Here is a 124,719-nt window from a genome sequence, read left to right on the forward strand (position 1 = left end):
GTCACGATTGTATTTCCTCCGATCTCACGAGAAATTTGTGTGTCGTAGAATACAACATAGGAAGATGAATGACATAAACAACAAACTTTCTCTCGCCCCTCATGAGAATTTCCACCATTAATCGCTTTCTCCACTGCATTGCAAAAGATTCTAATCTTTGCTGGCGTCTAGATTGTTGTTTCTAGATGTGGAAACGAAACGGAGTGTAATAGTGCTTGTTGCAGAAAGTCTACATTCCAGGAAGAAAATGGATATCGAGCTTGTTCTTCATTTTAAACACAATCCGGCATTCTTATCTTTTCAGAATTTGACGAGCAAGTTGTCAACTCTGCAATCTCTACTGGACAAGTAACAAAATTGCAATATTTCATAGTTCGCACTAATCTCATTCTGATGAACAGAAGTAAACAAGAATCAACCTTTTATTCCAATGTCCAATCAATCGATGGGGAAAACAGATGGAACTCATGCAATTTTTGCACAAAAAATAAAGGAGAGAGAAGCGAAAAAAAAGAATGAAAAGAAAAACCGAACAAATATCTGATCTACTGGATTCTCACACATTTGATACAAACTTACAATTTCCCTGTATACAAGAAATCCCTGAATAAAATTTGGAGTTCACCTAGAGCACCTTTAACTTACTAAGGAGCTCCAAAAGAGAGGTAGCTTTGCGCTTGGCCCTATCTGTACCAGTCTTTGTGAGCTCAGTCAATGGTATAAGAGCACCAAGCCTCCCTATGCAAGCAAGGTTTTCATTGTCTTTCTTGCAAAGTGCGAGGAGCACAGCTGCTGCATTCTCTTTGTTGCGTGGTTGGCCGGCCCTTAACAGGTCTATCAGAAGGGGTATGGTGTTAGCTTTAGTTATAGCCACCCTACAATCTTGATGGCTCACAAGAACAGACAATATGGTCAATGCTTCATCTACCATAACATTGCTTGACGAATCCTGGAGCATCTGGACTAAAGGAGACAAAATTCCTGCCCGTACAGCTCGAACCTTGTTTGCTTGATAAATGCACAAGTTAAAGAGCGCTGTTGCAGCATCCTTTCTCCCCCTGGAGCTGCCACTGTGAAGCAATTCAACCAAAGCATCCATTGCTCCGGGCGTGCTACCAATGGTTATCTTGTTCTCATCAATGAGAGATAAGCTGAAAATGGCTGCTGCAGCATTTTCTCTCGCTTCCATGCTACCCATTCTAAGCACTTGGATGACCGGAAGAATAGCCCCAGCTAATACTATGAGTTCCTTGTTATGATCATAAATAGAGAGGTTGAGTAAAGCTGTCACAGCATGTTCTTGAGTTTTTGAGTCTTTTACTGACAAGAGATTCACGAGAGCTGGAATAGCTCCTGCCTCTGCTAGTAGAATACGGTTGTCTGTGCTCCTTTTCGCCAAGGATCTTATCTCAGCAGCAGCAGATTTCCTCTCATCCAAGGACCTGCTGGAGAGATTACGAATGAGTGCATCAATAGCAGCTCTATCTCCACTAACCTCATGAAAAGAACCATCGCTCTTTCTTATCCATCCGCCCAAAGGTCTGCATGGCTGCTCAATCTTGTTATCCTCACACCACTGCATGATTAAGCTTCTTAGCACGTAGTTAGGTGTTAGCGTAAGGTTCTGGAGCTTCTGTTGAGTTTTTGGACATGTTCGATTGCCACAATCTATCCATCTTTGAATGAATGCACGCTCATAAGTCTGCATTTTTCATGGGAAGCTAGTGAGTATGTGAAAGATCTTTAGATTTCAGTTGAATTTGTTACTTTAAAAATTGAAGCGTTTTCAAGAATCATACCTGCCCTGTGGATACAATGACAGGATCCCTCATCAGTTCCAGAGATATTGGACAGCGGAAATCCTCAGGAATCACCAGAGACTCAGGCTTTTTATCTTCCTCGGTAGTCTTTTCCACAGCGTCGCTAGTTTTTGTATCATCGCCAGCAGATTTCAAAGAGGTGGTGATTTTAGCTTTCTCAAGTCTTTCAATTAGATCGGATGTTATTTTCTCAGCATCCAACACAGATTTTCCATTTATTTCTGTGACCAGTACGACAATTTCTTGGAAATCAGAGTGATCATCTCTAGTACCTTTATGCGATGGCTCAGACTTACTAGGTGATTGCTGTCTGACATCTGTGTCAAGGTGATACAATACTTCATGAATTTCAGAAAATATTCTGACATCAGGAGTCCCCTTTTTCTCCATTCCTCTTCTCAGCTGTGCACGCACAAGGTCAACCTGAAAAGAAGTAATGTTAGCGAGGTACTCCAGAAGCTTTCATACAACATAAGGGCCATGTTGTTTGCTCATACTTGTTCTTGGACTTCATCTGAAATTTCAAAATATTCATAAGGCAGCTCCTCAAGAACCTTTTCCAATAGCCATGTCATGTACTGGAATTGTACAGCAAAACTTTTGCTCGCCATATCCTAGAGAATTTAACATAGAGAATGATTAGATAGGAAAGAAAGCATGTGCCCGAGGATTTGGCCGTTGATGATGAGAATATTTTCAAAGTGCAATAAGGCTGGATGCCATTGCAAATGATGTGATGAGCCAATATCGACTACCAAATAAAAAGGAGGACCTTAAAAAAGTTAAGGACACCGTATAGCTTAGAAAAAAACATGCTGATACCTATGAAGCTGCAACTATCAAAAGAGAAAGTAAAAACCATTCTGAGTTGCAGGATATCATGATACAGTCATTGATAAAAACTAAAAGAATCTGAAAGACCACATTTTGTTTCAAATAAGTCCCTAGCGCACGTAGTTGCTTGCTGACTCATATTATTAGCAAGTAGAGGAAAATGTTTTGCCAAGATAATATCTAGACACAAGCCACTTTCAAATCACAACAAATGGACTGAAAAGTGACCAAAGAATACAAATATGAATTGGGGATAGTAGATGCAACAAAAGACTGCAAAAACAGAATAAAACAATTAGGCATCAACATGCAGCATACAACCATCATCCCTCATCAAAGAACAGTATGTGACGTAATGGCCTGGATAAGAGTCTCTGGTGGGCCTCCCACGATAACAGGACTATAAGAAGGCACTTTTTACAAGGAGATATTATTATGAACATAGACGAGATTATTATGAATTCTTTATGTGTTAAATGAAACAGAATATCAACAAAAGATATGAAACTTAAGAAGCTCCGTTTCTCCTGAGACACTACCTATGTTAGTATTAAGTCCGGGAATTCTCAGGCAGAGGAATGCGGATACAATGAAAACGTCATGGCAAATGACTTATGAAATTAGAAATATCTGAATGATTCTGAGCATTTCTGGAGTTTTAGGTACTGCACTAATTTTATCAAGGATAGAACAATGGAAATGTATTGAAGATCCAAAGATGAGCAGATAAGCATCAGAGGAATCATATCAAATTCTCAAATCATTGCATTTGATAGCTCTCTTAACTGAATAGCAAATTATATATTAAAAGAGAGCAGCCACTCGCTCATGATACGCTCAACACATATTAAAAGGTTGATCTCAGTCTTAGAATCTTTAGGTGACATCAAAAGTCGGCCAAAACAACTCAGCTTGATGAACCACAAGGAACCAAATTCTTGACACGAACAGCCAAAATGAACTACAGCAGATAGAATGCAAGCTCAACATCAAGAACCAAAACCCCCCAACAAGATGACGTCAACCGCCCTTATTACTTGGGTTTTGCAGTTGTAAAACCTAAAATAGAGAACGCCAACAAAATGCCCGTCATAATGTCCCAGAAAAAGCTCAATATAGTTTAAGCCAGAATGCAACTCACGATCGAAGAACCAGGTGACTCACAGTAACAGCATTGTCCGAACCCGGCGGCGGCGCAGATCGAGCAATCAGGAGCAACCTCTTCGCCGCCTCGAGCGCCACGAGCAGCTCCTCGAGTCGCCCCATCGGGTCCACCGCCCCCGAAGACGACGACGCCGCCTTATCCGCGGCGTCCACCGCCGTCGCGTCTCCAGCCCTAGCGGCTACGAAGTCCTTGACCTCGTCGAGGAGGTGTGAGAGGAGGGAGACCTTGCGGGCCAGCCTGAGGCAGTCTCCCCTGAGCTCGCCGGCGCCGGCGAAGTCCCCTCCCATGGCGGCGATCTCTCGCACCACACCGGAGAGGTTTTCCACCACCGCCCTCATGTCGGACTCCATTGGGATCGGGTTGGAGTCACGGGAGGAAGAGAAGTAAAGGGAAACTCCAATGTCAACGTCATGAAGATAAAATAGTACAGAGAGAGAACAAAGAGAGAGAGAGAGAGATTCGCGGGCAAGACAGGGAGGAAGGAAATAAAGAAAGAGAACAGAAGAGTACAGTTGGAAAGATTGCGAACAAGGCTCCACGACGACGAAGAGAGAGAGAGAGAGAGATCTCCAATGGGATAAAGACAAGGTAACGACGCCCAAAGGGTAACAAGGTGTGGGCCGGTGGATTTCCGGATTAAATACTGACCGTAGCACAGGAAGAACATATCTCTACCAAATAAGAGAATGCCACGCGTCCTTACAAAGATGATGTATTCTAGCACCACTTATTAGCTTTTTGCCATAATTTTGCAATCCAACCCCTAGGAAATGTAGGAATTCAGGTTTGGTGTTAGGGCTCCTGAGAGATGACGGCGTAATGTGTGGGATATATTTGTTTATTATTTGTTAGTAGATGGAAGAAGGAATCAGTGGGAGAGGATGACAGTTGGGAACAGCCTAAGTTTCCACTGTGAAGGAGGGATGTTTTGTTAGTGAGAATGTGGGATGCTTCAACTCTTCTGGCCTTACTAGACTCTTCTTTCGTAGTACAGAAAGTTTCTTCCAGATTTCCTGAATATATTTTCTTTAGATTCCAACTTTAATTAAATTAGATCACATGAATCGCCTCCTAGAACTTAGTCTTCTAATTATTATAAGTTAGACTCCTATGAGAACCCGATACAACAAGGCTAAATTATATACATATAAATATTTCACGATAAAAACTTATTAAATATTAGTTTCATAAAAAATCTACGTAAAAACTCGAGCATATGAGACTCAACCACGGTACTAGCTTACCTTCCAAGTTGAGTATCATTTGTTGTGCGAATATTAACCATGCTGGTTGTGGCTTCAAGTTTGATATAGTTTGGATTGTATCGTAAGTAGAGTTTAAGAATAAAGCTTAAAAGGACGAGCGTTGAAGAGAGCTATCAATATCCTTAGGCTTTAAGATTTGCTGGAAGTTACTAGTCAGATTGGAAGGCGTTCTTGATTCTGTTTGAAAATTAGTATAATTGACTCAGTTTAGCTCAATTTAATCTTCGCACGTTCGGAAAAATAATGCAATTCTCCAATATTATTCCCATTTTCCTACTCGGCTATTGACTTATCTAGAACTATAACTATATATAAAAGATTCCTCGATTAATATTGAGGTTGACCATCTGAATCATCTTCTACTATAAATTATAGAAATAAATCAACTATAGAATTCGTTCTTAACTTAAAGGATTAGATGAAAGATTGAACCTGTCTGGCCCAAATCAATCTTTAGATCTTGATATGGCCCAACCCATTAACATCCGATACTATAATTATTCTCTCTTTTATAAAAAGCTATAAAATTTAAGCGAGCATAATCAAAACCTACCCATGTAGGTCATCCTTGCATTGCATTGATATGTATCTAACTATGTATGCAAACTAAATCTCAGGAACTGCTACTGTCATACATCACCAAATATGCTCTCAGTATTGATATCAATAAGTACACAGATGACACACGCATGCATGGGTATAAGTATTATTTTACATTCGATAGCTCTGTTCGACAGTAACATTTACCAGCGTATCTGACTTTCTCTTTAATGCTTTGAAAATTATAAGAATAGCAAAATTAATAGCGAGCCAACCTTATTTAAGTTAAGCACCAACCAACCGGCTTGAGGAGCGACAAGTGATTTAAATATTCAAAGGATCCAATTAGTCTAATGGCAGAATCAAATGGTAACCCCAGTAGCAGTCAACGACGTATTTAAGAAACGTCGTGTTCGTAATTGTGTTTTATTAAATCTCTAGAGTAGAGGATTTGACCGTGGGCTTCTCTTAATCAATACAAAAATATATATATTTATTTATTTATTGTCGATGAGCAACTAATATAGCAGATAGAAGATCTCAATCTAATAATTTAATAAGAACTATTAATTGTTTCTCCTAATTTAACTGTTGAGATTAAATAACGCTAAGTAAAATTAATTGGAAGTGAAATACATGTCTAAATTGTAAGATTAAATTAGTCATATTTCCTATTATTAAGAGAACGATAATAAGGATAAGAAATAAAAAAAAAAAATACTTAAAGAATCGGTTAATAATCACATACTTAAAATACTTTGTATACCCTTTAATTTATCAACAGATAAAAATTATTTTTTTAATAAGTCAGTATGGAATATATATTGCTCTTGTTTGAAACTCATCTAAGTATATCTATTTATTTAAATATGTAAGTTATAATTAGTAACAAAAAAAATTAATTTCACATGTAGATCCCTTAGTTATATTTTTTTAATACTTTGGTCATCTTAGCTATATAATAATACTCTTTACTGTTTTGTTAAATAATCATCTTACATAAAGAACAAGTTGGAAGGTCATGTTAATTGGTCCTAATATTAAATAATATCTTTATGTATCATAACCATCCGCCATCCTAATTTGGTGAGAATGTACAGGTGGTGCCATTAATATAGAGGGGATAGCATCCACCCAGTGGGTTATAAGCAGGTGCAGAGAATTTAATCCAATAGCTATCACACTAATACGCACGGCATGGAGGTTAAGATTTTGTGAGTAATAATAATAATAATAATAATAATAATAATTTTTTATTTTATAAAAACAAAAAAAGAAGAAGAGAAGATAAGCTAGCTAGGAAAATATTAAAGATAAAAAGTTAGATGTTGAAGTAGACATTATACGTTAATCTCGATCTACAATTTGAACCTTTCACACACGACCTAAATATGCTCATTGATTGCAACCTTTTTTTAACTCCATTTCCTAAGTTTTAGCAACAATTAATTCATGAGTAAATGTCATATGATGAAATCTCTCAAACAATTCCTTTGGTTTCATATATATATATATATATATATATATATATATATATATATATATATATATATATATATATTGGTATTTTAGTAGATGAGACATACTATTTTTTATATAGAAGGTCAAGAGTTCGTCTCTCCTTAGTAATATAACAAAGTCTTGAGCTTGAAATTAGTTTTCCTCTCTAACAAGATAATAATCAATCAAACAATTATAAAGTAATACTACCGACGATTAGACCTCAAAATTAAATTCGATTCGAGTAGCATGAATCACTAAGGAATTTTATTTTTTTAATAAAAGAATGATATAATTAGCAAATCCTGATGAATACATCATTAATGTCTGCGTCAATTATTGCGTATTGTTTCTTACCTAATCATGTGTGTTTGAGTGCAGTAATTAGGATTAGACAAGTAATTACCTGTGGTCCGGGCTCAACTAGACGTCTATATAATATGGTGGAGTATTGTAAAATTAGTAGCCTGGGGCATGCCAAGGACCCAACTGCTATCACAGCCCACCATCCAAAAGGATTAATGTCGAGTGCTACGTCAATCTCGATGCACAGTAGAGTTACTTACCGAAATATTCGTACTATGTCACTAGACTTAAAAGAATGGGTCTATTTAGATTAGTAGGACGGGATCTCAACGAATCTGGCAACCATTTAAGGTTCCAGTTGTATATCTCCTTTGTCCTAACTTGCAAACCAACATTGTAAGACATTAAGCAGTTGCAAATCTTCTTTATATAATTTAATTTATTAGAATATTAGATATTAATGCATCAGTAAGTAAATTAGAACATAGTAGCAATTAGAAATGGAGGATGGAGCTCAAGCACTTTGCATTGCATGACTCTGGACCATGTCCACCACCCCCCACTTTGCATGACTCTTGAACAACTATTTGAACTACCCGTCGGCCGCCATTTATTGCGATCATTTAAACTCCAGCTTTGCATTCCCTCCTCTTTTAAGTACAATGGCTCTATAAAGCCTCGTCGCCTTCCTCCTCTCCTTCCTTACCCCTCCTCCCTTTTCCCACTCCTGTCTAACTAACTAACTGACAGATAAAGATGGAGCTCAAGCACTTGAAGAAGGGCTGCCAGTACCTAACAAACAACTTCTTCACCTTCCTCATCGCCTCCGTCGTCGCGGCGGCCGTTTTCGAGCTCTCTCATCATCACAGACCCGAGGAATGGCGGTACCTTCTCGACGTCGATGCGGTGTATGTGCTGTGCGGGGTGTTTTCGGTTACTATGGTCGCCACCGTCTACTGCATGTGGCGGCCGCGGCCGGTGTATCTAGTCGACTACGCCTGCTTCCGGCCGCCGCAGAACTGTCGGGTGCCGTTCTCGACCTTCTTGGAGCACGCTCGCCTCATGCCCTTCTTCGACGAGAAGAGCGTGAGGTTCCAGGTGAACATCTTGCAGCGGTCCGGCCTCGGGGAGGAGACTTGTCTACCCCCGGCCAACCATTTCATCCCTCCCCAGCCGTCGATGAACGCAGCCCGCGAAGAGGCCGAGCTCGTGATCTTCTCGGCCGTAGATGAGCTGCTTCAGAAGACGGGGTTGAAGACGAATGAGATAGACTTGCTGATAGTCAACTGTAGCTTATTTAGTCCGACCCCGTCGCTATCGGCGATGGTGGTGAATAAGTACAAACTGAGGGGGGATGTTAAAACGTATAACTTATCCGGGATGGGATGCAGCGCCGGGCTCATCTCGGTCGACCTCGCCCACGACCTCCTCCAGGCGCATCGGAACTCTCGCGCGCTCGTCGTCTCCACCGAGATCATCACCCCCAACTACTACGCCGGGAACGAGCGCGCTATGCTCCTCCCAAACTGCCTCTTCCGGATGGGCGCCGCCGCCGTGCTCCTCTCCAACCGCCGCGCCGATGGCCGCGCCGCCAAGTACCGCCTCGCCCACGTGGTGCGGACCCACAAGGGGGCGGACGACAAGGCCTACAAGTGCGTGTACCAGGAGGAGGACGAGGCCGGGAACACCGGGATCCGGCTCTCCAAGGACCTCATGGCCATCGCCGGCGACGCGCTCAAGTCTAACATCACCACCATCGGGCCCCTCGTGCTCCCGGCCTCGGAGCAGATCCTGTTCCTCTTCTCCCTCATCGCACGCAAGGTTTTCGACGTGAAGTCTAAGCCATACATACCCGACTTCAAAATGGCATTCGAGCACTTCTGCATCCACGCCGGCGGGAGAGCCGTGATCGACGAGCTGCAGAAGAGCCTGCAGCTGTCGGACGAGCACGTGGAGGCGTCACGGATGACGCTGCACCGGTTCGGCAATACGTCGAGCAGCTCGCTGTGGTACGAGCTCAACTACATCGAGTCCAAGGGGAGGATGAGCAAAGGGGACCGGGTTTGGATGATTGGGTTCGGCAGTGGGTTTAAATGCAACAGTGTGGTCTGGAAGTCTTTAAAGACGGTGAAAACCCCAGTGAATGGGCCATGGACCAATTGTATCAACAGGTACCCAGTCCATATTAACGATATCATCAAAGTGTAATAGGACTGGCCGTACACCAATACGCTATATCCTATTGGTGTAGTCTTAGTTGTATTCTATTGTATTGTATCGTGATGGCATATTTTGTGTTCCGAAGTTATTGGATGGGAAAAATAGCAGCAGTTAGCAAGTTTGGTAAATGTACTTGTTGTACGCTCACAGTCACTCGGTTAAGAAAGAAATGAAGCATTGCTATTTGAACATTTATACCTACTGTGACTTTTGGACATCTAGTTAATTATGTGCAATGTTAGGTTGCTTTTTTGCACATGCAAAACACTGGGAGGCATCGATCGGACAAAGAAAGAGATAGTTCACACTATTTGTCCTCCGAGTCAACTCTGCCGGTGAATTTTGTTACCTTAAAAGAAAATTTTGGTTTTACATTTAAAGTAAGTACAAGTACAATTAACCGGAGTTGCTCATGGATCACCGGACTGGGCCAGGCCGAGGCTCGCCTGAGCCGGACTAGGAGGGCCCTCGGTTTTAATGTTATAGGCGAGCGACCGAGTTGCTTTTGGCCCATAGACAAATACCAGTCGCTGGTATAAGGATTTTTTAGGATTTAATCTCCAAAATACTGAAATCCCTCTCTAAAATGAAAGGTAATATTTTAGATTTTGTTAGTGTTTTAAGAATTAAATTCATAATGAAGGATTGATTAATAAATATTAATAAAATACAGAATGTTTTTGATTACCATTGACTGATATCATAAAGGTGAAGAGTAGAATAATAAATCCTTCCATCAGCAGTATCCCTCAACTTCGAATATCGTACCCAGATAACATCTCTTTATAATTCAAAATGCGTGTAAAGATCTCATCCATCATAGTGTATAAAATTAACATCACCTCTCTTTGTCAGCATCGCAGTTGGAGAACACGTCGATTTTTCAAAAAAAAAAAAAAAAAAAAAGAAATGGAAAAGAAAACTAAGACTGCGTGTAGTCGAGAAAGTTCCGAACTTAATTAATACCAAGCTCAAAAATAGGAGTTTTAGTTGGCTAATGAAACCAATCCCAATGAGCATTAGTTAAGAAATGGATCGATTAGGGACCATGCTAAACTCTTCTTTCGTCTTCTTCCACTTCTTCTTCTTCTTCTTCTTCTTATTATTATATAATAATAAGAATAGATAAAAGAGAAGAAGGGCAATAATGAGTACGTAGTTAGTATTTATTAGTGTCGTGTGTTGCCATAAAGAGTAGCATTAGCATACCATATTATCATAGCATGTGCATGACCATTAGACTCCAGTTCTCGGGCTTATGGTTGGCCCGGCCCACAGGAATAATTGGGAAAAAGTTTTATGCCATCTTTCCGTAATCTGTGAGCTTAGGAGTTGGATTACGAATCTTTTAATCTCGATTATGATGATATTCTCTAACACTTTCTAACATACTATGGGCAGTGTAGGAGGTATCGAGGAGATCTTTTGTTTTGTTTTGTTTCGTTGAGATATTATGTTGATTTATCTCTCTCTATATATATATATTTTAAGGAATAGCTCGTTCGTAGATAACTTCACTAATTCTAATCATAATTTACAAATTTGATACATTTAGAAAAAAATGAGATATTTTGAAGAGGCCTCTACTAATACTATTAAAAAAATAAGCATCAAAATCCAAGGGCATATGAGATTTGAATAAGAGAGACTTGTGTTGATAGATAATAGGTTAGCTAGCTTTAACTTCCTCTCAATTTTGGGTAGATCTTGAAATAGTGTAGCTACAATTAGCAAATTTTTTTAAAAATAATAACCTAATAAACTACGTGACTTGACGACTATTAGAATTCCATAGTCGTCACTCTTGCCGGAGCGGTACGAGAAAGGTGAGCAAAGATGGAGAAGAAGGGAGACAAGCCGGATGACGCGCAGCAGGTGGAAACAGTGGACAACAACAAACTGAGTGAGGGAGAAGAAGCGATAAAGGAGAAGAGGGCGGTGTGATCCTATGTCGGAGGAGAAATAGATGCTAAAGTTGATAGCAAAGAGGAGGTAGCCTCGAAGATGAGTGATGGAGAGAAATGGAAAGCTACCTTTGAGAGCCTGCTACTAGAGAGAGGTGAAGTCGTCCGAAGGGTACTTATGGCCCCGAGTCGGTGATGATGGGGTGATGGGCACAAATAGAGAGGTAGGGGGAAGAAAGAAAGAGAGGAAATGAAAGGAGAGAAGACTAGAGGAAGGAACAGGATTGGAAAGTGGAGATCGATGAAAAGAAAAGGAGGAAGCAATGAGAATTAGCGTATAGGGAGATTCGACGAAAGCAAGGAAAAACGACGAGGGGGATGGTAAGGAGAACAGCAAAGAGAAAAATATAGACAAAGAGGAGGAGAAGGAAAATTTTGATAAGAGAAGAAAGTCTCTCTTCTCCCCTAGTTGGGGGAAAGCGTTGGCAAAGTAACCGATTGGGGCAAACCCTTAGATGAAGAGAAGATATCAAACACTGACAGAGAGCTGCTAGGGTCGGCGAAAAATAAAAATCAAGGGACCGCCTTATTTCTTTTCCGATTTTCTCTAGATAGTTTGAGTCTTTTTAATAGAGAAAGTTCATAGGATAATAACTTTTAAATCGCAATACGATTATTTTATTCTTCAACTATTCAGAAAATAAAAATGAGAAGAGTATGAAGGGCAAAATAAATACCGTTAAACTAGAGACACCGTTAATTTTGTGAATCCAACTCAATTAATTAATTCTTTTTACCGATACATAGAGCCAAGGAAATTAAGTTAATTTAGAATTTAATCTACAACCTACAACCTCGACAAGCACCTACTAAGAGATTAGTAGATTGGAATCCTATTCCTTGTTAGATAATTAATTAGCAGAAATAAACTTCTCCACCTATATTGATCACATACAATGGTTCCAAAAGATGGCTACAGTAATAAACTTTTCTACAATGATGCATTGTGTCTAACATTCTACATACTGTTGCTATAAGCAAGTTTAAGGGACAATTAGGTACATGATTTGGACCCATGAGGTGAATTGGTTCTCAAGTTGACTGAGCATTAGAATGAAAAGAAGCCAAGCAATACAAAACGGCTGGAATTTATTCGTCCCATCCCATGTATCATCTTATCACAACCTTTGTTGCTTGTCTCTCTCATGATTCCAAACTCTCAATGCCAAATCCTATCTCTAATGGTTGACAAAAGTATCTTTGACAAGACTGAAAGCTAGTTGAAGGCAAAGGTCAAGTAATTTATATACACAGCCAGAGAGAGAGAGAGATAGAGATGGATATACCGTACCTAGCTAAGGTACAAGTTGGGTAACCCTAAGGCCTTACTTCTTATTCTCTTCTCATCTCTTCTCTTCTCTTCTCTAGTGGGAGGATCAACGTGCTCCATGACTACTTTCCACTTGTATTACTCGACAAACTAGTCTATTCAAACCGTTTGCTGTCATTTTTGTACGGCTTTGATTATCTGTTTGAAAAATATTTAGATCATCTAAGAATTATTTTACTTTTATCCTTCAAAAAAAAATAATAAAATTAAAGATAGAATTTGTAAAGTCTAATCCTTTTGTTAGTTGAATGAGAAAAATTAAGTTCCACCATGTACTCATTTCTTGTACATAATTTGTGAGTAGTAGATTCCTTAGAACTCGAGATGACATTTAGCAAATGTAAGATAAGGAACAAGCAAGCCTATGATTTTGTACTCGCTTCTTAGTGGCATCTTTTAACCCCAGTCAAAGAGTGGCACTACAAACGGGCCAAATTGGAGACCTGTATATCATGAGTACTTTTGGCTGCCACTACTATCATGAAAGAGAATATATATATAGAAGAAAAAAAATTATAGATAAGAATTAACTCATATTAGTTTCAACATTTTAATCGAGCAAACTTGAGCCACTCGAGAAATTATAAAGTTTGCACATAGTTAATTTGTTCTAGTCTCACAACTTTTTAGCTAGATTCCAATTTTAAAAAAGAAAGAAAGAAAAGCCCTTTGCGCCTAACAAAAGTATTTGTAACTGCCTATGAAGAGAGTCTAAAGTCTACTCAAAACAAAATTGCGAGGGACCACATAAATGATGTTCCAATGACAAAACCATTGATTGCTAGGAAGTCTTAGCCCTAAGTTCTAATCTTATATCTAGGGAAAGTTATTATAGTTTAGTGTGTGCCGAAAGCTTAGGGACTAGTTTATACTTGCACTCAAATATGAACAATGTATTAATTGCGTGCATTCGATGGTTTCAATTGTGTTTGTTGTAATTCTTTAACCATTTTGTATCTTCTTTCTAGTACGATTAAGACTATAAAGTGCAAATGATTGACGCATTAATGTGCATTCAATCGTGCACCTAGACTGATATAAATAAGTCTAACACCTGCTGAATCCTAGCACGATATACTAAGTTGATCAATTGTGTTCATTATAATTTTACGACCCCTTGTATTTACTTTCAGGAATGATCAAAATCATGGAATACACACGATTGATGCACTGTCGCACATCCTATCGTGCTCCTAAATTAATAAAAATAGGTCACGGGATATGAAATTCCAACATGATAGACCAACCCTCGTATTGTCCAGCCTACATGACAATATATCAATCGTATACATTAAATGACTCCGATCATGTCCGCTCTTAATTATATGACGTTTTGTGTTTACCTTTAGATATAATAGAGATCATTGAATACATAGCAATGATGCACTAACACTCGTCCAGCCGCTCACCGGGTTGACCCAAACGGGTCGATGTGCACTGAATCCTTGCTAATTCTCGATCGACCGTCTCTATATTATCCAACCTACTTAGTCTGTAGGATGAGAGAGAGAGAGAGAGAGAGAGAGAGAGAGAGAGAGCTGACTACAACCCTAATGTTAATCCCCAGCCACCTAGAAGCTAGAACAAGATGGTCAGTCAATTGGGAGGTGAGTAGAAACATCATTCATGCCTCTCCTAGTGGCGAGTGGAGGAGTCATACAAAAATGCAATGCTCCCCACTTTCCAAGACGGCCCACAAAAGAGTGGGCTAAGGCTCTCAGTGTTGGGCCCTCTTTGGGTGCGCGAGGCATCTCGATCGATTTGTTATTCCCACTCGTGCACCCCAAATTCCATTTAAATAAACCCCTCCTACCCACCATATAGCCTCCTTTTAATTTGTCCTTTTATTATAGGAGAATAAAGAAGCCCATGGCTGATGGCCCCCATCACCACATACCATTGCCTTTAAAACTTCTATCCATTCAATTATCCATGGAGCCACTTACATCTCTTGGATTGCTAAAACCATCCCATAAAATTAACTAATAGAATCATCACCACCCCCCACTTTGACCAATGCATGATCCTCACGTATAGTTACCCCTTTTGTTTAAAAGAAAATAAAAAATAAAAAGAAATTTATAAATAAATAAATATATATATATATATATATATATATATATATATATATATATATATATATATATATGAAGAATTTATTCCAAAGCCAAAGCTTAAGACACACTTCCCCCTAGGAGGAGTAGTGACCATGTAAAGAAAGCATAAGTCAACTCGGTCGATTTAGTCAAAACTAATCATCCAATGGCTAGTATGAGTTGGTGGACATGGTATCACTTAGTAGATGTAATTATGTATTCGCCATAAAACAAGGAATCGAAAGGGACGATCTAAGAGCATCATATTCACGTCTATTTTCTAACTGTTTAAGCTTTTAAGATTGATGAAAGAAAAAAAGAAGAAGAAGAAGAAGAAGAAGAAGAAGAAGAAGAAGGAAGTAGAGCACTTAGGGTAGAACTTAGGTATCATTTTACAGCGCATTAAGGATGCATATCTTGCTTAGTTGTTTATTTAACACCTGTGGGCTTATCCACTCTTCTTTTATCTTTGACTACACTACTTTCTGCGGTACCATACGAATGATATAATTATAAATATCCTTGATCACTTAGCACTTCCACAGTCCACCAATTGCTCAAAAGGTTAATTTAAGTGCTTAGTAGCTATAGGACAGTGCTGAAAGACACGTGCTACATCGAAAAGCAAATTAGAGTGGGGTTGAGGAATTGATCCATCTATCCTAATCACTTAGTAATTAGTTACATGAACAAAGGATCGATCGAGATAGGGATAGGGATAGGGCTTCTTTTCGATGCCTCTAATGGCATGATATGCTATAAAATTAGACACTAATCTGGTATCAAGTTCTTACTGTAACCTTCTTTTCTTATTTATTTATTTGCTTGGAATAATATAAAATTCCATCATGGGGTGCTTAACTTTACGTATTGAGACGCAACCAAGGTCCTCAAAAGCTTGTCTTCTTTTTGTTGATTAGTAGATGGAAAACTACCATCTTTTTTCCTTCATTGTGTGCTTTACAACTGTAAGTGGCTCATCGTCTAAACGTTAAAGTATACTCTACTTTGTTGTGTTATGAGAAAGAAAGTTTGTACTTAAAAAACAAACTAGAAATATGATTACCAACCAAGGCTTGAGGAATCCATGCCTTTTTTTTTTCTTCTTCTTCTTTTCACTGTAAGGGAGCATATGATATGTTTAATCTCTATATTGTTCTATGTAACTCTCCTCGACCTTCACAAGATTATATGCTCATCAAAAACCGGAACCTAAGAACAAAAAAGGTCCCTGGAACTACGGCTTGAGGGGTTTCAAGTAGACTTGAACTCCATGCTTGGGCTTCAAGGTGAGGACATTGACCGGCGCATGCCGGTAGTTGTCGGAGATAGTGAAGCTGAAGCTGGAGAGCAGCATGGCCAAGATGATCTTTGCTTCCATCATGGCGTAAGCCTGGCCGACGCAGTTGCGCGGCCCGGACGCGAAGGGCAGGAAGTTGCGAGTTAGGGCGAACGACCGGGCGGCGAACCTCTCCGGGTTGAACTCATGCACATCCTTCCCCCAGATTTCCTCGTCGTGGTGGATCGCGAGCACCGGGATCCAGATAGACAGCCCCTTTGGTACGTGGAGGTCGCCTAGCTTCATCTCCTCAAATGCCATTCTTGGTAGAAGCGTCGCCGGAGGATACAGCCTGAGCGACTCGTTAATTATCATGTGCAGCTGCAAACCAAAAGAAGAAGAAGAAGAAGCAAGCTAAGCTAGTAACTTTAACATATTAACATAAATATCAAAGCGACTTTTTTTTTTTTCCTTTTCTTTTCTTTCTATTATAAAATATAAGTATTAGTGTACTCACCACGGTGAGCTTAGAAAGATGGTCGGCCGACGGAGGCTCATCCCCGCAGACTTGAGCCACCTCGGCCCGAGCCTTGTCTTGCCACGTCGGATTCGTGGCAAGCAGCATCACGGTCCAAGTGAGCAGCAAAGCTGAGGTCTCGTGTCCAGCAAAGAAGAATGTCTTGCACTCATCCATGACCAAATTAAGGCTATAACTACACCCGTCCTTCTTCTTTTGTGCCTCGGCCAGCAGCAACCCAAGCAGCCCTTTCCCGTACGATGACGTCCTCCCTATCTCGGCGCAGTCTTTCCTGCTCTGGATTATGTTCATCAGCAACCTCTCCACCTCTGTCTTCAGGGATTTGATCTCCCTCCGGAACTTGCTGGGAAAGAACCTAAACAGCAGAGATTAAATTTTTTTTTACACTAGTTAGGGAACCCAAAAATGGACACGTAATTAAGCCAGTTGCAGGAATCAAAACACGCAATTGGAGTTGAAGTTAGTGCCACTGTCGAAAACTAACCGACATTGATGGGCACGCCAGGGATGGGGGAGAATATTAAGTAGAAACATCACGTGAATTTGGATCAAATCCAAGCAATTTTTTAAAACAAAAATAAAAGAAAGAATATATAATATATATATATATATATATATTATTATTATTTAAACTAAGCCTGGACTCGGATTCGGACTCACCGACTACCGGGGATCCACAAGTAGCGGCTGGATTGGGCCGTGAGGCTCTGCAAGCTCTCGAGGAGGTGGAAGATTTGCTTCCCAGTCTCGTAGCTGCCATCGAACTCGGTGCGGGATATGATATCACCGGTTAATCGAGTCAAGTAGGCACCGATTTCCACCTCGTTATTATTAATATTATTATCCCCTGAGGCGATTACGTCACGGAGTGCCTTTATCGTTTGCTTAGTGCAGTCCACCATGTACCCAACATGACCCTGCTCGATCAATTCATGATCACCAAAATCGATCTCCATTAGAAAATTTTCTTCGGTGCAATGATCAATTTGACATGCATATGGGAATATATACCTTGAGCTTGTCAGCCATGAATGCTGGGGCCACAACATGACGCTGGTGGAACCAGTTGGTCCCATTTGCCATCAACAGCCCTTGTCCTATGAAGTGCTTTGATCCTTGTTGCTGTAGCCAGGACTTACCTGAGACTTGCACATACTTGGAGGACAGCAGCTCTTTGATCATCTCAGTCTCGGTCAAGCACAGCCTCGGCTCGCTCCCATACCAGTATATGAATCTCTTCCCTGTTGATCATCAACTAAGGTGGCGGGTCACTATGCATGCAACTATTAGTTACTATTACTATTACTATTACTACTTTGATCGACTAGTGTTGCTTGCCGCGGCTTAAACATACCATAGATTTTGGACCAGAGGACGTAATGGGGCATGAGGCGGCCCACGATGTCGTGGCTGATCGAGTCCATGTCGGCGGCAGTGGCCTTGGAGACGAGCGCGGCGATGTCCTTCAGATTACCGACTAGAAACCGGGGCTCGGGGCCATGGACCCCTTGCTTGGCCATGAATCTCTTGATGCCTCTGGGTTTCAGGTAGTAGCATGAGATGGTGATCCATGCGGCTCTCAGCAAGAAGTAGGAGGGGAGGAGGAAGGCTAAGATTAGAAGGAATACTAGCTTGAGATCCATGGTAAGGGGACTAAGCTAGCCACTAGTGAACAAAGGGAAGGGGAGAGGAGAGACTTAAGGGACTAAGGGTAATGGGAAACAACCCACTGATTCCTCTATATATATAATCCCCTAGGAGGAGGATATAAGGAAATGACCGATATGTAATTAATGGGTGGGGTGGAGTGGGAGGAATAAAACAAAGTATGAGAGAGAGTATGAGAGAGAGAGAGCGGTTTTGGTTTTGGGAGGAGCGTAGAGCAGCGATGCATGCTCAAAAGGCTTCCATTTTGACGTCATTTCAACCGCAAAATTTAGTCAAGGCTCTTTTTAATTTTTATGGCAGACTTACCAGTGAAGCTTTACAAGATTTGGATGCAGTGATCCCTTCACCTACTATATTGCCACCAAATTGCAGGAGAATTAGATGGTCAAACTTAGAAAGGTTTCTCGAAATCAAACTAAAATTCTCGGAATTTCCAAAAGATGACCACGTCCGACTTAACTTTTAGCATCCTAGCTCTTTTGATTTTCTTTACCATGGCTTTATTCTGTTCTTCCCTTTCTCTTGGATAGAATAGAACAATTTTGAAGAAAAAAAATAACACAATTTGCACGCAAACAGGAGGAACACGAGACATTAGACACTCGCCTGCCTCACGCGAAAAATCATAAAAAATAAATAATAATTTTCGAAAAAAATAAACTTTTGGGTAAGTTTAGACCCACGGATTCGAATTCAACTACAACCAGAACAAAAATCTAAGCTTTCGATCCAACTAGATCTTCACAAGAGGCATCTAATGATTGACTATATCTGCAGCAATTGTTTACTAATTTTGGGTGCACGCAATTAGTGAGTGGACCAGCTACGATGCGCTGGAGGGGGGGTTCCTCCACCAGCACATATATGGAAAGTCCAGATGCATGAAGGTGAAGCCCCATCTCACCAGAAAAGGAAACAAAAAGAAAAGGAAATGAAACGTTTCAGTTTCTGCTTTCCGTTTTCCGTTTCTTCTGCTGCCTATGTTATGTTTTAATGCAGTGGATGTACTTGGAGCTACAGGATACGCTTCTTATCAAACTATCCGTTACTTCTTTGCGTTGGTAAAAATTTAATTGCATCCTTATCTTTCACAGAGATGCTCTTGGGAGGATACAAAGAACACAAAATTGCATTCATGCTGCTGCTATACCTGAACACCATAACACTTCTCACTCTTTTACTGACACACTGAGGAATTCGGTAACCTCCTTGATGAGATTGAGCTTAAACTGAGCGAATTCAAAAGAGATCTATGTTTGCAAATATTTTTACAAATAAATGTTGAGTAAATTTATTATTATTTTTTTTTTAAGAAAAGAAGAAGACTTCATAAAAGTAGCATGGGTCGGGATAGGAAAATTAGTTGAATCGCATGCTACCCGAGAAGTTATCGGGTCGGATTTCGGATCCCGTCTGGATATAACCCGCATCCATCGCGTGCTTCAGAGCAAGTTAGTATCGAAAGCGAGGATTTTACGAGGAAGAGCAAGCAAGCACTAGGGTTTAGCTACGCCTCCATCCTCTGTTTCCCAGTGTCGAAGAACTCCCCGTAAGTCTCTCCTCCGTCTCTATTCCTCGTTTAGATCTTTAACTTTTGTTATTTTTCTTGCAAAATTGCTATTCTTTTGCATGCCTTTCGAATTTGTTCTTTGTTTTCGTTTATATGCATTATTAGTGTCATCAAATAATCGTCTGTGTGCATTGTTGTGTCTTTGTGCCTAATTAAGAGCGTATTGAAGCGTAATTGAGTATAAGGAGAATTTCGTATTAGTTACTGCTGATATAGTTATGGATGGGCTTGTGTGCATCGGCAGGCTATGTAAAGCCATTGAGGTTTACTACATTGTTGATTGCTGATAAAATAAATTTCAACTTGAATTAAGCATTCGAGCGAATGGAAATGCTCGAAGTCATCAAGCTGTATGTTTCTAAAAGGAAAATTGATAGAGTAACTAATATATTGTAGATCATAAGAATGTCAGGTTAGAATAGTCTACTACTGACTCACGAGTCATGACATTTTATTCTGATAAGCATGTCTTTTTATCATGGTTTTCGTGGTAAAGGTTTGCTTCGTTTTTCACATCCAGCTGTATTCATCTAATCAGAGAAATATAATAGATTGGAGGACTAAATATACATTTATTACTGCATATTTATCGGACTGTGCATCTGTATGACCCCAATGGTTAGCTTCTGGATGACTGAATGCTTTTGCATTCTCGAGATATTAGAAAAGAAATCAGAAGGATAAGTTAGATGAAAGCTTTTCCTTTTCTGCCACTCATAAACGGCGAAAGAGGAAAACCTTTCAATGTTGTTTAATACTTCCTAAGTTCTTATGAATCGGTACTGGCCATTTCACCTGAAGTCTTTACCCTAAAGTAGTGTCAGTAGATACATTGCTTGTAGCAGCATGATGAACAAATTTTACAAGAAGGCTCAATCAGTTCGCTAGTAGTATCAAGTCCTAAACATATGGAGTAGGAGTATGCGGAGCCTAACATAGTGCATGTCATTTTTATTTTATATAGAATGATGTCTACTTACTCTTATTATAGCTTCAGGATTTATCCATGTTGTCCTTTCCAATGATATACATGCAAAAAAACATGAATGGTATCATACATAATGCAGAAATGCTTTCTCTTATAAAACTGAAAAGGCTTGAACCATCCTTATACATGAACTTTGAAAATAAATTCTTGTGGGATGTAACTTCTGCTCATAGTACTGAAGGACGTCTGTAAGTGCTATTATCTATTTGTATAACTTGAGTAAGTCACTTGACAATAAGTCTTTTACCCATAAATCTCTAGTATTTTCTACTACATGTTTATGTTCATTAGAGAAGGTAATTGGACCGCAGACAGCGAAGCACTAACACTGGCAATTTCTGGATAGGTACGAAATTGCATGCTTGCTTCAAAGAATGATATAGCATAGTTCTTTTATTGATGTGTATGTGTAAGGACTAGAGAGTAGTTTGGGTGGGTGCCCATGTTCAATGAGGCACTGATGAATAACATATATGGATGAATAATATAGTAAAAGCTCAAATTACCTAAAATCTTTATCTGCAGCTGAATCACAGAAGAGGAAAATAAGCAAAATAAATCCTTAAGGAACTGCAGACTTTTGCACCTTTCTGTGACACTTGAGTTATCTGATAGTTCTCTCCCCTCGGATGGATCATGGTACGGAAACAAAGAAAGAAAATTATAATGCGATAATTAATGAATCCTAAGCTACTTAGCCTGCATTACATCAAAACGAACTATAATGGTGCTGGCTGCTATTATCTGTTTGTGCCACCTTTTCTGTCAATTATTTGGAAATCATCCTTGGGATGCTTGTGGAGGAGCTAGTGAGATGTATGAAGTGTATTTATTCATCTGGTATCTCATGATGGTGTTAGACTGCTTTTAGTGTGTTCTCATCTAGTTGGTCATCAAATTGGCATTTTGTCAATCAGATCATTGATGGCAGCAAGGTATCGTATGCCTCGTCAAACTGCGAGTGATGAGCTTCATGGTTTCCATCAGGGTCCCCCACCTCCACTACATCGAGCACGTGGATCCATGCCTCCTCACGATATCGAAGAGGAACTTGCCATCCGTCGTGATGAAATGAGGAGAATTGTTGCTGACAACCGATTTTTGATGGAGGAAATTGTGGAACTTAGGAGTGAGATTCCTCTTGTTAAAGAAGAGCTCCATGTCTTAAGTCAGGCCATACCGAAACTGCGTGCTGACAAGGAAGTTGAGACCCGGGAATTGATCCAAAGAGGCTTGACACTACAGGCAGAACTGCGCGCCCTTGAGCCTCTCAGGGCAGAAGTGCTGCAGTTACGAGCTGAAGCACAAAAATTGGAAGCTTTACGGGAAGAGATGTCTTCAAAGGTTCAAAGTTTAACACAAGAACTGAAGCATGTACAGTCTGAGAACCAGCAAATACCATCTACGAGAGCTGAACTGGCCGGTTTACGTCAGGAGTTAGCGAGAGGGAGGTTTGTAGCTCTCTTATTCTAATTTTCCTAGTCGCCTTCGAGAAGCAGAATAGAGAATCTTGTATAATTAAACCAAAAACTTATTAATTGATCAATTTGCTCAGACCAGGCTTTTGCTTTTGATATTTGCAAAAGTTGTAATAGTTGTATTTTGGATCATTCTGTTAGGACGATGATCGAGTACGAGAAGAAAGCAAGTTCTGACCAAATGGAACAGAGGCAGGTGATGGAGAAGAATCTTGGTTCTATGGCTCGGGAACTTGAGAAGCTGAGGGCTGAGCTGGAGAATCGAGCACGACGACCTGGTAAATGTTTTTTTCTTGTTCTCTTATTCTATTTAAAGATTAAGCTACCCTCATATGGCTTCCTCCAAACTTTATGTTTGTAGCTCCTGGATCTTATGGAATGCTCAAGCCCAACCCTGAGATGGGTCTTCCAAATGCTCCTTCTGATGGTTATGGTGCTGAGAAAGGCCTCTACGGTCGCAGTCCTTGGCCACCATATTAATCTAGGGGTCCTTTTCTCCCCTTATACTCACTTCTCTCTTCTTTCCAGTTCTTGAAAGATTAATGACTTGTAGCTTCAACTCCATGATTGGCTCTTATGGGGGTAACTGATCAAAAGTTGCAGCAGAAACTACTTTGGTTGGCTGATACGTGAGGATGCGGTGGCTTGGACCGTGGTGATTATTTTGTATATGTCAAGGGTGTTGGAAAAATTCGTTGGTGCTCTTTGTATTAGCTACTTCGATTACTCTTGCTAAATCTTTATTACAGAAAGATTTCTTTCACTAATGCATTCGAGTTTCCCAGAAACCTGCCCACAAAGCAAAGCTGACATCCCGATTACTCTCACTTCTCTGACATTTTTTTTAATGTCTAATTGTCTAGCTTTAAGATTCAATATGAAAACATTTTTGCTTTTGATATTACTGGATCAAAAATCAAAAGCCATACGTTTAACCGTTTAGACTTTGAAACTTATTAAATCGTAGAGGAAAGGATCATCTAAATGGGCATTTGGCTCGTACAATATCCAGAGGCTTGTTATCTAACCAATTAGCCCATGGGCCTCCCAACCAAGAATGGACACCTTACGTGCCAAGTTCTGACTCGCGACTAAAACTGTCTGCGGTTTGAGACAAGTCGGGCGCGCAGCGTACCACACTATAAGAGTTAAAAGATGACTCACTGACTGGCTGACTGCTCTCCCGCTCTCTCAAGAACGCGAAACCGAGAGAGAGAGAGAGAGAGAGAGAGAGAGAGAGAGAGAGAGAGAGAGAGAGAGATGAAGATAATCGTGAAGACTCTGGGGGGATACAATTTCGATATCGAAGTGAAGCCCCAAGACAAGGTTTTATTCCCTTCTGCTTCGATCACCTGTCTCTTTCTATCGCCGGGGTTTCGCCTCCGTCCGATCGACTTGTATTTCTTGTCCTTGCGATCTGTCAAGGTTTCATCTGCTTTCTTGATTGTTCTGTCCATTATTGTATCTGGCAACGTGTGTTTTCTTCTCCTCGCGCTAATATTGAGGACTTCTCTTTTTCTCGGTTCAAGAACTTGAAATATTGGCTTCCAATTTTAGGAATTCTTGGTTCGATGAAAACCTGATGAGATTTTTTGATCGTTTGTTTCTGTTATGAATGCGTATCTGGAATCCTTCTTGGTTCGCATTATTTTTCTTTGGATTCTTAATTTTTTAATCTTGAGGCTGAAATATACGAGAATGGGGAATGATAGCTTCAATTTACAGGAAGACACAGGGATGTTCTTGGCGCTTGAGGGAAACAGGATAATTTATTCCAAGATTTGTTAATTTTCACTATTTCCTCATATTCTTATCAACGTCAGGGCAGGACAGCAAAAATTCTTTTTGCAGCCATATAAAAGATTCTACGAATAAAATCTTGCTCGATTTTATTATTTGTGCTGAAAACTAGTCGTAACTGTTAGATTACAGTTAATTTAACTAATAAGAAGAGGAGGGCGCAGTCGATATGTTTTGTTGGTTTCACATAAGGAGGTGGAAGATAAGGTACAATTTTGTGTACGAGAGAAGAACCATTAAGAATGTGAAAGAGATGACATGATTTCATGTGATGAGTTCTTAGAACAGCATTCATATATACTCCACATTTTTTGTTTTTGGTTCCTTTTATGATTTTATTCTGTAAGTAATTTAGAAATACCTTAGCATCTGCCTTCCAATGCAGTTTTCGATCTGCAATTGATCTTGACAGTATTGGTAATTACTGTTGTTATTGTAGGATCAATGTCATTGTAATAAAAATACCTTGTGCAGGTTGCTTATGTGAAAAAGGTCATCGAGGCTACATTAGAGGGCAACCAATACCCAGCTGATAGACAGATGCTCATACATGAAGGGGTAACTCTCAAAGATGATACCACATTGGATGATAATAAAATTGCTGAATATGGTATCATAGTTGTCATGTTGAGTAAGGTATGGTTCCATTACGATTCTACTTTTTGTTATGAGTTTTGTCTACATAGTAACTTCTGTAATAGATGATCTTTATAATTCTGCTGCAACTAGTAAACTTATGCAGATTGATGTAGATAATCCATGGGATTTAGTTCTTTTAGATGATGTACAATCTATTTTACCATCTTTGCTTTGTAGTGGGATTGAAAACAGGAAAAGATGATGGATATATTTTCTTCTGTTCATGCACTTTCACACTTGCCTGAAGAGTTAGAACAAAAGTCTAACAGATTCATTGTGCTGAATGTGCAACTTCTCATGAACATTGCCGAGCTGGAGTACTGTGAGAACGGGAACATGTTATTTGTGCATTTGAATGCAAAATGCTATACAGAAGTGGACTGATATAGTCTGCTCAAATATTTGTTCCATTTTCATTCATTGCATGAAAAAATAGTATGTCTCTGAGTTGGAACATTGCCTGGTAAAATGAAGCTTCACTTTGTAGTTTGGAAAGCAGTTATGAGTATCCGAGGCACGATTTTGTTAGACACTCTCTTGGATAGCACATTTCAGCACACTGAGTTCATCTCCTTGTGGTATTTCCTAGCTGAGGCAGAAGTTATTGAAATTGACTTCCATCAGCTAACTGTTTAAATTCCACAGGTAACAAATAAAGAGAATTTGTTACATTCTGTTAATGGGGAAAATTGTTCTCTGTGTTGGTGTTGTCGTCTTGAGCTGGATTGGCATGTGATGTGCCAATGGAGGGTCTCAATACTATTATTATATGGAGTAAATTACTTAATTCCTATTCTTGGCCTCTTAATCATTGTCTTCCTGAGAATGTACAAGTCCTTCCTGTAACTCAAGCATGGAGTAGTGGCTAACTAGTTATCCTTCCGTCCAGGTTTCAGAAGCAGTTCATTCCACTGGGTCTACTGCCAATTCTTTTTCCCAGGTACATGATATCTTAGTTATAATATACTTCTAAACTTCGTGAAATCTAGAATTTTCAAATTATTAGTTATTCTAAATTTTGTTATTCTTCTATGGAAAATCTTGATGTCATGAAATGATGAGCTTATTAGATGGTGTGGAATCAGATGTCTTTTTTATGAGTTATTAATTGTTTTGTTCCAGGCCATCGACTGGCTCTTTGATCAAAGGGTGAGTTTATGCATAAATGTAAGTCAAATTAGAGCAATAGCTAATAGCTTCCTTTTTATTCGGCCTAAGATATTCTACTGAAGTGGTAGAAGTAAACGAGTTTGGGCACTTGTAAAGAGTCCCATGCTCATTGACATATGTAGAGGTTAAACCTAAAGGGTTTTAGCTCAAACTAAATCCCTAGGTGTCACATCAAATTGAAGGTGACGCCTTCTTATATTAGATGGAGAGAAAGGGTAGAAAAGGAGATAATAATTGTGTACATGAGTTTCAAAAAAACTGTTCACATGAGCACTTTTGACACTGTTCAATATTTGCGCTAGTAACACCCCTTCTTTTCCTCTCATTTCTTTTCTCTTCCTCTCTCATTTGCTCAACCATAATTTTCTCTGTCTCTTTATCTTTGTGGGGATTGCTATCCTTCTGTAATTATAATTGTAAATGGGAGCTGAAACATAAAGAATGGGGTTCTTTAGTTGGTTGATTCGAGGACAAGTACTTCTGGTGCAACAGATTATTCTTTTCACTCTTTCACTTCTTGACATTGACTCTTCGTACTCGCCATCCTTTGCCTAATAGGTATTATGGGAAACATTCTTTTTGGTTATTCCTTTATTTCCTTCTTGAAATTAGTCATTCTATTTGAGAAATCCTCTGGATACATTAGATCTTACATACATTCATCATATTGAGGTTTAGGTTGACCTTAAATGCCATCAATTATTTCCATATATTAGGAACTTTTTGGTTGTGTTTGAATTAATTTTTATTGAGCTTATTTGTGGTTTGAAATTTTGGGAAATCAGAATAGTTTCTTACTTGTCGGCTTTGAGACAACATCTATTCTTATGATAATTGCTTTTGGCTGATACTAGATATTAATACTGCTCCAGTCTTTTTGTGCCGAACTTGTCTATATTGATCTCTAAATTTCAGATTGTTACTAGAATGGCTTGCATCTGTTAATATTAGATTGATCTTTGTACTGTATTAAGTGTAAGAAGAGCAACCTTATATTCATCAGTATTTCCATGTGCTTGGTGGATGGCAGGCTGTTGGATGCCTGCATGCTTCTCTGTGTAAGCATTTAGTTGTCTTATGAGTGTGCATCTCGTTCCTAACTCATTGCTCAATTTCAAACAGGGCCGCCTTGGCTTCTTACATAAAAGTCCACAGGTAGTTGATGTCAGTTATTCTAATATGGGTAGCTCCTGGTTACTAAACAAAGTTTCACGCTGACATTTTTTCCCTGCAGTTCCGAACCTTGATGGTTCTGTTGCAGTCTAATCCTCAGATAATAAAGGTCTGCTCTTTCTCCTTGCTTTATGTTATCCTGTGCCAACTCTTAACATTTGAGTTCTGTACTTCTATTATAGTCTACTGACTGTAGATCCCTTTAATTCACAGCCTATGCTTCAAGAGTTAGGAAAACAAAATCCCCACATTTTTCAGCTGATCCAGGATAATGAAGCAGAATTTTCCTGTATAATCAAAGAACCTCCTGTGCCAGGAAAGAGGCGAGGAACACTATACTGTGCATAAGAATTCATGTGCATTTATGTGCCAGTTGGAGTTCTTCTAATTCTAAGTTTTTAAGTTGTTTGAACCAGGATTTTCCTAAGTGAGGATCAAGTGCCACAAATAACATTTACTCTGGAGGAGCAAGAAGCCATTCGGCGGGTAAGTTGAATCTTTTCTCATTAACTTTTTTTTTTCTAAAGCCATTTTCCACTAGCAATTTAATTTAAATTTGCTAAGATTATGTGTTCATTATGCTCTTTCCCTTATTTATGTTACTTTGTTTTGATTGTTAACAATTCAAGTCCTTTTCTTTTAATAATTGGAGCTCATAGGCTTTAATGGATTGGACAAGGAGTCAACCTTCCCCAAAGGCACATGCCGGACAATTTTCAAGCACAACACTTCAATCTCCACGAGGAGGCAATGCTAAAGATTGTTGAACCCTTGATTTTGCACATGAATGCTCCCACTTTACATTAAGTTGACTGCATTCACATGTTCAAGTCTTATTAATGTGACATAGAAGCATGATTAAGTTGAATGTACATAGGAATATCTATAAACAAAGGCTTCACATTTTCAGATATGCAGTCACTTTAAGTATCTAGATGAAGTGTGTTGCATAAGAAACAAAGTGCAGCAAAGAGGGAATTAAGCACACTTCTGAGTGGTGGTCAATGTACTAGCTCCGGTTCTAAGCAAGTAAAAAAGTATATTTCAATTTTAAACTGAGTCAACACAAGTAGGTCTCAAGAATGTAAGCAATTTACAATAGATGTTTTAGTAGTTAGATACAATATGAGTTTGTCAGTATTGTAGGGAATGTAATGGAGTTAAGGAGATACTTTAAAAGTTTTATCATTTGAACAAAAGGATAATGTTAATAGAAGCTCTGCAGAGATGTATGGAAATCAATTACAAAGTTGGAGCAAATACCTGAATTATTGCTTGCGAGTTTGGTGTATGAATTACTTTAAAGTAACTGATCACCAAAATGGCTGATATTTGAAACAAATATAGGAAGTCGTATGGTGGCCTCCACTGCATGCAAATTTGCTTGTCTGGTGTAACGGTAAACCAAAGTAGAGCTATGAGGGGTATGTTGGAGTAAAGAATTATGATGTATTATGATTATGTTGCCTTTATTAAGCATGGTATAATAACTAGTAAGAATGGAGAACAATCTAAGGGCGTTGGATGAGATATGGGACATGATGGTTATCATCTTGTTCTTCACATATCATCCTCATTTCATAGTTTTTATAATTCTATTCGAACTATATGGTTATTTCATACTCCTAAGTTCCTATCAGATCATTGGTATGCCACAATTCCTTTTAGCATTCTTATAATTGTATCAAATCCTGATATCCGAGATTTGATGCATCAAATGCTTCCTTTCCAATCAATCAGATCTATTGGTTCAAATATATCACATAGGGGGACTTTTGGCAGTTTAATTGACCAGTGCTCTTATATGATTATTGTTGTTAGATTTTCTGCTTCTTCTTTTTTCCCTTATATCATCGCTCTCGTTGTGGCAGCTTGAAGCAATGGGCTTCAAACGTGCCCTTGTTGTGGAGGTGTTCCTTGCTCAAAACAAGAATGAGGACCTTGCCGCAGACTATCTTTTAGATCACCTGCAGGAGTTCGAAGACTAATCAATCTAGTGATGTCAACCATCTTTCGGAGCTCGCGTCGATCCACTCCACAACATGATGTTAGTGTCCAAACTAATTCGGGCTGAAAATTAATAGCAATATCTAGTTCTAAGTGTATCATATTCATCATTTTTTTTTATAAACCTAGTGTGTTGCGGACAGTAGTTATATGGTGATTGAGAATAGTGTAGTATTGACTTGAGATACATCACAGGTTATTTTACCCATTAGAACAGGAGAAATTTGATGCTATTAACTCTACCGTTCTCTGACTGTAAATTGTTGCTCTGAGTCTTCATTGTGTCTATCAGCGGATCAAATATAGAAGTGTCTTGCTTGTTCTTAATTTGGCAAAGGTGTTTGCCTTTCATACTTGGTCATTTGCACGAGTCTTGTCGAAACTGAAAGTTGGTCTGTCTGTCCTCCCTGATACGAGCTGAAACAAGAGCTGTGACACTGCAACGCGAATATTTTATTATACAAAGTTCCCATTAGGGTGTCCCATGGGCGGCACCGCCCCCATAAAGGGCCTCAGAGCAGTAGTATGAGCTCTTGCCCCATGTCTGTAGATGCTCCTTTGAGTTGGTATGCAATCATTTTAGTCTTTGACACATCCCCATAGATAACTAAGTCTTATATAAGTTTTACAGTTACAAGTGGGCTTGGCACTTTGATAGTCCCCTTTCCATTCCGTCAGTTTCAAAATTAACAAGAAAAGCATACAGTTCCACTACCTTATCACCCTCGAGTAGTGTGCAGAGTTGCAATCATTTACAAACGTTTGACACATGCATGCCCATGCCCATGCCCATCGACAAGTAAAGTCCATGAGTTTTTAGTTTTTAGGTGGTTTCTATATACATTTTCTCTTGGATGAAGTGGGCCTCTCGGTTTATCTTGGGCACTAGCCAGTAGCAAAAAAAGCTGCATCCATTCGGTTTGTTTGCCGAGTGCCTCTTCCTTTTTGGTGGACGCGTGTATCCGTTGATGGAATTCGGGGCCCATATGGCCCCCACTACATACATAAACAGCTTATGCTTTGATTCCTATGAACCTACTATTTTATCAAATTATCTACTTACTTACTCCATAGCAGAACCTTTTTTTTTTTTCTCATAATCTTTCCATCTTCCTGCTTCTCTGACCAACTTTCTGTGCACCCATTAATTAATTCTTAGAAGACAAGCAAAATAATGGGCACGGGAGGAAAGAATTAAGAAAGGACGAGAGTCCATAGAGAACTGTGTTCTGTATTCCATCGGATCCTCTGCAGCACGGATGAGTGGAAATTTCTACGTTAAGGGTACTTGTAGTATGTAATAAATAATAGGGTCACCAGAAAATGGTGCTGCCTTTCTACTACCTTTCCTTATCGAGCCTTGAAATTAGAAGCCCTGACTCATGAGCCAGTCTATTTAGATACCTAACTATGCATTCGTTCGAAGGAGACTACGTGCATCGTAACTGGAAATAATAGGCTTGTCATTAGTCGTAGTGATAAGAGTTTTGGGTCGCAATTCTTCCTTTACATTCAAAAGAACGTTCAAAAGCATTCAGGTAAACAGCTGTAGTTTTTGCCTACAAATGGTGGAAACTACCCAATCCCATTGAAAGGGACTGGAAATCTCCAATTAGCCGTTAAGTCATATATATATATATATATATATATATAATTAGTGCATAAATGCTATTCTTTATGAGCTTTTCTGAGTCTAGAGCCCACTACTATTCCTCAATTATATTTCATCAAACAAGTGCAAAATCTTCACCTATTTGATCACAATTACGTAGAAGGAGAAGAAGGGAAAGAGCTTACGGTACTGTTGAAGCCGACACTCTCTTTCGTGAACTCCGTTGGTGACCAGTGAAAGTCAAAGCCAACAGTAACTGAGGACTTTGTTTCTTCTCCTTCGTCAAAAAGGCTGCTAAACGTTGGTTCGTGACAACCTCAAAATATAGCCGCCATAGAATTATATTTTATATATCTTTCTCTTTTCCGATATGATACTTGACAACTTTGAAAACGAAGAAAACAACAGGACATAGAATTTTGGGCATTTTTCTATCGAATACGATGAGAATTAGTCAATCGAGGAAGAGGAAAAACAGAAGCCCAACAAAAATTGAGTCATATATATTTACTTTTATCTCTTTATTTTATTTGAAATTGAGGGTCTGATAACCACCCTAGTTTTATATATTACCTTTGCCTCATAACTATTTTTATCTTCAAATGATTCCAGCTTTGAACATTACCATCGACTTTAATTCCCTTGATACTAACCATATGATCTCCTTTTTGCAGCACTTGTAACTAAGCTGGTATTGAAGTCAATAGATTTCACACAGACTACAAGTCCTCTATTGGATTCTATCGTCAATTTGGACAAATGCCAGGAAGCAAAAGAGAAAGAAAACTAAAGAAGAAAGAATGGACACTCAGAGTGTTTTTTTTTTTTTTTTTAGAATTTTATTTTTTCTGGAAGCAAATATTACATGTAGATGATCACATCAGAAGAGCTCCAATTTCCAGGCTTCCTGGTCAAAGGCGGTTCTTTGATCCTGGTTAGAAGAATCAAAACTTAGTTTTCCATCCCCATCATAACAGCAGAAGTCCCATTCCATAGTATCATCCAACCCCATGAGGTACATTGACTCTGGCCATTCCATGTATGGAAGTAGCATTTCATCATCTTTCACTGAAACCTTGGAAGAAGAAGAAGAAGAAGAGGAAGAGCAAGATGATGAAGTGGAAGAAGAGGAAGAAGTTGAGGCAGAGGGTAGTATGATCTCATGGGGTTGAGTCATGGGTACTTCATCAGTGGAGAACCATTGAGTCTCTAATGGATCTAAAATACTTTCCATTCTCTTCTCCTCTGCTTCCTCTTGGACTCCCTCCTTAGGAGAACACTGAGAGCAGAGCTTCTCATCTTTTCCATCTCCAAGAGCTAAAGAACCAACTTGTTGCATCTCAGTAGATGCATGGATGGGCATGTGAGTGAGGGGGTCTATTCCCATCTTCCTTAGCTTCTTTTTGATGTGGGTGTTCCAGTGGTTCTTGATCTCATTGTCAGTTCTTCCAGGGAGATGAGCTGCAATTTTTGACCACCTGCAACAAAGAAAGCAAAGAAGAATCAAGATGGCACTTAAAAGAGAAAGAAGAACAAAAGAACCAGAAATGAACAACGAATGGGACCTGTTTCCAAGCTGAGCATGGAGATCAATGACCATCTTCTCCTCAGACTCTGATAGCAATCCCCTCTTTAAATCAGGCCTGAGGTAATTTGTCCATCTTAGCCTGCAACTCTTCCCACATCTCAGCAATCCTGCACCAAAGAAGCACCAAGCAATAGAATATGAGTTAAAAAAAAAACAGCATTGAAGTTTCAGCCTCTGTATCAGCCAGTACGCAGTCTGGAACTAGTAATGCATTGATTAACATTTAATAATAGTTCATGTTTCGAATTAATCAACCCCAACCTTCTCCTCTCCTCCTGAATGACTTAAACAAAGATAAGCCAACTACAAGGAAACTATATATATATATATATACTAGATCAAGGAAAAGGCCAAGGAAATTTATAAAGTTTAAGGCATAGAGAGACCAGCAAGCTTGGGCAAAACTCTCCAGCAGCAGTGGCCATTATTGAGGATGAAGTTGATCAACTTCTTGTCCTCCTCTGCTGTCCATGCCCCCTTATTTAATCCCACCTTATCACAGCATGGTTGCCTTCCCATTCTTCCCTCTTTTGCAAGAACAACCCAAGTAGAATATCACACACAAGAGAGAGAGAGAGAGAGTAAAGAATTATAAGCATCGCCACCTTCCTTTATAACGAAGAGGGAGGGATGGCAAGGATCGAAAGAGACATGCTATGATAGTCCAAGGGTCACGCACACGTGTCAGGAAAGAGAGAGACAGAGAGAGACTTGGTCACACGTGTGAGTTGGTCTCTGAGAGCGCCGACCTCGTCAGCTTCTCTTATGAATTCGAGTTTTCCTTGGCTACTTGGCTAAGAAATTTTGCTAATTTCGTTGCTACAAAGCAGATAGCGTAAGCATTTCCGACTTTACTTTTTTAAAATTGGCCCAATAAAGTGTCTCTTTAGACATATACGATTTTCTTTCTTAAATTTATTTCGATTCGTATGCACGGAATCGATGTGAACTCCTGCTGTATTTGTATTTCCTTCATAGGTAGTAAGTACACAACTAACTCAACTCAACTCAACTCAAATGTCAAATAGACATTGGATCGTCTTTTAGGTAAAGATAGCGAAAAGTAGTTACTTGGTCTTAGAGCCGTCTTCTACTTTCACACAAAGAAGGAAGGGGAAGGGGAAGGGGAAGGGGGTTTGGGTATGCGTGTGTTGCATATTGGTGACCAAAGCATCACGCAACAATTAACGACTTTCTTCTCCAACTATTTTATATTTTATTTGAGAATTTACCGACAGAGGGCTGGACGCGTGTTCACCGGAGTTAGTGCGTAAGAACAGTTCACATGAAAGGAGGGCGTGGTGGGGGCACAACAACAAATTGCCAACCAGTGGAGTTCATAACGGTTCTTGTCATCTCCATGAGATAATATTGACGTTCTATTTCAAAACAAAATTTTCTAAAAACAAAAGAATTTTTTAAAAAGAAAAAAAAAAGAAAGAAGAGAGAGATTTAGAATTTGTTTACAACGAATCAGCATACAGCATGAGAATCAAATGATAAATATCAAATTTACTGTATGAAAAGCTAAAAAAGAATTTATTTTTTCTTTCCATTGCTTTGAAATGTGTTATTACAAGATACAACAACGGATCGCATGCTTAGGAAGCAGTCAGTCATCTATGCAGTTATCTCAATTTAGCTTCAACAAACATTAAGATGGTTTGTCCGACATTTTTGAAGTAAGAGAGAAACTTGAGAATTTTGCTCGAAGAGCATACTGTTTATAATTATAAGAGATCAGCAAGAAATGCCACATTCAGCTCGCGAGTGCATCATAAGCTGTTAAACATTACAATAAAAAGGGTTTAGAGCACTAGCGACTGCGGTAGCAAATACCTATGTTGGATTTTGTACTATTTTCGGATGAGTTGCTGCATATATTGAACAGCTTGGATCAGTCCTCAGGTGAGAAAAAAGATGCTGCACATCTGGCCTCAACAGTTCCATCACTTTCCCACATAGAGTCAGTATCTCCAATTTGGGTTTACTAGTGTTCTGAACAGGCCCTCCTTGCCCTTCATACATGACGGCGTGATGCCTATTTGAAAAGTTTCAGGTTACCCATGTAAGACCCAATAGTACCAAGCAACTATATAAGACATGAATAAAAAAAGACCAACAAATAAATGGTCATTCCCATGCATATGACATGCGTACTACTGGATAAATATAAATGTCTTACAGAAAATCGATGAGATCTGTGATGTCTGATGCCTCCGGAGTTGAAGTCTGTGAGTTCTTTCCAAACACATCCGCCAGCACATTGAAAAGCAGAGCCAATGTCTACAAATGTCACGCCAACTTACAATTCTTAGGTTTTCTAGAAAAATGAAGATTTTGAAAAGCACCAACAAGTCAAGTTTTCATTGAAGGGGGGGTGGCAACTTAATAAAATGATGACACAGAGCAATTAAAATGATTCTCTGGAATAATTGATTCAATATAGCTTAAAGTGGTCAGTTATACATAATTAAATTGTCCTGTTGTCATATGAAAGGTACGTATATGAAAGAACCAGAAGGTTTCATCAAGTGGTACTTTCCAATTGTAATTAACAGCAAGTGCTGATGGGAGATGGCATGTTCAAGGTTTTATCATCTGCCAGAATATCCTATTCAAACTAGTAAAACCTTGTGCAATCAATAGCTTGTAGCCTAATTGATGAAATGGGTTATGCAAGTGGACATTATGAGAAGCAAATGAATAATGTGATTCAACCAGACAATTAAGTTCTGCAAAAATCAATGAGAAATAAAACAATACATAAACAAACTCATATAAGGTATGTTTTCTGGACAGAGAAGATGCAAAGGTCAAGGGAGCCTAAAAGTTCAAACTACAAACTAGCTGGCTCAAATTAAGGATGCCTCGTACCAATAACGCAACTGTAGAAACCAGAGACCTTTCGTAAATGAACAGCACAAATATTTGGTTTGGAACCAGATATCAAAACCTGATAACGAAAATGTAATCTCTGTTGTGCACTGGTGTAATCTTATTCTGCACTTAACCTAGCCACACTAATAAGTCCTAAGAGTGATTGGATCCTCTTCTAACATTCCTTAAAATTGTGAGGGGCCAATTTATTCTGCATAGGTTGGCTGAATGCAGAAAGCCTTCCACTGATAGACAATTGTTTTTGGTTATCATCAATTGACTGGTACGTAGTAACTAGTAAGTACATCATGCTTGGTGAGGCACCCAATTCCTCACTGAGGAGTTGGAACTTGAAAGTTTGATTCCCTTCAGTGGTGGTTTATGCTTTGATTGGGATGCAATGAGAAAAAGAAAAGATAATGTTTGGATTCCGCTGCAAGATCCAAGCATAGTTCGTAGTCAAACTATCGAAGCATACTTTCTACAAAAGTACTTATCATCCCTAATACGGGCATAAAATAGAAAAGTATGTTGATTGGATTTAAAAGACATACTTGATTAACTCTAACCTAAGGCCATATAATCTATTGACATATACTGAAAGATATATTTTCTTATTTTCTCATCCATTTTATTTGATTTAGATACCGATTCTGAGATTAATCATGCTAGATGTAGCAAAACAAAGTTAAATCTATCATTTGTAAAAAAAATTATTTTACATAGATCTAGTATTTGTGCTAAATTTCTGTCTTCAAAACAAAGAAATCAAAGGGAAAACATGATTTTCCTAAAATTTTACCTAAAATTTAAAATTGTAAAATTAATATTCAAATTGGTTAAAACTAGTGTAAGAACATGTTAGATTAATTCAATATGAGTTTATTTGAGCCCAAGTTTTATAATTTTAAACTCAAAGTTCAACATAACTAGAAGTCATTTGATAATTTTTTTCCACTGAATTTTTTTACTCATAAAATATGAAATGATTTGATATTATGTGTTAAATTATATTTCTACTTGAGTATTACTATAGTTCTAGCAAAAAAGATCCTTTTTTACAATATTATATAGTGATAAAAGACTAATGTAAGTTTCAATACATATATTAAAATTTTAAAATATGCATACAAATCCTAAATAATCTATTTAGAGGCGTTCAATATATCAGTGGCACACCAGGGCGTGCCGACTAGGTATTAGCGACACAATACTTGTAAACAAGTTTTTTTTCTGGACTAGGACAATAGAGGTTAAAGAATAAAGAACTAAAAGTTTCAATCTTCCAGATATGCTTACCTTCATGAAGAGTGGCCGAGCAAAGGCCAGACGAGGCAATAATGGGCCCATTATGCGGAAAGCTATTCTTAACATTGCAACAGAAGTAACCGGGCGGAGATGCTTAATGATGGTGTGCGTCGATTCTAGCCATTCTTGTGGGAGATTACTAAAGAAGGAGTGGAGAAGGGCAACAATGTTACCTGCAACAACTCGTATAAAAGAACTTAAACATTAGAATCATGTTTATCATATCACCAAAATATGAACTTTAACTTCCACAGAGCTTCAAAAAAACTTAGATAAGTAGAAATTTTCTCATCCATACATTCGACACTTATAAAGTTGTATTGTGAAAAGATACAAGATGGTGCTTCAGGATTGTCCAGCCAAATGTCAGATGGTGGTTTAAGCACCAAAATTCGTTATTAGCATAATTACTTCAATATCTTGAGTAGTACTAACATCTCTTTACTCTCATAATGTAAAAGTTGCATACACTCAATATGTATCAAAACAGTATCATTACTTTATATTCTTTAAAAATAAAAGGAAATTATTTGTAAGGTTGAAAAGTTGGAAATGTTCAAGACACTTGGAAATTTCATCCACACTAAATGCCAGCACTTTAGTCCATTACAAAAAACACCTCAAAAGGAGATTTCCCTTCCCAAAATAATGGGATGAACAGACAGGAAGATTGTTGAAATATTTCTGTTGCAACTACATTATTATGTGAAAACTAATCTGGTTTTTGGAGGGAGGGGGATAAATTAGAAATTTTACAGGGAGGCAGACTGTGTAGAGGGCTAATCTGCTGGTACGGTATCCTAGCTAAAAGTGACTTCTGGAATGTGCATAATCTTAGCCAACCCTTATAAGGTTGTCTGGGACTCTGGTTGATTTCCTTGTTCAGATCTATAACCAATTTGAATGTACAAGTCCAGGGATCAGCAAGACAGCTAGTGCTAAAATTATCTTCTTAAATATATTCGACAATTATTTGATGATGTTATTTTCTGAAATCCATATTAAATGTAACTTTTATCTCTATTTAGTAAATAAAAAAAGAAGAAAAGTTCAATCATTACTTATCGCTGTTGCTGTGTTGTCCTGAGAAGCCCATGATGGGTCCAGTAATGCATAGCCAACCACAGATTCCAGCTCCTTAGGTGACCTCTTACTATCAGTGAGCCACCAACAATCTTTTATGATACGTGATGCTTCAGAATATAGTTGCATATGGAATTCTGGAGGCAACTGGGCTAACAGAACACCGCATGCTTGGATCATCAAGCAAGATAATTGCTGACAGGAGTACCCACTTCTGGAAACAAAATTTGTAGAATTGATTCCGCTTGCTGATGTAGCTGAGCGATTTGTGCTCATGGTTTCAGTACTTCCACCTGAAGGAGAATTTGGTAAGCCAGAATTTTGTGCAAGCCCGCTTGACATTCCTTGTAGTCCACTGCTGGATTGTATTAGTGTTGGTTGCACATGAACCACAATTTGAACAAGTGAAGATACTATCTGGGAAGCCGATGCTGGAAGTGAAAGAATCTCAATAGCTGCTGTTTCCAGAACAAGCTGTGTATATGACCCAGGGTCCTGGTTTTGATAAAATGCTTTTTGACCATCAGAACTGTTGAGGGTGCTGGACTGAGGAGATGCTTGAGACTTGGTGAATGCTTGACGTCCAGAATTATTGGAGGAATCTGTTGAGTCTGATTTAGACTTGCTACTTAAAGGAGGTATGACATTGTTAACAAGGCCTAATAAAAGGTTCGCGAAATAGTCAGGCGGAGGGCAGATAGCAGAATTTGATGAACCAACAAGCTGCGGAAATGATTCTGAAAAAGGAATCTGAAGACTATACTGTTAACACAATAAGCAAAGATAAATAAACTGAAGAGGTGTACATCAGCAACAAAAGGTCATCTTTACCTTTGAGATATCTAGTACTTTGAGTATCCGTACAATTAGCTTGCTTGGAAGGTGACCATAAAAATATGCAAGAATGTCCCTGACAAATGTAAACCTGAGGGGGTGGAAAATAAGAAGTGGCGAATAGAAAGCAAGAACTCTGTCTGCAATATCTGTGGCTTCGTTCTCGATGAGCCTATAAATTATAAGTGGTATGACTGGAAGCAAGCGTGCTGCAATATCATCAAAAAAAACAGGATAGCTGCAAAAATTAAGAAGTTATTAGAAGGTATTTTACAGCCTCTAACCCATCAAATATCATGAAGAATGGCAAACATAATTTGCATAACTAAGAAGAATATCTAAAGAAACAAAATGTCCTGAAAGGAAACATACAAATCAGGTCTTTAGTATAACAACCATTTACTCTTAGTTGTCAAGACACATAATTTAAACTTGTAAATTATGATGATAAATAACATCAGGAATTCATTTATCAAAAAAATGATATTACAACAAAAATTTAACAATTTAAAGTTCTTAAGGATTTGAGATGCAATAAATATTAACATGATCTAGTGGCAGCATACAGCTAGCCATCCTTTTTGGGCCCAGAACATTATGTAGTATGAAGTATAAACTATAAAGTAAAAGCCCTCCACTTCACTGCCAACCTGAATTGCCACTAAGGAGGGAACTCTACTCGCTCTGTTTTGAGCAGGGGCAACATGAACATCATGTTTTGGGCTTCAGCCAACAAAGCCATTTACTCCTCATTCCAAGAAAGGACCTACTTGAGATAACATAGACACCTCCCAAGATCTTGTTAATTGTTAAGAGAAAAAAGTATTAAGACATGAATACAACATGAATCCATGCCATATGCATCTATCATTGTACTGCAGGGCACTGGCTCATACATGGGATAGGGATGTCTCTCAAGTGGTCCTAAAAGGCTGAATGGAAAGGATGCAATGAGCAGGGAATTTGCTAGTTTCCTTGAATTCATTTAGTTGCTGAATGAATGACTGACATTCGTGAACTAACACTTCCTTAATCATGAATTGCAGCAAAATACACCTTTTATGCATTTCTCTGTGAAATAGAGATAAAGATCGGTCAACACACTTTATGCATATTTCTCTATCGCAAGGGAGCTGCATTAGCAGACCCGTGTTCCTTGTCGCACCCCGTCATGCTCCATACTGTGCATACCTCCTTGGTCATGTTTTCCCTTTTGCAGCAATCAAACGGCATCTTATAGATTCATTTTATTTTAGGAATTCTCCAAAGTATTTCACCAATCCATTGGTGACATATATTGGATAAAGAAATGACATATGGCTGTACTTTCTTTTCAAAGATCAATACTGCAAGAGCTGAACACAACAGTTGGTTTCATGAACGTAAATGCAACTATCAGCCATTGAAACTAAGCCAGAGGACATGTTTTAATTCAATACATCCACTCATTCAGCAGAACTCAGGCATACTCTGACCATCTAACGCCAGATAAAAGCAAATGCCTTGGAATGAATAATCAATAGATAACCCAGAGATTCACAAAAGTGTATCGCATGCCTGCCTTGTGCAACCTTATAGATGACAGATTACATATCGAATGTGATTGTGTCTCACTGTGTATTTGGCAGAGATCAGTCATTTGATGCATGAAGCCAGGTGGATTCGCACTTTATCGGTACCAGTGGATGCGCTCGATAGCCTTTTTAACTTCTTTTTAGTAGTAAGATCAGAAAGGTTTGCCAAGTTGCATGTACAGTGTATCATAAACTGCATAATGTAACCTCCCCTTTGTCCTTCAATCTAACCTCATGTCTTGCCATACACTCTAGAGATAGGTAAAAGCATATTCTAGGAGTGTAAATTAACTTTGTTGCATTCCATATATTTATGCTACAGCATGTGCATATAAATTATTGACTCAGTGAGTTGAAAAGTAAAGAAAGTCATAAATACTAAAGTAACAGAAATACACTAACCTACTAACACTCATTTAACTAATTAGACAATACACCCAGGGATATGCAAATAGCACAGCATAAGCGAACAGCTAATTCTTTCTTCCACTGTTATTTCGGAATGTCAGAAAGAAGCTAAAAGCCAAAAACTTAGACAAGAGTTTTTAATTTGAATACTGACTACCTAAAATAGATGTACACATATAGTATGCACCAAAAATTTAAAGAATTTAGACTATTTGACAATTTTACAATACCCATGAATGTTCACATAGAACTTAAACTTTGAGACACAGGATATAAATTGAATAAATGGTCCCCACTACCTAGCATCTAAAATTTCATGAAGAATATGACAATTGCTATTTTGAAGTGCAAGTTTTACCGCTCCTTCCACGAGAGATGGTTCCCAAGAGCTTTCTGAAGCTCTGTTCTCTTTGGAGGTTGATTATTGAGCCAGTGCTCAGGAGAAGAACGATATGAGCAGAACATTTTGATCCTTTGCAGCAGATCAGGCCTTTCAAGCAGACTTATCTGTGACCATTGATTAAAATTGCTTATTCCAAAAACAATGTAGATAGCAAAGTGAAAATCTAGTTCATGTTTTTGAAGCTGTTTATGATGAGCGCAATTTAATAGCTGAATCAATTAAGCATAAAAAGTACAACTCGAGTCCAGAAGATTAAGTTGCAAATACATTGTGGGCAAGGAAATAACATGTAATTATGATAATATCCTTACCAAGATTTTTTACTTCATTAGGAGAAAAAGTAAAGATAGGTACTCTAACATGCCAAAATAGGACAGAATGATATATCTAATGATGCCCAAGTTTAAGGATTGAAAGTAGTTGATAACAATTGCAGATAGAGAAAATAAAACTTGACCATCAGACTTCTGCCACAGTGGTCATCGTAATGGTTAGTACAATTAAGTGGATCAGTACTCTTCTTTGTTCGGGAAACTAAGAAATTACCTCAACTTTGTGTAAAATATTCAAGGACCACGACAAATTTATCCAAACTTCACAGTGGAGTTATTTTCTTCAAGAATAATATTTTTAAAAGGTACTGAAGTTTAAGGATTGAAAAATATGAGATAAGGACCAGAGATAAACATTTTGAGTATCAAATGCTTGACATTGCCGCTCTGGTCATCGCTATAGATAATAAAGTCAAGTGGATCAGATACTGTTCTTTGTTCAGGGAACTGAGAAACTACCTCTACTCTGTAAGAAAATTTCAAAGACACCAGAAATTGTCCATGACTGAGTTGGCAAACACTTGCAGTTCTAATTAAAAATTCACAATCATCTTGTATCAGATCAAAAATCATCTAAAAAACATCTAGTATATCATTTAGTTGAACATGTTCATGAGATGCCCCCATATTACTTGTCTAGAACTTCCATTCAATAGTCAGGCACCGCACGACAATATATGTAGCAGTATAAGAATGAGATAAGTTAGAGTCACCAACCAATTGCACTAAATGATAGGTAAAACCATGGTTTGAAGGATCGGTAGATCCAGCCGATCCTCTTTCTCTCTCTTTCACTATTTCTCCTTCTCTCTCTCTTTCTCTCCCTACCATAGCTATTAGCTCTTGCTTCTCCGACGTAGAAATCCAGCTTGGACAAACTCCACCAATGCAAATCCAACTATGTAATTTTTTATATTTCTTTCTCTCTTTTCACTCTTTACTTCACTATAGTTTTTTCTTCTCTCCTTCACTATGGTAGAGTTTTTTTTCTTTTTGTTTCTTCCACTCTTTCTCTCTCATTCCTTGTAGCAGTTTTTAAAAAAGTATTTTTTTAATTTTTAGGCTTCATACATGAGTAATTATTATTTTCTTATTTTTTTATTTTTTTTAATATTTAGAATTTTATGTAATTAAAAATAGCTCGATCAGATCCAAGCGGCCGATACGACTGATACGTATCGTTTATTCTTTGAGGCCGATCCCGATCCCAATCCCAATCCCAATCCCAATCCCGATCCCGATTTTTTGAACCTTGGATAAAAATAACACTGTGAAACTACAAATCTAATACCCATTGCCTTTCTAGGTAAAAAAACAAACTAGGAATGTAACATACCAAATTATCAACCACACTCACCTAAAACAACAGGCACAACTGGAGGGAATAAATAAATGAGGCAGGTATGAAGACCCAATAAGGTGTCAGGGTGTAGTTTGCAACAATCAACAATACGAGCTCTTATAGATGGATCATTCTTTTCTAATTTGTGAATCTAAGAACCTTAGAGCATTGAACATTCCAAAATAGTACAAGAGTAAGGGTTAACAGTGTTAGATATTACTCCACAAAAAAGGACATGAAAGTAAATGTTTCGGATTGTAAATGTTTCGAATCCGAATGATTGCTTTAAGAACCTCCTATCAACCTCACCGACCATAGCTTTCAACTTTCTTCCATGATTGCTTCAAGAACTTCCTATCAACCTCACCAGCCATAGCTTTCAACTTCTTTCCAATAAAATTGTTATTCTTTACTTTTTCTTATTGTGGTTGAATATAAATGGGCCATATCTGGATTTCTAACTTAACCAAATTATGAAGAAAGGAACTTAGTAAATTGCCACCACTAACCCAAGCCATATTGACAGAGATCGGGAAAAGAGGAAAGTTAACTAAGTCCAAGACTTGAAGTACCGGTGGCATTCATTGATATGGACCAAGAACTGATAGAGCAAGGCTTAAAGAGTCAGTATGAGTGTACCACAGGCCTGCTGGCACAGTCCAGTACCAGCACATGATGCACAACACAGCTTGACATTTTGATGAGGCGTAGGGATAAAGACACATGTCAATACGGAAGGAGGTACCTAGATTAACCCTCAAAGAGAATAGATAGAGCCTCTGTGAATCTCTTTATCTGTCTCCAAGTACCATTTGCATACTAGCATAGCTAAGATAGATAGAAAAGATAGAAGATACCCACCAAGTCATGGAGGAAAGAAAATTAAATCCACATAAATTGTGGGGGACAAACGAAGCGTGGAATCCACCACAAAAGAGAGAAGAAGGGAGGAGAAGAGGGAGGAGAAGGGAAAGAAGGGAAAGAAGGGAAAGAAGGGAAAGAAGGGTAAATATGGAATCCTCCACAAAAGATTATTTTTCAAATTTTTATCTTTTCTTCTTCTTCTTTCCGGAATTCCCATCACCTATACATATAGAGATGATGACATTACATAAAATCATAAAATAATCTTATTCAGATCTTTCCTAGTCTAATATATAACTAAATTGGACCCTTTTAGCTTAAAAAATAATCAAATCCTAACAAACCTACCTTAAACAAACTAACAATCAAATATCTTAGATTTTTAGGAGTTTTAACCAAATTAGACACTCTAAAATCAAACCAATTTTTTTTAAAAAAATACAACTGAAAATAAAAATTAAATGAAAATATAATTCCCATCACATTTGTTTACGCCAGGCTGAGATGGCACAGAACCTGCATCAGCAAGTACTATGCAAACTAATCCTTAAATACATGTTGCAAAGATTTATAGGGATATCAAGTCTTTCGAGGATAAATTTTACATACAAAGACCCATAAAGTATGACAAAATCATCAGGTTTTACACACAGAAAGTATACCAAAATCATCAGGTTTTACACAGACCAGTGCTCTCTCCTATATTATGCATAAAGGATGTTCATGCAAAAAGTGAATATGGTTGAACATTTTGGCAGAATGCTATCTAAGAGATTGGTATGGTCTAACATGCTCAAACATAGGATTTGTTGCCTAATTAAATAAAACTAGTTAAATAAGACTTAAAATTTTCTGTCTATACAATATCAATTTAAGTCATGTTATTTCAAATGTCTATATCTCATACCACTGTTGTATATAAGTCAAATAATATGTCGATCACATTTATTCCCAATTCTCCATCCTTAAGCACATATTCACATATTTGTTCTCATAGGAAGGTTATGTAAATAAATAATTAAGAAATCATACCACAAGACGCAAAGCATAAGGGTCATCATCCCTATCAATAAGAGCTAGAAGTAAAATATCCAAGGGAAGTAGTTCATGCGTCCAAATGAAAAAGACAAGGTTTGCAATAGCTTTTGAAAGAAGATCCTGCACGGCAAAGGCACGACTAGAAATCAGCATCAAAATTGCAACTGCTTTGTAATACAAAAGTCTCATCCATTCACTGAAAATAACTCCCAAAATTTCTGGACTAGAACTAGACCTGTATAGGATGACCGTGTTGCAGCTCAATTTGGATATGGTGAAGAAGAACATCCACCATTGTGTAGATGTTAGATGTCACTTCTTCCGGTGAAAATTCCCTTAAGACACGGCCCTGCATTCGAACTGTCATTACATGTTTCCCAAACAATAACAAAGAAAATCTATCAAAAATCTACTAAAATTTACATAACAGAGGTGCATGAAGAATAGGGCCATACAAGATTTGTACTGTTGATACTCTCTTTCATTAGCAGCATCCAAGCACCAGCACAGAGATACTGGCGATGCTGAGGGAAGCTATGGCTAAGATAAGTCACAACATAAGTAGGATCAGCTGATGGTGAAAGAAGCTGAGTGCATTGCTTGATAACAGTTATTTCAGCCTGAAGTAAAGAGAACATCAGTGAGAACCAACAAATATATAAATCAAAGAAGCAGTGTATTCCTGCAAAAGTATTGCTTATTCATGGATTTAATATGTTGATCAATCTCTCTTACCAGCTAACCAATGTGCTAGTGCATGAAAAGTTTCATCTATAACCCATGGATCTCAGTTTCACCTGATCTCGATGCTAACATAAAATCAATTTAGTGACTGGTTTGGGTCTAGGAGGAACCTGTTTTGGTCGTATCAACCAATCCATCTCGACAGCATCAGTCGATTCGTCTGGTCGTATCGGCTGAAACAGGCTAAAATAGTTTTTTTTCTTTTTAAATTTAGATCAAATATAAATAGATCCGCCTAGATAGATAACACCCCTGCATATACCGTAGCAGTAAGCTTCCTAAGTAGAGATTCACTACTGTAAGAACCTCAAGATATTGGAATCTCACGACTGAGTCCATGAATCTGGCTGAGATCAACATTCTTAGGACGATTTACAGTTGCAAAATCTTAATCGCACAATATCTCGATTCTCTCCATAGCCATAGGATCCGCAAGAACCTCAGTCTCAAATAACAGGAATCTCATTGTTAAATCATGTTAAATCAGCAGAAGATGCTCAACCTAGTTGAACCCAGATTCTTGATATGGTCCAAGTCTGAAACATTTTCTTTTGAAAATCTTATGGAATTTCCTACTCTAAGTGAATGCTGCCAAGGGCATAAATGATTCAATAAGGAAGGTCATGTAACATCCCTGTGGTAGAAGAATAATTATGGAAGAAGAGGCTATGTTTGAAGCTACAATTCCCACTTTGACACATCATGTTCCCTACAGTGCTCAGCCTACGGCCCAGCATTCTTGATATGGTCTAACTGTAAACCTTTTTTCTTTCAAATCCCTATTGAATTTCCTGGTCTAAGTCAATATTGCCAAGGGCATAGTCCTAGATGATTCCATAATGCATATAGGTCATGTAACATCCCTGCAGTTGCGAGAGAGTTATACAGGAAGAGGCTAGCAGTAATCATCTCCCGGTTGGACACATGTGGTCTCCTATGGTGTACGCTATCAAAGCTGACTATCATCTCATGCAAAATGTTTATGCCTGTTGACATAAATGACGTGAACCCCACCAGAACAACTCATTCACAGGGACGAAGCCTTAACCTGATGTATTTCACACAGACGTAATAACAGTTGTTTTACAAATTCATGGATTATATTTCCTTTCCAAATTCCTTTCCATTCACTTATTAAAGGCCCTCTAATACATATATACTAAGAATCTGTAGAAACTAGCCTGTCCTGATCTCCATGTAATCAGTGCAAAACAGAAAGGGTAGATGGTGAAAGAGGGAATCAAGTATAAATTTGTGGAAATTTTATTTTTATCTGGTTACACTGATGTTAAGATTATTAAAGGAACTACTTAGTGGTTACAACCACATATCTACCAAGAAGCTTAGGCTTCTTTCAAATTTATTACACATAAAGTTCCAGATATGCAAAAACAGAATGTAAAAGAAAAAATGGAATATTAAATACTAACTAGAAAGTCCAATGACAGTCTTTACGAAAGAACTGAAAGATGTTGATTTTGTGATCTACACTGACAATATTTAGTGGAATCTGCTGTTGATATTCAAGAAATGAACCTATTTTTATTCAAAATTCTACTTTTACCTAAAACAATTTGAAAAACAGAAAATTTCATGCACCGCCTATATTGGTAACCCGTGTCGACATTGTTTCGAACTAGCACATGCTATTTAACACAGGGGATGTGCCACTTGGCACATATAGTCTCAATGTTTAACTAGCATTTCTCGTGTCACCACCACATCAATCCTGCCCTAAAATGAAAGATTAAAAACTAAAATAGAATATTGTATATCCATCAAGCATCCAAGGACAAAAGCTTACCTGCTGCCATGTTTGGATAGCTTGGCCCCTCTTATCTGTCCTCCCTAATAAATAATCCCGAATAAGCGGAGGGAAATATCGTAGAGTGTTCTCTGACCATGTGTGCTGACTAGTTGCCATAATTTGATCTAACAAGGACTGAAGATAAAGCATATGCTCAACCTCAGCAATTCCACGTGTTTTAATGGTGATCGCAAGGCTAATTATTGTTATTCGATTAAGTGTCTCAGTGAACTCGGTTGGACCCTGAAATAACCAGTCTTAAAAAAATTAGTATTTGACAACCATTATTTAAGCAAAGCTGAAACAAAAGTGAGTTCCTTATCATTTGTTAACCTTTAGTTCCTTCTTCACCAGAAAAAAGTCTCGAATGGAGAGAATCAAATTCATGCACAAGTTTTCAGCCAATCTGAAAAGACGATGTTCTCCGCGTTTTCCCTTTATCATAGAAACTATCTTAGTGACATCATACATCAATGCCTTGCTCTTGCCGTAGTATCTATAAAGAGAAGAAGACCCAATAATAACGGAGAAAATTAGTAGTACTAATAATTCAAACATTAGTTCAGTTGGTTCTCTATCACTTGGAAAGTTCTATTTCACAAGATAAATAGCACTATGCATCAAACAAGAAAAATTCCAACTTCCAGAACCACAAGCATATCTCTAGTTGGCTACAAATTGCTACTTTTCAAGAATCAACATGTTCCTCTTCTTTTCACGCACTCAGAAATTAACTAAGCTTTTTCATATATAAGAAAATGTAGCTAATCACTGAAAAGCAACCAGAATTGCCGGAGACAAAAAAAAATTCCCCTTGCACATTTGTTACACTTCTTTTAATATGTATGAGAAATCTTCTGCAAGTTATTAATATGGAAATTCTGTGGACTTACACATTTGGAACAGGAAGACCATATATTGCCCTATATGGAAATTACTGATGCTGGCAGTACAATTCCGTATCGTGAATGTCAGGTTTGTAACAATTTTCCCAGGTGGCTAACAGAAGAATAAGTTCTAAATTTCAACTCTGAACTTTCATCTTAATAAAGTATGAGTTCGTAAAATTCTGGCATGACACACTGAGAAGAATTACTAAGTTTAAATTATTTAGTATAAACAGATTAATGAGGCACCTGTATAGAGGAAGCAGCCGATAGTTCAATATCTCAAGGAGTAGAAGGGATACACCAGATTTACTCAAAATCGATGGAGATCTTTGCGTCAAAGTCTGCAAGATGTAAAAAAGCATCATAAAGGTACATCAGAACAGAATGAGCAGACAAGAGTAAAAAGGAGATATGCAAGAAGAAGATATGTAATATAAGCACTCAACTCAAATGATTTGCAGAATTCAATGAAGCTATGAGTCTATAACATTCTGATCACTAGAGCTGACAGCCTGACAGGATATAACATGTAATGAAACACATTTTCAGAACTAAGCACTGACCAAGTTGAGTAGTGGACCTTTTCTTTCTTACTCATTCTTCTAGAAGTTGATAGACACAAAGTAGAGTACAACAGTGCCAACCAAATGTTATCAGACAATATTTCTAAGTTGTGTAGAATGTGTAAGTACTTATTTGTTCAGCAAGTTTTGCCATTGATATTGGCATTGCGATTCATTTTTTATAGATCATGCTCTTAGCAAAGAGAATCTATCAGCATCACGAACACAAAAGCTCTGTGATCAATAAATCATAGTGCCACAACTGTGCACTAAAAGAAAGATATGAAACTTTTTTTCATCAGTAGGTCAAGAATATCACGCTATTAGGTCTGGCACTGTGGTATTACCATTATATGAGCTCCTCACAGTACTGGCACTGAAGAGGCAAGTTGCGTCTTTGTGCAGACTGCTGATTACATTATCCGTTAAGGTGACAAATGCAACAAGCAAAAGGAATTGCTACTCAAAGTCTCAAACTATGGAATTAACCTTGAGAACATACGACATGGCAAGCACAGTGCCAACAAGGTATCGAAATGGTAAAAGAAGTAAGCATATGATACTCATCGATATCGTTTTTGTTCAAGAGTCATCAGTGACCAACTGAACCACTGACAATTTCATTTTTATTATCTTCTCTTATTTCTTGAGTGAAACTCGGGCATCACAAGTGACAAGCACATTAAATTTGGTTGATTGGTCCCTAAATAGAGCAAATGAATCAAAAATAAATCTACTTACACTAGAGATCTTAAAGAATGAACAAATATTGATCAAATGCAATGATCTTATAGTCAACGATGCATGTGCCACAGATACGGACCGTGTTGACCACCGACTGTTACGGCACGGCACTTGCCGGCTGTGTCGTAAGAGAGAGAAAAAAAGGTAAGAGACTACTCACCTTCGCCGCTGTCGCTCGCTAAGTCACCACCGTCGCCCTAGCTCGAGGGAGGAAGAAAGGTCGAAAGATATATATATATATATATATGTTAAAAACTTAAGTTACGGACGGCAACTCCCAAGCGGCGATCGGTGACGGCAAGCTCAACGACGAGGTCAATGGCGAGCAGCGAAACTATTATGAGGGGTGTCGTATGGCACCCCTCGTGCCACGTGCCGGTCGGCACTACCATCCATGCTTATAATTATAAAGAAAGAAGAAAAAAAACATATCTAGCATTTAGAACGTCTAGCCAACAAAGATTGTATGTTATTTTCTGGAACTAGGGACATTTGGACTAACTTAAGAACAACAGGTGATGAAAGCATGCTGCAAAACAAAGAAAGCTCCACACATCAAAGAAGTTAGGGATTTACATAGATAATATCCAAAGCATTGCAGTAAAAGTATTAACTTGATATTGAGTAGTGACAGCAGAACTTACTGTAAAATGGAGTCGAAATAATGAATGAGGTGAAATTAGAAGCAATCTAACATATGTTTCGACGATAGCAATACTAGGAACAGCCTGCAACACAAGCAAATGAATGTCAAAGAATATCGGACAAGGCACCACCTCAAATCGAAGAATCCTTAATCAAAAATTGCAGAAACTTATTTTTCCTGCGGATAACATATTTTGCTATATGAATTTACGTGGATCATAATCTAGATGCAGAATATGGCTCATATTGTTCTTTCCACAGATTTGAGTAGCTCTCAAGTTGCCTTTCTATTATAAAAACTGTATATCGCAACATTAAATGTACTAACAGTGATTAAGAGTTGCCTTCATAACTTCGATTAGAATATGTGGCAGAAAATTTCTGAAATAGCCTTAGGTCTTGCTAGAAGGTGAACCCCAACCCAAAGACATAGACTAGATGGTTATCCAGCTAAAAAGGTTCTTTAAATCAAAATTACCAAGGCTTTCTTTCTGTTATGCATGAGTACCTTGCAACTATAATTCTAAAAAGACAAATGATGATGTTATAAGAATCAATAAAATATGACACATAACTTGGCAATGCCATATATATATATATATATATATATAAACCATTTGGCTGTTCCTTCTTCCACTACCTGAGGTCTTAATTTCTTCCCCTTTATTTCTCTCTCCTACAGCTTGGATGTTATTCTCTTTTTAATCCTCCATTGCAGCCTAGGCTGGTGTTCTTTTCTTCCTATCTATTTCACTCCTTTCTTTTCAGTCCTTACCTCTCCTGTCCTGCTACATATGTTATGCAAATTCGTTGCTGTCTCTCCGTATCATTTGCTGAAACTAATTACTGCAAACCCTAGGTTACTCTTTACTCTTTAGCTCAAGTTAAACAGTCTTTTAGTTTAAAGGCTGATCTTTATTAGTTTAATCTTAATAGACATTAATGTTTTGCTATTTCCGACAGCAAACTTGAAGTCTAATTGGAAGTTTCTTAAACATCCTAGTAGGCACATATTAGAAGGAAAGTGGTCAGTTTTACAAGAATATATATATAAACGACTAGGAAAGCTATAGTTTGATGATAATTAAACTCAGTATTGCAATCATGTACTTATAGACATCTGATAATGAAGAGATGAATGAACCCATGAAGATTACGATTTGCAGTTAAACATTCACAATTCATTCTTTTCTTTTAAAAGGTATTACATGATGAATGTACTCACTCCAACCAAGCTGATGGTTTACATGGCTATGTAGTACTGATAAATCACAAGTGTTAATCATCCCATTATAAGAACACAAATCATCTGTTATATCTTTCCTATTTTCAAAGAATCAGGGAAGTCTGCAAAATCCGTAAGTAGTTCCTCCCAAGAAGCAATTCCAAACTATCTTTTTACACCAACCCTGATTTCAGTAGCATGGGAAAATCTTTCAGTGTTACAGATTCGACTGTCTAAAGTATAATATGCAAACACAAATCTTAAACCAGTATCAGAATAAGAAACTAAAGAAACATTATGATGAAGAGGCAAAACAAACAAAATGAAGAACATACATGCTTTTTCTACCTGGCCAAGAAATATGGCATCTTCAAGTTGATATGCTAGCTTCATACATAAGTTGATTGACAAACCAGAAAGCAATGTCATAGATAGAGGGCAAGTTTCACGCATCATCATTATTCTGTCATTCGGCTGTACATTAGACCCCGGCAGTAAATCTGTAACTCCAGATGAGGTAAACCAGTTCATCACTGCATCAGAAGCAGGCTGTGCCATCGTGAACGACAGAACCCAAAACATACCCATTGATCTATCATCCAAGCTCATAAAATCTATCATGCGCTCTCCTGAAAGTAGAATTAAACATTGTAAGAACAAGTAAATCTTTCAGCTAACGGTGGAAAATAGCTCAAACAATAGAAAATTCATAAATCTACCATCCAAACAGCTCTATTTACTCCAAGAATCAGTGCTGCATAACAACAAATGGTCATTGTTTAGTTTAACAGAAGAAAATGGCCCAAATTCGTGGAGAAGCTTTTTTTATGCATTCAGATCATGAGCTAGTACATAAACAAAAGATGAAAAGACCATCTTGAAATGCAAAATATGATATCAACACACAGTATGAATATCCACTAGAAAAAGGTACTCCCTTCCAAGACTCAAGTATAAATAAATTGAGAAAAAGAAGCGCATAATTTCCAATGTTGTGCTTGTCTCAAACTTTTGAACTTGAGTCACCTCCAAACATAGAAATACCCATGCAACATCTCATATATCATTAAGTTTAAATCCAAGGTTCGAAAAATTAGGATCGGGATCGGCCTTCCGAAAAAATGATACGTATCAATCGGATGGGCCGGATTGGTCGCCTGAATCAAATTGGACTTTTTAGTTACGTAAAATTCTAACTATTATTTAAAAATATAGAAAAACTTCTAAAAATTTAGAAAAAAGTTTACCAAAAATAAGAAAATAAAGAAAGAAAAACTATAGTGCAATAAAAATTGAAAAGAAGAAGAGATTAGAAAGAGAGTGAGTGGAAGAAAATCAAACAGAAAAAAGAAAAACAATGGTGCAGTGAAGAAGAAAAAGAAAAAGAAGAGAAAAGAGAGAGAGTAGAAAAAATTAAAAAAATTTAGAGAGAAATAAAAAAATAAATAAAAATTTATATACCGAAGTTTGTTGGAGTTCGATAGAGCTAGATCTCTCCGTAAAAAAACAATAATTATATGATAAGGAGAGAAAAAAAAGAGTAGGAGAGAGAGTGAGAAGAAAGAGTGAACGAGAGAGTTCGGATAGCACCTTCGGGATCGGCCGATCCGACGAACCATAGTTAAATCCCTCAAATAAATGAAGAGACCAACAATGGCCATGCTATGCCACCATTGGCACAACACATGTCGGTCGACACAGGGCATGTCGAGCCACACGCCTCGGCACCCCCCTGCGTACTACTAGCGCATATTTATAATATTTTTAATAAAAAAATTTAGGATATTTAGATATATTTTTGAGTTTTCGGCATGTCAATCTTTAGCTTTAGTTTAAATATATATATTTAAACCTACATTATAGTGTTTTATCTTTAGATTCTTTTTGTAAATGACCTATTTTATTAAAGATAAAACAACAATTTTATATATATATATTATTCAACACATAATATGATTCAATATATTCATTAAAGCTAATATTAATGATTGAACACTTCATAATATAATTAAATACTAATATAATTGAACACATAATAACATTCAACACATAATATTAATTGATAATAGTTCAATATTTAAAACTAATATCTAGTTGAACGTAGCATGACGAAAAGGATCAAAAAATTTATTTGTCAGCACAAGAATAACACAAGATGTTGCATTAAATATTATTGATAATCTTCAAAATTCATCCACTGATAGTATTGTTTGTTGTAACGTCTCACATAATCTCATATAGTCTTCATATAAATAGAAATTTTATAATACTCCTATGATATGAATATTGAACATGCACGAAAACTAAAGTTGATTTGATGATGATTGATGAAAATAAAAAAAATAAAAATAAATAAAAAATAAAAAGGTTCCACATGCCATCCTTGGAAGAGACAAATGAAACATGAATTTAAGAAATCATTATAGCAAAAGGCACTAGTAAGAAAGGATAAGAAACTTCATAACCAAAAGAGCCAATATCTAAATGAAATAAAGATATTAAATGTAGATAAAGGAATAAAAGGTTAACAAGGAGATACAACAAATAGCTGCACAAAAGAAAGGGATTAAAAGAAAGATGAAATCAATTCCATCAAAAATAGTATCAAACATGAAACAAACAACTCTGTTACTAAAGACGAGTATCAAAGTCCATTGGAAATAGTGTTATTCCTATATATAGTTTTTTTATATCTTCTGTAAGTGTTGACAATCCAATAATTAAAGAATGAAATAATAATTGAAGAATAAAACTCTTGATCTTTTGAAAATCTTGATTGAAAAAAATGGACTCTGATTCTTCAGCCTTCAATTTATTAAATATAATCACTTAGCCTTGTAGTGAATCAAAGTCTCAAATTTTGAGTGCAAAACTGACAGGTGTTGATTTCAAGACAGTGCACAGCGATAGGAACCAATATTGGTACCATGCTCATACAAGTGACTAGGAACCAATATTGGTACCATACCCATACAAGTGATTTCAAGACAGTGCACAGCGATAGGAACCAACATTGGTACCATGCCCATACAAGTGACTAGGTATATGAGTACATGCCAAAAGGCAGACACCAAACTCAGCAATCTTTTGACACTATCTGAGTCACTATAGGTCTGCCTTTCTACTGAGTACTACTTTGATGTACATTATGTAAAAATATCTAAGAACCTAATTCAGACTGCATGATATTTACAAGTTCAAGTTAAGCATAAAGGTTTTGTTTTTGAAATAGCTGACATGTCTAAGTAGTCAATAAATGGGCGAGATTAGGTACCATTAAATATAAAAGTTACCGTTCTATAGCAGCTTAAACTTTTAGAGGTCCAGAATTTGAATCATATCAGGCTAATCTATCATTTAAAATATACAACCTCCATCCATTTAAATTAAGTCACTTCCTAGGCTCATCAAAATATCTTAGTTCCGAAGTGAGAAAAATAGTTAAATATAATAAAATTACTATTCTCTAACAACTTAAGCTTTTGGAGCAGTTGGTGAGTAAATAGGTACAGAGAACTTGACCGAGTTGACTCAAGAATCAAGATGATGCAATTTATAATTAACATTAGGTTGGTCAGATCTGACACTAACCTACTGATCACAACCCACCTTTCATTATGTACATGACTTTTTTTCCTTATATTATAAAGAGAAAGGGTAAATTGTTTCGAGCTCTAATGTTACATTGTTTGATTGACTTAAGCAGGTGACAAGTAAAGACAACATCAATTACTTGTCAAACTACTAATCTGAAACCTGACTGTGACAATTGGTCTTAGTTAGCACCTTTTTAAGATAATTCATCTCATCAACCCAATGCAACTGAACCAATGACTAGGTTTGACAAATTTATGCAGCAAATAGGAAAAAAAATTCATTCATTCTTAAATACTAAACTCGATGCAACCAAAAGCATTATATTGACGACTAAGATAACCACAAGAAAGTGGCTACTAAAATACCTTTTGTCATTTGCTTCCACCATTCATCTATCTGCTGTCCTTTTTGAAGCTGGTCACTGTTCAGATATTCTCTAACAGAAGTGTTGAGGGACCAAATGCGTAATGTTTGGCTACTACTTATGAACTCAAGAAGAATACTTTGAGGGCTGATATTATTTGAATCAAGACTTTTGTCTTCTTTATGGAATGAAATAATTTTCCTTGTAGTTTCCGCCTAACAAGAAGAGCAATTTTAGTGCACAAAAAAAAGCAATAACAATGATAATAGAGTCAAATAAACCAAACATTACATATAGAGTTCAATTACCAGCTATAAGATAATGCCAAAAGGAGCAATTTTTTTGAAAAAAATAAACCCAAATATATGTTGGATGAAATAAGAGTTCAAAATTCAAATGATATAACCTAATACCTTAGGTTAACTACACATACATGGACCTAAATTGGGTGGCTCTTACTTTCATAACTGTCAATCAGTTTCAGGTCAAGCAAGGACAAGGGCACAGGCTTGGGCAGCCATTCTATGCGGTCAACAAAATCTATGTGATGATCATTTCTAAATTAAGGCTCCCAATCAGTCCAAACCAAAGCTGGTGAGGTCATTCTATAGACTTGCAAATACAACATCTAAGAATCTGAACTGCCTCAGAGTTTACTTTCTTTCTCTTTTGAATACAAGATTGGATTTTAATGGTTTGTTCTTGTTGTAAGTTTGGATTCTGCTGTGGTATGGAAGGTTTCCATCTGACCAGAATGGGCAACAAATGGGTTTTTTTGCACACACATCCAGTTTGGGTTGGCTATCATCTTCACATGACCTGTATCTTACACAATTTTACAAAGACAGCCCAGAAGAAGAAAGGATAATGCTGCACATTATTATATAGAAACATACACCACCTTCCTGGGATCCGAACTTAAGGTGTTCATCACAATCTCAATGCGAATAATTTGAGCAAGCAGCCACGTGACATGATTAGTTCGGAGAATCTGTTGATCATTCTTTGCAACTCGGGAGGCAAGTTTGTCAACAAAATCGAGAAAATCAATACAGCCACTTTTCATTAGAAAGAAAAATATATCTGCAAATAGAAGCCACTCCTGCCAGCATTGTATCTCTGCAACAGTAGGATCTGGCTGTATCAATATTCAAATAAGCACACACAGAAAAAGTAGCGATTGATGAATATCATGTATATGAACTATAGTGAAGGAAAACAAGGAATAAATTATTGACATACATTCCCAGGTTAATATAAGCAAAGGCTAGTTACCCAAGTAATTATGTCAAATTGTCAATCAACAAGCAAAAGGACAGGAATATTTGCAAAATATTAGATATAAATATTAAATAGTTGCACGAAGGAAGTCAAAACTTCTAACAACTAAATGCCGAAGGCATACATAAAGATAAATGTGTGAAATTGTGAATCATATAACACAAGGAAAAGAAAAACTTTACTCTTAGCTCCACCAATCTCTTACTTGAAATAAAGATAGTGAAAAACATGGTTGCGCTTTGGAAGTGTTAAGTTGTAACCACATGTCTATTGAGATATTGTAACTAATTTAGAACATTAGTTAGATGGTAATTATCAATTGATCGTCACCATTTCTATACTCTAATTTCAATATTTCATAAATCTATATGATCATTATCACTTGTCCTTGGAAGGATATGTGGAATGGCCAAATATTGGACCACAACTTTTGAGCTGATATAGTTGATAATCAGAGAATGAGATTTTTTATCAGGCATAGTAAATCACTAACTCTTTAAAAAAAAAATTATTGGAGTGAAATGCTATCGAAATCAACCAATCTAGCAACTTCAGCACATCCAATTAAGAACAAGCATACAAGGGTAAGTAGTTGCTATGGGCATGATGAAAACAATTTGAAATGTAAAAGCATAACAGCACCTGAGTTTGTCATTTTCAATAGTTCAATCGTCCTATCAGCAACAGCTTCACCAATCATTTCTGGAGAGAAAACAGCACCAGGGGTAGATGCTTGAACATTTGTTCTATAACAGGGGGCTACAAGAAGCACACGCCTCCACCAATCAGGTGATGGAGTTGTGCGAAGGGCATGCCTCAAACAGCGCATAGCACGCTCCCAATCTAAACTACCCCTGGGAATAGAAGTTGCAAGATCCTAGTCACAAAAGGTAGACAAATTATTTCCACTACTAAGAAGAATCATTACAAGGTTAAAGCTAATAGTGCTTGCAAAAATTTTGTGTAACACAGTATACATTCTCAGTTTCACACTTAATTTTCACTCGAATACTTTATCTATTTAGTCTTTTATCATACATTATTTAAAATATGGCATCACTTAGAAGTTAAAACTACAAACATGCATAATTCATTAAAAGAGCAATTTTATGACATAAAAGACACTAAACACCTGTATAGACATTTCCTCTAGTCTACATAAGCCTGCCAAATTTAAAGTCTAATTTAGTGCTGATTTAATCACTCGAACTCATATTGATGAGGAAAAGACACCTCCTCCTCCGCTAGAGTAAATATTTTTCACACTGCTTTCTTTCTTCCTTCCGCAAAAGAGCCAGCTGCTATAGTTGCAAACTTGCACCACTATTAAAACTTAGAAGAGATACAAGAAGCCAGTATTACCGTGAACAGTTCTTGTGGTCTTAAGCTGAAATTTGAAAATTAGCATTTATACTCCATTTGTATGGATTTTACACCTATTAAAAAAAGTAAAGGCACTGAGCTGGCAGCATTAAAGCAAAACACAACTAGATCACCAGAGATTAGACTCATCCGCATCAGATCATGACTGACAAAAAAGGTAACTTTATTCTGATACAAAATGGAAGAAATCATTTACCTGATCAGAGGATCATCATTTTAGTTAAGTAAAATGTGTGCTGCACTTGATTAAGTATGATAGTGAGGTAATGTCTCGAGAGTCGAGACTATCACATATTTTAAAGCATATCAAAAGTTCTGAAAAGGTATAATGCATCTTCACCCCCATCTATTAATCAAGCTTCAAACACTAAAATTTCCAGCCAATCATACTAAATCAGAGAAAATGAGGCCAGTCACAAATCGTTGGTGAAAGGAATTCTATCAAATAAAAACTGTATATCCTGCTTCCCATATTAGGTAGCATGTTGGAGCAGTTACTGTCCCATAAGTCAAGAAAACAAAAGGTAAATTATAAAGTCGTACAAAAGGGAGATACTTCTCACCTCCCCGTGCAATGGCTCTCCTAGCACACTAGGATAAGTTATGGGAGAATAACGCAAATTTGCAATTGATTCACCAGCTATAGTTGGATAAGATTGAGACAAGAACCGGTGTGTTGCGAATGTGGGGCAATGAAGGTGTTGATCCAACATTTGCATGTGCATAGCCACCATATCTCTCCTCCTATGGATCTCCATGATAATGCTAAACAATGCTTCATCATCAGGAATATTGTCCATAAACTGTAGGCTACTGCGAAGAAGCTCATAGAAGGGAATGCGACATTTATCCTCCTTAACCAAAGTCCATATAACTTCCAAACATAGATGCATCCACTCATGCAAAGGCCTCTCCAACTTCAATGCTTTCATGCCATCTGCTTCATCTAAGCCTTGCGGTCTCTGGTCCCAACTAACCAGCCAACTTATAATATGTTGAAAAATCTCAGCATGGGTAACTGGCTTCAGATTTGTCTCTAGGCCAGCTAAAATAATCCTGCATGACAGCTGGCGAAGATAGCTCACAGCAGCACCCTTGACTGAGTGACCTATTTTTATTACACTATTCTCGCATGCTTTAAGTGGAGACAGATTTGAACTTGCTGATTGATCAGTAGCAGATTGAGCAGGAGATCCTATTGCGTGAATTGCTGATAGAGGTGATGTCGGATGTGAAGCATGCAAATTTGAAGAATTTGGGATCACAACTATCGATGATGAAGGCATCACTGTGGATGGTGACAATCCAGGTGATAGAACTCCAGCCATTGCTGAAGTCCCCTGCCCGGACGATGCCTCTGCAGAGGAAACTGCAGAAAGGAGGGAAGAAAGGAAGGTGTCCCATTTTACATACGCTATGGTGCACAAGCTCCGAATTGCAAACAGGAGAAATTCTGATTGTGGTGCATGGCTACTACACTTTACAATCAAAGATATAAGAACTGATTCTGTGACAGCACGAAGTTGCTCCTGATCCTGTAGTAAGATACATGTTAATTTTAATTCTTTCAGGAGAACCAAAGTTCAACGCTCATAAAGAGAGCAAAGAATGTCTCAGACTCACTTGAAATTGTCCTTGCAATTGTTCAAAATCCATAATAAATTGTTCATCCCGAGGTGGAAGCTCCCGGCTAAGAGCAGTAACCCTCTTCTGCATCTTGTTCCTGCAGAATTAGCAGCCCATCAGTTAATAACACAATTCCTATTGTTACTCTCCACAGCCAAGAGGATGATCACTTCTAACAAATTACTTTAAAAGCTCAAGGAAAAATAAATCGAGAGAGAGAGAGAGAGAGAGAGAGAGAGAGAGAGAAGCCAAGCAGAAAGAAAGAACTCCACAGTTGCATGGGCTTAAGTTTCGAAGAGAATCAATTGCAACATCGCATAAATAAAATCCATACTTTGTAATATAACGTTGAAAAAGAAAATATGGATTCTTCCCAGCATTTGTTGAAATTCAATTAGATTTTCAATTTACTGAAATTCCAATGGCAAGATTCAATCTTTAAGAACGTAGCTACAAAAGAATTGTAAATGAGCCGCTGGGTAGGCTTCTAAATTATAACCCTTCCTCTTCTTGATAAGATTCGACTAACAAAGGGCATCTGGGTTCGCCAAGAACCAATCTTTTCGCGCCTTAGAGGTGTTAAACTCCGTTACAACGGTTTTAACGCAGTAAACTGCAGATATAAGGAGACTTACGAGGATTCACGTGTTGGGTCATCTGATCTTTCCCGGGAATTTCTCTGCCAAAATAAGAGAGATTAGAAGCGGAGGAGCGAAAGCCGAGTGAGGTAGGACGAAAAGGAGGAAGAAAGAACGCAACTACCCCGAGGTAGAGGTTGAAGAGATCGACGACGGCGGACCTTGCCGGGTGGTGTTGAAGAGGCCTCGACGACCTCTGGTTCTGCTCCATCTCTCTCTCTCCCCTCTCCCTTGTCTCTCTTCTTTTCCCTTCTCTCTTGAGCCCAAAACCTCTGAGAAAAAGAGAGTCCTGGGATTTTCAGTTGTTAATGGAAAATGGGTATTCTTGCTTTGAGGAACGTCTCCGTATAATCTCGCACCCAGGTGCGACCGCATCAATTTTAGATATAATCGTACCGTCGAGGGGCAAGCAAATGCCACCGGAATTTGCCCGAAATATTCCTCTATAAAATCCAGCGTGCTTTAGTAATAAACCCTAGAGGGTCTATACCAGCTTGTAAGTAAATAAGATATTGTCTGTTTCGACATTAAACCTCGAACTTAATTAGTCAATCTTATTTTTTAATCTAAATTATTTAAAAAATAAATTAGGAGTCCTGAATCAGTTCAAGAGGATTTCTGAATTCAAAGCATACATAATCTAAAAGACTGTCTTGTTAAAAAAACAATAGATAGATAGATACATACATACATATATATATATATATATATATATATATATATAAGGTTTTGATTAGAAACAACCTCTTCCGTTCTACTTTCTACTTTGAAAAAAGAAATTATTTTCACATAGCATAAACTGTGTAGTATGTGAAGAGCACCTCAAGCCATGATATTTAGGCTCCACTCCAGTTGAACTATGTAGCAGTATTTTTGTGGTTTTATATAGATTAATTCTTACTCCATGAATATTATTTCCCTTCTACATAAATTTTATAAACGATAATGAGACAAGAAGGAGAGGAAAATATTGCATGCGTACGTAATAGTATATCCATTATATAATTCTCAATAAGAGAACGACATGTAACATGTGGTATTTCTTATATTCCTCAATAATTAATATTAGAATTAAAATTGATGTGTTGGTGCACTTGACTCTTTGAGCCACGGATAGGCTCAACCGGAAAGCTATTTTCACATTTACTAATGTTGAGTAACCATACAAGTATTGTAGATTGACATAGTTATACATTTTGAATCCTTGTCAAAGATTCGATTTTCTGTGTCAATCCTGTGAATATTGAAGATGACGAAAGTGATCGTTACATTCATTGTAAACAGAACCATGAGAAATAAATACTAGAGACTAATTAATATAAAGATCCAGTCAAGCAGGGGAAGGAGCAAGGCCAGGGGCAGCCACAGGGTCAAGAAGAGGAGCTGGCGAAGGAGCTCCTTGGATCTCAGGATCCTCGAAGAGGCGGTCGGCGATCACTTGGTTTGCGGCGTCTGACGTGTGGTATGCGTCCCAGAACACAAACTCGCTGCGGTTGGCACAGACTCTTGAGTTGGGCAAGCAGAGGCCACCAACACTAGTGTCCACACTGCAGCATGACGTGTGAGAAATCTTGAATCCTACACATTAAACCAGCATCTCATTCAATTAATAATCGATTACTTTCCAATAATTCGATGGCGAGAAGATCCAGCATTTAGGAGTAATGAAAGTAAATGTCTGATGATTTGTGAATTGTTCTCTTAATACCATAGAGCTGTGGGTTATTGATGAGATCCATGACAATGTAGTAGGAGTCAGCAAGAGACATCTGAGCACCAGGCAACTTCTTGTTTAGGGAGACGAGCAACTTCTTCACCTGTGCATTGAACTCCATCACATACTGATTAACATGATGGAGGCATTCGCCATTCCCTGATTTCACCCTCTGAGATGGAATGCAACCCAATGGGCCCAAGCCATGAAATACTACTTTCCTTGCTCCGAGCTTGTAGAGCCTCTTTAGGAACACAGCATAAAGCAGAAGAGGAATCAGAATTCAAAAGTCCTAGCTCTTAGAATAATGAGAAAAAATCATTTGTTGAATCATATTCCTACCCTGAATTGGCGATCTAATGTAATGATCACAAGCCCCACAAACTCATCATGAGTGTATACTTGGCCATCAGCCATGAAAGGTTGCAGGAAATTGTTCACATAGTCATTGCTGCCTAAAAATTGTCAAAGAACAAAAATATTCCCATAAGGGATTTACAAGAAGATAAGGGAGTTTGATGCAGTTGGTTGCAGTCATACCAAGTCCAATGAAGTAGAGTGCCTCATTGCATAGTTTCGCAGCAGCCACTTTTCCGATTTTAGAGCTGATCGCAATCTTAGTCTTCTCAAAACAGTTTATTTGGTCATCGAAAGAGAGCTTCTGAACCTGCACCACCAGAACTTCGTTAAGGATATTGCACTTTGCTATACAAACAGATTGATAGAATTTTGAGAAGAAAGTGATGGAGAATTACAAAGTAAAGTCCAGTCTCATTGAGAATTCCTGCTCCACCAGATGCGTAGTTTACACCCTGAAGGATAGCATCATTGTTCATAGACAGGGAGAGATATGGTGGTGGAGATGGTATCCCGAACTTGGCAGCTAAATAACCATAACACAATTTTTAGTACTTCAAGTTAGCTAGCAAGTAGAGACAATGTGTAATAGAATGTAACACTTATGGCCTTCAAACTTACACATGATGTCTCCTATAGTTCTTCCATTGGAGAATCTCCCAGTTGGCTTCCCACCTAAGTAATCAATCCCATACCAAGGGTAATTCGACTTTGCGAGAGAGTACGGGAAGTAATTATTATTTCCGACGTCAGACATTGAGTCTCCAAACACAAATGTGACCGGACCGCCATCTGCAGTGGCACCGGCGGCAAAGGAGATAGTGTAAGCAAGAGCAAAGATCACAAACACCATGAGAGCTGCCATTTCTTCGTAGTCCTAGTTGTTGTGATGGCAAGCTAGTTGAGGTGGTGAACATTTATACTGTTATGATGCAGTAAAGTCATATCTATTGCTCTAAGTTTGAATTAATTATATATTTTTCTCTCTGCGTTTCTTTTCCAGCTTTATGAGAGAGATTATAGTTAACATCAAACGTATAAGACAAGTAGAAGTGGAGGCATTAGTTTGGGTTTGGATAGTGAGGTGGTAGTTGTGGTTGTTGAGGATTTATCAGAGAAGTAAGCTAGCTTACTTGCTGAGGAGACTGTTAATAGAAAGTTAAAGGATGGTAAGATAACCCAAACTTGTATGGATTTAAAATCTCAAAATTACTCACGCAAGTACGTTAATCTACCACGACAACCATCGAATCGAAGTTTTGCAGAGTTGAGATAAATTCTGAAATAAATATAAACCTGGCTTTTAAAGTCAAGGGAAGAGGTTATTGAACCAGAGAGCTAGCAAATTTAAACGCGGTTCTCTATGAACTTTATCCCACATAAACACTGAAGAGAAGAAGTCGTCCAACTAAATTCAAGAACATTTATCATTTACAGTCCAGAACACTGGAGGAAAGATGTGATAATTTAGATTCTTATCCAACAGGTGAAGGGAAGTTTCTTCTTATCAGAATATAAATCCTGTCTTATATTGGTTTTTTCCTTGCCTACCTTATACTCCGTTTAGCTTATTTGGTTTGACAATATGTATAGCTTAATAATTTGGGCAAATCCAGGGTTAAGGGTAAGCTCATATTAGGTACACTTTATGAATACTGCATCAAAAGTTAGTGATGATGCTTGGCTGTAAATTGAAATATCTCATGAGCTCAAGCAACTGAGTCAGCAGCCTGTTGAAACTTACAAGTATTGCTGCGGCGAGTGAATGTTTGAAACTTCTAGTGTGAGAAAACATATAAGTTTTGTTGCATCTGCTACATCTGAAAATTCCAGAGTTCCAGTAAATTACATGGAGTAATTCCATTCAGATAAAAAATGATAGATAGATGGGTAAAAGATATTAACTGATACATTGTCACCAACAAAATAATATTGGGAGGGTCTTTCACATTCTGAATGCATGGAAAGTAACAGATGTCTGAGAGGCAGACATGAAAAAACAAGGACATCATTTCTCCACCCTCTCAAGGACAACAATGACCCAAAAAGCCATGCTTGTAGATTCCTCAAGATTGCTTTGGGAAAAGACTGTCTGAATACATGAGTGGAGCCTATCTGTTAACATGTCCAGGAATTGTCCTTCAGATTGTATTTCAATTCACTTTCATACATTTGTCAATTTTGTATGTTTTTCTTCTTCTTTGTTTTCTTTCTTTGTTTTCCTTTTTTGCTTCATTTCAAAGCTGCCAACTTTTAGCTAGATGACACTCGTTAAGTTAGATACAACAGGATCTCAGCCTGAGTACATAAATAATTTTAATTACGAGAAACATGTCCTAAATCGAAATAAGCAGCAATTGAAGTAAATAGCTGGCTGGCCGGCATTAATTATCAGTTGCTGGAGTGAAGGATGAAACTTCGAACTCCTCACACTGCTGACAGACAAACCCAGCAGATTGAGTTGATACCCCTAGGAAACTTGCATGCCCCTTGCAATACGGTCGGTTGCATGTGTTGCACTTTGGAAGCTGAAGCCAACACTGAAGACATAAGAGATGGGAGCAGGCCGTCTCCTCGCCAGGTTCCTCGAAATCAATACAACCTCCACAGCCTTCACATCTAGCGATGCAGAAAAAACATCCTCTACACTCAGTCCATCTGTATTTCATTGTCCTGCAAGTTCATTCTTCGCCGATAAGTACTGGATATACGAAATGTTATTGTGCAAACTTTCCTTTTGTCAATTCATGTTAGTTCTTCAAAGTCAACAATTAATTCTTCGAAAAAGAAAAGATGATGAACAATGAATTGGACTAAAAACGAGTCCCCTGAAAACACAATCATCATGCTTTTATCAGATACTAACTAAACAAGGGTGCAGGCATCATCGGTGGTGAACAAGAAGAGATAAAACATGTATAGGCCAATTCCTCCCAGGGAACAACTTGCTAAATCAATCTTCTGCTGAAGAAACCTAAACATGTATAGGCCAATTTGTCCCAGGGAACAACTTGCTAAATCAATCTTCTGCTGAAGAAACCTTCCTCCTGCTTTCTTAGCCCCTGTACTTGCGCCAATCATCTGATTTTCAACTGGAAAGTTCAATACTAGCACTAAGCACACTTTTACTTCTATTTATTCTTTTTGTAAGAGTTCATATGTGCTTTTTTATGATCATTACTACGAACAAAGCAAGTCGATAATGGAATAGGCTCCATGTGAAGTATGGATAGATAGATTCAAGAAATACCTACAGGAAGCTTCTTAGAAAATAGAATAATCTGCAACTGCTAAGCTCTAAAGATCATAAAGAATCAGAAAATACGGACCTACAGTCTTGTCTTGTACAGTCAAACACTAGCCTCACATTCCTACACCTTGGGCACAAGTCGACATCAATAGGGCGGCCATCGTCTCTGTCAAATGAAACACAGTGCCGATAGCTGTAGAGAGATGGTTGTGGAACTTGTTGCCAATTATTTTTGCACAAGAAAGAGTTGAGGATATCAAGGTGATCTTTTGTTATGTTGCAAAGACCATGGAGTCGAAGACTGTTTAGATTTCCCTTGCGCTCATTTAGTTGTTTCACTACTTTCACCATACCATCTGCAGTTAAATATGTACATCCAGGAACATAGAGCTGCAAAATTTTCATCCAAGATAAATGTACACATAAGAATCCATTCTGTCCTGCTCCACATGAGAATAATATTTGTAAAGTTGAAAAATAAGCTTTGCACATCAAGAGTTAAAGTATTATATTCTGCAAAAAACCAATTGATGTTGTTCTCTTTTAAAATGCATATCATAAATTTCTTTTGTGATGAGACTTTCAAGCAAGGAGCATCCAGCAAGCTTCCGTTGCCTGGGGTAACAGTGTGATGGATGATTTTGTTGTTTTTTTAAGGAAATATTCTATAACAAATATTACCTAACTGTTGCAGTACAAAATAATTCACTCACTAACTAGACGGGCACAACAAGAATTACATTGTCTTGGAAGTTAAGAGAGTACCTAGGGAATGTGGTATGCATAAAAATAAGCATTTAATTTGGAAAGGAGAAGCTATTATCAATCTAAGAGGCAGCTTCTATCGTATGCGGTGGGCACAAGGCTGAATAAAATATATTTGGCGGGCAACTGCAAAACTTTGGTGTTAGCGTATAATTAAGAAAAACATAAGAAAGAGCCCAAAAATAAATCCAATTAACATATCAGAGGACACATTTACTGGAACTCTTCCCCACCAATTTGGGTTGGATAAACCGAGCTAAAATTACAAAGTTCATAAAAAATTGCTAGATCCTTACCACATTGTGTATTTGACATCACACCCTTTAGAATCCGTGCCAAATTTCCTTGAAAAAAAAATTAAGCAAGTAATGGAATCGATGCAAAAAACCATTTTAATTTGTTTGTAACTTTTATCTACCTTACTGGTTCTAGTTTATGCTCATGCGGTTCAGTAATCATTCACCTTAGATTCCTCTAGAAATAGGAAAAGTCACCCTATCCTATACCAAACAACACAAAGAAAAATTAATGCTAGAACTAATCCCCACCATAAATTCGAACGAAAGAAAATATAAGCGTGGGCTATGTTTACCTTAGTAATTCCAGGATTCCGGTCGACGACCTGCAAGAGACTGGCGTCTGTAATCCTACAGCAATGGAACAGAGCCAAAGACTTCAACTTTCCCTCAGCCCTAGAAGAAATCCTCAAAAGAGTGTCATCAGTAAGCTTCGAGCTCAACGGCGGCTCGACGGTGATGTGTTGCCAGAGCAGACAGTCGTCAGCAATGGCGTCCCGGAACAGCTTGCAAACGCTTTGGAACGCCAAGACTTCTCTCAAGCGAAGGTAACCAAGTACAAGGAAGAGAGCGGCATGGGGGTCCGTCTGCTCGGAGGAGGGAGTTGAGGAGGGTTGGAGGAGAGAATTAGAAGAAGACCCATGGAGGGATTCGCAGGTGGGAGCGGGAGAAGGGTCGGGACCGGTGATTCGAGACATGGTGCGGGATTTGGAGGAGGGGGAAGGAGAGACAGGAGGAGAGCAGGAGGAGAGGCGGATAGTATGACGCGTCGAAGGCGAGAACCGGAGACAGTAGACAAATCAACAATAGAGATTTTATTTGGAGGAGGAATTTAGATTAGCGGCTTATTGGATCCATCGCAACCCTTACTCTCACGCCTCCATCTCCAACCGTCAAAAACCCATCCAGCAAACGATCCTCCACCATCGCACGAATCACAACGCACCGCATGATCCCGAACCTTTCTTCCTCTCCAAGCAATAAATAAAGGCAAATACTTGAAGGTTTAGGGCTTTGCTTCTTCGTACAAGCTATACTTCACTCGCCGCTTCCTCCTCTTCTCAGACCAAGAAAAACCAAATCCATCCATGGCGGCGGGCGGCGGCGGCCAAGCAGCGGTCTCCTTCCTCACCAACATCGCCAAGGCTGCCGTCGGCCTCGGCGTGAGCGCCTCCCTCCTATCCTCCTCCCTCTACACTGTCGACGGCGGCCAGCGCGCCGTCATATTTGACCGATTCCGCGGGGTCCTTGATGACACCGTCGGCGAGGGGACCCATTTCCTCGTCCCCGTGCTCCAGAAACCCTACATCTTCGATATCCGCACCCGTCCCCACACCTTCACCTCCAACTCCGGCACCAAGGACCTTCAAATGGTCAACCTCACACTCCGCCTCCTCTCCCGCCCCGATGTTCCCCGCCTCCCCACCATCTTCACCTCCCTCGGCACGGAGTACGACGAGAAGGTCCTGCCCTCCATCGGCAACGAAGTCCTCAAGGCCGTCGTCGCCCAGTTCAACGCCGACCAGCTCCTGACCGAGCGGCCGCATGTCTCCGCCCTCGTTCGCGACTCCCTCATCCGTCGCGCCCGGGAGTTCAACATCATCCTCGATGATGTCGCCATCACGCACCTCTCGTACGGGACAGAGTTCTCCCTCGCCGTCGAGAAGAAGCAGGTCGCGCAGCAAGAGGCCGAGCGTTCGAAGTTCCTCGTTGCCCGCGCTGAGCAGGAGAGGCGTGCGGCTGTGATACGCGCCGAGGGTGAGAGCGAGTCCGCAAAGCTGATCTCGGAAGCGACGGCGGCTGCTGGAACGGGGCTGATCGAGCTGAGGAAGATCGAGGCTGCGAAGGAGATCGCCACCTCACTGTCCAAATCGCCGAACGTTGCATATATTCCCACAGGAGACGGGTCCAATATGCTGCTCGGGCTCAACCCGGCCACCATGGGGCGGTAATTGCCTTCTGGTATCCTTCAGTACCGATAGTCTGAGTCTACTGTTTTGTGACCATTAATAATTGCATGGATATTAAAGTTTTTGAACGCTTCCTGCTATGTGGGAATTTGTATGTGATATTGGATTCTGTTTTGATACATCTTATGCGGGATTATGAGTTAGACATCTGTGCTTTACTTCTTAGTATGGTTCCATTATTGCTTAGCTTACATTTCAGTGATTTTGTTATCTTACGTACGGCTATTTCTCTGTATTGCTTGTAAAAATTAATATCTTTGTTTTTTTTTCTATTAGTTCTTGCATTGAGTGTTTAAAATTATTACAGTTATATGTCATACTGTAACACTGGTTTGAGAGTTAAATAGTTGAGACTTGTTTCAGTGGGTTCGAAATTTCTGTTTGCATAACTGTGATTGCTTAGTAGGAGAATATCCGTTATATATGGATGTATTGTTCTCCACTATGTTCTTGTTTTCCCTTATACTTTGATTTGTTTCTTTTGTACGATAAGTTAGAAGGTTCTAAACTGCTCATTTGACATTATTTATGATTAACACATCTGCTTGACATTTGTAATTTGGATTCCTAATGACAATTTTCTTTCTTTTTGGAGATGTATCATGAGCTGCTTCTTTTCTCATTCCACTAGGTTAATTGATGCAGCTGAAGGTCCTCTTTTATTTGTATATGAATCCAACTAAAGTAATTACTAAGATTATGAAATAGACTGCTCATAGCTAGAGTACAAGTGGTAAGGCACCTTAGAATCGTAACTGCTGTCTCAATTTTTGGCAAGTAATTTGAGTAATGGAGGAACCAGCTCCTTTTGTGATTTCAAAGCTTAGATTAGCACTATAAATTGGATTTTGTTATCTTATCTAGAAGAGAAGTGTTTATGATGTACTCCAGATTAAAGCTAACAATATGTGATCACGTCAAGCGATTACAAATATGGTTTAATATAACTAGGTCTCAAGTTCCCTTATTGGCAAGTGTTGGCATAAATTACTTGATAGGCTACACCATTTGCTTATATTCAGCTGCTGCCATTAGTTATATGCTTCCTGACATTACATGATGTCCCTAATGATAGGAAGTTTTAAGGTTACCTTTGCAGGTAAAAAAAAAATTAAGAACAAACAAATTTATCATCAGTATCATTAGATTTTTCTGCTATTATTTTTTTATTTCATTGCCAACTCGTAGCAGCTTGACATACCTCAAGAAAATAATTGGGTACTCTTTGCTAGAGAGCAGTTGTACGAGTAACTTGATGCTTACTGGCATGGTGAGCCCTCTGAAGTGTAATATCTTGGAAATATGATACATTGAAGCTTCTAATTTTCAAGACCTTAGACATTTGAACATTTGGAAAACCTGAAATGGGAAAGGGCAATTCTTTATAAGTACGACGCACTTCCTTTTGTTTGATTTAACTTATTTAAGAATCCTTGCTTGTTACTCTGTTAGAAAGTAAAGTTCTCTCCAGGATCAAAAGAAGATATGTGAACTGTTGACATATTTTGATGCTTTGAAGTGTGTAGGAATGTAATTACAATCGTTTGAAGATGGCATATAACTCAGACTTCGTGTAATTAGGTAAGTCCTTTTAATTATATATTCTTTCAGGAAATTGATCGTTGGTATGAGATTGTACTACTGTTAGTGTGATGAAAGCCTAAGATCTAATTTCCTTAGTCTATCTCTTCGATGATTGTTGGTATGTCAAGCTGCTACGCTAGTAAATCAAGTTGCTTTGTAACTTGATTTACTAGCGTAGCAAGATCTAATTTCCTTAGTCTATCTCTTCGTTGAACCAAACAAATAGCTATTCGTACTTATAAGGAACACAGTTCTTCCTGCATAGGCTGATTCCATTAGCAGGTTACTTGATTTTTTTTTCTTTTTGCATCGTAAGCTTGCCAATATGTTAAGATGCTTACCACACAGTCCGAATTAGTACCAGTTGATTTGATTCCTTTACCTCCTGCAAGTCCCATATTTATCTTTCTTCACTTGAGGAGGCACTCAACTTTTGCCCTCTGTTGCATATTTAGCAGTCAAAAACGGATGGATCTGCTGAGTCATTACTCATGGCAAATGACTTTGTTGATGTCAATAGCAAGTTTCCAAATTTCTTGCGTCAGACTTAACAAGCTCTCTTGTCGCCTTTTCAGATAGATGCCATAACTTGCCACATATTCGCCGTGGGGCTGGCTCATTTGAAACTTTGCTAGTCTTCTTGCCTAATCTTATCTCATCTTTAGCTTATTCGTCTAAGATTTTGTAAACATATGCTGACATTTTTACCGTGATATAAGTCCTTAGATCCACATATATATATATATATATATATATATATTGACCAACTGTCCTGTACTATAGAGCAACCGATGCATAACTTGTTCGCAAATAAGCTTGCATACTGAATAGATCATCAAGTAGATAGGAACTATAAATTCTATTACAGACTGTAAAACCACCGACATAAACACCATCAGACTTCTTTATCTTTGCAAGTGAAAAATAAAAAGAAAAGAGAAAAAGAAAAAGAAAAAGAAAAACAAAACAGGAGAAGATGACATAAGTTACAACCTATATTGATCACCCTCAACAAGCCCTACAATTACACAACCTACCCTTCTCCCCCACTACAGATCCCAGCAAGCAACACCGGCCATCTCCCCATCATCCCCTCCGCCGCCCTCCCCTGCCCTCTCCTCCTCCTCTCAAGCGACGCCGCCGCCTCCGCTGGCGGCATCACCCTTCCGTCCTCGAACAGCGGGCCTCCGCCCACAGCCTCGTGCTCCGCCGCGCCGCCGCCGTAGAGGAAGTCCCCGTTGATCTCCCTTCCACTGACCCTCCTCTCCACCTGGAGGAACTCCCCCAGAGACGTCGGCCCCGCCACGTCATCCCGGCACAGCCGCCACCACACCCTCCGGGTTCGGCGGCGGCGCCTCTCCGCCGCACGGGGTATCGGGACGAGGTCCTGGCGGGAGGGGAGCCTCGCCGGCCCGACGGGGAAGTCGTGGGGGAAGGAGACACCCATGAGTGTGCCAAGCGAGGTGCTCCGGTCGGGGAAGAAGGAGCCGGTGGACTAAGGAACAAGATAGGGGTTTGTAGTTTAGCAATAAGAACGAAAGGTCTTACATGGGAATAAGAGAAGGGAAGAGCGATGGGGTTAAGCTTACCTCGGTGTCGAGATCGGAGGAGGAAGGCGACGAGTTGGTTGGGGACGAAGGGATCAAATCGGTGTCCCGATCCATCCCAACAAGGAATTTTGCAGCCTGGAGAGAGAGAGTGTGGGGGGATGAGAGAGAGCGAGAGGAGAGAGAGGCGTGTACGAGTAGGGCGGAGAAGCTGGGGATTTCAGGAAGAGATGAAGAGGAGTTGTAGGGGGTAAATGACAAATATGCCACTTGATGAATGTTTTGTCAATATTTGCGATGTTTCAAAGATGATTTTTCTAATGTTTTGAAAAGGAACAATTTGGAGTGTTATGTGCGGAATACAAGCATACGTTTGTAACTTTTTTCTGGAGAAATTTATATTTGTAACTTTTTTTAAAAAAAATAATTGACGAAATATGCTAATTTTTTGTTGGTCTGTAATATTTTCTGAAAATAAAGACCAAAATAACGGTTCTTTGTTCCGCCGTAGATAAATTTTGAATATGAATAAACTTCGAATATAAAATTTCTATATTATAATGTTACGAATTTTATTTAATTGATTAAATTATAAAATTTATATATTTTTGATTATTTAACTAATCTTAATTATCTTATTATTATTTCTGATTTTTTTTTGCTTTATATATTAAGGAGTCATAAGAGAAATTTGTATAGATAAAAAAGAAAATGATTAAAAGATAGAAGAAGAATGAGCAACTAAACAAGAACATAAGAAGAAAAAAATAATAATAATAAATAGCAGTAGCATATAAAGTAGAAGATGAAGAAAATAAGTTCGTACTTAAACTATGAATTATTCGTTTGATGTAGATAAATTTTAAATTTGAAGAAACTCTGAATATAAAAGTTTTAGATCATAATGCCACAGAATTTGTCCAATTGATTTCACAATTTTTAAAAATCAAATGAATATCTTCTTAATATTTTTTTTAAGACTACGATAAGAGTTAGAATTTAGAATTTAGTAGTAGTTTAAGTAACAAAAATTTTTCTAATATTTTACTAAAAAAAATTAATACCCCCAGCCTAACCCAGCCTTATACTTGTAAGTTGTAAGTATGCAATGCGTTGAGCAAGAAATAAGAGAAGTGATAAGTCTGCACTAGGAGAAAGGAAATAAGTGAAAAAAATTAAGTAAATATTTAATTTGTAGAATGAGATAGAAGGTTAAGAGAAATGAGAGTGACAATTTAAAAATAACTTTACTCAAATTAATAATAGAAAAAAATAATCTAGAATCAAACGGAAGGGTAATATTAGTATCTATAATTGTATCTCTTTTTGGTTAAAAAGGCCAATTCGTTCGGCCTTGGACCAGCCCAAGAAAGAGACTAATAAAGTACTGCGGGTTGATAGAATCGAGTCAAGTCTAGATGACGGTGATCCCTCAAATCCTTTGAGCGAGGCCCTTTGATCCAACGGTACACCTCCTCCCCTAAGCAAAAGAAAAGCCGCACCCTCGCCCTCGCCCTCCGAAGTCTGGCAGACTAGCCTTCAGCGATCTCTCCCCTCTTTCAAGCGACCGCTCGCCTCCTTTACTCCCCAACGAATCTTGTAAACCCTAGAAATCCTCCAAACGGAAGAACCCTAAATCCGTCTGATCTCTGCTCGGATTCCGCTTCTTTAACGAGCCCTAGAGCGGCAGAAGCCTCTCCTCCTGGCTTGCGTCGGAACCCTGGAGGTCTGACACTTTCTTTGATAGAAGACTTCTCCTTCACGGCGTCCGGTTTCGTCGTCTTTGAATTATATTCTTTCTTGTTTCCCTTGGATTTTTTGCTAAGAAGCTGCATCGATTTTCTTCTTGGGCTAGGAAGAAAGCATCCGTCTCCTCCGGTAATGTTTGGCTCTCCGATTTCTTCTACTTATCTTTTACTTTATGTGCTTTCCGCATATTTACGTTGTATGTCCCAAATTGTTAAGTTTGCCAGCAAATGAGAGGAAACCAAAGCTCATTTTCTGTTGAGTAATCGTTCCTCGATTTCTGCAGGCGGACCCTCTCCTTCCTCCCTTAAAATTATTCTTTTTAAAAGAAATAAAGGAACAAGGAACCAGTTTTCGGAATTGTTTTTAACTTAAGGTCTTAGACACTTATGGCACTTTTCTTAATTTCACGGTTTGTTTGTTTTTGGCTCTTTGAATGGCACGAGTCTTTATTAGGCTTACATAAATGTCCTTTAGACTGTTTCGGTTTTCTTTGATGGCTAGATCTGTATCACATAGAAATTGGGAGTGCTTATATTAGTTGGATATATATATATATATATATATATTATTCAACTTCTCAAAACCTGGGAATCGTCAGATTTAGTGTCTTTGTACTTTTTTAAAGACCTTTTCTGTTGGTATGGACCATGAATAGGAATTTAGGAATTTAATGCGGAGTAGTTTAGTGCTACAATGCGGCTTCTTTTGTTATGCCCTAAGAAAAGCTAAGAATCACTTAAGCATCAAGAAAGATGGGATGAAAGTAGCCACACATCTTCCTCTTGCATAATTATTGAAAAGCTTATTTAGTAGCATATCTAATGAGGTCTATGTTTATTTGCTGGATTGGATGATAAGCTCCTTTTCAACTTTGGTTTTCCATGGTTCCTGATGTAAAGACACGTAGAGCCATATATTTTTGTGCTGAGGTGTTTCTAAATGCTCGGTTTTGGCTACATATCTTGACTCTTGAGAGTAGCTTAGTTATGTGTATTAAATCACTCAAGCTTGCACATTTTGTAGGTTTTATCATTTGAACTCTATATTTGATAAGATATTTATTTTGACATGTTCTTTTTTATTATTTTTTGTGGGTTTCTTTTACTCTTCTATTATTAGCTCTTGTACATTTACCTTTACTGAAAATATTCGAACTGTTCTTTGTAGACTTGTCTTTCTCTAGACAACTTTTATGCAATGAAGAAATCCAATTAACCTCTCCTCTAATTGCAGGTTGTTGTCATTGGGAAATATATCTTTCTACCCTGCTGTTGAAAACGACTTTGGATATGTCATTTGATAATGTTGGTAGGAGTAGAACCAACGGAGAAAGAGGTAGAGGCCGAGGCCAAGGCCGTGGATGGGGCTATGGACGTGGTGGGGGCACCTTCCGTGGAAGGGGAATGGGAATGCCTCCCCGAGGGCCTCTTGGGGTTAATAGTCGCTCATCTTCATACGCCATTGCCAAGGCAAGCCCAAAATTATTGCTGTTTTTTTGCATATGTTCAAGAATCTGAATTACAGTAGAATTCTGAACAACGAGGAGGAGAGGATTTCTAGGCTATTTGTTTATGGAGGGGCTCAACACTCCATGTCAGAGTTCTTGCATTTCGATGCATATTCTGAACGAAGTTCTAGAAGGGGGACTTCAGAAGTCTTGCTAATCTGGAACTTTGGTGCGGCCCTCATTTCTTATTGTAGTTCTGCAGTCGTTTTTGCTGAAGTGCTTTCTCAGTCACCTTTCACAATTGGAGCTCTCCATCAGTTACTTACCGTCAGCATATATGATATGGGTGGAATTCTCTACTTATTATCTTATCCTAAGCATGCTATCTGGCTGTTTAGTTACGCAACTGACCAAAGGATCAATAATAAGAGCCATTGAATCTACTATAGTTTTAAAAGTTATATTGAATTTCCTGATAGTAATTGTCTCCACAAGTACGCTGGTTTGACGAATCATGGTTTTCTGCTAACACATTCTTTTGACAATGTGGACATTTGCTCGTATATTTGTCAGTCTTTCAGCCAAGCCAAGGAAATGATATGGAGGCATGATCTCTTTAATGATAGCATGGTAGCTGCTGGGCTTTCAGGAGTAGAAACAGGTACAAAATTGTACATTTCGAACTTGGATTATGGGGTCTCCAATGAAGACATAAAGGTCAGTTGAACTATTGAGGCAGTTGACAACATTGAGGCATTTTTCTTACTTATTAAGAATATGTTGAACTCTCATTAGGAGCTGTTCTCTGAGATTGGTGATCTCAAGCGGTATGCAGTTCATTATGACAGAAATGGTCGCCCAAGTGTACGTCTCTTCTCCTTTCTTTTTTATAATTGGATGCATGTTCTCTTTTTTCTAGTAAGTACATTGCTGCATGTTACTTTCATGTGCTTAAGGTACTTAGGTTATTGGGACTTGGGTGTAAGCACTGAAATAAGAGAAACAACATTGTTCTATATTCATAAGTACAGAGGGTTGCATATATTTGAAGCATCCAACAGCTGTGCTTGTTCTGAGCCTCAAGTAGAGGGACCAAACTATGTGCTCTGATTCATGGATGATTTTTCCTTCTAGGAATTTATTTAAATTTGTTCACATTTCTTCCAATGCTTAATAATTCATGTGATTCTACCAGGGCAGGAAGCCTCCCTTTTTGATTAATCTTCTCACAGTTTTGCTTTTCTAATGAAGCAGTTCATTATAAGTGGATATTGTCATGCTCTTCTTGATGACTTTTATCTCCTACATGATTTGCCTTGGTTGAAATGGATACATGATTCTTGTATTTCTTCTTTTATCTTTTGCATTCTTTCTACATCAAATCTATACTGACTCGTCTTCATTTGTCAAGGCTTTGATATCTTATGGTCGGAGATTGTGAAATAATTTATTCTTGATCCCAAAGTTGGTTTTACCTCCTTTCAAGTATTATATAGTATCCTTGCTGAAGTAAATATGGGTGTGTATAGTTGTCTAGGAAAAATATAATTTATTCAGATGCCATGTGGTACAGTGCCCTTTATGAGACCAGAATATTTGCATCAGATGTACAAAATTTTACGATGATTATATTAACGTCAAAGAAAATATAAAGAAGAAATAATTACAATAGCTTCATTGATATGGATGGTGGAGAAGAAGATAATGGGAATTTGAAGGGAGTAAGTTGGAGGAGAAAAAGTTCAACTTCATAATAGTTTCATAACAGTTGTTATGATTTTGTGTACTTTTGATTTATTCGCTCATCTTATTTTCTTTGATTTTTGTTCACATTTGCCTTACCATGCATCCTTTGGCCCTTCAGTCCTTCACTTAATACCTATTCTGCGTCTTAATCCAAAGGGTGTTCATGGTTTTGTGCAGGGTTCTGCCGAAGTGGTCTTCACCAGGAGGAGTGATGCTATTGCTGCCTTGAAACGTTATAATAATGTGCAGCTTGATGGAAAAGCTATGAAGATAGAAGTGATAGGAACCAATTTAGGCTTGCCTACAACACCTCGTGTTAATGTCGTTGCTGGTGCTAATGGAAGGGGAAGAAGAACAGTTGTTATGACGTATGTTGCTTCTAATGCTATTATGATCTTTGTGTCGTCTTTTTTGTGTGTTATGCATGTGGTTTCCTGCTTTATGCATTTATTTATATTTCTTGCTATATGCTATTTTCTTATGAAAGAACGATTAGTTTTCTGTGCTAATCAATAATTTGGATATCTGGTTCTGCAGATATTTTAGTCTGTTAAATGCATTCCTATGGTTAATATTTTTTTGGGGTATAATGTGATGATAGCTTGATGGATATTGACTTTGTTTTGGAAGATGTGGTGCATATGATATTTTGATATCATTCCTTCTCTTGTTCGTACTCAGGATATTGATTTCACTAGAAGAATGCTGATGTCGAAGTCATTCTTGAAATCATGATCCTTGTATTCTTTTTATGCTGAGTTGTCCTACTGCAATACTACTGCCTACCCTTTTTTTCATACAATTTCACTTCTTGGTCGTTTTGTTTTTATGATAGCTAACCTAAGCTCTCATCTACTTATCTACCTTGATGAAGATTCTTTATTTATATTGAGGTTGGCAATTCTAAATTTATAATTCTCAAATAACCTATTATCCATGTTCATAGCATAGGCCACCTGACTTCCTTTTTGCGAACAAGACTGATTTAGAAGTTTCATATTAGATTGCTTGCTCTTAATTCGGAAGCAGACTGAAGTAGAGCCAACCTGTGGAATATGTTGGCATTGCTGGAGATATTGAAAGACACTTTCATGTTAAAACATTCATATGTGATTGTAATGTGATATGGTGTCTCAATCTTCCAAGTTCTACCCACTTATCCTGCCAATTAATACAAGCAATTTCAGAATTGCTTGCCACAATTTTTCCATGGGGCTACTCATTAGAGAGTCATGTACTTATTGCTGCTTCTGATTAAGTTCAACATTGATTTTTTGAATGAAATTTTTGCTTTCTCCAATTTATACTCTATAAAAGTTCAGTTTGATTATTCACATTATATTCAAACAATGAAATATTTAAAATATTATGTCTGAAAATATATTGTCTTATTATGTTATTTTAGAACTTAGTGCATCTAAAGTAGTTAATTTCACCTTCTCTCTTGAATATTTCTCATTCATTATCTGATAACACTCTGAGAGTTCAATTTCAGGCCAGGATTTGGTCGAGGTGGTGCTAGTTCATTTAAGCGTACTGCTGGGTAAGCTCATTAATACCTGATTGATGTAGAAGTTTACATTCTACAAATTTCCATACAATGTCAAAGATTATTTATTTGTATTATTCCTGTCAGACTAATGATTTTATTATTTATCTTTGAGAGATGCTAGAATCATATGTATGTATGTTATATCTGTTTTATTACCAACTTGTCGTGTTTCATTTAGCATTTTGTTCTAGTTGAAGTTTGGTCTTGATATTTTGTGCCTTTAAGTTTTAAAATTTCTTTTGTTGGCATGACTATATCTATCAAACATTAATGCTGATTTTCTAGTATAAGTGCCCCAATAGATGCTTTCTACAACATTGGCATGGGGACAGTTGTTGGTGATGTCCATTATTTATACACAGTTACGCACACACACAGTAATGGCTAAACTACAAATTTTTATTAAGAACTTAGAAAATAATACCTTTCTATCCATGGGGTGCACATTTAGACTTGCAAGTACTAGTTCTAAGTTGAAAAGAGTGACCGGAGTTTATGTCTCCATCTCTGCACTTTATGTGGTCTGTTCTTTCTTACTACCTTGTTGACTTTGTACTGGCGAAAAGAAGTTTGCTAAAAGTAATGAGTTCTATCAATTTAAGCTTTTATTATTGCATTGTTTAGTTTCTTCTTTGGAGTGTACACCTGTTGTAGATGTATGATGGACTTGTCGTTGTTGCATGCTTAACTTCTATATGCTTCCAGAATTTCTGATACAACCTGGCATGACACCTTAGCTTTGTGATCTCATGGGGCAGGTGGAACCGTGGTGGCCCTCAACCTGGTCGAGGCCGTGGCGGTCGTGGCCCCAGCCGCGGTCGTGGGGCTGGTCGTGGTCGTGGTCGTGGAAGGAAGCAAACTGTTCAGAAGTCGGCAGATGAATTGGACAAGGATTTGGAGACCTATCATGCCAAGGGAACAGATACTCCCATGACATAAATAGCAGTTCTTGGTTTTGGTGCTGCGCTAAGGCATGGGCCTGCTGGACTGTTTGCTTTTGGTGTTCCTAGTTGGTTTGAGTATATCTTGCATCTGTTTAATCAGATCTAGCCTTTTATGCTTTTTAGTTGATCTTTGTTGATTGTCAGAACCCATATAGCTGTATGCTTCTGCTGGACCTTAGATTGCAAAATTTGATAACTTGCGGTATGTGACCTGACTTGTAACGTTAGAGCTTTAAGTTCTGTACTGCATAGTAGTTTTTCTTTTTATTGTTTCGAAGAATGTACTGCATAGTAGTTTTATGATTTTGCAACATGAGTTGGAACAAGGAGAATTGTCGCTTCTGGTTAGTTTCTCTTTTGTTGTATAGCAATGTTTAGGTTCTTAACAAGCCTATTCGCATGTACTGTCTTGTCTCATTAACACCCTTTGTGAATGCAAATGAGGAGTGTTTTTTAGCAAACTAGATCCATTTTATTTTCTTTTACAGAAGTTGACTGTCACTTAGACTTATTATAAAATGAAATCTAACTCAGTAATCTTAATAAAAATGCTGAATTGATCAGCGTTTTTATTACAATTACAGTAAATTAGATCTCACTTATTAGATTATTTAGTGTAAACTTTTTCTGGCAATTCTGATGCAAATGCGTGTTCAAGCTTATACTGGCATTTCTTGTACTTTTCTTTGTAGACCGATGTCTTTTACAATGGCAGCCACGAGCGCCTGGATTTAAATTTATTCAGTTCATGGAACAATTTTAGTTCTTTTTGCCAAATATTTCCACTTCATTTTGATTCGGCATTTGCCAAACATTAAAGTTGTGGGATATCATGTATGGCTCGAAAATCTCAAAGAAAAGATTTTGTCGATCTTTTCAATCAGTAACGAGTAACATCCATGCCAAACATAGCGTGAACCAAAGGACCTTAAAAAAAAAATTATAATCTGCACATATCTAGATGTAAAAAAAAAATCGTAACTTGCATCGTAATCAACTGCTTCTAAGGTAAACCAAATGCCAATGCTACCACCTAAATCTCCATGCAACTAATTCGCTCTCAAATCCCAAAAATAGAGGAAAAAAAGTACTCCCAAGTTAACCTAGAAAGAATAATCCTCTACCTTAAGATGACGATGAACTGGTAGCCGACTGAGCGGTGATGGCACCATTGGTCATCATAACTCTGAACTCATCAAAAGACACCATCCCATCCCCATTGTTATCCACGCGGTTAACCATCTCCCGACACCTCTCCACCGTCGTCTCCTCCCCCAACCTCCTCAAAACCCTACACAACTCCTCCGCCGTTATCTTCCCATCTCCGTCCTCGTCGAACACCTCGAACGCCTCCCTCAGATCCTTCTCTTCCCCCTTTGCGTCTCTCTCCTCGAACAGCACCAAAAACTCCTCCAGATCGATGAACCCGTCGCCGTCCTTGTCCGCCACCGCCATCATCGCCTCCGGGTCGGTTTCGCCGCCGAAGACCGCCGCCAGAAAGCGGAGCTCCGCGGCCGAGATGCGCCCGTCGCCGTCGGCGTCGAGCTTGCGGAAGACCTTCTCGAGATCGGACTCCTGCGTTCGGGAGGTCGACTCCGCCGACCGAGGAGTTGGAGGAGAGCACGAGGGCTTCTTTGTACATGAAGACGCTACGAGACCCATGGAGGAAGACTAGCTAGTAGTATACGAGAGGAGTACGAGGAGATACGACGCGTATAAATAGAGCCGGATACGTGATTGACTCTGGATGGGAAACAAGATATCTATGGAAAACTACCGCCGAATACGGATACGAATCGGGATATATTTCATTTTCAATTAAGGAAGTTAGAATTAGATGCTAACTTATTCTCTTCTTTCTCTTTTCGAGGCTAACTTATTCTCAGGATGGAGAGAAAGAGGAAAGAAATCGTATTAATTCCTTTCAAGCAACCATTCATATGAACACAGTTAAGCATAACCCAAGTAAATATGTACATAAGCATAGAAGAAAGAATCACTTAGCATACAAGTAGGGGAGCCAAGAACTAGAAATTAAAATTCATGGAATACATATAAAATGCTTCCATGAGACGCCAAAACAAAAAAAAAATCATTCCTTTCTCTATGGTCTATGAGTAGTCATGGAAAGGCAATACTATAACCATCTATAATCTTACATGAGGAGCTAACTAGGATCCAAATATAATAGGAGAAAAGAGAGAAAATAAAATAAAATCCTCAATCACCCACAGAGATTGCTCGCCGCACTCGGCCTAACGGTGACCGCGAGAGCTGCCGCGCCGGATACCGGAAAACTGGCCTTTTCTTGAACTCCTGAGGCTGCCGTAGGTGGTCCCTGATCTTCTCATCCTCTTGCTTTATCTTCCTTACTTGGCTGTGGATGAGAGCATCATGTCCTCCTCCACTAACCTCTTTGCTTTGTATGCTTTGCTGTGTGCTCTCCATTACTGTAACCAAGAGAATAAATTTCATGCCAATATAATATAACCTTGATATCATCTTTGGGCTCTCTTTATATATGGGTGGGTAGGAGGAAGGGAGAACAGGAGATGATAGGAATGGGAAGGTGGGTGGGAAATTTCATGTATCTTGAATCGTCTGGAGAAGAACTACTTTGAACAGTTTGAATGCATCAACTTTTCGTCTGGTGATCAAACTTGTTGCCTTTGAAAGGTAAAAAGTTAAATCTACCCTTGAATGGATTATAAAGTGTGAATTAGATTACTCGGAGAATACCCTGGTAGGCAGAAGTTTGGTGTTCTACTGGCAAAAGGATAAGAAGATATCCCAACTTAGATTCAGTAGTTCTGCCATCACTTAAAGATGTTGTTGTTCAACAAATTAATACCTTCTGATTCTAAATGTCTAATTGATACAGGCTTTAAGAAATTATGAGTTAATGACTCAGCCTATGGCGTTTTCACACAGCTATACCAAACCCAAAGGACCAAGTCATTGTGGGCCATGTAAAGTCTTTCTAATTGAGGATTTAATCGTAGCATTTGATTATAAAACTTGGCGATAGCTAATACTTTGTTCTACTGGCTGGGGACTCGGTCATCTTCTGCATAAGAACCTGTAACCTTAATGATGATGACACAGAGAACAAGTCATCAAGGAAGTTTAATTAAAAGCGAAGAATTTTCCACGTGCCCCAATGACAATGTACATAAGAATGGAATTTCCTGCTTGAAAAAAATAAATAAAAAAGATTACATATACCAAATGTGTGAATTTTACACTAGTTTTTTTATATGTGCAGTGGCCGAGGTTCCTACTCTAGACTTCAGTTCTCAGGAACACGCAGAAGTGCTGTAGAATAATAATAGGACTGGCTTCGTATCTATCCTTCATCTTTGGACTTTCTGAAAAATAAATAAACAAATCGTCCTTATTTGGGTACGGATAAAGAGTCTGTTCAATATATCTAAATCCAATCTAAGTTCAATCAACCCAATTGATCATATATCCACGAGGAATGAGAATTGTTGACGACCTCTTTTGATTCTTTCCTTGGTAGAAGAAACGCTTAGGACGGGGTTGGGAAACAGCGGCGTAACTACTTTGTCACCTGAACAAAGGTTGCCATTGCCATTGCCATAGTCAGCTCTTCAGATAGGGACTTTTAGTTCTTATCCACTCAGTCCGACGTCTCCATTCAAAGATTATTTTGAAAGAATAAGGTATTAATTAATCTTTTCAATGGTCGCTTCTGAGAATAAATAAAAAACGAGGAATTGGCGATCGAAACTGTTTAACGATAATTATGTACAAGGGAGTTGAAATCACAATCAACGAATAAAATATTCGCATTAGTCGACCGCAGTCGTATCCTTAGAATGGGTCCAAGAGCTGGCGTGCAGGTAGACCTACCAAAAGAGACACCTTTGGCTTTTAGCCTTCCAATTTCGACCTCATCCTTGCGCTCAGAGGTCAAAATAGATTGTGCTACTTATTAATATTAGATGTTAAAATTACCAACTACTAGTGGTGGTGCAATTAAATAGAGAAGCCTAGTTGCAGTATACTTCATCTGTTTTAAGTTAATTGTTTTAAATGGAAATCTACTTCTGTCACATACCACAAGTTGGACGTAAACTGAAGCCTGATCTACGTAGTAAATAGTTCAAATTAATTTGGGCCTCTGACTTTAGATCGGATGAACTGTTCGTGAACCAAGAATACTTGTATTGCTTAATTGCTATCACTTTTTTTAAATGAACTAGCTTGATGCCTTGATCAAACGTGAACTATCTTAAAACTAGCTATAATTTTAGTTGGGCAAACTTGGAGAAGTAACTGGTACATATTGATTGATAGTCTATTGATAAGATAAAAGCTAAAGAGTCTAGAGCTGATGTAACTTTTGAGTTTAATGATAGGCTCACTAAGGACTGTTAGCCTAAGTACTGCTACTGCACCACACTTGCGTCTTTAGGATGACATAAATTTGGAGAACAGAGGAGGAGTGGAAGGCGGCGAAGGAGCGGATGGGGAGTTGGCAGCGACCAGCGGTGACCAGATCCAGGAGAGGCGGACGCGGCCACCGCTCGAGAACTCGCTGCGGCTTCGAGTCCGGTACGAACCGGATGAGGGCGGTGTGGTGATATTCTCACCCGCCATTTAGCCTCTCCGCCGCGGCCAATAGAGGAATGAGAATAGATTGGTTCGAGGCGGCGCGTAGGAAGGTGTGCGTTATTAGCAGCAGCAGCGTCATACAGTACACCGCGCGTGCCCGCAAGGGAGGGTGAGAATAGAGGATCCTCCGCATCCCTTGTTGCCGGAATATGCTATCGTAGCCAATTATTGGCTGCCAAGTATCGAGCACACTGCCTTTGTAAGGAATGATATATTATTATTAATAACACTATCCTTTTTTCTCTAATATTCCTAGAAAGCATGAAATGGCATAATATATATATATATATATATATATTGAAACTTATGATATATACACTGGATATTTCCTAAAATATGCCACAACATTAACATTCAAGCTACGTTGAAAATTAAAGATTTGGGACCACTACTCACTACATACAAATTTAGTTTAAAACCTCAGGTATAAACGTCAGATGAGTCCCTTGGTTCTTGGACTAAAGACTTTGATCCTGGAATGTTAAAAATCAGACAAATTGGGCAGGCAATCTATTTCTTTAACTAACACTGCACCAAGAATTAACAGCAAGAGTGCGTTCCATATATAACTTGCAATAACACAAGTTACTACATTACACTGTACATTTCCATTGTCCTCACAATCTTCAATCCCAATTTGGCACCTCAGGGAGGAAGATGACCATCGCGGGTTAAGATCACCAACCAATTCCTTCACTATTTCACAAACTGAAATCAAATCCAAAATGGAAATATCCGCTGTACTCAGGCGATTCAACAGCCTACAAATTGTTATCAAAATGGATGGCACTTTTGATTTTCATAGCTATCCGCTGCAGCTCTCATTTGAATTGATTAGCTCAGTAGTTTCCCTTTCAATATCACCAGAATTTTCCTTGGCATCAGGGCTGACCAAGTTTGTTTCGGTTGGGCCTTGGTCTGACTGGATGGATGAGACAGAAACAGATGCAGCTGGTGTGCAACCTGCATGCTCCCCACTGCCATCAGTCTCCACCAAATTTGTCTCAATAGGATCTTTGTCAGATTGGTTCGGTGAGTTGGAAGTGCATGCTGCAGTGGTTCTGCACAGAAATTCCCCAGTACCAACAATCTCCTTGCTACTGATACTATGCAGATCCATAGCTTGCTGAGAAGAAATTTCTTTTGGTGGATTGTCACTTTGACCACCACTATATTCCATTACAGAAGGATTGTCACTTTGACCACCACTATCATCCATTACAGAAGGATTGTCATCTTTACCTTCAGGAACCTCATTTGCCTGATTATCAATATAAGATAGACCTCTGATACAAGAACTATCAATACAGTCACCTTCTTTACCTTCAAAATCCTCCTTTTCCTGATGAGAGATACCAATTTTTGAAGCACAACAGAGAGGAGATGGATCTTCTATATGACTTCTACCAGTGGGGTCACCAAAAACCTTTAAATTATCACCAGATGAATTCCTAACACCATAACACTCTACTTCGGTGCCATTATTTATTTGTTCTGAATTTATAGGTTCATCAAAAGCACTACCTGCACAGCTACTACTCTCAGGTAAGCCTACCTGTGGATCAACTTGGGACTTTTTGGGCTCTGAGACTGACTGCAATTTACTCTCATGACTTTCTAAATTGCTCAAATCATCCTGAAGACACATAGAAGTTGAGAAAACCTTCTCTTCAGGATCAGCATTTGTCTGATCAAAGATTTCTAAATTTGGACACTCATCAGGAAGAGTTGAAGTGACAGTGCAAACTTTGCCAATGGTACCATCATTTTTCGCTAATGCAACACCAAAAGAACGTTCAGAATCATGCAACTTAGTCTCAGTGTCATTATCCACAATTATTCCCACCTCGATAGAACCATCTCTAGCACCATCAATCTTAAGATCAGGCACATCACTTGACACAGCCCCTTCGCTACTGCTACTATCTGGATCAATATCTACCTGTGCAGAAATTTCTCTAAGTGGAGCATCACCAGGAGTTTGACCTTCACTGGAACTCATCACAGTAGGATGGCCTTCTTTACTTTCAGAATCCTCATTTGACTGCCAAGAGTCTCTATTTAGATCATCATTATGAGGATATGGATCTTCCTTGTGACTTCCACCACTACGATAACCATCTTGTCCTTCAGAATCTTCGTTTGCCTGATCAGATATATCTATATTTAAAGCAAAACTATGATGATTTGGAACTTCAGTATGATTTGTACCACTAGAGTTAACACTATTATTCTCTAACTTGGTATCATTATCTGCTGCAGTCTTAGGATCTTGACAAGTACCATCTGAATACCAACTGCTATGAGGTAAGCCAACCTGCGGATCAAGCTGAGAATGTTCAAACCCTGAGACTGATCGCAACAGAAAAGAATCTGATTCACCCAAATTATCTGGATTATTCCTTTCATTCTGAACATTCCTAGAAGTTGAGCAGGTTTCTACTTCAGGGTCTACATTTGAAATCCTTACACATGGAGACTCATCTAGAGGGGCTGAAACATCAGCATGAACAGTCTCAATAGTGCCACCATTCTTGTTTTGTATATCATCAAGTGAATTTTGAGTAGCATTGCAATTTGTTTCGGTGCCATTATCTACAAGAATTCCCACATCAACTTCGCAAGTACAATCTGGATAGCTGATGAGATTAGGTACACCCATCTTCTGATCCATTTCGGGCTGTCCGGGCTCAGGGACAATTGGCATCTCCGAAACATCAGAAGGTTTAACCAAATTGCATTCTGCAGTACTACCAACATCACAAGAACTAGGAGTCAGACATATAGCATCTGATATAATTGCACTTGCATCATCAACGCCAAAATTCTCTTGTTTTTCCTCCGGCACATGTTCAATTTCCTCATCACTAGTTTTGTCAGGTACAGAAGCTGAAGCATGACTTACCAATGCAGAAATATTGTCAATTTTAGCCACATTGATACCATCATCAGTCTCACAATTTGGTCCCATCATCAAAGTGGCATCCAGAGACCTAAGAACCGAAGTACCTTCAGTTGTTTGCTGAACGTCTGGGAGAATATTAATAACTTCTTCAGTTGTTTCCTGAATGATGCTGGCCATATCACCAAATCCAGGTGATTCCTCAGACTCTGTATGACGATTTCCTGAAAAATATTGATTCACTGATGCTTTTTCCTCATTGAAGGATATCACATCCATCTCAGGAGAACCTACGGGCTTATGAGAACCGGGAGAAGTAGAGGAGCCCATTTCTTCAGAAGTTTGTAAGAGAAAATTCTGCTCACTACTCTGTTTTGATTCTGTGAGACAATGAATGCTTTCAGAACTTTCATGACATGGACCACCAGCATCAACAATTTGGCCCTCTGCTACATTAATTTCAGAACAGAGCTGAGAGTAGCCTTCAGCTGACTCGATAACTTTATCTTTCTCAACCCCAGATACTAGATCTCCCTGACATCCTTGTGGTGCATTAATACTTTGACCACCAGAACCATCAGATGGATTCGTCAGATTTGCAATTTGCCTGTCAACTGTCAGAGATTCTGGTTCTTGGTTTGCACTCATTACGCACAGCTTTTTCTCACCAGTCCCATCGGATGAATTCATCATATTTGCATCTGGCCTGTCAATTGTCAGAGATTCTGGTTCTTGAATGCCTTCAGAACTTTCATGAAATGGACCACCAACTTCAGCAATTTGCCCCTCCAAGACTTCAACTCCAGATCTGAGCTGAGCGTAACCTTCATCTGACTTGACAACTTTATCTTTCTCCTCAACTGTCAGGAGATCTCGCTCACATGGTTGAGCTGCATTCATTATGCACAGATTTTGTTCGCCAGTTCTATCAGATGGATTCATCAGATTCGCATCTGACCTGTCAATTGCCAGAGGTTCTTGTTCTTGAATGCTTTCAGACCTTTCAGAAGATTGGCCACCAACTGCAACAATCTGCCGCTCTGCGACTTTAACTTCAGAACTGAGCTGAGAGTAACCTGCAGCTGACTCAAAAACTTTATCTTTCTCTTTGATCCCAGATATGGAATCTCCATCACACCCTTGAGCTATGCATGGACTTCGTTCGCCACTTCCATCAGATGGATTCATCAGATTTGCATCTGACCTGTCAACTGTCAGGGATTCTGGTTCTTTAGTAGACCTGTCAACTGTCAGGGATTCTGGTTCTTCAGTGCTTTCAGAACTTCCATGACATTGACCACCAACTTCAACAACTTGACCCTCCCCGACTCTAACTTCAGAACTGAGCCAAGTGAAACCTTCAGCCGACTTGACAAATTTATCTTTCTCCTCAATCCTAGATACAGGAACTTGGGCTGCATTCGTTAAGCATGGAGTTTGTTCATCAGTTTCATCAATTGGATTCATCACATCTGCATTTGACCTGTCAATTGTCAGAGATTCTGGTTCTTGAATGCTTTCATAATTTGCATGAAATGGAATTTCAACTTCAACAGTTCGCCCCTCGCTGACTTTAACTTCAGAACATTCAGCTGACTTGACAACTTTATCTTTCTCCTCAACCCCAGGTACGACATCTCCTTCACACACTTGAGCTGCATTCATTATGCATGGACTTTGTTCCTCTGTTCCATCAGATGGATTCATCAGATTTGCATCTGACCTATCAATTGCTAGGGATTCTGGTTCTAGAAAGCTTTCAGAATTTTCATGAGATTGACCACCAACTTCAACAATTTGCCCCTCTGTGACTATAACTTCAGCTGACTCAGCAACTTTATCTTTCTCCTCAAGCCCAGATAGGAGATCTCTGTCACACAATTGAGCTGCATTAATTGTGCACTGACTTTGTCTGCCAGTTTCATCCGATGGATTCCCTAGATTTGCATCTGAGCTATCAATTGCCCGAGATTCTGACTCTTGAATGCTTTCAGAACCTTCATGAGATGGATGACCAACTTCAACAATTTGCCCTTCCACTTCAACTTCAGAACTCAGCTGGGAGTAACCTTCAGCTGACTTGACAACTTTATCTTTCTTCTCAATGCCAGAGAGAATATCTCCCACACATGATTGAACTGCATTCATTATGCATGAACTTTGTTTGCCAGTTCCATCAGATGGATTCGTCAGATTTCCATCTGCCCTGCCAATCACCAGAGATTCTGGTTCTTGAGATAGAACAGTAGACTCTGAGAAGTTGCGCACTGTACTGTCCAGAGATGGTACGTTCTTGAACAATCCATTATGAACATTTACCTCAATATTGATCTTAGCTTCCGGGCTACCAGATAACTCAGTATTATTACTTTGAGAAAGAAAAGATTCTTGAACTACAGCAGCTTCTGATTTGGTATGAGATGAACCAATAGAATCTGATAAGTTCATGCTCTGTACCACAGTTTTAGTCAGATTAACATCAATACCCTGTACATTTAAGGCAGATTTAATCTCCCCATATTCAGCATGTGCAGGATTATTAACACACACAATAGGATCTCTTTCTTCAGAGGCTGATGTGGTAGACTGCCTTGAGCACAGGTTTGGCGCTTCAGGTTGGTCAGGTGAAGCACCAATTTGCATTAACGATGTTCCAGATGCGTGGATGGGATCTGATTCAGGAACCATGGCAGACATAACCTGCTCTGCTTTCATACCATCACCCTGTTGCTTCTCATTCATGGTGAATGCTTTTGCAGTTTTCCCAACTTTATCTGTGTTCTTTAAACCTTCTGCTTGCTTTAACCCTGCAAGTCGTGCACGGCGTTCACAAGCAGCTGTTGCAGAACTGCTCCTTTTCCTAGGTTCACGAGCAGTGGCATTTTTCTTTGTAACTGAAGATCTATTTTCAGGTACTGTTTTGAGTACTTGAGGTACTCCACTACTGTCCTTTCCTGGAGTCCAGTGCATTTGACCAACGGGAGGAGCAGTAACAGGTATTTCGATCTTTTCATTCTTGGATAGCAGATCAGGAGATTTGTCAAGATCAACACTTCCCTTGTGCTTGATAGGCCCAGCAGCTTCTACTGCCTTGAGGGAACCTATTTCAGTATAAGTAGCTTTGTCAACAGTGGCACTATCTAGAGGACTAGGACTCTGAGCATCAGAAATAGGTACTGAAATTGGTATGTTTCTTAGGGAAGAATCACCATGTTTGTCAGTCAAACTCTTCTCAGAGGATTGGGGTTTAATAACCGGTAGCAATTTCTGCCCGCTTTGAAGAGAAAAATCTTCTTTCTCAGTTAAAATATTCATCTCACAAGGTTTTTCATCAATATTTTCTTTCTCCATGCTTCCAAGAGAGCTACCACATTGCTTTTCAGCTGGCTTCATCATTTCAATTGGTATAGTGCCAGTACCTGCCATTGTTTTTTTGCTCTTCCGGCGAGTAGTATCAGCTTGTTTTTCAGCTGGCTTATCTGAAGATTCCACATGATGAACCCTTTTTTCTTTCACATCCTGTGCAATGACAGGTATAGCAGGTACACATGGCAAAATTGTTGGAACAGGACCAGCTTGCACTATCCCTGCTTTTGCAGCATCATTAGAATTTGACTGTACCAGGCTTAGAGGATCAGTACTTGCTGTTAGTTTGGTTTCAATAGAAGCTGGTTTAATCTCATTAGCTAAAACCACTTTTCCAATATTCATTGTATCTGCAACAGGTAAGATGTTCTTAAGTTTATTTGTTGGTGAACTGGGTGCAGCAGAAACTACTTCAACTTTCTGTAATCCTGAAATTGGGTCAATCTTGACTGTCATGGGAGGTATAGTAGGGGCTGCAACAATGGGACTTTCTTGGAGAGATGCAGCAATCATGGATTTATTTGATGTTGCGTCAGTACCAATAGGAACTCCAGGAATAGTACTAATTTCAGCATCAGCAACTGATGCCACAGATTTCCGCTTTCTGCCTCGCCCTCGGGGTGTTTCACCAGTTTGTCTTTTCTGAGCTTTAGCTTGAACAGGCATGGTGGCGGATGGTGCTGGCAGAGGACCAGTAGTTCCAGCAGTTAATTCAGAATGTGTTCCCCAACTAGCATCCTTTGGAGGAGCCTCAACACCAGTACCACCAGAGGAAGAGGAGACATTCTCTCTTTGAGATCCCATATCTTGTTTGCTGCTAATCGAAGCAGCAGCAGATGGTGGAGGAGACACAACTGTTGCTGACCTCTTTGGCCTACCCCGTCCGCGTTTAGCTGGAGGAGGGGGCTCATTGCATGCTTGCACTGGCCCTTCAGATATAGGCAAATCAAGTTTTGGTACAGGCAATGGTGGTTCCAAGTTGCCTGCTTTAGTGCCACCAGGATCTTTAGGCATACATGGATCCCTAAGTATTTCTGCAGGTTTGGATAATTCAGGGGAATCCGCCTGACAAAGTTTTTCAAACTCTTCTTCAGTCCATTGTTCTTCGTAAGAACGAACCTGCGGGAGAGGTAAAAACAGCATTGAAACTTGAAAAGTCACAAGGCAACATAACATGAATGAATGTTAAATGCAGGAACCAACCTCACGAGCCCGTTTACCCCTTCCATATTGCTGGGTATCAAGGCCACCAGGATGTTCCCTTTTCCTTTTTATGTCGAGATTGGCTGATTCATATACCATCATAGCTTTGTAGAATGTCTTAAGATCATCCTCTGTTACAAGACGAGAAGGCATCACTAAGGGATCCAACTCATCAGATGAACCTCCCTGAACTAATGCTGTCCATGCTGCCTGAACATATTTGAGAAGACATCCCATAAGTAAAGGATACTATCCAAACTTGAAAGGATAAAAAACAAAATACAACATCATCATCACAACCAAAAGAAAATGGTCACAAATACAAAAAGAAAGACAAACCATTTCACTTTCTCGCCTTTGTTTGTCAACAGATTCGAAAACATCAATCTCAGATTCACTACAATCAAGCCAAGGGTACAAGAATTTAGAATCTGAAAAACAAACTAAAAATAATCAGCAAAACTTCTGAAATTAGACATAAAAGCTTACCTACGAGCAAGGAGATCATTGAGAGCATCATCGTCTAATACAGGAGCTGCTTCTTCTTTCTTACACTCCCTAAGAAGAGATTCAAGATACTCTCTCCGATCTTCAGCACTGCAATTATAAGACAAAAATGAGGGGCAAAAATGCTTAACCTGCAATGTGTGAATGACCAAAGATTCTGTACTCACAAAGTAAATCATAAAAACGTAAAAGAATACCTTGTATTGTTGTCAAAAAAGCCTGCAGTTATGCTCTGGTTAGCAACACCCAGTTTGTGTTCAGCTGCAGCTCTAACTTGTTCTTCTACAGTGCGGACCTTTGTGACAGTAAATACAATAATAAACTCAGGAATACAAAATTTTTGATAAGAAATGATTCTCTGTATTGTCATTAAAACTCTTCGATGGCATTTGCTTGACACCAGAGCAAATTCGTAGCAAGGCTCTTGGTCAATGTGTATGATAATACAAAACATTTCTTGTTATCTTGACCCCAATACAAACAAATTCATTGCCAACCCAGCATTGGTCTCTTTGAAAGATATTGAAATCAAATGCTTTGACCAACAGCAAGGTTGCTTTAGCATTAACACATAAATGAAACATCTTATTCTACGGCCACTTTAAGTTTCAATGGAACAAATATTGTCTGCATTTCACAGCCCGTAAATTACTGAAACCAAGAAAAACACTTGCGAATATAAGCTTAACTTTAGTGGTATATGTTTATAGGTTTCTAGCTTTGTGGTCTTGTCTTAGTTTTTATAAAATCGGAAAGCAACTGTCTTGATTTTAATGTAGCAGGCCATGCATTCAGAATAGCTACCTGGTTTGGGAATCTAGTAAGTTAGACAAGTGAAAATCTTATCAGAGTCCTAATTGATTCAAACAACTAAAGATGAAATGTAAGTAATCCTGCATTATGTTCAAAAGATAGTCCAAATTCAAATTAGCTTAGCATGTGCTTATGAGTCCCAAGATGCCAAATTAGTTATCTTATGGAATAATATAGACCTTCATACTTTAGTAGGGGCAAATTTAAGGATGAGGATGGACTTAAGAATGAGAAGAGGGGCTCGGCCAAGTGTGGCCTGCTTAGCCCTTCCTCTACCTATCTACTATCTCTCTATCACTCTAAAGCTTATTTTCTCGGCAGTTTCTTCTCTCGTCAATTTCATCTCCTCTACCAGATATGTCCACTATAGAGTAGTAGTGTTTCCTTCTATGTCCTCATCAATCACTTACACAAATATATGCACCAAGATTTATAAAGCCAAAAAAAAAACTATCATGGAACACGCTTTGCATGCCACCACTGGCTAATTCTTTATAAAACATTAATTTTTGGCAGACTATTTGACCTCATGTTACACCGTTATTACCAGAAAGTCAACAAAGTTACTGACTACATACCCAAGTATAGCATATCTTGAAAAAATCAAACATCAATCTTAGGCAGCCTAAGTTTATACGAGCTTACTGCTATGTCTTTTTCCAATCATTGCTTAAGTTCTTCATGTCTTTCTTCCTGCTTTTCTGCTTACCCACTTTTTCCAACACGACAGCTATTTTTGTTCTTCACATTCTTCTTCTTTAGATACCACCTTTCATATATTTTGAAAAATACATCTTAATTTACTCTTCTTTAACAGGATATTTGGACACACTTAACAAACATTTTCAACTATTTGTTCTTAACATATCATTAGAAATTATATTTTGTCTTGTTTTCTTTGCTTCAGCAGTGTCTGTTCCTCACTTTGCAATTTGTGCCTTGGAGCACCTTGAGTCTTCAGTAGCTTCAGCTCAATTATTATATTAACTGCCAACACCATATTAGATTGGATCTGATTAGGCAAATGGAAATGGGAAGTTGCTTGTTCAACCATTGTCAGTGAACAAGCCATTCTTAGAATACCTTGTCAAGATCTTGCAGTATCATGCAGCTTAACAACCAGTCTAAGCAACACAGAAAAAACAGAGAGATATAGTAAACATGGCAGATCATAATCTTGACAAGCACATTTACACTGGCTAGTGAAATTGGGTGCAAACAAGTTCAGAAAGTAAAAAATGATCAACATCAAATTCAAGAAAATATTTTCTTAACTTCTGTTTAGAATAAGGAAATATCACCAATTGACCTCCATAAGACTAGTTTATAGTCCCTTTAACTAAATAGGATGCAAGTGATTTTATCTTAATTCGTAAGCAGCTACGTGAAGAGTGTATAAGTACTGACCGTCTCTAACCGTAGTACGAGTACATCCTTCTTTTGGCCAATCCTGTGGGCCCTAGCCTGAGCTTGCAGGTCAACCTACATCAACACCAAGGAGAAACTAATGCATGAGAAGTGAGACCCATCAATTATGTACCTGTGGAGGAAATGAACTATTTATATTGCCTGGGGATTCCAGTCAGTGTCAAATATGATGACAGTATCAGCTGCTTGAAGATTTACTCCAACACCTCCAGCTCGAATACTACAAGAAATTAAAAGGAAATTAACACCTGATTCATTCTCTCTTTTCGTTTTCAGAGAAGACTAAAAAGAAGTGCAAAGAGGAGAGAGGTTAGCAGTTAACTTGAATGAAGCATCTTTAGTCACTTTTCTTGTTGAGCAGAAAGTAAATTGCTTCAGTGAAAATTTTATCAGTATCCAAGTCTAAATGCAAACCTCAGCAGAAATATGAAAGCTTGAGAGTCCGCACGGTTAAATTCCTCAATGAGAGCTCCTCTTTCTTGTCCAGAGGTGTGTCCATCCAAGCGAAGGTACCTGTAATGTTTCCAGCACAGATACTCCTCCATAACATCAAGCAATCTTGTCATCGTGGAGAAAAGTAGAACCTAGTAAACAATTACATTACAAAGTCAATCAGATAATCATATCCACATAATCAGCAACAGAATCTTAAAAAAATATTATCATAAAAGGGAAACAATTTATTGTCAAGCTTACAGAATACAGATTAAGGAGATACAACAAAAATTACATCTGCAAGCACATGTTTGCATCCAACAAAAGTTAAATGTGAGCTCAAGAATCATTGAGAAAGTGCAGAATAGTGCCCTAGGAAAGTTAACACAAGTTCCAAATTCATGCTTGAGTTATTTTCCAAGTACACAAAATTGAGAGTGAATTAAGTATATTGTTGTGCTATGTAAAACCTTTGAAATGCCCATTTTATTAGTTATTTTAAAAAAAATCACATTATCTATTTTAGGCCCTCTAGGGACCATTTTATCCTTATTTTAGAGGAAAGAGAGAATAGTAAAAGAAAGATGGTCATTTGACATTATCCATTAACACCTATAAGGACTTTATTACAATCATAGAGGGTCTCCTCGAGGCCACTCACCAGAGTCTTAGGAAGAGGGCAGCAATCTCATGAAATGGATCATGAATTAAGCACAATCCACCTTGAGCTAATCATTAGATCCATTTAGTCAGATCTCTCCTTATAAATACCCACTAAAGTGAGCAGATCGTATATTTCACAATCTGTTTCCAATTCTTCTTCGAGCAAAATAGATCGTCATCTTCTTCGATTTGGGGCACGCCAGCACACGACAAAGCAAGAGATTCCGATGGCGCCAATGGAATTGAATAGGTAAGGCAAGTAATTTCCTTCTTCATCCCCTCTTTCTTTTTTTTTTCTATTTTACCTTATCTTACCATTGTCCGTGCTGACTCACTGTATGGCACCATGTAGTGACACATATCGTGCCGACCGAAGGCTTGCACAACACATTCAACGACAAGGCAATTCTTGATGAGGGGATCAAAGTGTCACAAAAAATTAAGAAAAGGCCTCTATGTGAAAATGGGCTATAATTCAGGGGGGTCTATGCATAATTAATCCTTTAAAAAATTAATTCAAAAGTATATATTCAGACTTCAGAGTAGATCACCACTATAGTAGAAGACCCAACAATATAAAAATTAAATAGAGGTCAGAAATGGAGTAGGAGAGTACATGTGGGAGTACAAAAATAAAATGGGATATGATGTTCAATCTTCCAGAGTCAACAAGCTAAAACTAACCCAAGTTGATGTGCATCTATGTCAATAAGAATTCATTCAAAGACAGAATCCTTGCCTTATTCCCCTTATGATCTTTTTCTTAGTACTCTTTATAAAAGATGGTACCTTACAGTTCTCTATAAATCAATACGACGCACTTTGCAAATTTGACCAATATTTTGGTTCCGATTACACCTTCAAATTTAAAAAAACAAAAATCACATAAAGAGAATTTTAAAAGGTTTCCCATTGACATTTTTATATTTCACAAGAAAATTGATAATTCACACTACGTTTTCACATTCAAATCCTGCTCAACTACACATGCACACAAACAGATCCCTTTCCTTTCTTTTTTGATAAAAGATTCTTTCCTTTTACTATGACACTAGCCAACCCAAATAATCAAAAGCAGTGTATAAGAGGCTACAAGCTGCTGCGGAAGTAATACATCAAAAGAGAACAAGCAAAATATCTCAGACCAAAAGTATAAACCAGTTATGCCACCTTTATCCTAATAGCCAGCCACAATAAGCTCAATGGCACCGTGGGAATAGGATTTAGAATGTCCAAGTTCACAATAAGACTTGCTATATATATAGGTGAAATTTGACATACCCGATGACCAGTTGCCTTGAGCTTAGGAAGCAGCCTGTCCAACATTTCAAGCTTTCCACAGAGTCTCACTAGTGTTGGCAGATAATGCTTAGGTAATAAACTATCAACCTGACAAATAGCAATTACAATGAATATGTTATGAAAAATGTAGTTGAACTTGGAAGTGCAATAGGACCAAAACTCAGTGAAAATTTAAGCAAAGTTTCATGCCTCCTCAGCATGAAGTTGGCTGAGATAAGGGTGGTTGCAGATATTACGCAATTCCATCACAGTGTTGTGTATAGTACGACCCTGTTGAGCAGCATGCAAGTAATTAGTATGGTTAAGAAACAAACAAAGAAATAGTAGCACATACAGTCATCACATATTAAAAAGCACCTTTGTATTTCCAATAGAACCAAGATTTTCCTCGACCCTTTTCATGAGAAGTTTCTGATAAGCAGAAGCCTCACATCTTACAAGCCTTTCGATTTTCTCTGGCAATTCATTTTCAACCTGAAAATGAAGAAGATGACAAATTGGAAAGTTGAGCACAAGAGTTGGACAACTCTAAATGTAGATTTAGAAACCCAAACAAAATATTGAACTATCAGCAAATTGTACAGGTAATGTCAATATTAAATTCATTAAATTATTCATAAATACACTTCCCGAAGTCAACATTCATAAATCTTACAGTAGTAATGTTTCCAATGATTAAGTCAATGTTCATGCCATGTCAGCATCTCGCTATCATGAGATTTGCAGAGGAAGAAAGGAGAAAGATACACACAAAGTAGACGCACGGATATAAACGTGGGAAACGGATATAACACGTTACAGACACGGGGATACAACAAATTTTGAAAAAATAAGACACAACATTTATAACACAACAAAATAAATAAATAAAAGCATTATATTTATTTATTGATGTGTTTAAATAAAAAAATTTCTATCTTAATATAAATAGACAGACATGCATAAATTATTCATGAAAAAAACAAAATGTACACAATACCACAAAGATGTACTGATAGTAATACTAATACATCGCAATACAATTCAATATTATGAGAATAAATAACAAACTACCTTTACTTAACTACATTGGATATAATTGATGAATCTGCGTTTTTTGCACTAATTTGTATTAATATTAATTTTCTCAGAACCACTAACTTGTGACAGATGCATTACATTTCTGCAGCATATGTAGAAAATTTCTGCAATAGATAATTTATATTATAAATTTTTGTAGCATGTGATAAATTTTATGCCCAGAAGGCCAAAATGTGTCCCAAGAGTGTACAAAAGTGTTTAAGAAGTTTCTGATTTATTCTATATTACTTTAAAATTTAAATATCATAATTCTTAGACGTGCTTGACATGTCCAATGAGTATTCCGTGAGTGTCAATGTCTAACAAGTGTCAGACATAGAAAAAACATGATATTTGAAGTATTCATGCTTCACACACACACAACATGATATTTGAAGTGTTCATGTGCAACTTTACCGATGTCATCTGTCACTGCACTCTATCAAGTTGCCACGTTTTCTACTAGGAGCTTCGACAAGCCTTAAAGATGGGAGAAGACTACTTAAAGCAGACTGTCTTGCAATGCATTTGTATTTCTGAATAGATTGCAATACATAAAAGACAATCTATATCCTTATAATGCATTTGTATTTCTGAATAGATTGCAATACATAAAAGACAATATATATCCTTATAAGTCAAAGATCTGTAGAGAAATAGTACTATTCATCAACGATGGTCGTGCCACAGGCACGGACCGTGCCGACCACCGGCCGGCCCACAATACGGCTCGTGTCGCGGCACTTATCAGCCGTGCCGTAAAAGGAGAGAAAAAAAAGGTACCCACCTTCGCCTTCACCTCCGCCGTCACCGATCGCCGGATCCGCAATTTAAGTTTTAATTGATAACTTTATATATATATATATATATATATATCTTCCCTCGGGCTAGGGCACCCGATGTGCTCGGGCGGGCGACGGCGATCAACAATGGGTAGCTCGACGATGAGGTCGACAGCGAGTGGCGGAACTATTAGGAGGTGTGCCGTGCGGCACCCCTCATGCCATATGCTAGTATGCCGCCGGCACGGCCATCCATGCTATCTACGTGAATTTATAACTATCAGAAATCCATATGGAGTTGCAACCAGAATATACAATGTAGGCAACAAAAGCAAACTATACTCTCTCGTGGTCACATCGTTGCAATTTAAAATTATTCAAGGACACAATTCACAGCATGAACAAATGCTATGCTGTAAAAAATTAAGGAATATTAAGTAAAAGCAAAGCAGCACCAAGAACAGAATTAAACAGTAATAAGATCAAGGTATATGCACAAGGACGACAATCTCAGACCTTATGTTTCAGCCTACGAAGTACAAAAGGCCGAAGAACTTGGTGGAGACGGTTTATTATTAGCAGATTTTCCTCCTCAGAAAGTAAAGCCTACAAAAACAAACTCAGTAAAAACCTTGGTGATATGAATACTTACAAAAAGTATTATAACTATTGTGTTGTAAATAAAGAAGGAAGCTTACTTGATCAGGTGAATTATCTCCATTGCTCTCAAATGGTTTATTAAACCATTGGGAGAAATCCTCTGATGAATTGAAAATATTAGGTAACAAAAAATTTAATAGTGCCCACAGCTCCTCGAGATTGTTCTACACAGAAAATTTGGTAGTTGAGAAGTTTGTGTACCAATTGAAAAGATCCAATAATAATTAAGGAAAATCCCACAACAGATCAATGGATAGATATGATGAACAGAAAAAGGAACAAAGGATATTAACATAGACGAGTACTGATGCAGTGGATAATCAAAAGATTTAGCGCAATTGATAACAAGATACAGCATCTAGGCAAACAATTTATAATTCAATATGAAGATGATGTAAAAAGGAAAGCATGACAACCTGTAGGGGTGTCCCTGTCAGCAACAAACGATGAGAACTCCGATAATGCTTCAAGTCTGCATTTAGTTTACAGGATGCATTCTTTATGCGGTGACCTTCATCAATTATAATATAATGCCAATGAATCTTGCTTAGCTTTGGCCTATCATGCTTGTTCATTAAGTACTCATATGTAGTCAGAAGAACATTGAACTTTTGATGAATAATCATCTCCCTGCACAAGGAAAAAAAAGAGGTCAAACTCATTTCTTCGTGAACTAATTAACAAGCTCTATCTTCGAACTAATTAACAAGCTCATCTTCGTGAACTATTAACTGTAAAACGACAATCAAAATAATGAGCTTTTACTTGAATAACCGGCGCCTCTCTTCTGGAGGACCAGCATAAGCAATTTTGTTTATACTAGGCGCCCAGAAGTTTAGTTCAGATGCCCATCCAGGAAGGACAGAGGATGGAACTACGACCAGAAATGGCCCCCTATCATTCTTTGCTTCCATAAGATAGCAGATTAGAGCAATAACCTGTCAAGGAAATAAGCTCGTTACTATCTTCCTGGATAATCAGGACTGCCAGATATAACATCTAAATTTGATAAAAGGAAAGAAAAAATAAAATTGCTATAGGACATACTTGAACAGTTTTACCAAGACCCATTTCATCTGCAAGAATCCCGTTCAAGTGGTTATTGTACAATGAAACCAACCAACGTAAACCGTTCATCTGGTACCTATAATCAAAATAAAAAATCACATGACTAGTAGAGTTTCATGACACAAACTAAGCTTATATAAAAAAATGAAAAGAGAAAAGTCTGACAGGCATATCAAATGACAAAAAAGGGCGAGTAAAACAAGGGAGATAAATCTACTCACTCTCTCAATTTTCCACCCTGAAGATAAGTTGGCTGCTCATTTATGGTCTCCTTTACACTGAATAACACAGGACACATAATTGTAATACTTACCAAATATGTGATGAAAAAAGTAGACAAATGCATCGAAATATAAATTTGCATTAATAACTTAGTTATTCAAAGACACTTTTTGTCTTTGTACGGTTGTACCTATGGGCCAGCTTGTAATACTTCTCATTGCTTTCAAGATAATGCTGCAGCAGAACAAGGCAAGAAATGATCAGATGGACAAAAGTAAGATATCAATGAAGTAGGCAGAACACACATACCTGAGCCTGGTCACTTTCATCTTCATCATCATTTGTGACCTCATTCTTCTCAATGACATGAACTGCTCGACTCTCATCCATTTCCATCTCAAACCGTCTCGGCATTGCCTTAGCATCCTGCAACTTGGAACCTAGTTTCTGAAGATACTTCTCAGTCTCCTTGAGAAGTTGCTTTACACGATCAGATTTTGCATCCTACATGGCAACATTTTAATCAACAACAATAATTATGCTGATCATAATTCAAGAGAATCTCCAAAGCTGGAACGCAGCAATAACCTGAACCATTCTAAGATATCCTTCCACATCATTGTTCTTCAGTAGGTTAATCTTCTCTCTCTGGATCCTGTCAATCTTCTCCCGATGTATCCGCTCCTTCCTTTTATGGAACTCCCTTACATATCTATTGAAACCCTTCCAGCGCTCTCTCTTGACTTTGAAGCAGTCCTCCAATTTCTCTCTGAAAATTACATGCACAAGGCATTGACAAATAACAAAACCATAGCAGACAAAATGAGTATTTAGACTTTACAACAACTATAACTGTCAACAATTCAACTTCAAGAAATTATTGAATCGCACAGAATATAAAGTTCCTAAAATGTGATACTTCAGTATGCTAAAAGAGATCATATAACACAAAAGAGGAAGTCATTCTTGAATAGTAAATGTACAATGGATCACACCTGTGGATTTCAACTTCAGCAAAGAATTCCTTCTGCCTCTCCCGAATTCGCTTCTGCCTTTCTTCCTTCATTTTCTGTTCAAACTTTTCTAGCTGCTTCACTCGTCTTCCATGTCTATGTTTCTTGATGGATTTCAAATGCTCCATATTAGACGTGACAGGTTTGAAGAAGTCATTAAGGAACTCACTGGTCAACACAAGTAAATTACTTAAGTTGTGTCCAGATAAACAAATCTAGAAAAATCTCAAAAACACCAACACAAATCACAAACCCGCGAAGACGGCGCTGAAGTTGCAGAAGTTGAAGTTTCTTCAATTCGATGACACTTTTTGTCTTTGCAGAAATATCTTCTGATGAACTTACATTTCTCTGATCAAGACAGATTCATTAGCAAAATACAAACTTAGAAGGAAAAAAGGTTCCTTCTACAGGTGAAAATTCAGATCAATATACATCATAATTTACAAACTTAAGAAAACAGAACTGAACTAAAAGTGAATAGAGACTGCATAAAAAGCACATATAGGACAAAAATAAGAAAAATGAACACCTGAAAGCTAAAATTCAATACAATATGAGAAACTATTAGCACACTGTAATATAACATCTACTAGTAGTGTAACATAACATTATTTGCATGAACTAGCAAAACAATTTAAGCATTGAATAAATCAAAGTGCATTTATGCAACAAAGCAAAGATCGTCTGTGACAAAGATATGTAGGCGAATACATAACATCTCAAAATAAGACAATCAATTTTGCAGCATCTTACTGGGGGAAAGAATAGTATTCGAAGAAAATATATACTTCTTTTAAGATTGAATAGTACATCTTCCACTTGTAAGCTGCAAAAGATATGGAGAAAACAAAAAATAGGTCGATACCCCCCTCATTCAGAGGAAAATGAAGATGAAAATTTTGTTCTTAGAAAAGCAAAACTTTTGTTGAAGTAAAGAGTGTAAAAAATTGAAACAACTTTTCATCATCAACTCAGTTACTACTTGTATATTTACTAGGAAAAGATGTGACTACAGCACTAGTATGAGCTGTGGTATGTATATTGAAATTTCAGTAGTCAATGCCTCTCAGGGTACATTTACTTCAGATCCTGTAGCTCTACTTCTGAACTAATATATTACTTTCTATATATAAGAGCAAAACTTACTACCATTAATAGACACATAATAAAAGATTAAGTATTAATCGCAAAAACATTTTCCAAATCATAAATCAAATCAATCAAGCGTCCAGAAAGCAAGATCTTTATAGCTAGAAGAATACCCTTAAATTGTCAATGCGTGCTGCAATTCTATCCTGTGTCTTCCTCTGCTTCAATACCCACTTTTGTTCTTCAAGGAGTTTCCTCTTTTGATGGTCCATGATCCATTTCTCAGAGGTGGTGTACTTCGGAGGAGATTCAGGCGTATCATTTAGTGGGAATATGTTTCCGTCTTCTTGATCACGACAATCATCGAACGCCATATCCACCTCCCCCTGTCCACCTACAATATCGCCCGCCATAGTTTTGAATGCATCAGAAGTGCACTGCTTTTGGATAACAGAATCCCTTGGTTCCTTCAAATCACTACTTCCAGCATAAACATTAGCCATGCCACAAGAGATAACTGACTGTGAAGCTGCAGGTAGCTTCCCTCTAGGACCAATAGGGGTGAAGAACTTGTCAACAACCATTGAAGCGGTCCTCATATGACTGAAATATTCACCTTCATTCCCTATATTCTGTGGAGACTGCTCTTTTGCTGATATAGGAGTGCAGTGTCTATCTACTGGCATGCTAGCATCGGATACTGGAGAATCTTGCTTGAGTAAGTTTCCTGAACTACTGCTTCCACAGTTTAGGTGAGATAGACCAAAGGAAGTGGGGCGCTGAAGCATGGCAGTTGCTATTAATTCTTCTGAAGCATCAACACGAACATTAGCCCTTGTTCCCTCGAGCTTCAGAGGTTGCTTACTTACACCCAAAACAGACATGACTTGCCCTGATCTAGTAGTTTGCAGATTGATATTTTCTAAACTTTCCTTACCACAATGACTGTCAGAGGCGCTTCCTCCAGTATTTATCAGACAGTCAGACTCCTGCGGCATGATTGATACTGCACATGATTCTGAAGTTTCACCACCAATCTTCTGTTTAACAACTTGTGACTGGTTATTTTCCCCTTCCACCATTGATTTGTCTAAATTTGAGCATCTACTCTTTTTCTTTTTTGTGCTTTCAGTGTCCTTTGATGAGGAGTCAGTCTCTACTAAACTTCCAGTAGATGAAGAAGGCAGTCTAGAAACATCATTTGGCCTACCAAAAATGCCAGAATTTTCATGACTGTTATGAGGTTCATTAGTAGAAGTATCTGTTCCTCTGCTCACACTGCATCCTCTCTGAACCCCATCTGCACTACCACCTAAATATTAAAACAAGTCAATAAAGGGGAAAATTACAAGTACAGGCAACAGAAGGAGATGAGAAGACATGCTAACCTTCCTTGAAGTAGTTGCCACCAAGTGCAATTTCAAGATGCAATTTCCTCGGGATCAAATTGTTTCTGCATGTGAGGGTGAACATATTTTTTTTAAAAAAAATTGATATACAGAGAGCATGTCAGCTTATTAGAGATGGTGATATAAAAACAGTAAAACACAATACATGTGAGATGGACAATGTGTCATGTTCAAACCTAAATGCAAGAAATACAAGGCATTGTGCTCTAAGCTGTTTCAGTTGCTGTTCCTTGAATGGAAGATTTGAAGAAGCAGATGCCTGAGAAATCAGGCCTGTTCCAAATTTTTTATTTGGTTGACCAGATAATTTGGCCTCTTGAATACTTTGATACATCGTCTCAGCTTTCAATGGGATATTAACCTTATTTTGTCTTTCTTGAATGGCTCCTCCCTGTATATTTCACATAGATAATCAGAGACGAAGAAATACAAACAAATTATAGAAGTTGAGGAAGGAACAAATGTAGAAGGTTGCAACAGTCAAAACAGGGAGCCAGTCAAAAGTCTGACGGTCAGTTCAGCATAAGTTTTAGGGTTTCCGAGTTTTGATGAAAATAATTGAACACATTAACTGCTACTACATGAAAATTCTCTTTTAAATTCAGACAATCAGACACATGTTTAAAAAAAATATTTTGCCTAACAACTAACCAAATCAAAACAATGTAGCCATTCATACATATAACAAGGAGTATAGAACGACCACTGTCCAAAACTAAACACAGAATGAAGTTTGGCAAGGAAAACAGATTTAAGGAGTTCAATTCTACATTCCCACTAGCATAAATGAATTTACAAGAGACAATACTCCACAAATAATATATTGAAGGTAGCAACAATCAAAGCTTGTGTTGTGCAGTGGTGCATTTTAATGCTTAGCTTGCCATGTAAAGTGCATCTACCTTGCACTAGGATCAATCCAGAGAAAAATTAGCATTTGATGTTTCTACCACTTGGGATAATGAACCAACCTGGGCTTCCAAAATTCTGTCCGAATATTGTGATGTTCCAGATTTCCTTACTTCAGATCCAACAGCTTTAGTAGAAATATCAGAGGGAAACTCTATGCTACTATTGGCAGCAATCACATCCTTGCCCTTTTCTGGCAATTGGGAACTTGAAGATGTTTCCAGATTTCTTAGTGAGCGGAATTGTGAAGCCACCTCCTGACTCTCATATGAAGAGTAGATAGAATGTGGAGGGCCAGGAAGGCTCATCTTCGCCACAGCAAAAGAGTTGAATGCAGCAGATGGTCTTGTATTTAAATTACCTGCAAAATGTGCATAACAGGAAATCAACTATAAAATCCTTGTGATATAATTCTTGCAACAATTGGATTTAGTATGTTAATATTTTCAATACAGATAATCTTCATTATTTCCATGAATTCCATTATGAATTCCAGGAAATGACATAACCCTGAAATTTCCTTATAAAGCAAGGAAATGCTCATTATAAAATGAGCAGACGGTCTGCATTATGAATTCCAGGAGAAGGCCGAGTAAGACCTTCAATGGAGCCCTGAAAGTTCTCTGGAGATGGAGTTGATTTGCTTTGGTTCATGACATAGCCATAAGTATTTGCTCTTGATGGTAGTAAGACTCCTTTCTGCAACTCAAGAACACTATTTCCAGAAGATACCTCTCCTTTCCCAGGAATTTTTGAAATTGAATTTCCCAAAAAAGGAAGAGGATCTTTAGATTTATCTGTAGTCCTCTCAGGGAAATCCATTGCATCATCTTGTCGAGATCTAAATAATTGTCCAGAACCACTAGATAATGATGACAACTGCTCCAAATTTGCGGAACTTTGGGCAGGAGTTGTTTTTTCATGATCGCGAACTTTAATAGAAACTTGGCCTTGAATATTACTTGAAGCTGCTTGCTTTCCCTTCTTTAGATTATGCCCAGCAAAGGTAGCATCTGATTTTTGTGGTTTGTCAGAATGCAAATTAGCAACCGTTTTCGAATCTTGCCTTCTTTTAGCTCCTGTCTTCTTTACATCCCTCTTGTTTACCTGATTATCTGGTTTCACCTGATAAATCCTCTCTTGAGAATTTGTAGATATGTTGTCCTCCATTCGCACGCTAGCTGGACTTCCATGATCAGATGATTTGCTGCTTTTCTGTGACGCAGACCCTTGAACATCAGCTCCTACGCCATCCATCTTACTCGGTCCTGCTGGTGGCCTACTTGAATTCAATATATCATGCCTAGCCATATCTGCCATATTTGGAGACGCTAGAGAATCTTTCAGCATACCATAGGTGGGGAAAGAACCGGCATAAGTTTCTTCCTTCATTTGATTACTTGAAGCAACTTGCCATCCACCAGCTGGCATATTTCTCTGGGGCCTCTCAGTGTCATTCCTAGGTGCTTGGGGATTGACTATCTCCTTGTCCTTCGATCCCATGTTCCCTGAGTCACCAATCGTAGGCCCACCAGCAAATGGTAAACGAGATGACCTCAGGGCATCAATATCAAGATTATGCTGACTTATAACAGTTTCCATGGCCCTGAAAATGATAAATATTAAGATGTTGAATTCAAAATTGTTCTGTGCTGACAATTAAGAATTTGTACTGTCAGAAAAATAAATGAACTTTTAAGAGGGTTATAAATGTAAATATATAGCACGTAAATGCCAAAAGGTTTAGACCTAAATTTGTGATATGAAGTGCAAGGCATGCCTAAGCACTCTAGGGTAAGGAATTAAGCACCTCTCGGCACTATGTGTGTCGCACAACACATCTCACAATATCAGCTTGCTAACAAGATAATTAACTGCAGTTTCATGGAAAGTAACTGTCTTGCTACCTACAGCAGCAGTGGTACAGTGGTCGTTGGCCACCATCCAACCTCCACCATAAAAGACAGAGAGAAGAAAGATAGGTTGTTAAGCCCCTCTTTGGTTTGAGGCCAAGCAATTCCCCTGAACTTGGTTAGGGGCCACTAATCATGTTCAATAACCAAACACTACTTTTTTCCCTAACCAAATGCAATAGCTGAGAGGAGAGATAGAAAATACAAATAAGTCTAAATTTAAATAATTCCCAAATTATATTTTTATCCCTGAAATGACTTACATTTATGTTTTACAAATTTAGTAACACTACTTTGGTATTATTTGCATGATATATCCTCAATTTTTCTAAAATAAAAAAACATTTATCGTTATTTCGTGTCACATTAAAGTAATAATGGCACACCTATATTTCAAATCTTCTCACATATATTATTAATTTCCCTCTAAAATAATGCATTTCCCTCCAAAACAAAAACTTAAAACTTACTAAGTCTGAAATAGATTATAAAATGGTCGCAGGCTTGCAAGCTTCTAAGCCCGCGAATGGTTTTAATCCTATAATAACCTATTTTCATTTTTTTGAATAAAGTTTGCAATATTGAGGACTTCTTAAAACAATAAAAAAATAATAATGTAACCTTACACGGAGGCTTATATATCCACAAGGCTAAAAAAAAACACAAGAAGCTTACCTTGTAGTAGGGTTACAGATTTGTAAGCCAAGCCAACAATGGACTTACAAGTCTACAACACATGCTCGCAAGTGGTAGTATATTTGCATAATACAAAGTGATTTGCAAACTTAAGGTCGCAAGTGTCTTTATTAGCTTGTAATTAACATTTTTCCCCTAAGGTCCCACAAGCCCGCAATGCTCCCAAAAACATCATGTTTACATGTAAAATTTTCATTTTTTGAGATTTTTTCTAAACTTTAATAGTTGCTTCAATTTAATAATACTATTTTCATACTAAAATACTTCAAAGTCAAAAGACATTTTATTCCTACATATCTATAATTTTTCTTTAAAACCAACACTTTTCACTTTTTTATGTCACATCAAAGGTAATAATTATACTCTTAACCTAGCTCACGGTTAAACACCACATTTTCTTAACTTAGTTTAAGCTACCTAAACCATGGTTAACAAATGAGGCTAACTAGCCCTGTTCAGGGCTGAAATTCAAATCATTAGATTACTTTTGAAGCTAGATTATTTAAATTACTGGGAAAACCAAAACTCTTAGTAAACCAGCTAATGGCTAGATCTTCATTCTTATGGAAGATAAACATAGGAGACAAAACAAAAATAGAGGAAACGGTTTTGGAGGAACAAAAGAGGATAAAAAGAAGTAAACCAGATAAAAGTAGACAAAATAAACACAGTATAGATGCTGGAATTCTCCTACAACAGTAGAATAGGCCAAACTGTCCTACATCAGTTATTGATGTAACCTTAATAAGTGTGAAAGCAACCAAGAACTTGCTTGGGGATTCCAAACAAGCCAGCATAGGCCTCCATTTTAACTATTGTTGCATAGTAGCCTAAACTAGACTCCAGAATGGTAGTTAAGCTTGCTTAAGAAGCAGTATAATAGCACTGTTCTAGTCTTATCACGAGCATGATCTCTCGACTCAGACACTTGAATGTGCTTTCAACAAATGTTGGCTCCTCTCGGATAGATATCGAGATGCCAGAACCAAAGGAGACTACTACTTATGCCATACCTTTTATTAATCTTATGCGTTCCTGCTGGAAGGATTCAAAATTCCTTAATCTGCCACTCAGAAGTATAGGCCTTGTTTGGTTTTTAGTTTTGATTTTTGGAGAGTAAATTTGATTGGATATGAAAAAAGTAAAAAGATATTTAGTTACTGAACCAGTTTAGAGATCCCTAAACCAGTTCAATGGGGTCCTTAAACTCAAAGCAAACAAAACCATAAGTGTTAAACCACATGCAGTCCTTTTGTGTGATAGCAACAAATTTCAGTTTTTGTCCATCATTCTGAAGAATTCATAGTTGCAAAAGGTCTAGCAAAGATTTTATGTTTTTCATTTCTTTTATTGACATGATGTTTGTCCATATTAAACATATATATCATAAACTATTTTAGATAGCACGTAGGAAACAAATTAGAGAGAACTACATTAATGGCATGAGACCAGATGTCCCTAATCATAATTCATAATTTACACTTACAACTTACAAGTTAGCTCAACAAACACATATTTATACTACAACTAAAACAACATTGTCAGATCTTTGTAACATGAAAAAAAATTCAACTATTCGACAGAAAAATAGGAGAAATTCCGACAATAGTTGTGTCAAGCGAAATAGATCTCTACAAATAAGTGAGATTCCAACATTAAAAGATCCAAGCAAAACAAATATATTATTTATATCAGAATTATATTGCTTGCACCTTTTAGTGGTTCATTTTTCCAGCCAAATTTGGTCTTAGTGTTTAGGTTTATCGCCATAAATATAGAAATAGAGTTGCAACCACTGGAACTGCAAAACAACTCAGTCTGAAATATGAAGCATGATTACGTTAACGCACTCGTCCTCTCACTCGTCCTCTCAAATGTCTCCAAAACAAGGTAAGATTCCTCCTGATACACAATCAAATATTTCCACTAGGTCTACTGTTTATCAGATAAAAAATATCAAGAAAACCATATTACAATTCCTAGTTGTGTCCACATTAGATCTAGCCATGCAATATTTTGAGGATACACGTCATACTTAAGCAAATTGCAGATATGGTTAGAAGTTGGATCATATCTACAATAACTCTTAAATAACAGAGAGGGGCCATCAACCACAAGATGTTGAGCATACGAAGAATCGTCAAAAGGAAGTCAGGATTTCATTGCCCATTTTGGTGTCGCGAGATGGATTTATTTAATGGAATACCACTAGATCCTAAGATATGCTTTGCATATGCAACATAAATTTGTGGAAGAAAATAGGGGTGTCCAATTGGTTATTATTATTTAAGGCTACCAATACAATTCCCAAATAAAGGAATTGCAGTATACATCCATGTGCACAAACATCTATATACGTACATATATGTTTACATGTACGTATAGGTAAACACATAAATACAAGCAAGCATGGACATAGGCATGTTCCTACAAACATACTCACTAATGTATAACACACACACTGTCACCTACATGGATAAAAGATAAGTGTTCATGTGCATTGTGTGTGTGCTAATGTGTGCCTGTGCTATTGAGGATGTGCATGCACATGTGTGTATATATGTGCATGAGAAAATCATGCCATGAATCCACACTATCTCATCTGCATTCCATATATGTATCCATATTCAACATGTTCTAACAAATACCATAGTTTTTCAACAGTTTTTGCCAAATGTCAGGTAGTTCCATATGATATATAAAAAAACTTTGAAATTTTTTTGCTTAGTTAACAATGCCTTGAAGGTTGAATAGAAAAACAAGGTCCAAAGATTACCTTGATATGACCTGATACGGCAATGACTTCTCTTTTCCACTTAGTTTCATATGCTGACATATCTGTGGAAGTTCAGGAAGACAAGGAAAGTCAAATCATCTCATCAGTTTTTAGGCTTCACCAAAAGTACTATTAAAAGCTACAAACCACATAGAGCTTTGTTGCCAATTTAGCAGGTTCATCCTTTGACTCCTGAATAAGTTTGTGCAAAAGTTTAGCTGCCTCCACTTCAACATGCTGAGATGAAGCCATCTCATGAACAGAACTGTCAAAAGATAGAGAAAAAAAAAGGTCATGCTAAGTTAGATATAAATCCATATATTACAAAAACTGAACAACCACAACCAAGTTCACATTAGAAAATGCATACTTGTCAATTAGACTACCTGCACAATTAATATTCTCCAACTAACCTTTCATTACCAATAATATGTGCAGAAAAATTTGAAGCATGTATATCGACAAGACATACATGCAGACAGACACCTAAACTCAATTGAGGCAACATGAAAGTATTCAAATGTTGATGAAGTGATGACATAAGTAAATAAATATTTGAACTTCAGTTATTATACAAGTGCAAGATAAAGGACCCTACCAAGCAGAAAGACATAACAATAGCTGTTGAAAAGAACAAGAACAAAATAGTAAAAGTGGTAAAAAAATGCAAAGAATTATAAGTGATATAGTACTTTAATACAATGCTCTGAGTAATACTGTGTATAGTTTAGGTATAATACAGGTATTACTTTTGTCCTTTATTAGTTGAGATGACAAAAGAGCTAATATAAGATTTTTATTGATGTTTAGAGGACAAATTGTCAAAGTTCTTCATGGTTTCTTGAAATATATTAGAATTGTCAGTTAATATAGCCCAACATCTGTTGAAAAAGTGAGGACTTGCATTATAAAGTGTGCACCAAACAGATTAGCCTTTAAGAAAAGTTCTAGATTCCTAATCTCAATGAATTGCTGGATAACTATTTGGCAAGATTCGAGCTCTCTTTGACATGGATTATTTTACCTTTATGCAAATCCACAAAAATGTCTAAAGAAACAACTACTAACAAAAACCGAAGTGGCTAGATAGATACAGATAGGACAGAGGTAGTTTGGTATTTATTTCACCAAAGGAATTTTCAAATAATTTTGCAGAAGAAGTTCATTAAAATTATTACACAGTTATCAGCTTTCATCAAAGAAAACTATAGGTATGAGGCCTTAAGCGGAAATAAAGCTCAGAAGTACAATAAAGCAACTACAAGAAATCTTAAGCCTTCTGCGGCTGAAGTAAGAGAATCTATTTCCCCAACAATCAACACTCATGCGTGCAAAACCAGAAGAACCAGAATTGGCGATGAAAGTGATTTAAGTGAAACTGACAAAGGGGGCTTCCTCAATTACTAAATAACGATAAAATCATCAATTACTAACCGGGTGGTCACCCAAGCACGGCCTCAGATTCTAATTCACACTAGTCAAATCTGTGTGCAGAGGAAGGTGTGACAGAAGAAGAATAGTGGCGCAGTAGCGGCGGCGTAGAGAAAGAGAGGGAGAGGAGGAAGGTGAAGGTGGCGGTAGGTGAGGAGGTTATGTAGGGAAAGAGAGGATGACGATGAGGGGGTCGGGCAGAGAAATAGAGGGGAGAACGAGAGAGAGACCACTAACCGCCGCAGTCCGCCCGCCGGCGAGCGCGAGTCACCAGCACTGTCGAGTCGAAGGAGAAGGGATTAGGAATTAGGGCTAGGGATTCGACCATTTATGCACACACACACACACACACACAAAAAACGCTTCCTAAAGGAAGAATCATGCACGACACATCAAGACTCCCCAATTCAATCCGCTTAAACTATTCTTTCTCTGACACAAACAAGAAAAGGTAACAGAGAAAAGGGGAGAAGCGGTCGAGCGGACATTACCTCGCAAGAAGGCGCCCTCCCCACGATTCTCAAGGAGGGAAAGGAGACGGATTCCGATCGGAAGCGGACGAAACCCTAACCAGCATGACTATCCCTCGAAGCGAATTGAGGAGAGAAACTAGGGTGTCGATGTCTCGATCGACTGCGAAACAATGAACTCCAAGAAAGAAGCCCTAATTCCGATGGGAAGACATCGATGATCGAAGCCCCTTGGTTCCCTCGCTTCACTTCTCCTGCCTGAGTCGGAGGTATTCAATGGAGAAAAACGGGTAGGAGTGGACAAAAGCGAGTTATGGTGCTCGCAGTCACCGACGGTGTACGTTATATACAGAACGGAACTCCGCCAGGCGATGTGGACGAAGCGTCTGTAGAAGTGGTAGTAGACTGGGATTTTACGCTAACGGTAAAAAAAAGGACGGAAAATGGAAAGTAATTTCTTTTTTTCCTAATAAACTTGAACAACCTTTCTTAATTATTATATAAAAAGCACTTTCGATTTTTTAACCGATGAAATTAGACACGATTTAATAAAGAGTATCCTATCGAGATAACTCTGGTATTATATTTAGTTACTCTCAAGTCTTTTCGGCCAATATCTTTTTGATAAATAGATTAGATAATTAGGCTAATTCTGACTCATAAATTATATCATGATGAGTTGGTAAGACTCTTAACACTTACTATTGGAGTGAACAAAAGCCCACCAGACCGAGCGAAATGTCGGGTCAATCTCGGGTCCGCCCAAATGAGCCTAATACGAAACCAGAGAATGGACCATTCCAGTTGCATTAGGCCCACACTGGGGCAAGGCTTAGCCCAACTGAAAGTAGCAGATTTAAATCGTTTCGAACAAAATGAGCCAGAACTTTCTATTAGGCCTAGATGGGCTATCTTATCCATTCACAAACGCAGTCCAAGATTAAAAATAAAAGGGAGGAGGGAAAGACTATGCGCCACTAATATATGCACTAGTGGTCAACTTACTGCCACGTCAGTCTTGCTCACAAACATTTCATTATACATTAGCATTCGTGGTAATCCTTGGCGCAAACTTTTGTAGTCATTTAGTGATGTAATTGAAGTATTTGCACGTTCGTTACTTGTCCGATCAGTTTACATGGCCATATGCACGTCTCTTGCCCAATGTTCACTACCGCTGCAGAAATTCCAAGTCGGAACCAAATCTAAGGCGAGGCCTAAAACCGCAAGCCCTCTCCTAGCGATGGCGAGCACGGACGGCTACGATCGCGCAGCGGCGCTGCAGGAATTCGACGCCTCGAAGACCGGCGTGAAAGGCCTCGTCGAATCCGGCGTCAAATCCCTTCCCCCTTTCTTCCTCCAGCCCTCCCCTCAAACTACGCCAATAACTCCCCCGCCCCATCTCTCCGTTCCCACCGTCGATCTGTCCCTTCCCCGCCCCGTTGCCGTCGATCTCATCCGCGCCGCCTCTCGCGACTGGGGCTTCTTCCAGGTCACCAACCACGGCGTCCCCCTCTCCGCCATCGACGGCACAATCGCCGCCGTCCGGTCCTTCCATGAGCTCCCTCCAGCCGTCCGATCCACCTTCTACTCCCGCGGCATGACCGGCGGGGTCGCCTACAACTCCAACGTCGACCTCTACAAGTCTGCCGCCGCCAGCTGGCGCGATACGATTCAGATAATGATGGGTCCGAACCGACCCGACCCGGAGCGGGTCCCGCCCGTTTGCCGCGAGGAGCTGCTCACTTGGGACGAGCACGTCACGCGAGTCGGCCGGGATTTGATGGGCCTGATGGGGGAGGCCCTAGGGCTGGGGCCCGAGAGGGTGGAGGAAATGAAAACGTGGCTGGAAGGGAAGGTTATGGTGTGCCACTACTACCCGCCGTGCCCGGAGCCGGATCGCACGATGGGGACGGTGGAGCACACGGATCCCGGGGCGCTCACGTTGCTGGTGCAGGATAGCGTGGGTGGGCTGCAGGTGAAGCGGACGGAAGCGGACGGGAAGGCGTATTGGGTGGATGTCAAGCCTTTGCCCGGTGCAATCGTGGTTAACGTCGGGGATCTCCTGCAGGTTTGGCTCCACTATGGTTCTTCTCTTATGCATTGGAGTGATCAAAAGTTTGAACTTTCCTTTCTCGTTTATTTAGTAGCATAATAGAGAGAATTGATGAGATATAATTCTAGTGCTTTTTTAAGTCAGTTGCATTGAAAACTTTGAAAGATTGCTTGATACGTGAAGCAAGCTTATCTACATATCCTGTTACTTGGAGCAGTCCTTGTCTTCTTTGATCATTTATTTACATATATTGGTTAAACTTTCTCATAACTTTCCTTTGTTACCTCTGCTCTGTTAGTGACAAGAGAATATGCTATAACTCGAATAGAAATAGAATGTTGTTATTTTTTATAAAGTTTGCTGTTCTATGGGCATAATTTAGTGTGATCAATTATTTAGTGATGAATCTTTTTATGTTTGCCGACAACAAATCCCTGACATAAGAAGAACAAGCAGAAAATTTTCATTATGTAAAGCTATATATACTGTGTGCAAGATTCATTGATATCCATTATAAATAGTTTTAGCCAGCCAGTCGAGCTATCTCATGTTCATCTACTTCATACTGCTGAAATTTTTGGTGACTCCACTCTGATTTGGTAACGCAATAGAGATACTTTTGGGACATTAGATATTACCTTCATTAAAACTTTTTTTGTATTCTCTGGCCTTTATTCTGACAGTTGATCACCAACGATGAGTATAAGAGCGTGGAACACCGAGTGGTAGCCAATTCTCGTCAAGAAGCAAGAGTCTCAATTGCTGTCTTCTTTAACCCTGGAAAGAGAGGAGACTCTGATCTATACGGGCCTTTGCCGGAATTAATTTCACCTGAAAAACCGGCACATTATAGACATTTCACAATTTCAGAGTTCATGGGGACTTTCTTCAGCAAGCAACTTGGCAGTAAATCTTTGGTTGACCACTTTAAGTTGTAGAATCATTGTCTTCAACAAAAAAAAAATTCAAAATATCAAGTAACATTAATTTAATACTGCAGTTTGAACTGCACAGTGTGTGAAATAATTCCTTTTGCTTCGTTGTTCAGGATGTCTTTAGAAATGATGCATTTTTAATTTACTTTTTTGGTTCTATGAGACAATCTTTTCTGTTGTATTTTTCATGACCTATGATATTGCTCAAAAGTATCTTGTGGAAAGTACAGAAGGGATACATTCAGGTGTACTGGAAATATAGTTTGAATTTCTTCTGGCGAATTGTTGGCAGTGATTGAGATTGAAGACTTTGAGAACAAATTCTGAGCATCTATAGTTAATATGGGATAATGTCTTATACTAGTATCTCCTAAATGATTGCCTACTATTGTAAGCACACTAGAAAATCTCTCATTTAATATTCTGACACTGGTTTTTTTTTTTTTTGGATAAAAGATAAAATCTGCCAGTTTCACAGCTCTAACAATATCTGCATATTCCCCTAAACAGACTATCACAACTATAAGCAATCCAGCAACAAAACTAGGAGATATCTTCCTGACAAAGTTTATCCAGCAACATCCAAACATACAGCTACTTTTCTTAAAAACAACAGAAGGAACTAATCAAGTGTCCAGAGAGTTTTAAACATTTCCTCAGCCATCTCAAACAAGCGAAAAAACACTCTTCATGCATCCATAGTGGCTAATGTCCTTGCTGTTTTCCCAGAATAAAGATTGCACCTCATATCTCGATGGAAGATTGCCGCACCACTCTCCTCTAGCCGGGCATCTCCTGGTTATATATATGTGTGGCATTTGCTCTCTCTTAGCTAAAAAAAGCCTATGACAACATTTCACTTAGCCACAAACCAACGAATTCGAATGTCTCTACTTAACTGTCTCGCCAACGGAGCTATTGGGTACTGGTCGAGTCTTGTTAGGAAGCAAAGAATGAATGTATTATTCATCGCTAGCTTCTCAATCATTTAAAAATCAGTCATTTTCCGAAAGAAAAAAAATATATACAATCCTTCATTAACTAACCCACGATGGCTACAAGCATTTATCGCACAAGCAAAGGTTATTCTGTTTGATATAACATATGAATTTCCCATCATAGAGAAGAAGCTCAACGGCTTTTAAGCTACGGTCATTCGTAGTGAAAGCAGAAATCATCGCATTTCAGGCATCCACAGTCCTCTTGAGTTCTTTGTCTAAGATTATAACTAAAAATAATTGCAGGCCACTACATACTTGGCATGAAAGAATATACTTTGTATAACTTAGAATTCTCTTAAAAAAGCATAATTTAGAGTTATGATTAATTGTTCATAATGTATCTCCTAATACAAAGCAAACTCAATATACTCATATGGTTTCATCCTTTACTAACATCTTTTCACTCATCTTCTTATTGATCCTTGTTGTTAGGTTTGTCCACACACACTCTTATTTTCTTATAGGGATCATCAGACTTGTAATATTTTAGTCGAATAGTATGAAATCTTGCCACTTTTTTCTTAAAAAGAAAAACCTAATATTCATTAAAAAAATTTGATACTGATAGTTAATTTCTAAATTCTATTAACTATAAGTCTATAATAGCTTTAGTTACTCTATTTTAATTTAGATCATAGATGTTCTTTAATCAACGGCTCAGATCCTAACCGCTTTCCGAGTCCTGCAATTCGATTCCCTATTCACCACTGCGAAGAAGAATCGATTCCATAGCCGAGACTATACAATTATGATTCCCATTTTTGTGGTGTGCCGGTACTTTGGAATCTTCCCACTTGCTCTCAAAGAAAGCCTTCGCCGTTAAACACCCCTCTCTCGCTCTCTCATGTTCCGCTACCATTTCCTCCTCTTTAATTCTTCTTCTTCTTCTCACGTCCTTTTCCGCTCCAAATTAGTCTATGGCATCCAATTCCACCAACGGTGACATGACTCCACTCCAAAATCACGTTGCCTTCTTCGATAGGAACAAGGACGGCGTCATCTATCCATGGGAAACCTACCAGGGTTTTAATCTCTATTTTCTCATTTCAATTGTATTTATTAAATATCCAGTATTTTTCATAAGTAAAGATTTAATTTCAGGGTTTCGCGCAATCGGATGCGACGTCGTCTTGTCCGCCGTGAGCGCGCTACTTATCAATGGCTTCCTCGGCCCCAAAACTCGCCTCGTAGGTCTCCCCCTTTTGATTCATGGATCAAAGTGTTTTGTTGTTTCATTTGATTTGGATTTAATCTGTAAGATGTTTAGGTCTTGATAAGATTTGTTGTTGGGTAACAGCAGGGAAGATTACCATCACCCCTTCTTCCTATTAACGTAAGTAACATCTATAAAGGCAAACATGGAAGTGATTCGGGCGTCTATGACGCGGAGGGGAGGTATCATTAGTCCTATTTAAGTATTAGACATGGGTTGCATAATTATTTCTAATGACTTAGATTACTTTCCTTATTCCTAGGTTTGTTCCTGGAAAGTTTGAGGAAATATTTGAGAAGCATTCTAAGAGTAAAACTAATGCATTGACGTCCCAAGAGTTGAGCGAGATGCTACGAGCAAATCGAGTTCCTAAAGACTACAAAGGATGGTAAAACAAAAAGATAAAGTAAAAAAAGCTCAAGCCTTGCTGATAGATTCGTTATCCTCTTTGAGATTTGTTGCAGGGTTGCGAGCTGGACTGAATGGAAGATCCTATACTTCCTCTGCAAGGATAAAGATGGACTCCTTCACAAGGAGACCATAAGAGCTGCGTACGATGGAAGCCTATTTGTGAAGATGGAGGAGGAAAGAGCATCCTCTCAAAAGAAAGCATGATGTGGAACAGTGTGATGTTTAATGTTTAACTTGTGAGATTAAATTGCTATATATTGGCCATACATACTATTAGTATTACGATTGTCCATATCTACTTTTCAAGTTAACGATTCTTTTGGTTATACAAGCGAGGCTTCAATAGCAGAGTTTTTTTTTTTTTATAAGATAATTCTACTTGAAACTTTTGAATTATTATTTATTTTTACATATTTTTTATATAGACTTTTTGAACTATTAAAATATTTCAAATTTATGTTACTTTAGTTATTTATTATTTTTTCGATCCATAAATTGTTATGCTATTTTCATTTGACTAATTTCGTGACTTTTATATTCTTACATTTGGAGAGAAGAAATATATATATTAATATACTAAAATTATTATAAATAGAGGGCTATGTGTACTTAATTTTTGTGCATGGGGGCATATATATACAAATATGCAGTAGTTCTGGAGGAATAAGTAAAATTATTATTTTTATTTGATAAAATACAATTATATTATGTTAAAAAAACTCTATAGAAATATATCAAGTATCGCAGATACTCGTCGTATCTTTATAAAAAATATCTATCAATAAGATGATGGGACCCAGCAATCAACAGCCCCCAAATGGTCGGATGTCTGGTGAACATCATTGCACATAAATTGTCACAAAGAATTAGATGTGTACAAACTTTTACTTTATTTTTTTCTTTTTGATAATTTTGTAATCCGTAAGCTGGTTCAATAGAAACTTTCACCTTTAACTAACAATTATGTAGTCGCAAAGTACACCACATCAAATTCATAAATTACTCCAAAATTTCATCTTGAGGCGACGCAATTTATAAACAAAAAATTTACTCCCTCTCTCTCTACATATATATAAATATATCAACCTTTTTAAAAATACCAAAATACCCTCATATTGAATAGTTGAAAGGGATCATATAAAACATCAAGCATGATTATAATTGACATTTTGTTTACGATTCCCTGTGAATATCAATGATATGAGTCCAATATAAATGCCTACCTCTCTCCCAACATTAGACCTACCCACACTCTCCTCTCCGAAAGAATCAAACCAAGAATTCGAGAGTCAAAAGCCTAAGATGTCTTATTCTCCCCATATCCTCCTCTTATTCTTCTTCACTATTATTCCTATGCTCTCCGCCGAAGATTACGATGCCTTCGTCTACGCCGGCTGCTCCCAGCCACGCTACTCCGCCGACTCCCCTTACTCGTATGACGTGGACTCCCTCCTCACCTCCATCGCCAACTCCGCCGCCTCCACCTCATACTCCTCCTTCACCTCCTCGTCCGCCTCCGCCCTCTTCCAGTGCCGCGCCGACCTCCCCGCGTCCGCATGCGCTCTTTGCATCCGCACCGCCCTCTCCCGCCTCTCCTTCCTCTGCCCCTACCAGTCTGGCGCCGCCCTCCAGCTCGCCGGCTGCTTCCTCCGCTACGGCAACGACTCCTTCCTCGGGAAGCCCGACACCACCCTCATGTACAAGAAATGCGGCGGCGGCGAAGACGAAGACGCTGACGTCATCGGGATGCGGGACGCGGCGGTCGGGGAGGTGGCGGCGGCGGAGGGCGCATACCGGGTCGGCGGCGCGGGGCAAGTGCGGGCGGTGGCGCAGTGTGTGGGGGACGTGGGGGAGAAGGGGTGCGGGGACTGCGTGGCGGCGGCGGCGGCGCAGGTTAAGGTTGGGTGCGCATACAAGGCGGAGGGCGAGGTGTACCTCGGGAAGTGCTACGTCAGGTGCTGGTCTGACGGTGGAGGTGATGGAGTTTACTCCTCCTATGTTGGCCGCGGTAAGTGGAGGCTTATGCTCACCGGAGGTGGTCTTATCCTGTGTTGGCTTTTCCTACTATAATTACAAAAGTTTGTAATTTTGTATGGGCTTTCTTTTTCTGTTGCTTTGAAGGTCGTGCTTATCTCCTTTTCCCCCTTTTTAGTCGATAATGAAGTTAAATATTTCACATTGTGATACTATTATTGTCCCAGTGTATCCTTTGTATTGGCTGGCAAGATACTCTTGCAGGCCCAACACTATAGTGTAATGAAAATGCCATAATGCAGCAATAGCACGATCAGAAACATAAATTAATTTATATTTGTGAAAAATAACATATTATTGTTTCTGTTGCATGGACATTAGTATATAATATGTGTGTCAGAGTAGAGTAGAATAAGACTACATATCGTAAGTAGCAAGCACTAAAGAAAGGAAAAAAAAAAAAAAGTAGCACTAACAAAAGCCAAGCTTTTAGTCTAGCAGTTTCGAGGGGTGGATCTTTAATGGACCAGTCAGCTTACCGCTAGAAAGCAAAAGGTTAAAGTGAACCCATAGCATCACCTTTTCATGGTGTGGGCCGGGGCACTGGACCGGGCTAAATTGCTCTTAAATTCAATTGCCCAACCTCCATCATTTGTCCTCTCCTACTTGTCTACCAATCCATCTTTCTTTGAACGAATAGAAATATGTATATTTTACGTTCGAGAATGTATAATTTTATCAAAAATTTTAAGCCCAGATCTCCCATATTTTAAATCTTTTGCCGGAGGAGTTCTACTACAGTTCTACTAGGTAATTGATCGCCTCCGTTGTTACCCGACGCGAGAGAAGCTACTTCTGATCAAGCTGGTGTAAACTTTTCCCAAGAAAAAGACGGTTCAATTTGTATATAATGAGAATGCAGGGTTTGGATTGCAAATTCGCATTGCAGGGTGTTATCTGCAAAATTTGAATGAAATCCATATCGCGAGCTACGGCGATCGTGTCGCGCATCTCAAAAGCGCTACGACGAGAAAGGAAAAGAAGACCAATCTGATCTCCCCACTCTCTCTCCGACCCGTCGTTTCTTCTTCAACCTTTACTCTTCTAAACCGATCTCTTTCCCTCACCCCATGGCCTTGGAATGGGTGGCCCTAGGCTACGCGGCGGGCGCGGAGGCCATAATGCTGCTGTTTCTCACGCTCCCGGGCTTTGACCGGATCCGGCGCGGCATGATCTCGGTCGTCCGCAGCGCTCTCAAGCCTCTCCTCTCCGTTGTCCCCTTCTGCCTCTTCCTCCTAATGGACATCTACTGGAAGTACGAAACCCGTCCGACGTGCGAGCAGGAGCACTCGTGTACCCCAACCGAGCACCTCCGCCACCAAAAGTCCATCATCAAGAGCCAACGTAACGGAATCCTCATTGCCTCCGCTTTGCTCCTCTACTGGCTTCTCTTCTCCGTTACTTCCCTCGTCATCCGCGTCGACCAGCTCAGCCAACGCATCGAGAAGCTCAAACGCCAGGAGTGAGCGATCGATCCGAGCGATGCGGTATCGTGCCGATCGATTTCTTCTCTGATCTATACGTCAATCTCGTTTTATTTTGGGGTCCTTTTGTGTTAGCTTTGTTCCTTTAGATCTTGATGTGCTATCTATTTGGTATTTGCTAATGGGAAGGTCCAGATTACAAATTGTAATCAAATTACTTACTTGGTGGTGTTACCGATTGAGCTGCGTTGTTGATGTGTTTCTTTATGAAGAATTTTCGATGGTTTAGGCGTTGGCTTATGGACTTTCGTATCTTGTTTAATTGGGGGAAAAAGCAGCGATTTATCTTGTTTCTCTATGTCGGCATTTGATATAAGGATCTTCTATATATAGACACGTTGGAGGATGTTAGGAAAAACTTTAATCTAATGTCTATAAACCAAGCTTTTAATTTACATGCACCATCCCTATTGTTTTTTTTTTTCTTTTTGTCAAGCTTGTGAGCCTCTGCATTAGAGTTACTGAGGAGAAGAATAAATGGTAATACATTTAGTTGCTGATAATAATCTTCTAAGTTCGTGAGCCTCTAACTTTGCACCTTTCATTGATTGGGTCCAATTTGTCGTCTATTTTTCTTAAGATAAAAATAACTAATCTGCATCTTTTAGATAAATGGCTTGCTTTTTCACCAGATATACTGAACTGTAGAAGATTTTGAGTTTCACATAGCATACTCTATTTATCATCTCTGAGTGAAATACGACACAATCATGTTAGCGTTACTATGTCAGGTACTAGGTGTAGGAATTTGGTTACAATGTATTCTCTATATCCACTGAGATTGTTACTATTCATTTACGTATGCTCTGCTTTGTCATGTTAACTTTCATATTGACAAATCCATAATACATGATCAAATTTTGCCTTGCTTTGTGACAGCGAATTGGCAACTTAAGTTGATGTTTTGGAATTTAACATCTTAAATTGATAACCCCTGACAATCTCCCAACTTCCTTCATGTTTGTTTGTATAGATCTTTCTTTCATTCATTTAAACATTTCACATTATTTAGTAATCATAGTTTAAAGTTCAATGCATTTATTGCATCTTAGTTTCACAGTTGGCCTTTTGTATATGAATAATCATCAAATTATGCGGTATATACTGCTTTCTCGGTCAATATTGAACATTCTTGTAGAGCTAAATTGATTGAATCTTTTCCTCTTTTGCTCTTTTCATTAGTTAATTCTATCAAGTGCATAGTCTTAGTTAAAGAAGACTATATACCATGTTATTCTCATTTCTCAATCACCATAATGCAAAAGAACAAAACCAAAACATATTGATAGAAGTAAATTGGTTGGAAGTCTCAGTGATGTTCTTGGTTGGAGATTATTAATTTCATTGGAAATTCTTTCTTCAGGGGTCTTCTTTTCTGTTCAAGTGTCAGAGTCCGTGCATAAAATGTATATTCTAAGTTTTATCCGAGTTTTGAGGACGGGCTTTTGCGATTACTTGGGAACCGGAAGAAAATGTTACTGTTGACTTCTAAAGCTTCTAGCTCCTATTTATCTTCTTTTTTTCTGAAATTACAGTCCCTATTTATCTTTCTCCAGTATCTGCTTTTCTTTTCTTTCTTTTTTTATTTAATAGAAATTTTGGTTTTCAAATGGAAGGTTTCTGATACTCTTTCTTCAACTACAACCTAGTCTGAAGTCTGAACGTCTCCTATTTCCACCCATCACTCTTATTTTTTAGATGCCTTTTCTTTTTGCTGGCAATAGCATGCTTTTTCAATAGTGTTCTCTGAATTATAGTAGTAACATCTGGAAGCCTAATAGCAGTCAGCTATATATGCCAAACACTGTGTCTCCCCAATTTTCTTTTTATTCCTATCTTTCATTCAAGAATACCTTGCCACTATTCTTGTTCTTTTTAGTCCTTTCTGTGCATTCATAAAATCATATTGTTCTTATGTTTGCTGATAGTTTTGACCCTACAGCTGAATCTGTTAGTTTCTATCTTCAAGTGGTAACTTTACGAAAGATCCTAAATAATTTTTTTCAAGGAACTGCAGAGTTTTGAACTTTCTTTGTCTGTCTTTGGAGTAGAGTATCCAAGTTAAATATCTTGAAGTGCATTGCCAAATACTCCATTTGCTTTGGCTTGCTTTCTGTTTACCAGTGGAGCAATTGTACCTGATCTTTGCAGACCTGGTCAGCTACTGCTGTATATATTTTCTTGCTCAATCTCATTCATTCTTTGTGAAATCTCAGTTATTGCAACCCATTTATTGATTTTAAATTCTGAAACTAGCTTGGAGTGAATACTACTTACATTGTATACAACTGATTTGTTTAGAAAAGATCGCAGATCTTTCAGCACAGTCATGCTTCAAGTGTATGTTCTTAAATCCTTTGCTGCCTGGCATCTTGAAGTTCCATATTGGCACAGGAAATTCACCAAATTATCTGGGCATACTGATAATGGAATTGTGTAAACCCTGAGATGGGTGGAAAAATATTTGTTTATTTCTTAGACTAGTTATCTCAAGAAAATTTATAGGCTTACAGTTGTGTTGTATTGCTTTATAATATGTGTTTAATTGTTAGAGAATAGAGTTCAATGAAATGCCTCATTTAATAAAGTGATTCAAAAGTAAAAAAGAAATAGTAATAATAAAGTTATTCTTAGTAGGTAAAAAAAAATCACTTCTTTAATTTTTAATTTACGACAAAGTATTAAAAAATAAAGAAAATTCTACCAAGTATGTATTTAATTCCTTTGCATTCTAGAAACCAAACACCTTATTAAGAAACTTAATCGAGGTTTTTTCAAGGTGAGCTACGCAGTAACAGTTGTAGGCAAAAGGATTAAATTCTGCAAGTAGTTGAATTCCGTGGATGATGGAATAACTTATCTACTCATGCTCATGACAGAGCTTGGTCTTGTTTGCTTAGCGAAGGTAAACTAATCAAAGTGAGATAGTGGATATATATTAGTCTCAGATTAAAATAATACAAGTAGTTGACAGTTCCACATACGTACATTCAACACCCAGAAGACTAGTGGTAGTGGTAGGCCACATAAAAAGTTCCTGTCACTGCCAACCTACATACAACCAAATCTCTACCTATCAAAATCAAATTATCAAAATCTATATCCTAAAAAATCAACACGTTTCCTTGATGTGAATGAAGTCGGTCACAAAATAAAAGGTGTGTTGCTATAGGACTATAGGAGAGTTTACATAGCTCATTTTGTCTCATCCTTTCAAATTTCGGGTTACTATTACTATTATTATTATTTTCATAGTTTGAACGTTGATTCGATTAGATATTGCATAATTGGGTTATTAGTTCAATCGATGGTGATTGGTCACTCGACTGGTTGGTAATTAATCTAAAATTATTTTAAATATTTAAATAATATATTTATAGCATTACATAATTTTTAAAATTGATAAAAGACTATATAAAGTTGTATGTTTTTCATTATGAAACAGTTTTTTAAACTAAAATTTAAGTTTAAGCACATTAAATTATATCTTAATTACACTTTTAATTTTTAAAATATAATTATTTTAATTTTAGGACTAAATTATACTTAGATTAAATAATAAAAGAGTTAAATATTAAAGATAATTAGAAAATTTTTGGTTAAGAAAATGAGCAACCGAATTTGATAACAAATCAAACTCATTTGTTAATTGATTCACTGCTCTGCAGTCCGATTTAAATAACTAAGATTTTTTTATTACATTAACCAGTTCAATCTTCACAAAAGCTTAAATTTTATCGAGCTAAAATGGGATACTTAAATTCAAACTTTGTAAACTTTG

The 124,719-nt window shown here is 38.2% G+C and overlaps 18 protein-coding genes across 30 annotated transcripts; 9 read left to right on the plus strand and 9 right to left on the minus strand.

Moving 5' to 3' along the window:
- Positions 1 to 523: 523 nt before the first annotated feature.
- LOC140781768 (U-box domain-containing protein 10-like) lies at positions 524 to 4,423 on the minus strand. Of its 2 annotated transcripts, none has more exons than XM_073127962.1 (4): positions 3,819 to 4,423; positions 2,318 to 2,434; positions 1,800 to 2,243; positions 524 to 1,702 (listed from the first exon to the last, which is right to left on the minus strand). In XM_073127962.1, the coding sequence occupies exons 1-4, from the start codon at positions 4,167 to 4,169 to the stop codon at positions 626 to 628; spliced, it is 1,989 nt and encodes a 662-aa protein (XP_072984063.1). In that variant the 5' UTR covers positions 4,170 to 4,423; the 3' UTR covers positions 524 to 625. The 2 variants fall into 2 exon arrangements, with proteins under 2 accessions (XP_072984063.1, XP_072984072.1); XM_073127971.1 differs by having other exon boundaries at positions 3,796 to 3,876.
- Positions 4,424 to 8,127: 3,704 nt separating this feature from the next.
- LOC140782670 (3-ketoacyl-CoA synthase 6-like) lies at positions 8,128 to 9,845 on the plus strand. The gene has a single exon (XM_073129370.1). The coding sequence runs from the start codon at positions 8,187 to 8,189 to the stop codon at positions 9,636 to 9,638; it is 1,452 nt and encodes a 483-aa protein (XP_072985471.1). The 5' UTR covers positions 8,128 to 8,186; the 3' UTR covers positions 9,639 to 9,845.
- A 6,254-nt stretch (positions 9,846 to 16,099) lies between these two features.
- LOC140780482 (cytokinin hydroxylase-like) lies at positions 16,100 to 18,613 on the minus strand. The gene is made up of 5 exons (XM_073126068.1): positions 18,212 to 18,613; positions 17,869 to 18,098; positions 17,518 to 17,774; positions 16,837 to 17,212; positions 16,100 to 16,700 (listed from the first exon to the last, which is right to left on the minus strand). Exons 1-5 carry the CDS (start codon positions 18,498 to 18,500, stop codon positions 16,278 to 16,280), a joined length of 1,575 nt encoding a protein of 524 aa, XP_072982169.1. The 5' UTR covers positions 18,501 to 18,613; the 3' UTR covers positions 16,100 to 16,277.
- A 1,366-nt stretch (positions 18,614 to 19,979) lies between these two features.
- LOC140781262 (protein FLX-like 3) lies at positions 19,980 to 23,324 on the plus strand. 2 transcript variants are annotated; one of them, XM_073127192.1, is made up of 4 exons: positions 19,980 to 20,074; positions 22,071 to 22,534; positions 22,703 to 22,839; positions 22,923 to 23,324. In XM_073127192.1, the coding sequence occupies exons 2-4, from the start codon at positions 22,107 to 22,109 to the stop codon at positions 23,039 to 23,041; spliced, it is 684 nt and encodes a 227-aa protein (XP_072983293.1). In that variant the 5' UTR covers positions 19,980 to 20,074; positions 22,071 to 22,106; the 3' UTR covers positions 23,042 to 23,324. The 2 variants fall into 2 exon arrangements, with proteins under 2 accessions (XP_072983293.1, XP_072983285.1); XM_073127184.1 differs by having other exon boundaries at positions 19,991 to 20,074; positions 22,001 to 22,534.
- Positions 23,325 to 23,740: 416 nt separating this feature from the next.
- On the plus strand, positions 23,741 to 29,581 carry LOC140796572 (ubiquitin receptor RAD23d-like). Of its 5 annotated transcripts, none has more exons than XM_073149625.1 (8): positions 23,741 to 23,986; positions 24,836 to 24,997; positions 25,890 to 25,940; positions 27,293 to 27,325; positions 27,405 to 27,452; positions 27,557 to 27,666; positions 27,760 to 27,829; positions 29,215 to 29,581. In XM_073149625.1, the coding sequence occupies exons 1-8, from the start codon at positions 23,822 to 23,824 to the stop codon at positions 29,329 to 29,331; spliced, it is 756 nt and encodes a 251-aa protein (XP_073005726.1). In that variant the 5' UTR covers positions 23,741 to 23,821; the 3' UTR covers positions 29,332 to 29,581. The 5 variants fall into 5 exon arrangements, with proteins under 5 accessions (XP_073005726.1, XP_073005759.1, XP_073005750.1 ...); XM_073149658.1 differs by lacking the exon at positions 29,215 to 29,581 and adding an exon at positions 28,003 to 28,254 and having other exon boundaries at positions 23,741 to 23,887; XM_073149649.1 differs by having other exon boundaries at positions 23,745 to 23,887.
- Positions 29,582 to 31,749: 2,168 nt separating this feature from the next.
- On the minus strand, positions 31,750 to 33,139 carry LOC140780483 (myb-related protein 308-like). Its single transcript, XM_073126069.1, has 3 exons — positions 32,937 to 33,139; positions 32,528 to 32,657; positions 31,750 to 32,440 (listed from the first exon to the last, which is right to left on the minus strand). Exons 1-3 carry the CDS (start codon positions 33,067 to 33,069, stop codon positions 31,843 to 31,845), a joined length of 861 nt encoding a protein of 286 aa, XP_072982170.1. The 5' UTR covers positions 33,070 to 33,139; the 3' UTR covers positions 31,750 to 31,842.
- A 939-nt stretch (positions 33,140 to 34,078) lies between these two features.
- On the minus strand, positions 34,079 to 60,564 carry LOC140789885 (mediator of RNA polymerase II transcription subunit 23). Of its 2 annotated transcripts, XM_073139777.1 has the most exons (22): positions 60,520 to 60,564; positions 60,245 to 60,395; positions 60,121 to 60,164; positions 59,483 to 59,582; positions 58,423 to 59,394; positions 57,119 to 57,353; positions 56,097 to 56,314; positions 55,197 to 55,410; positions 51,583 to 51,863; positions 50,009 to 50,092; positions 48,304 to 48,398; positions 47,501 to 47,663; positions 47,165 to 47,410; positions 45,072 to 45,236; positions 44,852 to 44,965; positions 44,611 to 44,736; positions 40,996 to 41,144; positions 38,653 to 38,893; positions 37,800 to 38,571; positions 36,730 to 36,911; positions 34,736 to 34,836; positions 34,079 to 34,591 (listed from the first exon to the last, which is right to left on the minus strand). In XM_073139777.1, the coding sequence occupies exons 2-22, from the start codon at positions 60,332 to 60,334 to the stop codon at positions 34,390 to 34,392; spliced, it is 4,794 nt and encodes a 1,597-aa protein (XP_072995878.1). In that variant the 5' UTR covers positions 60,335 to 60,395; positions 60,520 to 60,564; the 3' UTR covers positions 34,079 to 34,389. The 2 variants fall into 2 exon arrangements, with proteins under 2 accessions (XP_072995878.1, XP_072995887.1); XM_073139786.1 differs by having other exon boundaries at positions 60,248 to 60,557.
- A 673-nt stretch (positions 60,565 to 61,237) lies between these two features.
- LOC140780438 (GDSL esterase/lipase At5g37690-like) lies at positions 61,238 to 63,137 on the minus strand. Its single transcript, XM_073126003.1, has 6 exons — positions 62,816 to 63,137; positions 62,593 to 62,720; positions 62,378 to 62,504; positions 62,180 to 62,292; positions 61,832 to 62,081; positions 61,238 to 61,701 (listed from the first exon to the last, which is right to left on the minus strand). The coding sequence occupies exons 1-6, from the start codon at positions 63,057 to 63,059 to the stop codon at positions 61,454 to 61,456; spliced, it is 1,110 nt and encodes a 369-aa protein (XP_072982104.1). The 5' UTR covers positions 63,060 to 63,137; the 3' UTR covers positions 61,238 to 61,453.
- A 920-nt stretch (positions 63,138 to 64,057) lies between these two features.
- On the minus strand, positions 64,058 to 67,317 carry LOC140780748 (F-box protein SKIP28-like). The gene is made up of 3 exons (XM_073126492.1): positions 66,802 to 67,317; positions 65,524 to 65,834; positions 64,058 to 64,867 (listed from the first exon to the last, which is right to left on the minus strand). Exons 1-3 carry the CDS (start codon positions 67,201 to 67,203, stop codon positions 64,579 to 64,581), a joined length of 1,002 nt encoding a protein of 333 aa, XP_072982593.1. The 5' UTR covers positions 67,204 to 67,317; the 3' UTR covers positions 64,058 to 64,578.
- Positions 67,318 to 67,413: 96 nt separating this feature from the next.
- LOC140780749 (prohibitin-3, mitochondrial-like) lies at positions 67,414 to 68,640 on the plus strand. Its single transcript, XM_073126493.1, has one exon. The coding sequence runs from the start codon at positions 67,594 to 67,596 to the stop codon at positions 68,455 to 68,457; it is 864 nt and encodes a 287-aa protein (XP_072982594.1). The 5' UTR covers positions 67,414 to 67,593; the 3' UTR covers positions 68,458 to 68,640.
- A 2,259-nt stretch (positions 68,641 to 70,899) lies between these two features.
- On the minus strand, positions 70,900 to 71,852 carry LOC140795323 (uncharacterized protein At3g17950-like). Its single transcript, XM_073147828.1, has 2 exons — positions 71,649 to 71,852; positions 70,900 to 71,554 (listed from the first exon to the last, which is right to left on the minus strand). Exons 1-2 carry the CDS (start codon positions 71,721 to 71,723, stop codon positions 71,093 to 71,095), a joined length of 537 nt encoding a protein of 178 aa, XP_073003929.1. The 5' UTR covers positions 71,724 to 71,852; the 3' UTR covers positions 70,900 to 71,092.
- Positions 71,853 to 72,971: 1,119 nt separating this feature from the next.
- LOC140789169 (THO complex subunit 4D-like) lies at positions 72,972 to 79,392 on the plus strand. Of its 2 annotated transcripts, none has more exons than XM_073138779.1 (7): positions 72,972 to 73,484; positions 74,589 to 74,824; positions 75,376 to 75,519; positions 75,598 to 75,666; positions 76,726 to 76,916; positions 78,044 to 78,091; positions 78,859 to 79,392. In XM_073138779.1, exons 2-7 carry the CDS (start codon positions 74,645 to 74,647, stop codon positions 79,037 to 79,039), a joined length of 813 nt encoding a protein of 270 aa, XP_072994880.1. In that variant the 5' UTR covers positions 72,972 to 73,484; positions 74,589 to 74,644; the 3' UTR covers positions 79,040 to 79,392. The 2 variants fall into 2 exon arrangements, with proteins under 2 accessions (XP_072994880.1, XP_072994885.1); XM_073138784.1 differs by having other exon boundaries at positions 73,198 to 73,332.
- A 532-nt stretch (positions 79,393 to 79,924) lies between these two features.
- On the minus strand, positions 79,925 to 81,733 carry LOC140798048 (calmodulin-like protein 5). Its single transcript, XM_073151775.1, has one exon. It carries the CDS (start codon positions 80,704 to 80,706, stop codon positions 80,170 to 80,172), a length of 537 nt encoding a protein of 178 aa, XP_073007876.1. The 5' UTR covers positions 80,707 to 81,733; the 3' UTR covers positions 79,925 to 80,169.
- A 2,492-nt stretch (positions 81,734 to 84,225) lies between these two features.
- Positions 84,226 to 112,206, minus strand: LOC140799498 (uncharacterized). Of its 4 annotated transcripts, none has more exons than XM_073153839.1 (31): positions 111,826 to 112,122; positions 111,338 to 111,610; positions 110,051 to 110,168; positions 109,904 to 109,965; positions 105,118 to 106,124; positions 104,581 to 104,879; positions 103,786 to 104,000; positions 103,589 to 103,653; positions 102,374 to 103,512; positions 101,362 to 101,459; positions 101,091 to 101,276; positions 100,684 to 100,864; positions 100,405 to 100,599; positions 100,286 to 100,329; positions 100,095 to 100,151; positions 99,853 to 99,949; positions 99,571 to 99,743; positions 99,222 to 99,435; positions 98,844 to 98,969; positions 98,662 to 98,751; positions 96,662 to 96,778; positions 96,494 to 96,574; positions 96,284 to 96,391; positions 94,319 to 94,488; positions 94,046 to 94,124; positions 93,884 to 93,958; positions 91,861 to 91,958; positions 91,646 to 91,753; positions 91,496 to 91,553; positions 91,157 to 91,366; positions 84,226 to 91,072 (listed from the first exon to the last, which is right to left on the minus strand). In XM_073153839.1, exons 3-31 carry the CDS (start codon positions 110,153 to 110,155, stop codon positions 84,491 to 84,493), a joined length of 12,039 nt encoding a protein of 4,012 aa, XP_073009940.1. In that variant the 5' UTR covers positions 110,156 to 110,168; positions 111,338 to 111,610; positions 111,826 to 112,122; the 3' UTR covers positions 84,226 to 84,490. The 4 variants fall into 4 exon arrangements, with proteins under 4 accessions (XP_073009940.1, XP_073009931.1, XP_073009921.1 ...); XM_073153830.1 differs by having other exon boundaries at positions 111,572 to 111,610; positions 111,826 to 111,923; XM_073153820.1 differs by lacking the exon at positions 111,338 to 111,610 and having other exon boundaries at positions 111,826 to 112,206.
- A 652-nt stretch (positions 112,207 to 112,858) lies between these two features.
- On the plus strand, positions 112,859 to 115,077 carry LOC140780332 (1-aminocyclopropane-1-carboxylate oxidase homolog 4-like). Its single transcript, XM_073125790.1, has 2 exons — positions 112,859 to 113,875; positions 114,544 to 115,077. The coding sequence occupies exons 1-2, from the start codon at positions 112,943 to 112,945 to the stop codon at positions 114,796 to 114,798; spliced, it is 1,188 nt and encodes a 395-aa protein (XP_072981891.1). The 5' UTR covers positions 112,859 to 112,942; the 3' UTR covers positions 114,799 to 115,077.
- A 1,453-nt stretch (positions 115,078 to 116,530) lies between these two features.
- Positions 116,531 to 117,702, plus strand: LOC140796272 (probable peroxygenase 4). Of its 2 annotated transcripts, none has more exons than XM_073149229.1 (5): positions 116,531 to 116,819; positions 116,898 to 116,983; positions 117,094 to 117,191; positions 117,272 to 117,397; positions 117,474 to 117,702. In XM_073149229.1, exons 1-5 carry the CDS (start codon positions 116,714 to 116,716, stop codon positions 117,622 to 117,624), a joined length of 567 nt encoding a protein of 188 aa, XP_073005330.1. In that variant the 5' UTR covers positions 116,531 to 116,713; the 3' UTR covers positions 117,625 to 117,702. The 2 variants fall into 2 exon arrangements, with proteins under 2 accessions (XP_073005330.1, XP_073005338.1); XM_073149237.1 differs by having other exon boundaries at positions 116,575 to 116,819; positions 117,097 to 117,191.
- Positions 117,703 to 118,593: 891 nt separating this feature from the next.
- Positions 118,594 to 119,606, plus strand: LOC140795918 (plasmodesmata-located protein 7-like). The gene has a single exon (XM_073148744.1). It carries the CDS (start codon positions 118,636 to 118,638, stop codon positions 119,488 to 119,490), a length of 855 nt encoding a protein of 284 aa, XP_073004845.1. The 5' UTR covers positions 118,594 to 118,635; the 3' UTR covers positions 119,491 to 119,606.
- A 796-nt stretch (positions 119,607 to 120,402) lies between these two features.
- On the plus strand, positions 120,403 to 121,178 carry LOC140797649 (uncharacterized). Its single transcript, XM_073151264.1, has one exon. It carries the CDS (start codon positions 120,525 to 120,527, stop codon positions 120,918 to 120,920), a length of 396 nt encoding a protein of 131 aa, XP_073007365.1. The 5' UTR covers positions 120,403 to 120,524; the 3' UTR covers positions 120,921 to 121,178.
- Positions 121,179 to 124,719: the final 3,541 nt, after the last annotated feature.

The sequence above is a fragment of the Typha latifolia genome, chromosome 1 (genome assembly GCF_019914945.1).
Source record: "Typha latifolia isolate L0001 chromosome 1, TyphaL0001v2, whole genome shotgun sequence".
In the NCBI taxonomy this organism is placed as follows: Eukaryota; Viridiplantae; Streptophyta; class Magnoliopsida; order Poales; family Typhaceae; genus Typha; species Typha latifolia.

Bases quoted from the DNA above. Each gene is read 5' to 3' on its own strand.
- LOC140798048 (XM_073151775.1), bottom strand. From the start codon at position 80,706: ATGGGTCTCGTAGCGTCTTCATGTACAAAGAAGCCCTCGTGCTCTCCT.
- LOC140796272 (XM_073149229.1), top strand. From the start codon at position 116,714: ATGGCATCCAATTCCACCAACGGTGACATGACTCCACTCCAAAATCAC. The intron at 116,984-117,093 runs GTAGGTCTCCCC...GTTGGGTAACAG, and splicing joins TCGGCCCCAAAACTCGCCTC to CAGGGAAGATTACCATCACC. The intron at 117,398-117,473 runs GTAAAACAAAAA...GATTTGTTGCAG, and splicing joins CCTAAAGACTACAAAGGATG to GGTTGCGAGCTGGACTGAAT.
- LOC140780483 (XM_073126069.1), bottom strand. From the start codon at position 33,069: ATGGGAAGGCAACCATGCTGTGATAAGGTGGGATTAAATAAGGGGGCA. The intron at 32,658-32,936 runs GTCTCTCTATGC...TCTTTGGTGCAG, and splicing joins AGTTTTGCCCAAGCTTGCTG to GATTGCTGAGATGTGGGAAG. The intron at 32,441-32,527 runs GTCCCATTCGTT...TCTTTGTTGCAG, and splicing joins CATGCTCAGCTTGGAAACAG to GTGGTCAAAAATTGCAGCTC.
- LOC140780438 (XM_073126003.1), bottom strand. From the start codon at position 63,059: ATGGCAGCTCTCATGGTGTTTGTGATCTTTGCTCTTGCTTACACTATC. The intron at 62,721-62,815 runs GTAAGTTTGAAG...ATGGTTATTTAG, and splicing joins AACTATAGGAGACATCATGT to CTGCCAAGTTCGGGATACCA. The intron at 61,702-61,831 runs GTATTAAGAGAA...TTTAATGTGTAG, and splicing joins CAATAACCCACAGCTCTATG to GATTCAAGATTTCTCACACG.
- LOC140795323 (XM_073147828.1), bottom strand. From the start codon at position 71,723: ATGGATCGGGACACCGATTTGATCCCTTCGTCCCCAACCAACTCGTCG. The intron at 71,555-71,648 runs GTAAGCTTAACC...CTTGTTCCTTAG, and splicing joins CCTCCGATCTCGACACCGAG to TCCACCGGCTCCTTCTTCCC.
- LOC140789169 (XM_073138779.1), top strand. From the start codon at position 74,645: ATGTCATTTGATAATGTTGGTAGGAGTAGAACCAACGGAGAAAGAGGT. The intron at 74,825-75,375 runs GCAAGCCCAAAA...TATATTTGTCAG, and splicing joins CTTCATACGCCATTGCCAAG to TCTTTCAGCCAAGCCAAGGA. The intron at 75,520-75,597 runs GTCAGTTGAACT...AACTCTCATTAG, and splicing joins TCTCCAATGAAGACATAAAG to GAGCTGTTCTCTGAGATTGG.
- LOC140789885 (XM_073139777.1), bottom strand. From the start codon at position 60,334: ATGGAGCAGAACCAGAGGTCGTCGAGGCCTCTTCAACACCACCCGGCA. The intron at 48,399-50,008 runs GTAAGTTCTGCT...TACATCTTGCAG, and splicing joins TATTTCGACTCCATTTTACA to ACTTTGACGCAAAGATCTCC. The intron at 44,737-44,851 runs GTCTAGTTCTAG...TTTGCCGTGCAG, and splicing joins AACACGGTCATCCTATACAG to GATCTTCTTTCAAAAGCTAT.
- LOC140781768 (XM_073127962.1), bottom strand. From the start codon at position 4,169: ATGGAGTCCGACATGAGGGCGGTGGTGGAAAACCTCTCCGGTGTGGTG. The intron at 2,244-2,317 runs GTATGAGCAAAC...ACTTCTTTTCAG, and splicing joins CAGATGAAGTCCAAGAACAA to GTTGACCTTGTGCGTGCACA. The intron at 1,703-1,799 runs GTATGATTCTTG...TGAAAAATGCAG, and splicing joins TCATTGTATCCACAGGGCAG to ACTTATGAGCGTGCATTCAT.
- LOC140796572 (XM_073149625.1), top strand. From the start codon at position 23,822: ATGAAGATAATCGTGAAGACTCTGGGGGGATACAATTTCGATATCGAA. The intron at 24,998-25,889 runs GTATGGTTCCAT...CCTTCCGTCCAG, and splicing joins TAGTTGTCATGTTGAGTAAG to GTTTCAGAAGCAGTTCATTC. The intron at 27,667-27,759 runs GCGAGGAACACT...TGTTTGAACCAG, and splicing joins CCTCCTGTGCCAGGAAAGAG to GATTTTCCTAAGTGAGGATC.
- LOC140799498 (XM_073153820.1), bottom strand. From the start codon at position 110,155: ATGGCTTCATCTCAGCATGTTGAAGTGGAGGCAGCTAAACTTTTGCAC. The intron at 109,966-110,050 runs GTTTGTAGCTTT...GAACTTCCACAG, and splicing joins TGGCAACAAAGCTCTATGTG to ATATGTCAGCATATGAAACT. The intron at 94,489-96,283 runs GTATGTCAAATT...ATTGTTTACTAG, and splicing joins TCAAGGCAACTGGTCATCGG to GTTCTACTTTTCTCCACGAT.
- LOC140782670 (XM_073129370.1), top strand. From the start codon at position 8,187: ATGGAGCTCAAGCACTTGAAGAAGGGCTGCCAGTACCTAACAAACAAC.
- LOC140795918 (XM_073148744.1), top strand. From the start codon at position 118,636: ATGCCTACCTCTCTCCCAACATTAGACCTACCCACACTCTCCTCTCCG.
- LOC140781262 (XM_073127184.1), top strand. From the start codon at position 22,008: ATGGCAGCAAGGTATCGTATGCCTCGTCAAACTGCGAGTGATGAGCTT. The intron at 22,535-22,702 runs GTTTGTAGCTCT...TCATTCTGTTAG, and splicing joins CAGGAGTTAGCGAGAGGGAG to GACGATGATCGAGTACGAGA. The intron at 22,840-22,922 runs GTAAATGTTTTT...TTATGTTTGTAG, and splicing joins GAATCGAGCACGACGACCTG to CTCCTGGATCTTATGGAATG.
- LOC140797649 (XM_073151264.1), top strand. From the start codon at position 120,525: ATGGCCTTGGAATGGGTGGCCCTAGGCTACGCGGCGGGCGCGGAGGCC.
- LOC140780748 (XM_073126492.1), bottom strand. From the start codon at position 67,203: ATGTCTCGAATCACCGGTCCCGACCCTTCTCCCGCTCCCACCTGCGAA. The intron at 65,835-66,801 runs GTAAACATAGCC...AAAATTTTGCAG, and splicing joins GGAATCCTGGAATTACTAAG to CTCTATGTTCCTGGATGTAC. The intron at 64,868-65,523 runs GTCCGTATTTTC...ATGAACTTGCAG, and splicing joins TGTACAAGACAAGACTGTAG to GACAATGAAATACAGATGGA.
- LOC140780482 (XM_073126068.1), bottom strand. From the start codon at position 18,500: ATGGATCTCAAGCTAGTATTCCTTCTAATCTTAGCCTTCCTCCTCCCC. The intron at 17,213-17,517 runs GTGAGTCCGAAT...TCTGCTGTTTAG, and splicing joins TTGTGGATCCCCGGTAGTCG to GTTCTTTCCCAGCAAGTTCC. The intron at 16,701-16,836 runs GTGAGTACACTA...TTTGGTTTGCAG, and splicing joins ATCTTTCTAAGCTCACCGTG to CTGCACATGATAATTAACGA.
- LOC140780332 (XM_073125790.1), top strand. From the start codon at position 112,943: ATGGCCATATGCACGTCTCTTGCCCAATGTTCACTACCGCTGCAGAAA. The intron at 113,876-114,543 runs GTTTGGCTCCAC...TTATTCTGACAG, and splicing joins ACGTCGGGGATCTCCTGCAG to TTGATCACCAACGATGAGTA.
- LOC140780749 (XM_073126493.1), top strand. From the start codon at position 67,594: ATGGCGGCGGGCGGCGGCGGCCAAGCAGCGGTCTCCTTCCTCACCAAC.